The sequence below is a fragment of the Anabrus simplex genome, chromosome 1 (assembly GCF_040414725.1).
Source record: "Anabrus simplex isolate iqAnaSimp1 chromosome 1, ASM4041472v1, whole genome shotgun sequence".
NCBI classification, from domain to species: domain Eukaryota; kingdom Metazoa; phylum Arthropoda; class Insecta; order Orthoptera; family Tettigoniidae; genus Anabrus; species Anabrus simplex.
The window spans coordinates 821483059-821627237 of record NC_090265.1 but is presented as its reverse complement, the minus strand read 5'-3'; positions in this window follow the sequence as shown (position 1 = coordinate 821627237).

Here is a 144179-nt window from a genome sequence, read left to right as displayed (position 1 = left end):
TTAATTTACTGGATTACAACTGATAATTAAAACTTTGCGCTGATCTTTTATTTCGAAATTATCTCTACATTGGTCTGTTTTCAGACCAACTTTACGGGAATGAATGCTGGGTTGAATCAGGATATATAATTAATAAGTTTAAAGTAACAGACATGAAAGTAGCTTGAAAGATTGCTGGCGAAAACAAGTGGGAGGAATGGTGGGAGAATAATTGGAATTAATAGATAAAGGATAAATTAGGAATGAACTCTATGAATGAAACTGAAGGCATAAATAGGCTTCGGTGTTGCTGTCATGTGAGGCGAATGGAGAAGGACAGGTTACCTGGGAGAATAATTTTATTTATTTATTTATTAATGTCTTTCTGTACATGGCGGGGCTCAGGCTATGAAGCCTGCTATTATGCCAAACCATATAATTATCCACCTGCATAAACATAATATACTGAACATTATAACTACTTAAAAAATAAGTTAATTATAATTTAAAGTTAATGTGAAATGTAATTTGTATGAAATGTAAAGCATCATAAAAATCATTTTAACATTTTAAAATTAATTTATAATATTTACTATTATTAAAGCTATATCTCGAAAAATATAAACTATAATGTTTCTAACCTTACATTGACATTTTATACATTTAATAATCTAAAATTTAAGGGTACTTCTAAGAGTAAATCAATCTGAGTGTAGGTAAAATTTCCAGCACATTCTTCTGAATAGCTTTAGGTTGCTTATGTCTCTAATTTCAGCCGGGAGAGAATTCCAGGAACGTATGGTCCCCGGTACAAATGACTTGTTATACGTACTACTGTGATGAGTGGGGATGGACAGCAGGGTTTGTACTGATGACCTTGAGGGTGTTCTGCCTGAGGGAGAGAGGTAGTTGAAATCTATTCTCAGATAATGTGGTTTACCTGTTCGCAGTATTTTGTGAAGAAGAGAAACAGCATGGTATTTACGTCTATCACATAATCTTAACCAGGACAGCTGATGGAGGAATGGGCTGATGTGGGAATGGAGCGGAACATTTAGAATGAATCGAATGCAGGCATTATGCGCCCGTTGAAGTTTAGAACCAAGTGAACAACTTATGTTATTATAGACTACATCACCATAATCAAATATTGGTAGTATTAGTCCTTGAATGAGCAGTTTCCTGGTTTTGACAGGTAGAAAATCTCTCAGTTTGTATAGTGAGTGTAATGAACCGAATACACGTTGACAAATTTTTGTTACGTGCTCTGACCAACTTAAATACTTATCAAAAATTATTCCAAGGTTCTTAACAGAGTCTTTCAGTGCTATAGGTGTTTCATTGATCTTGACAACCGGTATGTTGATGCTTTCTAACTTGGCATGCGCTTTTCTAGATCCTATTATGATGGCTTGCGATTTTAATGGGTTTACTTTCAGGCAGTGGCTACTAGTCCATTCGTTAATGTTAAATAAGTCTTCGTTTAATTTCATGGTTGCTTCTTGTATGTCATTCGGCTTGGTATGAATAAACAATTGGATATCGTCAGCTGAAATCTTTCTATTAAATATAAATATAAATAATAATAACTAATGGAATTTGGGAGCCATAAATATACAAATAAATAATTCTTAAACTTTGCCGGCTGTTGAAACTCATCTTCAGGGTCGTTGCCTTGTGACAAGGAGATCTGAATCACTTGATACCTAAAAAATTAATATTGGAAAAGGAGTCCATCTGGTAATTTCCCCCACCCATAGAAATTAAACAGAATATATATTAATCTCATACAATTTACTTAGTCAATTAAGCCTGTATTTACCTAGAAATCCGAGCAGAGCTCGTCGTGATACACCCTTGAACATATATAACAAAAGAAAGAGAATATTGATATAAATAATAAATGTCTTAATTTATGAAATAACTCTCTCTCAATAACTGATACTCAGTTTATTCCGCAACGCAAAATATTCACACGCAGTCATGACTCATTTTTCAAGAATGGACTCCACTTTGCTGATGGCGTTGGTATAGTTTAAAAAGGCCCAACACGTTACCTTACGTAGACTCTCCGTAGAATTATATATGGCTAACATTCATAACCATATAATGTTGTTACACTCCAGCATCTTTCTCCCTGGTTCCTTCAACAGCAGATCTCGAACTCCCAACATGGCATGGGACATCTTCCCACAACTCGTACAAAACACCTCTCAGATTACCACCAGTATCACTTCTGCACACTCTAAGCTGCAACTTCCAACTACCCTCGCGTCTTTGCACCACACTAGCCCAAGCCAACACAACAGCATCTTAAAATAGCCCAGTTCCTGGAATTTTCCACCTCAGCTCCGTCAACACGTAAACCCCCCGCTCGGAGACTCGTCACGTACACAACCGGGAGATAAACTGAGTGATAGAAACACACTAGTCCCAAATAAAATATAGAGAGTATCCATAATAACGAGAGTTCCAAAAAGAGTTACTAAGCCGCGACGGCTAAATACACACATAATTGAAATATACACATGAATAAATAATAATAATAATAATAATAATAATGACAATAATAATAATAATAATAATAATAATAATAATAATAATAATAATAATAATAATAATAATAATAATAATAATATCTGACCGGGGTTTGTCAGGTTACAATACTCCCCCTTTGTTTTCCAACAGATGCAAATGTTGGCAAAACAACACAAATCAGGTGGCTGATGGCCCAAGGACAGCTCCTCAAACTACCCATCAAATATACACTATACAACATTAGGGATCCCGATGGTATCTCCTCAAATTGAACACATTGTAAGTTCCAATACATTTCCTATTAGCATCAATTAAGGAATATGCACACCTCCCTATCCTTCTCGCAACAATAAAAGGACCCTTAAACAATTGAAGAAACTTAGACATGGTCTTATCCTCAGCGTTAGATGGGTGAGGCACTCGCAACAATACTTCATCTCCTACCTCACTGACCAAATCCTGACTTTCCGATACCATACTGTCATTAATTCTGATACTTGCATTATTAACTTTAACATCGACTTCATCCTCAACAATTTCCTCAATAACCTGAATATGACTACAATGAAGCACAAAACTACTCCTATCCACCTGATAATTAAGCTTAATCGGTTTACGTTCTTCACCAACAAGAAATTTCAAAACAGCAGTATCATAGTCAATCACACACTTGGTTTCAGATAGCCAGTCATTCCCCAGTATAACGGAATATACCAGATTAGGCACAACAAGACAACATTGCAACATGGTCTGACCACCAACCTCAATAGGAACAATAACCTGACTACGAATACGATTACTCTTAGCACCAGCTGCTGTGATAATAAATGTGTTCCTCACAGGAATCTCCTCAATAATCTCACCTCTGCGACGAGCTTCCTCACAAAATTTAAAATTTACACAAGACGTATGACTCCCCGAGTCTACAAGTAATTTCTCCTTCACACCCCATATGGTAGCCTCCATAGCTGGGTTGATCAATAATTCAGACGAACCACCTTCCTTAGCACTATCCTGGTAACACAACAAATCCTTACCAACATCAATCTCAAAAGCCTCCCTGATAACATGGATTTGCACATCAAGTGGGGATCTCCTAACGGACCTATTTAGGACATCCCGTTGGAGTTTCAATTCTGATTCTGCTGATTACCACTATTATTACCTCTCTCCTCCCTTCTCCTCCTATCATTCAAATCCCTAGACTGATTACTAGAATTAAAATTCCTACTATCTTGATTCCTGAAATTAATCCTGGTTTCTTCCTGCCTATTCCCATTACCCTGATCCCTTCTGCTATAGTCATTCCCATTCCTACGATTACTTTCAAATGCTACTCCTCTCCTGTGATTATTTTCCCCCACACTCCTATGTCCTACCTGCCTACCCAAAGACTCGAAACGTTGCAACAGCCCTTCCATTCCCTTAATGGTCTTAACCTGCTGGATGCACATGGCCAACTGAATATCTTCATTAACATGTCTAGCCATCCTCCTAACAATATCCTGCTCTGGCAAACTCTCTTCTAAGTTCTGACTAATAGCCACGTGCACAAGAAAATACTCCGTACGAGAAATACCCTCATTACCCTTATACTTCCCAGCCATAATCCTATCTCTTTCCCTACCCTGAATCTCCTCATCCCAAAACTTATCCATAAACAACTCCCTGAATCCCCTTAAACCCTTAATATGACCTCTATAAACATCATACTAACTCCTAGCTTCACCCGTAAACGCACTTGCTAACATATCATCTACCAAGTCCCACTCTAATTCACCTTCTTCCAAGCTCCTAGTAAAACGTTTCTCCACTACCTTGAGAAATTCCAGAGGGTTAAACTGCTTACCATTAAACTTAGGCAGCTCAATTTCCTTAATAATATGCCTTTGTATGCTAGAACTCTGAACATCACCTGAGGACCTGACTGATTGAATCTTTTCGTCAACCCTCTGTAATACATCTGCCTTCCATACATCAATATGACTAGCGTTCTCTCTGACCTGATGTTCAATTACACCTTGTTTACTTATCACATTGTGAATACTGTTAAAGTTATCTAAAATTTTATCCTGACATTTAGAATTATTTTCAACAAGTTTAGCTTCAAGATTATTAGCAACGTTACAAATTACTCGGTTAAATTCACTTTTATTTGATTCAGATATACCCCTAATTTCTTCAATTTGCCTATCATGCTCAGACAATTTACCATTAATTTCTACACATTGATAGTTTAATTCCTTCCTCATCTCCATAATACCTGAATCGACTTTCTCACTTAACCTCTTTACTTGATTATCCATCCTATCACTAATTTCCTGAACTTGTTTTTCAATTTTAGCAACATTAATTTCCATTTTCTGATTATTATCCTCAAGTTTACTTTCAAGTTTCTGTGTTAACTCATCATTCTGCTCTCTAAGTTTACTTTCAAGTTTATTAGTAAATTCACTCAAAATATGAACTAATTGGTCTAGCTGCTGGTCACTATTATCGCTACTCTGCTTTGATAGAGATGATGAAGCATTGTCCCCGGTTACCATCGAATCTAACACAACATTTAAATTATTATCGCCCATTGTGGCTTCACTCTCTGAATTAATCATGTCAACGGTATAGTTTGCTCCCCCTGTACTACAATTAATATGCACTTTCCTTTCCACACTCCTATTTCTTAATTTTAACAGATTAATATTTTGTCTCGTCCAACTCATCACCTTGCGTTTCCCACATACGCAAAATTTCCACAAGACATATTATACACTCCACAGCGAACAAGAAATCTCCACAACAACTGTACATATCATGAAATCTGAGAGCAACTATACCATTTCTGTGTGCATACCCTATCGTGACTCAGATCAGTCTTGCCCCACGTTGCTAGCGACATTGAAATCTTTCTATTAAATATAAATATAAATAATAATAACTAATGGAATTTGGGAGCCATAAATATACAAATAAATAATTCTTAAACTTTGCCGGCTGTTGAAACTCATCTTCAGGGTCGTTGCCTTGTGACAAGGAGATCTGAATCACTTGATACCTAAAAAATTAATATTGGAAAAGGAGTCCATCTGGTAATTTCCCCCACCCATAGAAATTAAACAGAATATATATTAATCTCATACAATCTACTTAGTCAATTAAACCTGTATTTACCTAGAAATCCGAGCAGAGCTCGTCGTGATACACCCTTGAACATATATAACAAAAGAAAGAGAATATTGATATAAATAATAAATGTCTTAATTTATGAAATAACTCTCTCTCAATAACTGATACTCAGTTTATTCCGCAACGCAAAATATTCACACGCAGTCATGACTCATTTTTCAAGAATGGACTCCACTTTGCTGATGGCGTTGGTATAGTTTAAAAAGGCCCAACACGTTACCTTACGTAGACTCTCCGTAGAATTATATATGGCTAACATTCATAACCATATAATGTTGTTACACTCCAGCATCTTTCTCCCTGGTTCCTTCAACAGCAGATCTCGAACTCCCAACATGGCATGGGACATCTTCCCACAACTCGTACAAAACACCTCTCAGATTACCACCAGTATCACTTCTGCACACTCTAAGCTGCAACTTCCAACTACCCTCGCGTCTTTGCACCACACTAGCCCAAGCCAACACAACAGCATCTTAAAATAGCCCAGTTCCTGGAATTTTCCACCTCAGCTCCGTCAACACGTAAACCCCCCGCTCGGAGACTCGTCACGTACACAACCGGGAGATAAACTGAGTGATAGAAACACACTAGTCCCAAATAAAATATAGAGAGTATCCATAATAACGAGAGTTCCAAAAAGAGTTACTAAGCCGCGACGGCTAAATACACACATAATTGAAATATACACATGAATAAATAATAATAATAATAATAATAATAATAATAATAATAATAATAATAATAATAATAATAATAATAATAATAATGACAATAATAATAATAATAATAATAATATCTGACCGGGGTTTGTCAGGTTACACAGCGTATAAGTGATATTTACAGTTCGTCAGTTGTTCTGATAGGTCATTCATGTATAGGGAGAACAGAAGTGGTGATAACACCCCACCCTGTGCCACCCCCATCTCAGTATTTCGCCACCTAGACACATTGTCTCCCACTGACACACATTGTTTACGTCCACTGAGATAGGAACGTACCCAGCATAATACATTATTAGAAAATTTCATCATTTCTAATTTAGCTAGTAAAATGTCTTTATCTACGCAATAAAATGCCTTTGTAAGGTCGAGAAGAATAAGAATTGTCATTTGTCCGTTATCCATTGCTAGCTGAATGTCGTTAGTTACTTTTACTAATGCTGTGCTGGTACTGTAGTTCGATCTAAACCCTGATTGATATCTGTCGAGTAAGTTATGATGTAAGAGATAGGCTGTCATTTGTTTGTGTACTAGTTTCTCCAGTACTTTTCCTAGTACAGGGAGAATACTAATAGGGCGGTAATCGTCAAGGGTTGTGGGGGTACTGTTTTTCTGCAAGGGTCGGATGATGGCATTTTTCCAGTTCCCAGGAAAGATTCCCGACATAAGAGAGGTGTTAATAATATGCGTTATTGTAGCAAGAATGATGTCTAGAATTCTTCTTAAAAGGGACAGGTTTATTCCATCGTGTCCAGTAGACTTTGATTTTATGTCATCAAGGGCGCTCTTTACATCATCTGGAGTCACGTGAGAGAAGTAGAATGTTTCACCACCATGCTTTCCCTTTGAAAATATTCTGTCAATAGTGGCTCTCTTGGTATTTCCGTTCGTCTGGACGTTTCTTGAGCTAAAATACTCATTCAGATCATCCAAAGGTACATTACAGTTACTGTCCTTTGTCTTCGTTTTACTTAGACCCATATCGCGGAGAGTCTTTGATGCAACAGCAGAGTCATGTGTATTTAAAATTTCGTACGAGTAGCGTATTTTAGCGTTTCTTATCATCTGCGTGGTTTTATTTCGAAGTTTTTTATAATTCTCAAAATTTTCCTGCGCTGGATGTTTCACATAGTAGCTATAGGCTGAGTCCCTATCTTTCATTTTATCACGAATTTCTTGATTGAGCCACGGGTTAGAGGGTCGCTTTACTCGAGCAGTACGTAATGGGGCATGTCTGTCGTATAAAGTTAAGAGAAGTTCGTTAAAATGAGATACTTTGTCGTCGATGTCCTTTATATACTGAATTGTGTGCCATGGTGTGCTCAGAGCGTCCTCAATGAGAGCTTCGTCATTCAAATTTTTCAAATCCCTGTATTTGATTATCTTAGGCCTGTATTTTGGACATTTTAAAGAGTATGCAGCGTAAATCATGTCATGGCGGGAAAGGCCTGGCACAGGCATCTGTCCATGTGTCAATATACGGTCATTATTGTTTGCAATGATTAGGTCGAGGAGTGTGTGCGAGGTTGCAACACGGTGTGTGGGTTGCAAGGGCAGAATTGTCATATTAATTGATTCAAACATGCATGTTAGTCGCCTAGTCTCAGTGGTTTCATTTTTCAGGTCAGTGTTGAAGTCTCCCATTAAAATCATATGTTCATACCTGAATATTAAATCCTGTAGCGCTTCTTCTAAATCTGTGATGTTTCCAGTCTTCGGTGGGCGGTACACTACACCGAGTAAACACTTCGTACCACGAATTTCAATTTCTACAAACAAGAACTCCGCTCTGTGAGAGTATTCACTTGGCGATTTAAATATTACCTTGTATTTCAAATCATCGCGTATAAATATTCCGACTCCGCCATAGGCTTTCCCTCTCTGTCGTTCCTAATTAAAGTGTATCCACTCATTTTAACCAGCGCTGAAGGTATAGATTGACGCAGCCATGACTCTGAAATCATTATAGCATGCAGATTACAGGTTGAAAATATTTCGGAGAATTCTGAGAAATGTGGGACAATGCTCTGTGTATTGACATGTGCTATTTGTAGAGAAGTAGCGTAGGGCGCAAGAATGTCTTTGAGACGGTTAGCGGTATTCTGCGAGGGGGCTGGCACGACGGGGTAATGACCTGCCTGGGGCAGTGGTGAAAGGAGGCTGAAATTAGAGACATTTGTTTCCTGGTTGCTAAATGTTGCCAACTTGAAAGTTAAATGATGACAACTGATAGTAAGAAGTACCTACTACACCTACTATCACCTAATCAAAACTACAACTATGTGGAAAATTAACTTAAGTGAACTAAAATAACTATGGCGGTCCTTATATTACACAGAGTCTGCTCGTGACTAGCGAATACTGTTCAAATCTGAACGATTAGTTATGGCTATTTTACGGTTCCCTTGTTTTACGTATATAATACCATATCTAGACCATACGTTCTGGACGGTAAATTTTGCGACAGCGTCCTGAAGAAGTCGGAGTCTTGCTGGGGTTAGGTCCTCGCGGATGGTTTTATTCGTGCCCTTAAGTTTCTTTTTGTTCGTGAACATAGCGTTCCTCTTACGGTATGAGACAAACTTGACGATTATAGGTCGCGGACGCCCATTCTGGTTTTTCCTAACCCTGTGAGACCTATCAATGTCATCCACAGAAAGACTGACCCCGATTTCTTTCGCAATGTCAAGAACTAAATTGTCAGTGTTCTCGTCCGCAGTTTCCGGTATACCGAACACACGTAGGCACTGCCTTCTCTGATACTGTTCTAAACAGTCAGTTTTATCCTGCAGTTCAGTTTTTAAATCACTGATTGTTTTGTCCCGCTCCTCTAGAGCCCTCCTAAGTTCTTCAATTACACTCGTATTAAAATTGATAGTTTCTTTTAATTGGTCAACAACTGACTTTGTTACCTGGTCCTGGATAAGGTTGGCAAGCGTGCCAAGTGTCTTCTTGCTGCTCAGCGCTTCCTGTACGGCCTGCTTAACTACGGCTTCCATTGGCACTTGCTTCACCTTGCGTGGCATTATTAATTTATTGGATTTCTTGCCTTTTACTTTCACCAATCACTTCACTAACACTCACTCAGAACCACTGCACTGGTAGAGATATTGTTATACACTCTGAGCTGCCACACTACGAATATTCACCTGCTAAATCCATGGGCTGTTATGGAGGGTAAGAGAAGTACAGGGAGACCAAGACGACGATGGTTAGACTCTGTTTCTAACGGTTTAAAGATAAGAGGTATAGAACTCAACGAGGCCACAGTACTTATAAATAGAAGAATATGGCGGTGATTAGTAAGTTCAAAGAGACTTGCAAACTGAACGCTGAATGGAATAACGGTCTATAATGAAGGTGTATGTTGAACCATTATCTTCATGAGCCAATTGAATCAATATTTAATGCATTGAGAATAATTTTATGAGACCACAGGGAAAGGGCGCGAACTGGAGCAATAGCGCGCTTTTGGGAGAATCATTGCGTCAGTTTCAAGTGTGTTTAAATGTGTGACATAGACAGAGACAACCACTTGATGCTACGGGATTTTCTTATGCCAGTATACAGACAAGAAACGCGGGAGATTCCAGGGCTGACGGGAAAATAAACTTGTGACATATGTCTGCTTACAGACGGAATCTGGAGAAGATAGAATGATAGAAAGATCAGAAATAAGTTTCCGAGTGATCTGATATGCATGGTTATGCTATTAGTAGGTGTTCACAGTAAGTACGGTGAGAACCACGCCAACTCCACACAAGGGAGTCAAGTGGATCTTAAGCTGTTAGACGGGAAAAAACTTGGCTTGGCTTGGGCTATCGAGTTAATAAATACTGCGAAGGAACTCACTCTATACTCAATTCTGTTCGTGAAGGTACGTGACGTGTGTCGATCGCGCCGAAGCATAATTTTGTGTAACAAAGCATCATCTTAGAACAGTGCTAGATATTTGGAGAACTTTCTTTGTCTGCACGGTTAAAATACCGGTCAGTTACTTCTAGACTGTATTGTAAAATCGAACAGCGATCAGTTCATTATGGTTCGAATTAAAGACATTCTCATTCTAGCTAGGATCGCCCGCTGTGTAGGCTAGTAATGCATGATTGCTAACTTGCTCGCAGAACTGTGTGAATTCAGAATAAACTGTGTAAATTAGCATTCTCATAATTGGGCTTTTCATGTGGACGGAAATTAATCTGCGGATATACAGAACACTAAGCTCGATGAAACTAGAACAGTGGTTGTGAATGGCATTATCAGTAGTAAGCCTAGCAGGACGAAGGATGAACTAGCATAGAACTTTGCTGTACAATTTGCTAGGACAGAGGTGCGTGTGCGGTTAAGCCCGTTGAGTTGCCTAACATTTTCCGTCAGAAAAAAGACAAGAGTAACGATGCTATGCGATAGTAAGGGAATATGCGCATAAACAAATACGGACATTAATGCAGTATTTCATTTCAGTTAATGTTAAACCGCACGTACGCTCATCAGTACGCTGATACGCAACTGCGTATCCCAGACGGACGACAGGCTGTAAGAAAACAACAGTTCCTGCCGGGAGAGGAAGATCTAGGATCAGGCAGAAGCCAGGATCAACACGGTCGTGAAGGAGCCAGCAGCCCAGGATAAACGGTCAAGAAGACTCAACACCATGGGGAAGCCACTGGAGAGGAACCGAGAACCGTAGGACTGTGTCAATGGCTGTACCATGGAGTGCAATGAGCCTATGGTCCGCTATGGAAGACCGCTAAGTTCTTGAGATATTATGGTGGGACAGACTCTATTTTAAGCATGAGTTAGGGATAGGATAGCTTCGCAGATGTTTGTAAATAATTATTATAAGCCCTTCTGGCAAGAATGGTGTATTTTTCGCCCTCAGGACTTGTACGCGTAGATAATGTAGTTTCCATTTCGGAATGTTAGATTATATTTTGTTATCAACTGTAGATTGTATTTTTATTGTTTTTGTAAATAGATTTATGGTTTTTTTCGGATACAGGGCTTGCAGTGTAAGATCTTAAAAGGAAAGATCTGTACGCTCTAGTAACATCAGTAGGCAGACCTTGTGAGTTAGGTGAGCTATATTCAGTATTGAACAGGTGGAGAATCCTACCCTTTATCTTTGAATGTAAATCTTTTTTCAATACGGACCAATTAAGAAGTTTTTGACGTTAAATTAGGTGAGCTAGTTAGAGAGACATTTGCATGAGCATGAATTACAAATGTAGTTTCCACAATTTTGATGTTGCCAGTGTTGTTAGTCAGAAAGGTCATCTCAATAATTCCCTCAAATATTCTCTTAGACTTGAGCGTGGCTTGAACGGTGGATCGCAGAGTTCAGAGAGATTGAATGGCCTGTATAGATAGCTCAACAGAAGAGTTTTATTGTGTGCGAATATACGCATGAAATTTATACTTCGCGATGCATAATGTTATGGAAACGGCCAGGCAGACAAGCCTTTTAGTTTGCTTGTACGCAATGAATGAACGTAATTAATTTTGTAACGGGCCAGATTGCGAACGACAAGAGAGTTGGGCTTGTGATTTATGAGGATCTGAATGGCAATAATAATGGCCGCCGCTGTGACGTATAGCCATGTTTGGAGAGCATAAAAGAACGAATAGAACTGCTGCTGACGTCATTTTTTTTGTTTCGAGTCTCTATCCTCACCCAGGAAGGAGGTCAATAGCCCAAGGCAGGGTGTCTTGAAACAAGGCGATCTCTGTTATTTGTAAGCTGCAAGATTCTCCGTCTTTATTATTGTACTTCTATTACAGGTAGACGAAGATGCATGTATTGTTCTATGTGTTGTCACTGTATTGTTTCTTTCGTCTGCATTTATGATACACTTACAGGTATCGCACGGATACGAGAAGGATCCCGAATTCTTATCTCAGCTGGTGAGCTGAGACGTATTCATGTGCAGTTTTAAATATTGTTTTAATGGTTAATTTCAGTCCTGTAGTGCAGTGTAAATATTTCCCTACACTGGGGAACTGATAATTTAAGTAATGCGAAGTTATTCCTCCCTAATATCATGTGCATTTTGTTTAAGATTAATTTCGTTATGAGTCATATCAAGTCTGTCCATACCAAGACACTACTCCAGCTCAAATGAGAACTCTCTCCGGTGAACGCCGAATGGAGATTAATTACGCCACTTTATGGCAGAATTATTTGCCCATGTTTTAATGCAATTAACTATTAACGATTTATGTTTGCGTTTGGATTTCGCATCCATACTTATGTTGCAATAAAGTGTTATTTTGTTTTAAAGTCATTTTTGGATACTCACACAAATATAGACGAAATCCCTAGGCATATCTCCTGTACCTCTTAATTACATTTCTAAGTCACGCGAACAACTTCCACGGATCCCACCGACTGAGCATCTTGGTGCCGAAGAGGATAGGATATTATGGTAAGCTATGTGCCAATATATGCGATCCAAAAATGTAGGTATTTCTACGATACTACAGTACTTCCGATACGTTCTCAGCATTCGATTGACGTGTATTGGAGTCTGTAGAGTACAATGTATATTTTTTTATCAACTGGCTTTTACGTCGCACCGACGCACAGATACGTCTTATAGCAACGATGGGACAGAAAAGGCTAGGAGTGATAAGGAAGTGTCCGTGGCCTTAATTAAGGTACAGCTCCAGCATTTACCTGGTGTAAAGTGGAAAACCACAGAAAACCATCTTCAGGGCAGCCGACAGTGAGACTCGAGCCCACTATGTTCCGAACGCAAGCTCACAGCTGAGCGCTCCAGACCGAACGGTCAACTCGCTCCGTTATTATCACTATCGCTAAGATTTTTCAGCATTATAACTAAATATATATTCAAACTAGAGGAAAGTTTCGATTATCTGAGTCTCGTTTCTCTGAGTCTCGATTTACCGAGCTTCCTTTCTATTCGAGCCCGATATTAGTAAATAAATAAATAAATAAATAAATAAATAAATAAATAAATAAACAAATAAATAAATAAATTAATTAATTAAATAAATAAATAAATAAATAAATAAAGATCGCGTTTTTATCAGCGCCAAAATTCAATTGTTTCATGGCTCGAATCTAAGTGCCAGGCAACGACTCCATTGGAGAGCATAAAAGAACGAATAGAACTGCTGCTGACGTCATTTTTTTGGTTTCGAGTCTCTATCCTTACCCAGGAAGGAGGTCAATAGCCCAAGGCAGGGTTTGTTTCGCGGCTCGATTTCTTAGTACTCCAAGCGCGAAATGTTCCCAGGTCGGGGTGTTCATAATACAAAAATTACTTCATATGACAAACTATTGAAAGTAAATAAATGTTATACATTTTACAAATCGAGTCTTACATTTCCGTTATCTGCGTTAAACCTTCTCAGTTAACTACACAGGCCTTTAAGCATAACATTCTAAAATTTCAGTTTTAATCCAGTACGGAAATACTTCGTATCTTTTGTAGTTAATATTGGTGACATCAAGGAATCAGAGGGTAATACTTAAAGGAATTCAAACAGAACGATGCTGACAGCTGTTAGACAAATGAGCGGAAGGAAGGAAATATGAGAGATCATATTAACCTGATTTTTACGTTCTACTTAGTCCATTGAGTTACGTCACTTTTTACTAATATACCAGTAGAAGAAACGCTAGCTTACATCAGACAATACCTGTCTGAAGACTTGACAAATCTGGCAGCAGTTTGTTTAAAATCTACTTACTTCTACTACAAAGGGGATTGTTACGAACAGACAGAAGGAGCAGCAATGGTTCACCTCTGTCACCAGTGGCTGCTAATATTTTTATGGAACACTTTGAATCTGCTGCATTAACTACAGCGCCATTGAAACCTAAGTGCTTCTATCGTTACGTGGATGACTCATTTTCGGGCTGGCCACATGGAAGGGAAATATTAAATTAATTTTTGGAACACGTAAATTCCATTAACAGTAAGATAAATTCACGATGGAAGTAGAAAATGAAGGTAAATTACCTTTTCTTGATGTGATAGTATACAAGAAGTATGATGGTACACTAGGCCATGCAATGTAGAGGAAACTACTCATTCTGAAAGATACTTTCGTAAGTCCTCACATCACCACCCGTGCCAAAAAGCAGCTCTCCTTCGAACGTTATTTACTAGGGTGAATAACGTTACAGACGCTGATAATCGCTCAAGTGCATTAAGAGAACTGATAACATCCACGAAGAAACACGACTATACGTCAGGAGACATAGCACGAGCTGTGAAGTTGAAGGGACCTAAAACGGATAGTACCAAGCAGGACTAAAGTAAAAAGAAGAAAGTATAACTTCCTTACGTGGCAGGTATAACTGACAGAATAGGGCGCATTCTTAGGAAGCACAATATAATTCCAATTTTCACCACAGACCGGAAGCTCAAATCCCTGTTTCGACCATTCAAAGAAAAACCACATCTTGAAACACCGGGCGTGTATGAAGTTCCATGTGGTTGTGGTTGCTCATATATTGGCATGACTAAAAGGCTTGTGAGTACCAGGGTGAAAGAATACATTAGTTCGGCAAAGAATGTCGCTCTTTCATCCTCCATGGAGAATGCCATAAGCTAGTCTGCCATAGAAGAACATTTCTGCAGTATAGACCATGAAATCCTCTTTGACCAGGCGGAGGTCATCGTGCCTGTAAAAGGCTTCTATACTCGACAGGTAAGAGAAGCCATAGAGATATAGCTGTGCCCAAATAACATCAACAGGGAAGAGGCTTCAAGTTTTCAAATACATGGAGACTTGTACTGCAGATATACATGCATAACACCACCATGGAACAACGGGACTCGCTCACGAAACCGTCGACAGAGGGCGGTGAATTACAGCACGAAGATCCTTGAGACCTATTAGTGGGGTAGGCCGTGGATAGTACGACCATGAATTCCACATTTCTTTGAATTTCTTTGCTCACTGTCGGAACCAGAATTTAAATTGCCCTGATGAAGGCCAATGCAATATGGCTGAAAACTCGGCTTCATTAAATAAACATAGTGGTTCTAATCCAGTAATCATTCATTTATTTACATTAATACGATGAGCCACGAAAACCTACGTTCATTACTTCAAAAAGGTTATTTAAAGTGGATACTATTTTTCTCACAGAGCAAACTTTATGAATCTTTCACCTAATAGCTGCTTTTACGAAATCATCAACCAGAACTCTCTTCTTTCTTTCGCCTTGTTTTCCTAAACTTAAGTTCACCCTTAGGCAGACTCGGTAATCCCTCTTTCATTACCTTCTTCACCAGTGTTGTTCCCATCCTTGTCGCTTCGGAAATTGTCTGCACATCATTCAATTTTAAGTCGCGTTGTCGCTTCATAACGTTCGAATGTTCACTCACTTTATAAACAATTTCACGTGCCTGACCTCGCAGTGGTCTCCCAGATTTAGACGACCTAGAAGTCATGCTCGTCACTTTAGTAATTTCAACTTAGCCCGCACGTAACAACAACACGCGGCGCTTGAGAGACGTTTTCACTTTAGCGCTAGATTGGCTATTGGATCTGTTCCAGGAGTGGGGAGATGATAGCTCCCACCACTGCATGCGCAACCATTTCGCGCGCAGGACGCTTTCAACTAAAATGGATTATAGTTACGCTCAATTTGCATACGTCAAAAACGAGCAAGCTGGCCGTGCGGTGATGGTCGTGCAATTATGAGCTTACGTTCTGGAGACAGTGCGTTCGAATCACACCGTCAGTAGCCCCGAAGGTGATTTTCCGTTTTTTCCCATTTTCACTCCAGGCAAATGCTGAGGCTGTACCTTAATTAATGCCGCAGCCACTGCCCATCCAATCTTTCCCATTCTTCCGTCGCCGAAATCCTTCGATGTGATAGTGCGACGTTAAACAACTACCAACTAACTAACCGGCATAGTTTCAAAATAAAAATGTATGTCCATCACAACACTTCTTTTATGAGTCTATACCTCGGATTTTTAGGTGTTAGTAGGTTAGAATGCAAAGTAATTTGGTTTGTAGGAAGTGTCATGCAACCCGTTGTACCATAATGTAGGAAGAGTAGAATAAATTCAAGGAGTTCTATAGGCTGTACCCCTAATATCTATGCAAACCTCATAGCATAACCGTTGTACAGTGTAGGGTATACTTGTTACTGGCTTAAGTAAGTTTGCATTCTAACCTATCAGCGCCTAATAATCCGGACTCTATGACCGACGCATCTTCTCGATATTTATTTAATCCCTTTACCTTCCAGGGTTGGTTTTTGGTTTTTCCCTCGGACTCAGCGATGTATCACACCTCGACCGCCTCAAGTGCAGTGTCCTGGAGTGTGAGACATTTAGCCAGGGATACAACTGGGAAGAAGAACCAGGACCTCACCCAGGCGGCTTCACCTGCTATGCTGAACAAGGGCCTTGTGGGGATAAGAATATTGCAAGATATGGGAAAGGAAGTTGCCTTGGCCTTATGTTAGGTACCATCGGGGCATTTATCTGGAGAAGAGGTACGAAATCATGGAAAACCCATTCGAGGATGACTGTTTCAGGAATCGAACCCCCTCATCTCAGTTGGCTTCCCGAGGCTGAGCGGATTCCTTTCCAGGCCTCCTCCCACTTTTTAAGTTTCGTTGTAGAGCCGGAAATCGAGCACGGTCCTTCAGGGATGGTAGCTTATCACACTAACCACTACACCACATAGGCGGACTCTTATCCAGATACGAAGTATGCAAGATACATTGAAAACATGAAATACGTAAAGCAAGGAAAGCTACCCCAATTAATACACAAATAATTAACATAACAACCCCTAATATTCTAATTAAAATCTCTATGAACAATACTACCTGTAATACTCTTATATTTTTGAATTCTAAATTCATTACACTTCTCTGCCAAAGTAGTATTAATTATTGCATTCTTGCAAACACATAACGATCCACTTATGGGATTTATGCGGATATATTGACTTTTTTAAAGCCCTTATTCATTAGGTTCTTTCGCGTTTTTTGATTTCGGTGGTTTTACAACGCGTCTATTACTTATATCTCAAACCATGATCATTTGAAGTTTGCAGTGTAAGATATAATTTGATATTCTCATCAACAGTAACTCACCGATAGTCCATGTGCTTGTGAACTGTGTCGCTGCTCATAGCAGTCGCTCGTAAATCCGTTTCTCGATGACAGGGCCGCATGTTCCCCGCTACTTAGCATACCAATTGGCTATTATTTACCTCTCGCTGTCTGGTTGACTACTAGACAGGCGTTAAAGGCAAAGGCGTACTTAATTAATTCCAAATCAATTATAAGGTGGGATTCAGATACGAGCATTGAATGTTAAAACTAGTAACGGATGTTTTATTGATAGCTTATAGTCCCTTTAAATTCGTGTTCTGTCACTCTCTTACTTTTAAAATCAAACTGGACATCCATCCTGCATTATAATAACTATTGCGAGGAATTACAATGGATTTAATTGTATGAGAATTCAAATTCTGATTTATGAGAGGAATCAAGTGACTCTTCATTTGACGAAGAAGATTGAACGGCTGCCTTTCCTCGTTACCTTAGATGTTTTTTGAAGGTGGACTTACGTTCAATTTCACATTTGAAAAACAATTGTGTGAAAGCCCTCACCTAAAAATTGTGTTACTGTTCATCAGTGGTAGTGTTCAAACCCCGTTGAAGGAGTTAGACTTTTAGGTAGAGGGTTCCGCACTCCATGTCATATGGTGTCCACGTGTAAAAGTTCTCTGTTGACACGTTAGTTGTTTACCCAATAAATGTACTTGAAATTCAACATTAGGGCACCCAAAAGACTTTTAGCTACTCTGAAACAACAAATTTTTCACAGGCAACCTAAACTGGATCAAATGAAAACGCCTGATGACGATAGTTGAGACCATAAGAATATGATAAATATTAAAATCTAGACTTCACATGTGAAACAGTGGAGGGCAAAAAACAGATCCTTGAGGGAGATCACTGTTTAGTATTTTGGTTAGCAATGTTTGTTAGAAAATGACTCAACGCTAAACACGAGCGTGTTCTGTTGAACAGGGGAAAAGGGAACAGACGCATGGGGAGCGGGGGAGAATACCGTTTCGGCGTTCATTTCCGCAGTACTGCTACCCAAACAGAGTGCAAAACCGTAGCGAAAATTATTAAATCGGGCTCAATCTGAACAACATTGCGAAATGTTGCCAATTTTGCACGCGGATTGATATTAATAGACGAATAAGTTTGAGTCTTGTTTTTAAAAGTAGGAGTGTTCGCGATATGAAGATAGTGTTGGAATTCAAGAGGATGAATTGGAGGATATATTCGTTTATAAGAATTAGTATTTGAAATAATTACCAAAGAAGGTGTTAGATACATTTCCAAATTCTTTGAAATTATTTAATAAAAGAGTTAGTAAACAATAGACAGGGAATCTGCCACGTGATTTATTTATTTATTTATTTATTTATTTATTTATTTATTTATTTATTTTATTAATTTATTGATGGATGGATGGATGGATGGATGGATGGATTGATTGATTGATTGATTGATTGATTGATTGATTGATTGATTGACTGATTGATTGATTGATTGATTGATTGATTGATTGATTGATTGATTGATTGATTGATTGATTGATTGATTGATTGATTGATTGATTGATTGATTGATTGATTGATTGATTGATTGATTGATTGATTGATTGACATTTACTTCATACGTTCATGTTTACTTAATACGTACAAATGAAGAGAAAAAGAAAATTTGAGTAAATTTTAAGAAGCGTTCTTCTGTAACTGCTTGAGGCTGTCCTGCATACACTTTGCAATCCCAAGACACGTTTGTAGTGAAACGAAACCTACAACCTGTTTTCCAGTCATTGACCGGGTCAGGGATGTAATGAATGAAGCAGATATAGGCTGTTAGTACGATGGGGTCGCCACTCCCAAAGTGATTTATTAATGAATGATAGATGCTATGAAATGAGAATGGAGAGTGGTGCTGGAATGAAAGATGACAGGGAAAACCGGAGTACCCGGTGAAAAACCTGTCCCGCCTCCGCTTTGTCCAGCACAAATCTCACATGGAGTGACCGGGATTTGAACCACGGTATCCAGCGGTGAGAGGCCGACGCGCTGCCGTCTGAGCCACGGAGGCTCCACGTTTGTAGTAACGTGAGAAAATTCTATGTTTTTCCGTTCAGCGGAGAAAATGTACGAATGCTGAATGGTCAGCGTTGAGACCTTCGGTTCAGAGGGTAGCGGATACGATTCTCGGCCGGGTCGGGGAATTTAATCACGCCTGATTAATTCTTCAGGCTTGGGGGCTGGGTGTTTGTGTTTATCCCAACGCTGTTCTCTTCAAATTCAGATAACACACTACCAAACACCACAAAAACACGCAATAGTAATTACTTCCCGCCACACAGGTTTGGCGTCAGGGAAGGCATCCGGCCGTAAAACAGGGCCAAATCCACATGTGGTACACAGTTTGCAACCGCAACCCCACAGGTGTGGGAAAAGAGGTGGAAGAAGAAGAATCATTTTGATATTCTCTATACCATAACTTATTTTATTGCGAACATAACACAGTGAATATTATGAACGAGAGAAGTGCATTATGTTTAATTTTGTCTAACGTGACGCTCGTACAAGATGATATCACACAAGGCGTGTGTGCCAGAAAATTAACGGCGATTCTGGGACTCCATGTATATTCAAATTTACTTCTGTTTTTTTTTGCTAGGGGCTTTACGTCGCACCGACACAGATAGGTCTTATGGCGACGATGGGATAGGAAAGGCCTAGGAGTTGGAAGGAAGCAGCCGTAGCCTTAATTAAGGTACAGCCCCAGCATTTGCCTTGTGTGAAAATGGGAAACCATGTATATTCAAATTTACTTCTTATGGCGACGATGGGATAGGAAAGGCCTAGGAGTTGGAAGGAAGCAGCCGCAGCCTTAATTAAGGTACAGCCCCAGAATTTGCCTGGTGTGAAAATGGGAAACCACGGAAAACCATCTTCAGGGCTGCCGATAGTGGGATTCGAACCTACTATCTCCCGGATGCAAGCCCACAGCCGCGCGCCTCTACGCGCACGGCCAACTCGCCCGGCAAATTTACTTCTAGTGAGAGTGTGAATCAGATTATTCAAATCCCGTATATTATACTCATTATCTCGGGAAATTGTAACAATAAATTGTCGACCTTATATCCTTTATTTGTTATTTTGCGTCCGCCTCCGTAGCGTTACGCCAGTATTATTAGCTGCCATCGAAGAGACTCGTGTTCGATTCCCTGTACTGCCAGAAATTTAAAAATGGCAGAAGAGCTGGTATGTGGTTGAAATGGAAAATGCAACTCATCTTCATTGGGGATGTGCCTTGAAAATGAGCTGCACCACCTGGGGATGAGGACAAAGAGTTTGCTATTTGTTATTTTGAGTATGTAACTGTTATATTGATGAATCAAATATAATACCCAAATTCTTCACTCTATGGTGCCCTTACAAACGATCATTGCTTATTATAGTTTATTGTAGTTGTTACAGTTATTATTTTTCTTGCAATTTTGACAATAAGAAAATGGAGTCACTGTGCAATTCTTAATTGTATTGAACCGTACTGTTCATAAACTAATAGTATAGATTTTAGTATTGGATATTCGGATTACATAAGACCACCCACGAAGTCATTGTCTTCTAGTATACTTCATAAAAGAGTCCAGAAGAAGCGTTCTTGTGTGAAGTGAGCTAGAGCTTCATTATGAGAAATCTCCAGAACCTCATTAAAGGGAGTTATGTCCCAAGCCAAGCCTCTTAATGAAGATTGGGGACGCTTCCCGGATCCCGGCAAAACTTACATTAGGAGGGAAGAAAGAATTAAATTAATATCTTTGGTTACGGAAGAGTTGCATTGGATTTGATGCAAGAATTGCAACCTGCAAAATTTCTGCTTTATTTTGATATGCATTAGGGCTGCAATCATAAATGCATTCGTTAAATAGAGTACTTGATGGGCGTTGTGCGGGAAAACTTCGAGTCGCGGGCGCGCGTATCCTGCATGCGATCAAGTGGCGTGGTTACGCTAACTGGATTATAAAAGTGAGGCCGCCGGGCATATCAGTCTCATTTTTTGACCAGAAGGCTGCTTGAACGAGTCGTCATACTGCGTGTTGGTACTGAGAACAACGCTTTGCCTTCGAGCTGCACATACAACTAGTACTACTGTATCTGCGAGGAATTACCCCTGCATCAAGTCAGAACGAGCTTTCACATCATCATTTCGAGGAAGCCACAACCGGAGCTGAAGCCAACACGACAACGGGCATCGATCCAGGAACGTTGGGAGTACGTGATCAGCGCGACGTCGAAGGAGACATCTTCCAACCATCTAAGGAGCTGTACGAAGGAGTCACGCAAGAAAGAATGTCTCCAAGTGGTCAACAGTATCTGATGCAAGCGTCGCAGTCTGTCATGATGTGGTAAATTCAGTGGTCCACAGGGAGGGCCGCTTCGTCATGTCATCAATCACTTAAGGTCAGAGCTTTCCAATTCTGTTTCAAGCATGTCATTTAAATTTAGATAGGAATAGGGGGGCCGTCAGTCAACAGATTAGTTATGGTAGGAATTTCTTGGTAATATAGAGCTAGGCCTCAAGCTCGTACCCCGTACATTAGGGTAGATGATTGTTTGTAGATTCGTTGTTGGTGCGTTTATATTTCCTTTGATTGTATTATTTTAGCGTACGTGTTACCTTCATGGGTCAGGTCGAACTCCTTTGGTCATAGTAGGTTAGTCTAGCAGGCAGGCACTTTTTATTAGGTCGCGTTCAGGCATTTGTCTCTGCAGACGTAGATGTGTATAGTTGTGACCAGGATATAACCCGTAATTCACCTAGCTTCACTGACAGGGCGAGCGAGTCCGAATATTTGAGAGATATGAGCATTATGCATGTAGCTGACTGTATGTATTGATATGAGAAAGCCCAGCACAGTTGAGAGTATATTGAATGTATTGGAGATGCCTTATTATGGCCATGTGACTATCGCTTAGTGATTTGTGTTTTTGTAGTACCAAGGTTGAGCCCATGGGAGGCGGAAGTAAGATTTGTGATATTGCTGGTGATATTGAGATGAGGGCAGATAGCCCAGGTGTATTTAAAAGAGGGCTTTTAGCAGCAGATTACGTGAGGTGTTTTTGAAAGGCGAGATTTCTTAGCCTGCAGCCCAGCTGAGCTCGTAAATTATGTGGACTGTCGCTGGTGAAGTGGTCGGAGGGTGAGGGTTGTAGTGCCTGACGTCACAGTCTTGAAACTTGGTTATCTTGCCGTCTGCAGCTTGTCGAGTGTGTTAAGGGGAAGAGACGACCTTGATGTTTTGAAAACAGGGAGATATTTTTTTAATGTCCTATTTGCTCTACGTTAATTTTAACACTGGCCCGTTTGATATTGACACCCTTGGACATGTTGGTTGTGTTCTTTTTATATGAATATTATACGCCTTACTTTTCATGGGACGAGGGTTCGTGACCGAGTCAGGACACTGTACATTATGTGGTGATATTTGTTTGCACTGGGGTTCGATGGCACGAGGCATAGTAAATTTTATGGGAATTACTGTTAGATGTGTATTTCAGCAGATATCCGTTTTTCTAGATTTCGTTACTTACACAATTGTAACATGCTTGTTACAGCACAGCTGTTTTCGTGAAGGCAGTGAACTGGTTGTCATCGGCTCAACATTATCTTGACCCAAGCATTTTGAAAGCTCTTATATTTGTAAATAGATTCAATTTTATGTAATAAATCCCTATTTGTTAAACTTTGAATGCAGCGATGTTTTCTGTTAGAATTTTTTTTACCTTAATTTAGCTGATTCTTACCTGATTAGTCACTTATCCTAGTGTTTATCTTCATGTTGCCCATTGTCCACCCATGTTATCCCTGAGAAGAGCGCAATTATCCGGCTGAGTAAAGGTAAGTGTTCAGGTAAGACTATGTGCACAAGCTCACGTTTGTGAGAGTTCTTTCACTACTGTACTCTGGGTTCGAGACCGGCTTTCGCCTGGCCGGAACTTTAGAGTCCTGTAGGGCACAGTATATTAATACTGAATTGACTATATCTTCATTCCACTTCTCTCATTATACCATTTTCTTGGGAAAATGCACTTCCTTAGATTATGATGATGATGATGATGACGATTATTATTATTATTATTATTATTATTATTATCATTATGAAAATATTTAAGCTCTTTAGAACTTTCCAATCGTGAAATTACCAGCGTTTCGTCCCAGTGTAGCAGTGAGCTCATCAGTTGGATTGCTAAACCTTACCAAGACGCTGGCGGCTTGTGCGCCGATGAAGCATCACTGCAAGCCTTGTACGTAAGACAATACTAGGGGAAGCATGTGCCTCCACTTGCATAAATGCCTGCCTTTGGCCTTTATATAAAAAAATTAACTTACCAGAAGGAAGCTTTTCTTAATTTAAATTATTTTACATAATGCAATTAATATTTGCAATCGATGAAATTAAATTATGGTTTCCTATTGGGAAATTAATTTATTATTGTTGTTGTTATTCTTAACATGGATATTTCCCTGGGCTGGGGTTATATTTATGTGGAATTCGCATCATCAATTTCCCGGAACCATAGTAACCATGGCAACTAGCGTTCGCCAACTATGTATACTAGGTCAGTAGCGTCATCTAGCATACACGTTGTTATAAGAACGCAAGCTCTTAGTTCGATTCCAGATGATAACGGATTTCTACATGATTTGCTTCTCGCTAAGCAATACACTCTAATGCGGACGAAGGAAAAGTATTTAGATCCCTCACCAAACATGGCATAGTACGACGAACACGGCGAAGAGCTTTCGTTCTAAAGTATCTACCTAGGTGAACCGCGTACATTCAAGAGCACGATGGCTACGATGGAAATTGGTAGATGCGAGAGCAAGCTTTACTCGCGCCGTCGCGTCGTAGTTCATGAAGGGCTGTCCGGCTCCATGTCTGAATGGTTAGCGTGCTTGCCTTTGGTCATAGGGGTTCCGGGTTCGATTCCCAGTAGGGTGGGGAATTTTATCTATCATTGGTTTATTTCGCTGGCACGGGGGATGGGTTTTTGTGTTGTCTTCATCATCATTTCATCCTCATCAGGACGCAAAGTTCGTCCACGGGCGTAAAAACGAAAGACCTTCACCTGGCGAGCCGAACATGTCCTCGGACACTCCCGGCACTAAAAGCCATACGCCATATCATATTTATGAAGGGCTGAATTAAGAGAAATCTCGCGTTTCTGATATCGATTCCCAACTCAATATAGTACTGGATGGAGCGGAAGAAGGACTTATTTGAGATGATCCGTGAGCTGTAAACCACTGTATCCTTAACTTCGAGCATATAATTGTGGATGTAAACTCGCTCTTTCGTCTTCCAATCCAAAACGCATATCCATTACACTATGTAGTGGAGAAAGTGTGTTCTTCTCCTTGTTCTTATTATTATTATTATTATTATTTTACAATTTGCTTTACGTCGCATGGACACATGTAAGTCTTACGGTGACGATGGGAAAATAAAAGGCTAGAAGTGGGAAGGAAGCGGCCGTCGCCTTAATTAAGGTACAACCACAGCATTTGCCTGGTGTGAAAATGGGGAACCACGGGAAAACCAACCTCAGGGCTGCCGACAGTGGAGTTCGAACCTACTATCTCCCGGATGCAAGCTTACACCTGCGCAACCGTAACTGTACGGCCAACTTGACCGGTATTATTATTATTATTATTATCATTATTATTATTATTATTATTATTATTATTATTATTATTATTATTATTATTAATAATCCTTTTTTCCTCCATATGGGTGATGCAGCGGTTCAGGTGAAGTGGAGCTGGTGATTGAGGCGAAGGCTCACTGTACGGTGCTGAAAGCAACAGATCACTTTGCTCCACGGAGCCTAGACGAGACGCGGGTTGGGAAAGGGGCGAATGCAACCTAGGGGGAAACTCATGGCTGTGAACTCAGTCATGGGAATGCCAAGTGGAAACCACGTGAGTAGGCCTACTGACCGAGGAACAAACCTGGCTAGGAGCGGGCTAGGGGCGGACAGCAGGATGGACGACTTAGGGGCGTGGTTTCAGCTCCGGAGAGCCTGAGTTGCGGAGGACATTGTCTGGCTGCATACCTCATCACGGATGATGAGAACGATGCTTAGGACCCTAGAAGAACCAAATCCCTCAGATGATTGAAAATGGAAACTCAAGAAAAAACATTTTCAAAAACACAGACATCAAGGGATGGAAGCTCCAACAGAGCCGATCCGGGAACAAGCGCAAGGTGAAAAAATGGAGACAGAAGTCATAGTAGGACAGAGTGTTGCCAACACAAAACAAGAAATGACAACAGAAGCTTCAGTAGAGGAGACTGCTACCATAAGAAAATCATGAACGTCCGTACAGACAGAACTGAAGATTTCTGCATAAAATATTAACATATTAGATATTGACAGACCACATCGCAACAGCACATACTATAAGAAAAGGAAGAAAGCGAGGAAGGGAGCCAAAATAGCAGCTGGAATTTGGACGGAGAAGAAGCCAAGGAACAGGGTTCGGCGAGAGGCTACCTCTCCGACAACGCCCATAAAGCTAAGGTCAGACGATAGTACACCATCAAGTTCGGCTACAAAACCGTCCGCCAAGAAACAGGAAAAGAAACGGTCATGTCCTTTCCGGAAAGACTCTCTTCAATCAAGGTAGCCATAATACCGAAATCCTTTCCAGATGGGCAACTGAAGGAGGAGGATGCGAAAGAACTCTCATCTGTTCTGATAGCGCAGATAAAACCGCTGTCGGACGGATGTCTTCCAGGCTTCCTCGAGTCTCCAAGGCTGGAAAGAGGAGCAATAGTACTGATCTGCGCGAATCCAGAAACCAAAAGTTGGCTGGAACAGACAGTATTCAATTGCAAGCCTTGGAAAGGGGAGAAATTGGAGGTAGCAGAAGCTAAGAAGGTGCTGAAAACTACAAAGGTCTTCACAAAGTATCCATCTCCATTTGACAAGATGAAGGTATATGTTCTTGTCAGAATTCATCAGCATGACACTAAACTTCCGACGAAAGGGTGGAGAGTGCCGAATGCGACAACCACTGTTAACAGAGGAAAGACAATTGCTTTGGCCCTTAATGAAAGAGATTTTGAAGAGCCCAAGAAGAGAAGCTTTAACGCCAATCTCGGACTTGGACAGATCAAATTTCAAGTAATTAAGGAAAAAACTAGCGTCTGCAAGGATGGTGCTGAAAGTTCTTCAGGCCAACCTTCAAGATAAAAAAGCAGCTGTTGCCAATTTCCTCAGAAAATTCAAGTCGAAGGCTATTGATGTGGCTCTTATACAAGATCCAGTTGTAGTTAAGGGCAGAGTAGCAGGACTGGCGGAATCTGGAGGTAAGCTAATGTATGATATTACATCGGATATGCCCAGAATATATTTATTTGTAAGCAGGGAATTAAAATGCTTTATGTTACAGAAACATTGTCCAAGGGATCTAGTGGCGGCCAAAATAAAAATTGGAAATTGGAAAGGTCCCAGAGTAATAACAATAGGCTCTGTGTACCTTTCATACGAGTCAACGGATCCGCCTCCATCGGAAGACGCAAAGAAGAAAGGTGAACACCTAGTACTCGGAGCAAATGCACATCACACTGCATGGGGCAGTACTAACTGCAATGCAAGACATTAGTCCTTACTAGAAATTATTATGTGGGACGTATGTCATAGGGAACTCACTGAGTATAACCTACAGATACGGAGACCAAAAAGAAACTCTTGGAGACTGCTCTGCGAGAAAGTGGAATCAAACACTGAAGCAGCAAGGCTCCAGAAAGTTCTTAAAACGATACATATAAATCAAATGGGCACACTGTAAAACCCCGATGGAACATACACACAGACTGGAAAGGAGACGCTGGAGGTGTTGATAGCTTGTTATTTTCCTGAGGCTGAGGAAGTAGAAGGGGATGAAATGTTTGAAACAGAGGCCAAATCACGAAGAGAGGATCGGAACTGTGCCAACCGCTAATCATGTGAGGTGGGCAATCAACTCGTTTCAGATACTCCCGATAATAATGCAGAAAGGACGGGAGATAATCATCAAAGCCCTGACAAACCTTTTTAGAGCAAGCCTAGCTCTGGGGTACGTGCCGAAATCATGGTCTAAAGCTAAAGCGGTATTCATACTGAACCCTGGAAGGGCGTACTATGCACAAGCTAAAACTTATATATCACGCCTTCATGCTAAAAGCAATGAATAAAATACTGGATAAATATGTCCGGAGAACGGTGCAACTGAATTAAACTTTACATGAAAATCAGTTTGCATACAGACCTGGCAGATCAAATGAGACAGCAATCCATCAATTGGTTTGCAAACTAGGGGAAAGCCTAGAATACAAAGTGCTCTGGCGGCATTTCTAGACATATGAGGTGCCTTCAGTAATATAACCTACAACTCAATGATTAAAGCTGTTGAAGAAAGCGCGGTTAGCAAGACTTATAAAATGGATTAGATCCATGTTAATCGGGAGAAAAATAAGGGCAACTCTGTTCGAAGATATGCTAAGGGTTAGAGCCACTCGAGGTTGTGCGCAGGGAGGAGTTCTCTCTCCTCTTCTGAAGAACCTTGTGGTGAACAAAATCATAGCCATGCTCAACGAATAGGGATTTTACACACAAGGATACACAGATAATCTAGTTATTGTGGTAAGAGGTAAGGTGATGAGTATCATCCAGGAGCTCATGCAAATATCAGTTAACCTTGTGGAGAAGTGGTGTCGGGAAGAACAACTCTCAGTCAACCCTAGCAAGATAACACTGGTCCCTTTCACAAGAAGGTAGAAATTAGAGGGGACTAGAACACTGAAGCTCTTTAGGCAAGAAATCTATGTGCAAGAACAGTTGTTACACTTAGGTGTAATATTGGACAAAACGTTAACCTGGGATCCACACATGGAAAGACACATAACCCGGATAAGAGCCTATTGTGTGCATGCAAAGAAGGCAGTCCGGACAACATGGGTTCTAAAGCCGGCAATGATGATGTAGACATACACAATGATCATTATACCACTGATGACCTATGATGCAATCATTTGGTGGATGAAAGCAAGTCAAGGAAAAGTTAGCAGCAAACTAAATAGCCTTCAGGCTGTGGCATGCGTAGCCATAACTGAGGCAATGAAAACTACGCCGACAGAAGCCTTGAACACTCCACTAGATCTCCCTTTTTTAAGTAACATTATAGAGGGAGAGGCCAGAATGAGCTCATATAGATTGGAGCAAAATGGATGCTGGAAGGCTCAAAGGGCCAATCTTGGTCACTGTAAAATTAACAGAGTAGTGACAGGGGAAGTTTTACACATGTCAGCTGATTATATGATTCCAATGTATATCTTTGATAAACCATTTGAGACCCTGATAACTAAAAAGAAACACTGGGACATTGACAGATGTAAAACTGATAGGGAAGATATTGTTTGCTGGACAGATGGCTTAAGGACTGAGAAGGGAACAGGAGGAGGGATCAACGGGAAAATATCTCGCAGATCAATCCAAATGAGCCTAGGCCAGGGATGGCGAGGCCATGACACGCGAACACGACTTCTGTGGCACGTCAGACAACATACTAATGTATCTGAATGTTTTGAACATATAATAAATAGGTAGAAATTTTGCCAACATAGCCTATTTTAATATTACGCTTTAATAAAGAAGTATGTCTCAATTAATTCTACGGCCATATTTTGTACAAGTGTTATTAGGTTAAAACAAAAGTATACCTTATTCTTAAAACTGACTTGTTTTTAAAATGTAATTTTCAAGGATTTTTGCAAAACAAAATCATAAAATATTCAATCGAATGGATTCATATGTTATGCAATATAATACCTAAATGAAGTCGAATGAGGGATTTCACTATGATTTTAAATGAAAATAACAGATGGCACACTGGACAGTAAAAATAATACACATGACCTTAACTGACCCACTAGTTGGTAAAGGTTTGCCATCCCTGGCCTAGGCAGACGCAATACAGTTTTCCAAGCTGAAGTGATAGCCATCATTACATACCTTGAGGAAAAAGTGAAAATGAACTACAGAGGTAAGAATATGTTCATATTTACAGATAGCCAAGCAGCCATTAAGGCACTTGAAGCTGTCCGGGTTACATCCATAATTGTTTGGTATTGTCATACACTTCTCCTGAAGCTCTCAGAGTACAAAGTTGTTAAAATAATTTGAGTACCTGCGCATGCAGGCATAGAAAGTAATGAAAAAGCACATAAACTGGCAAGAAAAGGATCATAAAGACCTTTTGTGGGCCCTGGACCAGTGTGTGGGATCTCTTATAGACAAGCCTGCCTCTACATAGGTAAATGGGTACAGAAGAAACAAATTAAAAACTGGAAAAATGCTCCAGGATGCAGGCTTGCGAAAGAACTAACAATGAGCCCAAACAAGAAGCATACTAAGGAACTGCTGGAACTCGGCAGAGAAAATATAAGATGGGTAGTAGGATTGCTGACTGGACACTGCCATCTTAAATAGCACCTGCATATATTTGGAGTAATAAGAGACAATGTATGTAGGAAATGCAATGACGCGGAAGAATCAGCTGAACACATACTCTTTGAATGTGAGGAACTGGTAAGAATTAGAATCTCCACAGTAGTATTACCTGGTGAAGAGAGAAGAAACATCCGGGAAGACCCAATGAGGACGACCTGCAACTTTTTGAAGGGAGCAGGCATAACTAGATGGGGATGAAGGAAAACAAGTTAGCAAAAGATCTTCGAGGTCAACGCTGAATGGAACTTTTAAAGAGACCCCATGAATAAAGGGAGAAGAAGAAGATTATTATTTAATTATTTGGAATATATTAGTAATAGGGCTAATTGCATGGTCTGGGAGTAGCGAACGTACCTCCTATCCAGATTACCAAGTTTGATTCCCGGGCAGGGCACAGATTGTATCTGGAAGAAAGGGTCTAGTTTGAGGTTCACATATGAGGACACGTGAAGACGCACGTGACGGTGAGACTGCGGTCCTGACCTACAAAGCCAATAATAATGGCTGAGAGGGTTCATGCATAACACCATAATTTGCAGGCCTTCACAGTAGCTTCGTAAGCCAAGGACCGTATTTATGTCTATTTCAACATCGAGTTTGTTTGGTTTGTTTTTCTATATTGGTAATTGTTTTTACGCCTCACTAACTACTTTTACGGTTTTCTGGGACGCCGAGGTGCCGGAATGTCGTCCCGAAGGAGTTCTTTTACTTACCAGTAAATGTACCGTCAGGAAGCTGACGATTTTCAACACCTCCAAATACCACCGGACTGGGATAGGATCGAACCTGCCAAGTTGGACTCAGAAAGCCAACGCCTGAACCGTTTCAGCCACTCAGCCCTTAGTCCTGTTTCTTGACGTGGGGTCGAGGATCAGATGAGATGAAATGTTTACTGTCTTCCTGATGCCAGCCTCAGTTGAGGAGCTAATGGGGTTGAAATGAAAGAGGGTGAATGAAATTCGCTAAGGAGATGGAAGGACTCGGTTGTGACCTATGAATAGGAACTCTCTCGGCATTTGCCCGGAAGTGAAAATGGAAAGAAACAGAAAACCATTCTCTGGACAGCCGACGTTGAGGTTCGAAACCGTGCGTCTGCCAAATACAGAGCTTGACTCAATCGCCGTATCACGTCTCTGTGTGTATGTATTTTATGCAACATAAGAAAGAGTTAGGTCAGCCTGAGTGATGTAGAGGTTAGTGTCACTAGCTGCCACACCCGGACGCCCAGGTTCGATTCCAGGCTCTGGTACGAAATTTGAAAAGTGGCACGAGGACTGGAACGGGATCCACTCAGGCTCGGGAAGTCAACTGGGTAGAGGAAGGTTCGATTCCCACCTCAGCCATCCTCGAACTGGTTCCCCACTTCTCCAGGCAAATACCGGGATGGTACTTTATTTAAGGCCAAGAACGCTTCGTTCCCTTTTCCTTGCCTATGTCTTAAAATCTTCCCATCTCCCCACACAACCCCTGTCCAGAATAGGTGAGGCTGCCTGGGCGAGATATTGGTCCTCCTCCCCAGTTGTATCAAAGACCAAATGTCTCACCCTCCAGGACACCCTGCTGAGTCCAAGGGAAGAACCAACCCTGGACGGTAAACAGATTAATAATAATAATAATAATAATAATAATAATAATAATAATAATAATAATAATAATAATAATAATAGTAATAAAACCAGATTGCCTCTATGGATCAGAGACACTAATTTTTAACAGGAAAACTGATCTAGAAAGTATTCAGAAAAAGGAACGCAAGATCATTAGAAAAATTTTAGGCGCAAAACTCGTAGATGAACAGTACCGCCTTAGAGGGAAACAGGAAATCAAACAATTTTCTAACAATCACAGCGACATCAGAAAACGCAGATTAAGATTCTTTGGACATATAAAAAGGATGAACCCAGATAGACTTACCAAGCAAATAGTTGAATTTTATGAAAACCGAAGTAAAGCCAAAACGGACACAATAAAATGGATTGGCGAAATTAAAACAGATCTCAAACTGGCAGGAATTACACCTGAAGACATCCAAAGCTGGGTTATCTTCAGAGCAAAAGTTCATAAGTGGCAAGTTGACCAAGAGGAGGAACCAAGGAAGAAGACCGGAACAACATGGTCTCAAGAGAGAAAAGAAGCACACAGCAAACGAATGAAGGAAGTGTGGGCACAAAGAAAGGCAAATGCCTGTCTCTAAGTACTTTACGTAGTCCTAATGGGCTCATTCACAAATAATAATAATAATAATAATAATAATAATAATAATAATAATAATAATAATAATAATAATAATAATAATAATAATAATAATAATAATAATAATAAAATAATAATAACACCATATTACTATTAGGTGACTTCAATGCACAAATAGGTAGAGAAAAGAAATTTAGAAATGTAGTAGGACATTACCCAGCCCACAGAAGAACAAATACAAATGGTATTAGGCTAATCAGTTTGTGTCAAAGCTATCACCTGAAACTAATGTCAACCTTCTTTAGAAAACTCCCCAGAAAAGCTAAAACGTGGATATCTCCAAACCCAATGTTAGGAGAGTTTCAGTTAGATCATGTGGCTGTTTCAAAAAAAAGTACAAAAGAAATTATGAATGTGAAAGTTGTAAGGAATGGTGAATTTGATTCCGACCATTATCTCTCTAAAATTAAAGCCAAACTCCTACCTAATAAAGAACAAAGAAAGCCACAGAGGTTAATAAAATATAATGTAGACAGACTTACTATAACAAAAGAATCAATTAAAAACTACCAAGACGAAATTAAAGTGGCTAAACAAGGCAACTGGCAAGAAATATCCAAAGCAATTAATTATGCAGCACAGAAAACATTTGGGCCAATAAAAAATAAAAGGAAAATATGGTGGAATGAAATATGTGAAGAAGCTTTAGCAGAGAGGGCTAAAACATGGAAAAAATGGAAATGCTCAAAGAAAATTGAAGATTTTGATCAGTTTAAACAACAAAGGAAGGAAACAGCAAGGATAATCAGAAGTACTAAACGAGCCTTTCAAAAGGAGAAACTTATAGAAATGGACAAAAACTTTATAAAAAATAACACCCGTGACTTTTATCAGACTTTTAAGAATGAATTAAAGGGGTACCAAACTACAAATGTTAGTTTCAAGGATGAAAACGGCAGAATTGGACTAAGCAATACTGAAAATTGTGAGATATTAGCAAGATATTTTGATCAACTTTTGAACTGTCCTGAACCAAGTCATAAATTAGAATTTCAAGATATTGATGAAAATTTGGAAGAAGACATACCACCAACTATAAAAGAAATTGAAGAAGTAATTAAAACCCTCAAAAACAACAAAGCTAGCGGAGAAGATTCTATTACAGCGGAACTTTTGAAGTGGTCCTTACCAAATATAGCAAATGAGCTACAATTACTCTTTGAAGAAATCTGGAAAACTGAAAAAATTCCTGAGGAATGGAAAGTAGCCTTGATACATCCACTCCACAAAAAAGGTAATAAACAGGACGTTAATAACTACAGACGAATATCTTTATTAGCAGTGGCATATAAAGTATTTTCCAAGATTTTATTAAACAGAGTAGAAACAACACTAGACAATCATTTAGGTGAATATCAAGGTGGTTTCAGGAAAGGAAGATCATGCTCAGAACAAATATTTAATCTTAAGTCAATAATTCGCCACAGGTTACTTAATTCAAAGGACATTGTAGTCATGTTTGTAGATTTCAAAAAGGCTTTTAATTCTGTTGACAGAGAAACTATATATAAAATAATTCGAGAATTTGGCATAAAGTCTAAACTGGCAAATCTAATCCGTGAAACACTTACAGACACAGTCTCTAAAGTGAAATTTCTGGGAGAGATATCACAGCCTTTCAAAATAAAAACTGGTGTACGACAAGGCGACGGACTATCCCCAATTCTTTTTAATTGTGTCCTAGAGAAAATAGTGAGAATTTGGAACGAAAAACTTATTGAACTCAACATTTCACCGATAAGGTTAGGCAGAGGAAATAAAAGGATTGAAATAAATTGTCTTGCATTTGCAGATGACTTTGCAATACTTTCTGAAAATGTGACATCTGCTGTAACCCAAGTAAATGTCTTGGAAAGAATCGCCAGCAGAACTGGCTTAAGAATTTCTGCAGAAAAAACAAAATTTTTAACAAATATTTGGGATGCACCAAAATTTCTGAAAACAGATATTGGCCAAATAGAGAGGGTAAAAAAATTCAAATATCTAGGGGAAATAATCCAAGAAAATGGTTTAGAAAAATCTGCAGTAGAGGAGAGGGTACATAAAATGGAGAGAGCTTATGGTGTCACCAAAGATATCTACAATAAAAGATGCCTATCCAAAAATGCAAAAATAAGGCATTACAACACAGTAGTGAAGCCAGAATGCCTATATGCAAGCGAGTGTCTGGCATTAAACTATAATTTAGATAAGCTAGAAATACTAGAAAGGCGAATCATGAGGAAAATATTAGGCCCACAAAACACAGCAGAAGGTTGGAAATTAAAAAAAGTAATGCTGAAATATATCAAAAAATAGAAAATATATCAGATGTAATGAGGAAAAGGAGACTTATGTTTTTTGGACATTTATATCGAATGCAAGATAGTAGATTAACCAGTAAGATTTTCAGATATTTGTGGAGTAAGAAATCAACGACAAGCTGGGTCAATGAAGTAAGAAAGGATTTAGAAAAAAACAATATAACAACAGAAGAAATAAATAATAGAGAAGGCTTTCGGGAAAAAGTATTAAAAATAGAAGGATTCCAAGGTAGGAAAGTAAAAAAGACTGGTTCAAAGTGGTCTGAAGACAGAAAGAAGAAACATAGTGAACAGATGAAAGCGTACTGGAAGAAAAGGAAAGAACAAAGAAGAAGGAATTGAAATTGGCACGTGGTCCTCTGGTGGCCCATTCGAAAGAATAATAATAAAATAAAATAATAATAATAATAATAATAATAATAATAATAATAATAATAATAATAATAATAATAATAATAACTTAGAATGGGCACAATAACTTTTAATTTTCTAAAAGGTGTCTCTACAAAATTAAAATACGAAATGCCGCTATAAATAAATGTCAATATCAATATGGAGGCCAGAATTGGCGGAGGAGGCTGAAAATCGAAGTTTCGCTCTGATGTATTAAATATACGCACGAACATATTAACTGGTAGCATATTTCAAAGCACATTTTCCCTGAGAGTCATAAGATACTCATAAGATACATTACAGACTTATATGAACACCAAGAACATTCTGAAGACGGGAAACGAACCGAGACCTTTCAAGTGTATGTAATTAAGAGAAGAGTGCTGGATACTTGTCTAAAGAGGGAGAATGTACACAGGGCGACCATTAGGCTCCATTAGAAGTCTTAACGAGATCGTCCGCCTCTTATCGCCGGGAGGAAATGGTCGTTAGGGCTTGACACGATCTCACCATCCAACCTGTCAGCTGTGGTCGACCCAGGAGACTCGTATAACACTCCTCGGTAGCTTCAAATGACCTTCCTCAGTTTCAGGAATTGTTAAATTGGATATTCTTAAAAAGAGAACAGTTCATTTGTGGGGTCGGCCCTACACGTGTGCATGATTCTTTACCAGAAATTACAATTTATAAATATTTATAAACATTGAATACTAATAAAATCATTATTAATTAATACTTGTTCATACACTCATGTTCATAAAAACCAGAACACCTTGAAAGACTAGAGATTGGAAGTTCATATTTACAGAACATGTGCATTAGTAAGTTCTGAAGAAATGATTAGCATTTGAACCTTGTCGGCCCTCAGGTTCAAGGTCCTCATCGATATCACGGCGCACAACCACCGACTGATAAAATGTGCCTGCTACTCTCGTTGTCGCAATAAACCGAAGGTAATGGATCAGTGTGACTTGAGCATACGTGCAGGATGCCTCGCAGACTTTTGCGGGAATCGTACCGTCAAATGAGTGAATTTGAAAGAGGGCGCGGTATTGGCATGGGAGAACGTGATGCATCCATCCGGGAAATTGCTGTTTGTGTGGGACGAATTGTGTCGGCAGTGTAACTGGTGTGTACTGAATGGTTCACAGAAGGCCGTAGAACACGACGAGATAGGTCTGGTAGCACCACCCAGACTACCTCCCGAAAAGATTGACACCTCATCCGAATGGTATGGCGGGCGCAACAGTGGAACAGTATAACACATCGTGCACTATGAGGAGTGACAGTCCGTCGCCGTTTATTATGGTCTGGGTTACCGGCGCGTCGTCCACTTCTCCGCCTACCTTTGACTAACATGCATAAACATGCTAGACTGCAGTGGTGTATGGAACGACGTCACTGGGGACAGGAATGGCAGCATATATTGTTCTCGGACGAATCCAGGTTCTGTTTGTTTGAAAATAATGGTCACATTTTGGTTCGCTGCAGACAGGGGGAGAGGCATCACACTGAATGCATTCGCACACGAAATACAGCGCCAACTCAAGGCTATATGGTGTGAGGTGCTATTGGGTACAAACACAAATAACAGTAGCTGCGTGTCCAGGGCACTGCGACCAGTTTGACCTACATGAATGACATCCTGCGGCCCGTAGCCATACCCTTTTTGCACGACACCTCAGACGCCATATTTGAACAGTACAATGCGCGATCACATGCTGCTGCACGAACACGTGCCTTCTTGTTGTCACAGGATGTCAGATTGTTGCCTTGGCCCGTGCGATCACCGGACTTGTCCCCAATCGAAAATGTGTAGGATATGGTGAAAGGACGGGTGCGGCGCTGTGACCCAGTACCAACCACCAAAGACGAACTGTGGAACCATGTGAATCCAGCATGGATGGCTATACCCCAGGACGCCATTTACGCCTTATAGGCGTCGATGCCATTACGCACGGAACAAGTTATCAGTACCCATAGATAGAGCCCTGGGCGGATGTACAAAATAATGTCCGCATCCTCTCCACATCCGCGAATGGTTATCCATGAGTATACCTGAGTAAAAATCAATTAACGTCATTATTTAGAAATTATCAGCAAAATTATCCGCACCGCCGTACAGTTTGTATCCGCTAACACACTTACTTCGCGGATATCCGCATTCGTGCGGGTCTCTAAATGGAAGACTCAGTGCCTACTAAGCAGCACAGTCGTGTCATCACTGGGAGGGTGGCATTTTTCTCACCAGGGTTGATGACACTGCCGGACAGTAGTAGTAGGTCGTCAGCTTATCCTTCTTCTTCTTCCTCTTATTATTATTTCTTGTTTTTTCTTTTTTCTTTTTTATCTTGTTTATTAACATACAGAGGGGACGATGGACGTGGCATATAGAGACTGAGGATGACTGCTGTGGTGACCCTCCCTTGGGAGTGTCACGTTTCCCGAGTATCTGATAGACCTCATGGCATGCCCAAGGAGTCTCGTGCTTTTCTTTTTTTTCATTTTATTGTGAGTTGTCTGTGCATGGAAATGGGCATTGTGAACATATATCTGAGCTGAACGCTTGTTATGTTCAATAAATACTAATACTAATACTAAGCAAAAGGACACATGCTGAATGTAGGTGACTGAAATGCCAATCGTTTCTGCAGAACATACTAATGAAGATGTCCTGTAAACTCAACTTCTTATCTCTAGTCTTTCAAGGTGTTCTGCTTTTTAATGAACATGAGTGAATTATCACCAACTCACGATCACTGACACGTTTATGCAACTTAAACAATATTCTACATACGACACGGATGATTTAAAATGATTTCTTCGAATCTGAGGATGTTCTTGTAGAACGAAGCGCGTCATTCTTTAATAGTATATAATTTTTACTGGTATGTTACAGTGTCAAATATTATATTTCAATTTGTTTGTTTGACACACTGAAAAGCTTTTAAGTTACAATATGGGTAAGTTACTCTGTTTGCGACACATTCAATTTGGGGGATTCTTTTGTGCCTATATGTTTTGCAGCGTTACCAACCGTGTGGTTTGAACAGTACATTTACTGTTTTCAACCCCCTGTGTACGGTGTACGTTTCAAACTCAAACCGTACGCGTTATATACAGTTCTGCGAGATATTTAAGTGATCATTCTTTAATTTTGGAATTATTCAGATTTTGTATGCAATATTAATTTTCTCTTGTTTCAACATACCTTCGACAAGAATGTGCGGCCTCCATTTCTCCAGAGGACTCCTAAGCTTTGAATATTGTGATTCACCTTTGAGCTGGTTTCAGATCAACGAATGAAGCGCCTGAATACCCTGACACGTGGGACTTTTCTGTCTCACCCTGCGGCCGGGATTACCCTACTTCAAACATTATCAGGTGTGCATTTCGCAGTCGTATATTTGTTCACAGTTACACTCTTGAATCAGCCCACACCGAACTCCGCAAATCGTTTCCTAACCAGGGTGATGTGTGGTGTAACATCAAACATGTAACATGTAAAATTGCTATTACAACCAACACTAATATTCTTTTTCGTATAATTCACCCTTCATCATTCTCCGAGTTGTAAATCTTATAGATACCGTGATTTCGTCAATGAGATATACTTACAAATTCTTTTGCGTGACAATATGTGCTTCAATGTCTTGTTAATTAACTTACTACATATTAAGTATATATTATTTTATTTGGCGCTTATTTTGAAAGTTAAATAAGTAAAGATGCGGTTAACTTCTGATTCCAAACATAAAGCAGGCCTTTCGACACCCAACAATTAAAACTTTCCGTTAATGCACCCAGAATGAAACAAAAGTATAGGCAGTCGTGGGAATGTATAGACAGCATAGGAACTGGCTCCGTCCTGATCCAACATGTGAAGAAAGGTAAAAGTGTATGAGTTGCATTCTTACTTCTAGTAATACGTTTCGGTTAAGTATTCCTTTTTGATATTATTGTTACTTCCTATTATTGCTACTTCCTCTAATTGCACGCATTCTATTGAATTTTAATCTATTAGGGTGAATATTAGTATTGTACGATTTTACGACAGAGAATACGTTTTTTTAATTTCCGAACGGTTTTTCAATTTTCGGGATTTGGCAGCGCTCTGTTTGTGAGATTACACGTATTGTACCTGTCCAAGGCTTCAGTACATAAGCAAGTTACCGTAGTTCATAAACATGATATTAGAAGGGAGCACCTCCGATGAGCTTCTAACTCAGCCCGGTTATCGAAGTCTCATCTTCCCCTACTAGAATGATTCGCTGGCTGAGTCGGTATAGCATTTTCGGGTCTGACTGGACCGTACTATGGGGCGATAATCTTCTAATAATCTAGATAGTGGGGGAATATTAATTATGAAAGGAACACTAGTTCATTATTAATGAGAACAGAAACTATATCTTATATAACATCTTTTAATATACTGGTAAAACACATCTTATTCATATGGATATGCCATACAACACTTCACCAATAATCTTTAGGGTGGTCTTGACTTGATGAATGTCTGTAGTCTCTCTCTACCCTTCATCTTACGTTCAATTATTTCAAACTTAAGAGGCGTTCCCTCTTGAACTATTTATACTATTTCAGACTTAGAGAGACGCTTCCTCTCGAGTTATTTGCACTTTGCACTTACACTTATCACTTTGCGCACATATTTCATTAGTATGGGCATACCCTGCTATAATTCTGTTTAGCTGTCGAGAATTAAAATATTCAAATTATATCAGGTTACGATATCCTATGAACTGAAGTGAACGTACGTCTCTATGAATACATTTTCGAACCTTTGAAAGTCGTATTACAACATTTCCCTAAATTAATAATTGCTGAATATGCAATATAATACACACGCTTGTTTCATTAGGATTCCAGCAAATATATTCACATGGCATATGTACAACGTTGCAACCTTGTATACAAAAAAACATGGAACGACTTCAACATCCAATATCTCATGAATATATAATTGGCACTTCCTGTAATAAAATATACAAGACATATGCACTTTAAATACACTAGATGAAGTGACAGGAAGTTCAATCCGTCTTTCGGCAGTAACAGTGAACACAAACCTTCACTGTATACAAGGAGCGAACCTGGTTCTCTTGAGCTATGAATATGCTAATCTGTAACCCTATGCGCTTTAATTAGTTAAAGGAGAAATTGGTGGGATCGTTCATCTAAGAATAATGGATCACAATCGACTGTGTCAATAATAAATAATAGCTTGAGTCATTGTCTCGAGGGAATTACGACAGATAATGTTCCTTCTGAACTTCACAAACAGGGCGAGCTATCGGCCTATCTTCGTCCTTTCGACGTAAATCACTCTAACAATGGCCTGGCTCACTTTCACATACAAAAGGGTCGCCGCTCTGAGCCCTTTTGTCTCCGCACAGCGAAATGCATTATTCCTTTCCTGGCGAGTTATCTCAACTTATTAGAACGTGTGGTTGCTTCCGGCATTAATTCTTTTATCTGCAGCGCGGCATATTTCTCGCGCTGATCAACTTAACTCGAAAGAAGCTTCCTCGACATCTACGTTCCGCAACACCATGTCCAAACTACAATAATCTGTCTCTCACCCCTCGACACGCTGACAGCAACCCATTTAGCAGATGATCCTATTACATGGGTCAAGTTATTCAAGCAAATCCTGAGCTAAATAAGTACACAATGCATATTCCAATTTCATGTCTCAGTCGCTGTCTCCGATGTCTTAAATTATAAATGGGACTTTCCTATATATTATGCGAAGTGTCCAATCAACATATTGAGACACATATGATGACTCCTGTTATCTAGTGAATCGGTGATGATCTGAGTCATTTATACAGAATATTTACGCCCTATGATTTTACGACACTTCGCACTTAGTTAATCTAGGGTTCTAGGGAAGAAAGGGCCTCGAGCCCTAACTTCGCCACTGAAAAAAAGGCATAAATAAATAAATAAATAAATAAATAAATAAATAAATAAATAAATAAATAAATAAATAAATAAATAAATAAATAAATAAATAAATAAATAAATAAATAAATAAATAAATAAATCTACGTCATGCACTATAATCCCTTGTAAATAAACAGAATTGAAATATGGTTGCCCCAATCATTGAAGAAATATTTCCTATAAAACCCCATCAAATAAAATGCTGTTATCCCGCTGAAATAGCATATTGGCGATCTACGTTACATCTACATGCAAATTTATTCTATATTTACACTAGGATACGACGTTCAAAGCTACAAATAGCTGGAAATTTACTCATCCTTCAGGAAACCATGAACACAGCTTTACAGGAGGGCACACCCATGTGTTTACTCGGTCTGCACGATGCCTTCAGCGATGTGAAGTCCTTCGGTGACCAACTGGTAAGTCACGAACATGACGGCTTGATCTCATGCGATGTTCCAGGCAATCTCTGCTACACCAGGCGAAATTCCGGCAGACAGCTAGATGTCTCGTTCTCTCTGCTACACAGGGCGAAATTCCGGCAGGCAGCTAGATATCTCGTTCACTCCGACGTTCTTATAGACTCCTTATGTAAACGAGGGGAAGTTATTTCATGTGAATGCGTTAGTTTATATTACACATCACAGAATAAATATATGGTTGGGTCTGCTCAATGACACAAGTACCCCAGCTTAATGACGGTTATGTCCCTGAAGCCCGACATTATTCCTTCCTCATTTACCTATCCTTCTTACTGACAGCTACTCTAGGTTCTGAAGCTCCACTGGTTCACTTAGAAACGTCACTGGATATGCTACTAATGTGTTAGCACTCTCGCATTACACAACAATAATTCAGGCATACTCTACTGCAGTTAGTAATACACGTAAGCCGATCTCTCTACTTCGTAAGGGATTGATCTAACGTTGCACTGCACTTAATCATGCCGACATTGAGCCGTTCATTCACTTTCCTAATATTACGCGTTCAGATCGAATACACCCGCTCTACGCACTTAGTTAAATACGTGCCTATTTATGTTAATTGAGCCGCATTAGTTTAGGCATACATGAGACTCGATTCACGACATCTTCGTCACACGGACAGCCATCATCACGCTTTCGTACCGTTCCTACTATATTTGTTAGCGGAACAGTATATGCGCAAATAGCTTAATCAGCTTGTGGTTATTTCCATATACACTCACAGACTTTAGTCAATCACTGTATTACACGGTTCACACTTACAGAATGATTTCATCATAAAGGACTCAAACACAAATCACAGCGAACTGGTAACGAACTGACGTCGAACTGAAAATGAACTGGTGGTGTCTGTTCCTCAGCTCCTTACTATATAGGCGAGATGCCCTGAAACTGGCAGTGGGGGAAAACACACCCCCTTCTCAAAATGTGCTCCGGTAATACGCAACGTAGAGTGACGAACGGGATATCAAATTGTAGCTCCTGTATTCCCATTTTCACTGAGTGAATATTATTAAAATAGCTTCTTGGATTCTCAAGCAATCTTAAAAGCGTCATTTTGTCTCTGTCGGTGAAGGATGACGAGCGCTAGGGGAATCCTTGAGCTCGTTGCCACGGTTGGGACCCAACATCTGGTAACCATTCTCGGCCTCATAATTATGTGAAAAATTCTCTGATTTAAATTATTGTTTGCTTGTGATTCCCCGTTGAGTATTTTGCGATTTATATTAATTATCTGGGGAAAAACAATTGAAGTCGATGAGTTGGCAGTGGTGAATGAATGAGGGAAATACGGTATAATGTTAGTTCTCACGTTGGATGTACTCCAGGAGCTCTACTAGTGACCTAGATTCTCTGTCACGTGATAAAGCGTATCATTCTTTCTCGCTCATGGTTGGAGTGAGAAAACTTCAAGTACCAGCGCTCCTGCAATACCTCGTTGCTAATTACCAGCAACTAGAGTTGGGTCGCGCGAGGCAGCATACTGTCAATCGTATCCCGGAGCGGGTGGGAAAGTCGTAACTTGGACAGTTTTTACCGTAGAATGACGCGGAAAACGGCATATTTCATCTCTTGGGTATCATGACATACTATAGGTGACGTTGTGAACGGTCACAGTATGTATTTTTTCGCCAAACCTCACTCACTGGTAGTTTATAGATTTAGGAACCTGTGTATTTAAATTTTCCTCTTTTAATATATAATTCCTCTTATAATGGAGATCATATTCGTTTGTGCTTATGATATGTGAAAGAGACAGACAACAGGGATATATTCACGATGGGTTTGCACGTATAACGACTCAGTTCAATTCAAAGTTTCATGTTGTGTTCCACAAAGCCAAAATATGAAAACATAGCCATGGCGCAATACCCGGAAGGGCCTTGGCCTATCAAGCAACGGCTGATCAGCCCGAAGGCCTGCAGATTACGGGGTGTCGTGTGGTCAGAGCGGTGAATCCTCTCGGCCGTTATTCTTGGCTTTCTAGACCGGGGCCGCCATCTCACTGTCAGACAGTTCCTCAATTGTAATCACTTAGGTTGAGTGGACCGCGAACTGCCCCTCGGATGCAGGTAAAAATCCCTGACCTGGCCGAGAATCGAACTTGAGGCCTGCGGGTAAGAGAGAGGCACGCTACCCGTACACCGCGAGGCCGGTCGTAAGCCAAAAAATACCAATTATTTTAATCTGGGTAGTGAAACTACCAATCCAAACAATTCAATTTAATTAACAGTGTACAGGGTCTCTCATATGAACTAACACCGAACTCACGGTGTTCGTATTCTGTGCTATGGCAGCTGCCTCAGCCGAACTTGTGTCCTGCGCCACCGCCCTCTTTTAGGCTTGTATACCATCTTATATAAAATATTACCTTATAGATGATGCTGGAAGTGTCGTTCTTACGGGTTACAAGGGCATTTTACCTGGTAACCACATTCTGGATGACGCGAGAGAGTTCTGCCACTGTAATGTTTCCGATTTAATTCGTAATATTTTCTTTCAGTTCCTCCAATGTGTGAGGATTTGTTCGATACACTTTTTCTTTCATTTTGTCCCACAAGTAAAAATCTGGAGGACGAGGGGGAAATAGACCAGCACTCATCACTCTGTCTGCAAACACGTCCGAGATTGTAAGAAGAGAATCTTATGCTGTATGAGCAGCGGCTGTGTCTGTTGAAACTACCCACGAAATCTTTCTTATTCCGTTAACTGATGGAAGAACGGCGTAAAAATTTCATCTTGGTACATCTATGCATTTACTGACGTCTCGAAAAATATAGGCCCAATTACTCGTCTTGCACTAACAGCACACAAAACACCAATATTCCTATGATATTGAGGATTTTCTGCACAACAATAGCGAGAGTTATGACTGTTCACACGACTATTAAGATGAAACCAGAACTTTTACATAAGAAAATACGTTGTTGCAATGGGCACTGTCTCACCATGTTAACAGCTGAGATTCAGACTGGGGACTCATGCTTGCGTAGTCGAACATATGTAGGTTGCTTGTAATGTCAAGAACTACGCGCGTGCCTCTCATACTGCAGCTTGCGTCTCGGAGACTAAAAACGCCTCTTCGACGGTCTTAGTTTACGTGAAAGACCCTGCAAACCGCCGTTTTGGAGAAATAGTGACCCGTAGGATATATATTATGAAGAGCAAAAATCCTTTGACAATATTTCCACAATAATGAACAGTAGAGGACAGTCCTTTACAGGTTAAAGTTCTAAGCTAAAATATTTCACAAAGAGGTTTTTGCAGGTGCAATGACAACATAAAGAAAGGAACACGTCGTGGATATACAAAATGATAGATCAGGGTGGGTAGGAAGAGGAGAAGAACACAAACGTGAAAATGCAAAAGGACAAAGGCAATCCCCACATCTGCATACACTGTCGTGTTCTTATACGTAGGCAAGTCAATACGTATCTGAATTGTTGCTCTATTTTTCTTTAGGCTGATTCTAGGGCGTTCTGCGCTCAGCAGCCACTGGATGGCAAAGTTTTCTACGTCTGTGGTAGGTTTCAGCGTTGTCAGATCAGTACAGCTTGCGCTGTTGTGACGTAAAGGTGTCCACACCACTCTCTGTTTGCACCAAGCGTTCCGTAATCGGTCTTTTGGTGGGCTGAGGGTGTACCAAGAGCGGAAATTCATAGAACACTTTCAGAGCAGTATGGCTTCTTTCCTAACAAAATATTAAATGTTGTGAAAGAACGATTTGTTCAGTACTGTTCAACACTGTTCGTCATAGCGTCATAATTTAACTGTCATAAAATAGAAGCTGAAAACCATCTACTCCAACTCATATATTTCACTTTGTGCGGTTATTAATGATGCTTCAGTAACTTATTGCTTTAAAAATGAAATGCTTACTTATTTGACACGACACCACATGTCTACATCCACAGCGTTGTTGTCTTCTCTTCTCTAAGACCCATCGTCCTGTCATGCTAAGTGATAAATCACAACATGGTATCTAAAAGAACGTCGGATAATTTCCCAGCTATTAACAAAGTCCGTCGGCCTTTTCATAACCCACTATTACGGACGTCAGAGCGATATTGTGTAATCAATTATTCTCATGTCCACATACGACCTAGATGATTTTTCTTTGCTCGTAAATATCAAGTCTTACACGGTATTGGAAATTATGGAACGTCACTTGAATTGAACTAGCGATAGATTTTACTCCAGAGAATCTAGTCTCTGGGAAGATGCCAGAGTTAAATGGAATTTAATCTTGTCAAATTTATGCTTAGCCATTAAGTACATTTAAAACACACATAAATTTATATGTGCATGTATATACTTACTTTATTACCTTTTTTACCCTCTGAAGTCACGAATTTTAAACTGCGTATAAAGATAATATTATCCAACAACGTAATTATTGATTTATTACTTCCTGTTTGAGTAATTCAGTATAATGGCTGGTTTGGCCCAGTGATGAGTCTTCTCTAACTGGGTCGATCCTGTGCAGTACATTTTGCGTTTGCATAGCTCCTGCATCATGAGTTCACAAGAAATGTCATCATGAATGTCTTTCCTGATCTTCCACGAGGGCTTTTCCCTTGCAGTTTCCCTTCCAAAATGTCCATCAACACATTCCAATGTCGAAGCCTATGTTCCATCCAATAAAGTTGTCTCTTCCTAATCTGACTCAACAGCTGTCTCTTTCCTTGGACAATGTTCAATACCTCTGTGTTGGTCTTCTTCTCCGCCCACCCAATCCGTTGCAACCGACGCCAACACCACATCTCAAAGGCTTCTAGCCTCTTAATATCTCTCTTGGTTATCGTCTTGATCTCAGCACAATACAGCGCAACAGACTAAACATAAGAATTCATTATTCTATTACTTAAGATGAGGGACATTGTTGAACATAGAAGGCTTGCTTTGCTATAGCTTGATCCTCGGCAAATTTGATGGTATGCATTAGTCTCCCCCCCCCACCCTTATTTTCACACCAAGCTTGCTTTTTATTTATAGAATCATTAATGATTTTCTCAGCAAAGTCATAACAGGAATGACGAGAACAGGCAGCCTTGTCTCTCTCCTTCCAGTATCTTCATAGCTTCTGCACTTACTTCGCGACCACCTTGTGTATGTCTCGTTATGTAGACACTCAGACAGTAAATCTATCAATCATTCAGTCTCAGAAAAGTATATTATCAGATATTTGTTCCACTAAGTACTTTTGAGGTTTTAGTAACGCCTTTCTGTCTTAATTTATTCCTTATTCCTGGTCTGAACTACAATATTTCGATCATTTCTCCTCGCAAAATAGTATGTATGTGTCCAACCCTTGACCCGTTTCTCTACGCGCTCATGTATGAAGTGAGATGAATCTTCGCAGCGAGTTTTGACGGTCGGACGTCAGCCTCATCAGAGGGCTAAGGACATGAAATGAATGACGTGATATTATATGATAGTAGGTGCAGGGTGAAACAGGTGCCAGAACTTCTTATACTCCTGTCGAACAGCACCAACGGATCTGATCAAGGCTGAACGTCTCCATTGGACGAACGTATCACCATCAACAGCGTCAGATGCCTTCACACTATATGAAAAATACGGAGAGGTTTGGAATCGAATGCAGTCTTTTGGTGTTTAGAAATTGTATAGCACCATATCTCCTACCCTGCCGGCAAACATTCTGAGGCTGGCGAACGTTTATCTCGAAGTGACAAAAGTGACTTACTAAAATCACTTTTAATAAGTGATAGACCAAAAGTACACGGGAACATTATATATTATACTGAGGATGCCATGACTGTATAAGATATAAAAATGAACCAATCATTTGAATTCGAAAATAAATTTGGCTCATCTATTTTCTCATTTACTAACTCATAATTTGTTGCCGCAATGAACTCACGACGGAAGTGATGAGAATAAAAGAGGGCTATTATATTAGAGAAATGAAAGGGTATACAAAAGGGGTGAATTTTAATGGTTTCAGGTCCACAGTATACGCATTGCAGATGATATTGTTATCTTAGCTGATTCTGAAAAGGATATGAGTAAGATGCTAAGAACATTCAACAAATGCTTAGAAAAATTTAAATTTAAAACAAATATAAAGAAAGGAAAATTCATGGTAGTAGACGAAAGGAAGAAGAAAAACTTGAAGCTGAAGAAATGCAAAAAACAAGTTGGATGAAAAAAATGACTTTGTTTTAAAGAATTTAAATAAGGACAGATGTTATTTAAATACGACAAATAAGAGGAAAACAATGTTTCTTGGACGCGTAATGAGACATGTCCCTCTTCTCGAAACAAGAAACCCAGGGGATGATCAAGGATGGGATACATCAGGAATTCCGTCAGTGAACTGGCTTGTCGTTCATATAGCAACATGAAGAGGCTAGAAGAAGATCGTCAGTTGTGGCCACAGCGGCAAGGTATTGCTTTTAGTTGATGATGATGATGATGATGATGATGGTGATCATGATTAAATTGTGAATCTCTGTCTTCGACTGCACAACAATAGGAATTAATAATTACTTTAATTCTCGTGAGTGTAACGCCTATACAGGATAAGTGAAATTACTTCATTTTATAGTTTTCACTGGAAGAGTTATGTTATTGCCAAATTTTCCAGTGGGTGGCAGATGAGTACACTTGCTGTGTGTTTTGTCTTATAGAGGTGGCGACTTAAAGGGGTGACTTCTCTGGGCTCACAACTTGCGACACCCTGGATGAGAATGGTATTGCTTCCACTGATGTGTGCCATTTATCATCACACTGAAGTTTTCTTGCTCAGCTCTTCCAAACACGGTAAGCATTTGGGTGTCTTTCATGGCCTTCTCCATTCTTTCAACGATACCCTCGTACTTCGAAGGGCTGGACCTCTTCCATATAACATGGTTACTGTTAAGAGAAGAAGGTTGCTTAATTTTACTACAGTGAGTTTCTCTCATCGGTTGGCCGGCAGAGGTGGCCAGCTTGATTCATCACTTCCCGCTCCGCGACATAGCAACAAGGACACCACGTCGCTCACTTTATCCGTGCATGACGTGAGATAACAATTATTAACATTAAGAAAGTAAGAATTAAGTAAATTAGTATTTATTTATTGTTATTTATCGTATGGCATATAAATGAACAGTGCAATAAATTACAGGTATATATCTATATTATTTACATAGGTAATCGCCTGTGGCGTCGCCAGGAAAACTTCACTCGTTTCTCCATTGAAACGGCTCAGTGGGCATTCTTGTGTGATGTGCTTCACAGTTTGCCTCTCAGCACCACAGTCGCAGCAGGATGATGACTTTTTCCTCCATTTATACAGCAGATCTGCACACACACCATGGTTAGTGCGGATCCGGTTTAACTTGGACCATACTTTCCAAGGTTGTTCAAAGCCAGGTACCTTCTGTGTAATGCACGGCATATCTAAGGATTCTGCTGAAGCAAATTGTCTCCATTCATTAGACCATCTCTCAATCAGGTTGAAATGACTGGCTATAAGGTTCTCCGCCGTACAGGTGGGTGGACGTCTTGACTTAAGTCTGTCTGTATGTAGGTGGGGGATATCCTCATGAATGGGCAATCTTTGATTATTCTGGATCTTATTGTATTCATTCATCAGAGCAGTGCATCTATGGAGGTGGGATGGAGGAATATGGCTTAGTACGGGCAGCCATTGAATTGGAGTTGATCTAATCGTACCCGTGATCATTCTCATTATGTCATTTAATTTCACATCTATTCTCTTCACATGAGTACTGCTCATCCAGACGGGGGCACAATACTCCGCAGTAGAGTAAACTAGACTTAGAGCTGAGCAGCGTAGAGTAGTTACTCTTGCACCCCAAGAAGAACTACACAGTTTTCGAATTACGTGTCTGAATCTTGGCAGAGCTCTTCCTCAGATGTTCTTGGAATGATAGTGTTCTATCAAGTGTAACATCTAGATATCTGGGGTGTCTATTGTGGCGGAGGAGAGTGTTATCGAAGTATACTTTGAGGTCCCTTGAAGCCATTCGGTTGTTCAGATGAAAACAAGAAACTTATGTTTTATTCATACTTGGTTGGAGTCTCCATTTTCGAAAGTATTTTCCTAGAACAGAGAGATCTTTTGTCAACGTTTCTTCTGTCTGCTCGAAGCATAGGTCTTTAGTGGCAAGAGCCCAGTCATCTGCATACCCAAATTTCCTGGATCTTGTGCATGGTAAATCTCATATATATAATCTGAACAAGAGTGGGGCAAGCACTGAACCTTGCGGAAGTCCATTATTTAGTTTGCTAGGTTTACTGATTTCATCCCCCATTACTACACGAAATTGTCTGTCACTCAGCATGTTATTTATAAGATGAGCCAGAAAATAAGGTGGTACCTCATGGTTGCAATCTTAACTTTTTCTTAGCCCGCCATGCTGAGCTCATCGAAACTCCGGTTTCTAGTCCAAGTTGTCTTAGGGATTTTGAAGGCGTATGCTGTAATCTTTCTTCGATTTCATTTACTTTTTCCTCGTTAAGTATGCATTTTTAACACTTCCTATCTTATCGAGTAAAGAACCAGTTCCTTTCAATTTCTTTACGAGTTTCCGCACAGTCTCTCTATATGGAGGGTGCACACATGGAAATTGTGTTACAAATCGCCTAACGACTTCTCTGCAAGACTCTGTTTTTTCATAAACGTTGTACATAAATACCCCTTTCCTCTACCGTGTAAACATATGGAGGCATTATGAGAATTACACACCGAAGTAACATTTCACAACTCGAGAACATTTGGTGCGTCAGATCAACACTTAATACACGTTCTAAGCACGGACCTGAACTGCGAAGTGCGGGCATTCCCGTGCTGTCGCTGCACTGTGTAACGGGGAGTGATGAGTCAACGGGAGGCAGATAAGATGGGGTGCGCCTGCCGGCCAACCGATGAGAGAAACTCACTGTCCTATACTTTAAAACAATAATCACCACCACTACCATTCAATTTGGTGTGTTTCCTAGTGAAGTACGCTGACATAGCTTTAGTGAAATATACTTAAAAAGTATCGACTTAAGAGTTATGACCGATGTCGTATTATTAATTAAAAAAAGGAAGTAGTGAAGAAGTTAGCGAGTCAGTAAAATATTTGTTGTGAGGACGAACAGCTGCGCCCTTTTGTGAAGTAGATTTTGGTATTTGTTATCAATCGTAAGTGATTTAGGACATATCATATGCTGAAATAAAAAGGGCAGAGGTTCATTTTAATGTGGAAAACATTTCTTAGCAGACAAACTAGGGAGTCCCCCTACTACGAAAAACAAACGGATTTCAAATTATGAGTCTTGGATAGCTCTATCAAACTAAAAAGGAAATTCGAAAGTCACTTCTAGCCTAAATACAGTTCTGGAAAAACAGACTAAAATCGCTTGTTTCCTTTACTCGTTTTCTTTTCTTATATAAATCCTAGCCAAATTAACTTATTTATATAATTCCTTCAGTAATATGTTCCTTGACATCGTACATAATATAAAAAGCAAAGCAAAGTCACCTCCGTACAGGCCATGAAGGCCCTTGGAGGAGTGGAAGGTAAAGGCTTCCACCATTGTTAACCTCGGCACGTGATGGGGTAGAGTGGTTAGCTCTACGCCCGGCCGCCCTTGCCCCAGGAATTAACCTGGTACTCATTTTTGGCGTAGGCTGAGTGAACCTCAGGGCCATTCGTGCATAATACAGCTGACCTCAAATTCGAGCTCTCTACTTTATTTTTTCTGCACTTTAATTCATTTCCATTTTGTATTCTGACATTGTGTAAGAGTGCACATCATAAGTACAAGAAATCATAAAATTATGTGGTACTGAGTTCTTCTGGAATTAATTTAGTCTTGAAACTGCAACTTTTATTTTCATATAATTATTGAATTTATTACATTGAATGGAATATATATCTTGCTGGTACTCAACAGTTATTTTACATTGTTACACTGTCACGATATTGGTTTTGTACGTAGCCACTATGATCGAACTGAACTTCGTTACTCGATTATAATTGTATAGTAAATGAGCACATCAGTGGCTCTAATATCATTACAATTATGGTCATGTTTCAATTGCATTAGAATAACCTTTCAGTTAAGCTAATGTTTCCCCACATACAGCATGTTATACCGAAAATTACCGGTCGTTCCAAACTTAAAATGCGAACTGTTGTTATTAGTGCTATAATTACACTCAGGGTGCGTTAAATTTCCATAAGTGGTTGTTAATCAACATATCAGGGGATTTTCAGCGTTCATAAAATAATCCAATAACATAGATTTTTAAAAATTAGAACCTTAAGAATATCAGAAATGTTCTACCAAGTTTTTAACTAGAGGATGTAATACAGCTATATGTGAAATTCTATATTATATAAATGTCTCTTTGCACAAGTTGAAATTTAGGATATAATTTCGTAACTTATGTATCTCAAATATGGTGTGTATTGGTCAATATATACAACACATATAATCAGTAAAGAATACAATTTTAGCTTATTTGGCGAGTAGCAAGTACCACCTAGTCTTCTGGAAAGATGTGCATAATATTAATGTTTCTTATAAGCAGATTTCTTAAATATTATGCAAATATCAATATTTGAACAGTTCTGTACACTTGACAATAATCTACTCTTTTCAAAGTATTATATGCTACCTATAACCGCATAAAAATTCAGGATGTAATGATAAACTACACCTCCGGTTTCATTTTGTGGACGTGTTACTGCAGGTCTACTGCAGTGATCGAAATGAAAGTAGGTTGAGAAGGACAATAGGCTTAACACAATTTCAAACTCTTTTATAGGTAAGATTTCTATCCTATTATTGTTGGGTTTTTACACATTTATCCACAGGGGTTAGTTTTTAGAAACATATTCTGATTAACTGGGAGGTGATAAATTAGGGAATCTTTGATACACGGGAGTGAATTCTGAATGGGTATCTTATTTATAAGAGACACGAAAAGTAACGAGAACGATTAGTGGTGCAAACAGGAAGGAACCATCTTCAGTTCTAAAGTCAAGGTCTAGATTTTTCCGTTTACTCGATCGGCAACGCGCAAAAACTAAGCATAACATTATAAAAACGTATTTGAAAATGAGAAATAACTTGTTTCAGCTCTTCTGATTTGTGGACAATTTTTGCTTCCATTAGTTTGCTGCAGGGGGACGATGTAGTCTTTTGTTTTGCTATTGGTTTTACGTCGCACCGACGCATATAGGTCTTATGGCGACAATGGGATAGGAAAGGCCTAGGAGTTTAAAGGAAGCGGCCGTGGCCTTAATTAAAGTACAGCACCAGCATTTTCTTGGTGTGAAAATGGGAAACCACGGAAAACCTTCTTCAGGGCTGCCGACAGTGGGATTCGAACCCACTATCTCCCGGATGCAAGCTCACAGCCGGGCGCCTCTAATCGCACGGCCAACTTGCCCGGTATAGTCAATGCTATAGGAAACATTCTTCAATATTTTCTGTTCGATTCATTAAATATCTGTGTGAAATATTGCTAACACATTTGAAAATGAAAATTTAAAGCAAATTATTTATTATTGTGTGGCTATAATGACTGAGTACTTCTCCCAAGGAATTCTATACTCTCCGGAAAAATGGTGGAATAGTATCTTCATTTGTGATGTCTTTGCACTTCTCCAACACATTCGTCTTCGAGGGACTACATTATAGCCACTATGAATCAATATGCCAATGAATGTGGAATAGTACAGGTTACAGTTAGAGTACACATACCACTGCAGCCATCGAAATAATTCCCGTTTCCGGACACAGTAGTAAAGGACACGGGATAGATGGGTTACGGTGACATAAACCTCTAAAATCAACCAACAATATAACAGTTGGTCCGCTAGCGCCGTACTTTCTTTTTTAAGTCTCCCGCATGCACAAATGATAAATGCCTAATACCTCATTTTCATAGGGGTATTACTGCCTGCAGCCAGGTTACGTCAGAATACGACCAGATAACAATCGGATGGTCGCTCACTGCAGCGTTCCTCATCGCCCCATCCGTTTAATGCTCCTCCTTGCGTTTAGTAAGCCTAGTTTTCGAACGCATAGCAGCAGGCTGGTATTTGGTACAGCAGCGCTACAGTTGCTGTCAACATATCGACAATAGTTGGTGTGTTCAGTGACAACGAATGTGCTGACACAACTTTAGTCTACGGAGAATCTATTCGGAATGCAGCCGAAGCTCGCAGACGGTATGAATAGGAGTTTACAAATATCCGCCTGCCTTCTATATGCGTATTTTGACGAACAGAGTTGCAATTAAGAGCTAATGGATCGTTCAAAGCACATAGAAGTCACTCTTTGGAAGAGTGTAATGTCTGTATGTGTATAAATCAATGAGATATTAAACTTAATTTTCTGCATTTTGACATGTTTACAAATGCACCCTCTTACAGAACGTGTGTAGTAAAATGACTGCTATTTGCTTCACATCCGAAATACAGCCCGTTGTAGCGCTCCTTTGTGACCCAGCGATTACGCATCCCGTTCATCATTGTTGCATACGGGACACTTATAAGTTGGAGGGCCACCTGGTATACGTTGTCATGCTGATAGATAGGGGTTCACAATGAATCAGCCTCAAAGTGAATTAATCAGAAAATATATTGATTATCAATATGGGACTTTTAATTTTTTGCTTCATTGCAGATAGTACAAGTGATTATTAAATATTAGAGGAGGAGGTCGAAACTGAAAACAACAGCGAGTATTAATTGACATGGGCTCTGACCCTTCTGCTGCCGCACACCCCTCTCATATAGCATTACTTCTGCGATTGGACAAGAAAAATATCTCCTGATGATAAGAAAACATTCATTGGCATATTGATTCATAGTGGCTATACTGTAGTCCCCCGAAGACGAATGTGTTGGAGGAGTACAAAGACATCACAAATGAAGTTGTTGTTGAAGCAACGAGTTGAAAGAAGTTTGAGAATGTAATCGGTGCCCTTGTCGCTTGCCTACTATATACCTGGTAAGCATAAACACAGCCGTCTGTTTTTCCCGTAGCCCTTTTTTCCGCTCCGTTTCTTTCCTACATAAACGATTCCTTAACTAAACCATTTCTTGTTTGGAGCCATGTTTTCGAAACGTTTGAATGCTTCATCATTCCAGAATCTGCAGTTCGTACTTCTCCGGAGCACCCCTTGATTTCGGCCACCCAACATACTTAGCTGTATGTATCCGACGCACTCCACAATGCGGTAAACCTAGTATGAGACTTGAGTATTTGAGAACTTCAGTAATAACCATTGAACTGAACCGTGATCGAACCCGACAAGTTGGGCTCAGAATGTCAGCGCCCTACCGTCTGAGCCACACATCTCGTTTCCGAAGTTGAGAGCCCACGGGGCCCTTTCAGTTAAATCTTATGGTAGTCAGAGGAAGTATTCTGCGAAGGAGGAGGGGGATAAGTATGGAGGCAAAATTACAAGGCCCTCATCAGCGCGCTTCAGACACGTGTGTATAATTAGGGAGGTCACATGTCGGTAAAGCCTACAGAGCGAGTTAGTTTCGTGACTTGTCAGATCCGCTCGGATATTTTTATTTTTAATTGTACATTATAGAGAATTATTTTTTTGTTGAAACAATATTTTACCTTCATGTGCAAGCGGATACAGTATGTTTTTATTTCCTTTATAAAGAAATTTAGTATTGAGTGGTATCCAACGTAAAGATTTTCAAGTCGTGTTCGTAATACATAAAGTTGAAACATTAATAGCAATGTGAGCAAAGTTGATGTGGAGTATACATTTAATACAGACGTCTGAGATTATTTGAATGGATCATTCCTTGATATTACAAGATTTTTAAAACCCAGAGAAAAATGTATGCAATTACAACAGCTATTACATCACCAGGAGAATGTAATAAACATTTGTAGGAGGAATGCTTGCTCCTCTTTCTTCTCAAGGTTCTTAGAGAAGACGCTGAGTCGGAATTTTTCCTGACAATTCGTATGTTGAAATTAATTGGAACACTTTTACTACACAGTTTGAGAACGAGATGCCTTTATTATAACTTACTTCCAGAATTTCCCTTAATCGGGATATCTTAGAATCAAATTTAATCGCTATTAACTGAAATAAACGATGGGGTGGATTTAATGAGACGAGATATTTTTCTGTCAAATAAAATTCTGTGTAAGATTTCTCGTGTACCTTCTAGTTGCTTTCTTCTTCATTTTCGCTCTATTGTTTTCTTTCTTTTATTAATTTTATTTCATTCATTCGCCGTTGAAATTTCGCTTTCTACGTTTGTTTTAACGACGTCTTTGTTTATTTGACCGAGCGAGATGGCCACGAGGTGTCACTGTTTTAACTTCGGCTAGCATTCGCGAAATGGTAAGTTCGAATTCCACTGTCGGCACTTCGAAAGACTGCTCTCCGTAGTTTCCTATTTTCACACCAGGTTGTTTCTTAAGGGACACTGGGACTGACATTTCTAATTCCTGTAAATATGAAGTTAGCATCTTAATATTTTATGTGCTCAAAGTACGTGATAGTATAAATATCTGTACCAAATATAGCTTTACTAGTTTCATAGATATTAATTATTTTCTAATACTTATATGCAAATTATTGAAATGTTCTAAATGTCAAGCATAACAAACCGAGCCAGATTCTGCAATTTTTTATAATTATCCACTGCCTTATTATTATACAAATGAAACTGTGCATCGTTTTTGATATTGTATTATTCACTATCAAGATATAATTTTTTTCCCACATCGACCTTTATTTTTTGTAAAATTCTGGAAATTTTAAGGTTTGAATTTTTTTACAGGCAAACCTGAGCTGCAATCCTAAAAGTAATGCACAGGTTTGTGGACAAAGTACTAAGGAACAAGTATGAAAAGTTACAAGAGAATAGCATCAGATCTGTAATGTGTAGTAGATTTTACACATCTGAAAATGTGAAACTGAGAAAATTGCATTTTTCTAAAAACATGCACATTTTTTAATATTTCCACTTCAACTTACTCATTAAAACTGTCCTGCAGCATAAGTCACACCCTCCTTCTTCCGTTTTGCAGCCTCCTTGTTCATCTTTGTGACCTTCATCTTCCGTCAAGTTACTTTTTTCTTCTCAGAGGACGATGGCTGACTTTCATACTTCCTGCGAGCATCTAGCCTAAGGACTGCCTGTTCTGTCACATGAGCAACTGAAGTTCTTTTGATGTCCAGCTTCAGGTCTATTGTTGCACTGCATCCATATTGAACTCTGCCACAGCATTACATACACAAATTTCAAGTCTCTTTCTTGATACAAAAGTTTCTTTTGGACACTTTCTCCAGATTCTTGAATGCAGACATGCAGATAGTACTTCATCAGAGGCCAGGCTCTGATATGCAGGCATAATTTTGCACACTAATGGCTCAGAAAGCTTGACAGCCATTTTGTCATGACTCTGAGCCACCTTACCTTCCGCTATGCTTTTGTTGTAGAAGCACCAAGAATCTAAGCCTTGGGGGCATTTCTTATGTTGGGGCTCACTGTTAGTTGACATGTAGTGGCAGAGAGTGGCATAGATAGCATTTTTCATATTGGCAATATTAGGTGTGTTTTGTACAATAGCATCCCTATAATAGCTGGTCGGCTTGGTAATAGTAGCATTAGTAAGCCCACCTGAACGACCACCTAACTACAAACCCTTTATTTTCCAGGTCTGTACCATCTGTCGCAAACCTGATCCCATTCTTTTAGAAATGTGGTTCACGCATTCCTCCTTCTTCAGTACTTTGTTGGTGCCATACACATTTTTGCTGACCAAATGGCTGAAAGTTTTAGAGTCACCATCAGAGAGGATATTTGTGTAGCGCATCTGACAGTCTGTAATGGAACGATCCCATAAAATTCCAGCAGCAAACATTTCCATTGCTACAGAACTACCCTCATAATTTTGCTGACATTTCCCACTCTTCTTATGATTCATATACCACACATTAAATTCTGGAGACCCTGAACCAAGCTCAGCAGAGGTCATGACACACATTCGGCAGTATTTATTTATTTTCAAACATTTGAAGTATTTGTATAGTTTACGTAGTAATAGTGTCGATATTCAACGCTAGATAGAAGCACAATGCAGAGCCATTAGTACAGCGGGCATTTCAAGTGCAAGATTCAAAATTATCCGATGAAAAATGCATAAATTCCTGTACAGTATAATGCTCTGTGAGGAACCAAGAGAAAGGGGCGTTTAAATGGCTGTGCGGCAGGCATTTAAATCTCTCGCTGTGCCTTTAAAAATGGTAGAATATGGAAAATCATACCACTACTTGATCCGCAATGGTCAGGGGTTCAATAATATGCGTAAATCGAAAAATCAAATTATTTGACAAAATATGCCTAAAACTCAGTACCAGTGTCCCTTAACTTAGCCTACAGTCGCTTCTTTCCCCGTCTTTGGCCTTTCCCATTCCACTGCGACCATAAGACCTGCCTGTAGAGGGAGAGCGAGTTAGGTTTTAGATCGACTTGGATGGATTACACAAAGCACTGTTTGCCTTTCTGTACTTTTGTTCATAAGTTGAGAACAGCGTATTACTTTTCATACTTCCAACATTTTATGATTGCACATGTGATGACATTTCAACAGAAATTATTATTGGTGCCCGTGGAAAGGGATTAAAATAATCAAAAAATTTGTAAATTTAGAGATTTTCAATTTTGCAAAACTCTTTCGTGGGGCTGTAAACTAACATTTCATGTGACGCGTTACATTATAAAGTAAATGTAACTTAAAGTCTTTTCAGTCTGTCGAACACACAAGTTCAGTATAATATTACATTATAATACACCTGCAAGAAACACACACTATTAAACTACTTCTTCTCTTTTCTTTATCTGTTTACTCTCCAGAGTCGGTTTTTCCCTCGAACTCAGCGAGGGATCCCACCTCTACTGCCTCAAGGGCAGTGTCCTGGAGCTCCAGACCCTTAGTCTGAATACAACTGGGGAGGATGACCAGTACCTCACCCAGGCGGCTTCATCTGCTATGCTGAACAGGGGCCTTGCGGGTGGATGGGAAGATTGGAAGGGATAGACAAGGAAGAGGGAAGGAAACGCCCGTAGCCTGAAGTTAGGTACCATCCCGGCATTTGCCTAGAGGAGAAGTGAGAAACCACGGAAAACCACTTCCAGGATGGCTGAGGTGGGAATCGAACACAGCTCTACTCAGCTGACCTCCCGAGGCTGAGTGGACGCCGTTCCAGACCTCATACCACTTTTCAAATTTCGTGGCAGAGCCGGGAATCGAACCCGGTCCTCCGGGGGTGGCAACTAATCACACTAACCACACTACACCACAGGGGCAGACACACTATTAAACAAGAAATATACGCACTATTAAATACAGAATTACATGTCTCGTACTTAAAAGAACATCATAAGATTCTACCAAGTCCACTCAGTATTTGCAAATTACACTTAAGAATTTGGAATTTGGAACTTACCTTGATGAAGTAGGGCCTACTGTTTTTGTCTCCACTCTGGCATATACTGTGTGGTGTTTGAAAAACCGTTGCTCTAAAGATTCATAGTGCCCTGCATTCCAGAGTGACAACTAAACAAAGCTCACAGAAAGAAGAAATGAAGGTAACTGCGTACCTGCCTTACAGTCACACGACCACAGACCGAATAGCCAAGGTCCTCCGCGAGCTCAATATAAAAACCGTGTTTGGCACCGTCACCAAAATTACTTACAGGTTTGGTAAAACCAAGGGCAAATTGTCTCCACTATTACACCCTGAGGTGTAAAAAATTCTCTGTATTTGCGAGAAGGTATACGTTGGCCAAACATGCCGGTCCATTGAGGCACGCATCAAGGAACACCAAAAAATATCCTTCTCAACCAGCCAGACAAGTCAGCAATAGTCGAGCACGCAGAATCATTGGGTCATGCTGTCGTGTTTCAAAATGTTCGAGCTCTTACCCACACTAAACACTATAGGTGTAGAATTATACGTGAAGCTGTGGAAATACGTAAAACTCCTAATGTTTTGCTATTTGCTATTTGCTTTACGTCGCTCCGACACAGATGGATCTTACGGAGACGATGGTATAGGAAAGGCCTAGGAGTGGGAAGGAAGCGGCCGTGGCCTTAATTAAAGTACAGAACAAGCATTTGCCTGGTGTGAAAATGGAAAACCACGGAAAACCATCTTCAGGGCTGCCGACAATGGGATTCGAAACCACTATTTCCCGGATGCGAGCTCACAGCTTCGCGCTCCTAACCGCACGGCCAACTCGCCCGGTCCTAACAATTTAAACAGGGACACTGGATATCAATTAATACGTGGTGCCGGCCATTAAGGATTTACGTAGGTAGTTCTCTTCCCTGTCTTTTCTATATTATTATTTCGTTTCGGTCTTTTCCAAAGTCTTAAGTTCAATATCACCGGGTGGTTAATTACAAGCTATGTGCTATGTGTTAAGTGTCATACTTTCATACGTGTTTACACCGGTTAGGCTCTCCCCGCTCCACTTCCAACAACGTCCCACATCATTTTTCACCGTCTGGTTTTCTCCACATACTTTCTCTCCATTCTTCAGCTTAGTTCTATCCTGGTGTATTTCGTTGCATTTTTTATTTTTTATTAGTTTCTCTGTATTTCCTCTAACACATTCGTCCCTGATTCGTCTGATGACCTCTCTGTTATTTCTCACGCACACACGGTGTGATATAACATCTTAATTGGAGCTTAATACTGCCGTCAGCTCCTGCTTGGAGCGCTGTGCCAGCATACAGCGAGCCACTTGGTGACGAACGAGCGTACCACTACAGCTCGAGCGGTAAAGCATTCTTAAATTCAAACAACTCATTATTGTAGAAGTCCACCTCGTGAACAGCCGATATTTTTTTCTGAAAACGCGGAGCAATTTCTCTGCGGAACGGCAAAAGGTCAAAAGCCCACATCATGTCTATATGTCATTCATTGTTTACTAGTGTGTATTTTCAGTCCGTGTTTAATGGTGTGTTTGTTTACAGGTATGTTATAGTGTAATATTTACCGGTATATTGAACTGATGTGTTCAACACACTGTAAAGCCTTTAAGTTACATTTAATAAAGTCGACACTGGAAAATATGACTTCCTTCTTAACAAAATATTCTCTAAGTCCTAGCAACATATGTTTAAGATAATTTGTAAGGTCGAGATTAGGTTTTTTCAAGATAATGCTGTAAGGCATATATGCAATTTTAGTATATTATTTTAGGCCTACATACACGAGTAATTTTAGAAAGAAGTAAACACAATAAGATTTTTGTGCCATTAACATGGGGAATTTTATTACTCAAGATGTGAGCAGATTATGTTTCATTTATATCATATATTTGAAAAGTGTGTGCAGTTTAATACCTCCGGTATTTGCTTGTTTTCCTCTTAATACGCGCTCCCGTTTCAAAGCGGGCTGCACGTAATCCCGGAGTTTTACCTCCTTATTTGTGACACTTTGTAGTCATTAGATCTTGAACATAATGCGATATATTAATATTCCAAACGCCTGCACACGGTTTATTGGCCTTTAGTTTCCATCCTTTGATACCGTAAATCCGTACCAGTAACACGATACGCCAATGAGTTTATAATAGGTCACAGTTGCACACAAAATATTTAATATTAGAAACACACTTCTTGAAAAGCCAATTCTGCTTTTGTTTTTCACAACCTTGCAGATACTGTAGTTAATTATCTGGTGTGGATCTAAGTCTGTTTGCATTATAGTCCATTCAGCAGGAATATTCAGCCTACGAAGGCCACAACCTGCTCTACAGCAGCGTAACACAGGTGTTTCTTCACTGGAATTGCTAGGAGTTAAGCCGGCAACTTGTCCGTCCACGCTGTTGACTGGCTATGCATACTCTCCAGGCGTTCTAACTGGCGATACGAACGTTTTTTTTTCCGCCAGATATTTTATGTGGGAAGAAATATTCTCTCAATGTCAGAATGACTCTTTAATGTGCCACCATCAGTTTTTTATGATACCGCGTAGTTTTTTGCCTTCGCGGTACCGTGTGTATCTAGTGTTTACTTTCTTGCGGCGGTGAAATATTTTCAGCTCCACAATGAGTAACACGCTTGCCGCCAGAGTTCCTACAGCAAGACTTAGGAAATAAGAAGCTACCATCTCCAAGTCAAATCTTTTGTGGGAATGTTCAAGGGCTGACGTTTTATATATTGGCTTCTCTCGCCGGCTGAGTAACTGTAGAATACCGGATTGTTTTAGCTGAGTTAAACTGTGAACAAGAAACAAAATACATTTGTTATATTACCATTCAAGATTAGTGAAACTTACATAGTTCTAAAAGCCTTACCTATTCGGAGGAGCCAACGTGATGGCTCACAATTAAGCAGAAAGGGTAAGGACAAACTAGGTAAGCTAACACATAATAATGATGAAATTATTATTGTTTCAAAAAGGCATCCTCTGATTCCAAATTCATGTGTCAATATGGAAACAAATAGGATTAATCATCATGTAAGCATTTCAGGAATATATGCTCATATGCATAAAATTTGCACCATTCCCGCTAATCACAATAATGTATTTTATCTTCCGTAAGGTTTCTGCATTTAAATAACTAACTCTTGCCTCCACCCAACCCTGGATTTACGTTCATTCGGAGAAAAAAGTATAAACCAATGAACGATTTTATGTCCTGGTCTCAAAATATTAAAGGGTCAGAATTTGTCTCCTTTCATTAAATAATCTATGATTGGATGTAATGTGATTAGTAGGCCAAGGGTAATTGGGCTTTAATAGATTAGAATGCAAAAATGCATATTAATTTGCTTACGTGTCGTCTAGCCCACCATTACGTAATGTAGCGAAAGAAACATAAATTCTAGGCTTTCTGATGGGAAGTACCCATGATATTTATGCAAAACTCATAGCTTAACCGCTGTGCAGGCACCTATTACTGCCTAAAATCCGGGCTCTCGTGATTGTGAAGGACTGGTGTGAAGTATTCATCCACTGGGGGAGGGATGGCGGTGGGTGTAGGTAAATTTCTCAGTCATATTGCTAGAAGAATTTGAAAGGGGGAATGATTTTGTTGGTGTTAGACATTTTGTAACCAACCTAAGTAGTAGTTACTCTATGGGCCAGACTTGGTGCTCACAAGCGAACATATTATTGTATATGCAGATAATTTGAGAAGAAGTTGTCACGCCATTCAGGGGCTACCCAATAGATTAGGAGAGCAGAAGACAAGTAATGCAGTTCCAGATATAGCCTATTAAAATGTAGATTCTAAGATAGGTGCTACTGTCATTCATTTGCCATTCATTGCACTCTAAGTGGAAAGGGAAATTTGTAGAGCGAATAAGTTCTTCAGGAATCTGGCTCACGTACAATTTAAAATTCCAAAATACTCTCCGTTGCAAGAAATGAAACTATGTCAGGTCCTAGACTTAGATTTAAATATGATATGAAACAGCCAGTGTCTGAGAAGTTTGATTGAATTTATTACTTTTACAATTCAATGTTCTGTTAACATTATATGTATTAATGAACATTGGCTCCAAAATAGTCAGCTAGACTTTGCATAATATTGTGACTATAAATTTCAAACAATATATTGCTGACAGGTTCACAAAAATGGAGGGTTAGCAGTATTCACACTAAATGATTTAGATGATAAAGATATTGATATCTACATGATGTGAGATACAAGACAAGAAAAGTAAATAATCTGTTGAATTATTCAAGTACACCACGACTTTTTGAAAAACAAAAATTCTACTCGTGGAAAGGCACTCCTTTACAACACAACAACTAATTTTAAATATTAATCCGTTGATATAGGCACAATAGCTATGCCATTACATGGTGTGGTTTCTGTTCAAAAAGCTGTTTGGTTGAAATTCCACTGTCTCGTGCAGAAAGAACTCTCAAATAAAATGGTTTTCAAAAGATTCTTCTCAGAACAGAAAATTATAAAGTATGCTTCTATGCTATAACTAGTCAAGTGGGATACTTAGTTGGGATGTGAAAAGACTGGGTGGTGGGTTGGTATGAAATTTAATAGTTGATTTTATACGAGGAGTGTCGAGGCAAAACCAAACATGCCCATCACATCCAAACTTGAAGGAAGAACGGAAAATGTAATCAGCATCAAACACAAACGCGATGTGAATTTCAGTTGGTGCTATGACGCGATCCTGTCAGCTTTGATGTCCTTGCTGCAATCCTCTTCCTGGCCAAGTTATTTCTTCGATTGGTATTCTCAAGCTACGTGAAGATCTAGCAACACTACCTCGCAAAGCCCATCTGAATTCCCCCGCGAAGCGATCTGATTGGCTAACGTCAAAAGCTGATAAAATGACAGTGACGTGAGAGATTGAATTATTTTTTCAAATTATTTATCAGTATGACCAACTCTCTAAAGCTCATATATCCGGTTCACATTGTTTCGAAATACCCTGTAAAACAGTAATGCTCCCAGTCGTAGTCTATGGATCGGAGTGTTGGATAGCAACAGCAAAACACGAGAAGGTTCTGTACGCTATGGATATGAAATTGCTCCGATGATGACGTGATTTGAATGATGATGTGCGACGATGACCGGGAGACGTACCAATTGTAAACGAATACCCATATAGGGTACAGAAAGAAAATATGTAGCATAGTGTGCTCTGTAGCCAGGACAGCCATGCCTCTGGAGTTTGATGGCTAGCGACCGATAAAACAATAGTTGGGTCACATCAAGGAGGACATGGAATGCGTGATCATCACCCCAGAAGACGATCTGAATGGGGATGATATACCGACAAACGGAAACTCCCACTGTTCGCGAATAATGCTTGTAATAAGGAAACATTCGCGAAATAGGAGTCTCAAAATAGTATATACCTGAGATTTAAACAAATAGGAGTGATGTTTTACTTTTCTACAGGGTTTATTGGAAATAAAAAGTATAACATTCAAAAAACTGTAGCATAACACAAGTATAATGGCAAACGATCTTCTTAGTTCTCAATCCGAAGACTGGTTGGCAGCAATTCTTCTTATCCACTCCTCTCTGTAATCTGTTAATCTCTTCACTTCCTCATATGAGCCTGTTCCTACATCTTCTCTGATATGTCTAAAGTTTGTATACTAGGCCTTCCTTTATCTCTCTTGCCCTGAATAGATTTAGCACTTAATACATCTCTTTTTAGTTTAGATTCCTTCATGTAAGCAGCACTCTTTTCTTACCATATATACTTTTTACAAGTTGCTTTACGTCGCTCTGACACAGACGGGTCTTATGGCGACGATGGAAGAGGAAAGGGCTAGAAGAGGGAAGGAAGCGGCTGTGGCCTTAATTAAGGTGCATCCTCAGCATTTGCCTGGTGTGATAATTGGAAACCACGGGAAACCATCTTCAAGGCTGCCGACAGTGGGGTTCGAACCCTCTATCTTCCGAATGCCAGCTTACAGGTGCGCGGCCCTAACCTCACGGGCAACTCGCTCGGTTTTCTAGCAGTAGGCGACCTATGCCTGTGGAATTCTGCTCTTAATGTCGGCTGAAAATTTTCCATCTGAAATGATGTTACCTCCTAAGAAGGTAAAAGCATTTACTTTTATGAGGTGAAAATCATTAATTCTGAGGTCGATAGAAATATGTTGGCGTTTGCATACCATAATTTTAGACATGTATGTGTTAATTTTTATTTTATACTGGAAGATAGAGTTACTCATGTCCGTAGGTTTATCTCTAATTGTCCTACACGTGCCTCCTGGGTGGTACTAACTGAGCAACAGCGAAAACAGGCAGCCAGACTATCCACAGGATCTCCTGGGAATGACATATCGACGAAATAATAGAAAGAATTCTTCTCAGAACTCATTAACGAGAAACATTTGTCCATCTATAAGACTCCTACAAATTCCTGCTGGACAATAACATCGATATTGTCACCATTCAGGAAACTCATGTTTCCAGCGAGGAATCGTTCCGAAGCAGGGGTAAAATTCCTGGATATACTGTAATACACTTGTTGCAACTCATCACGAGGTATATGGAATTGCTACGTACGTTTGGACCAACTAAACGAGGCTTCACTAATTTAAGTTAATGTGAAGGAAGCTATACAGTACATACGGTTGTCATACAAGTGCATGATATCACTATCACAAATATTTATAAGCCACCCAAGACACCCTGGCCCGTTTTTGTCTTACAAACTGCAGAACATCCTTCAATTTATGTAGGGGACTTAAATAATCACCATGAATTTTGGAAATACTCTGACAATGATGAAAAAGGAAGCATGCTTGCAGAATAGGCTGAAGTGAACAATCTTCATATAATGTTCGATGCCAAGAATCATGGTACTTCCAGGTCAACTGCTTGGGGCAAGGGCTCAAATCTTGACTTATGTTTTGTTACCTGCAATGAAAGAGGCTTCCTGATCAATGCCACAAGAAAAGTGATCTGAAAACTGAAAGTGATCAGAAAAGTGGATCACTATGCAGAAAACCTTCAGGAGTAACACCTGACCAAATTGCTTCCCACATCATTACCATACCAAGAGTGCCTCCCGACAGGAAACATACCAAACAAATTAGAAGAAAGCTTCGTGATCTGAAAAAGGCGACAGGTCCCTCATCCGAATATGCACGTCCCTTCATATTTTTAAATATTGAAATGGGACTGACGGACCCCAATCCTTTTATGTTACTTGGTTTCTATGGCATCCATCCAGAATTCCTGATTCATTTGGGAGTATCTGCTACGAAATGGTTGGCAGAATTTTTCACTGACATTTTGCTGACTGGTGAGCTTCCATTGGAGTTCAAGAAGGCGAAGATGATTTTCATTCTGAAACCTGGCAAACCCAGTAACAAGGTATAAATCTATCGACCCATCGCCCTTCTTAGCTGCTGCTACTAACTTATTGAAAGGTTGATATATAAGAGAATAAGTAGCGCAATCCTAGAGCATATTCCAGTTGAACAGACGGGTTTCAGACCAGGGCGTCGCTTCTGTGACCAAGTATTGTGTCTTACACCCTTCATAGAGGCAGGATATCAAATGAAGCTGAAAACATCTGTAGCATTTGTTGATATTACTGCTGCCTTTGACACTGTCTGGAGGACAGGTCGATGCAGAACAATGGCTCAACTGATTAACAACATGTTAAGTGATCGTAAGTTCCAAGTAATCACTAGAAGCAAGATAAGCAAGGAGAGGAAACTAAACAATGGATTTTCCCAAGGATCTGTTTTCTCACCATTATTGTTCAACTCATGTCTCTCTGACCTTCTTGACACTTCATCCAGAAAATTCTGCTAAACCGACGACTTGGCACTAGTCGTGAAAGTTCTGGTAATGGAGACGACTAAAGAGATTCCGAGCAAAGACCTGTCTTTACTGGAAAACTACTTCAAAATCTGGAGACTTCAACACAATATGAGTAAAACAGAAGTGTCTTGCTCCCATTTAAATGATCGCTTGGTGAAGGTTAAACTAAATGTTAGTTTCAGAGGCAGAATTCTTCGTCATAATTGGAATCCAAAATACCTTGGCGTCATCTTGGACCGTACACTATCCTTCAGACAACACCTCCTGAACTTAGCACAAAAGTTGAAATCTGGAAGCAACATCCTCCATAAGCTGTGCAGAACTACCCGGAGATCTTCAGAAAACACCTATAGATATTCAAGCTTGGGTTTCGTGTGTTCAAGAGATCAGGATTGTGCACCTGTTTGGTTGAACAGTCATCATATAAGGTTTGTTGACAACCAGCTTAATACCCCAATGCGCATCATATCTGGCGCAATCACTTCTACTCCAATTCATTGGCTTCCACCGCTAAGTGGTATAATGCTACCTGCTCTACGCCGATCTAATGCCCTTATGAAGGAATTCCACAAGATCTCCAGAAAACCGTAGTCTACCCGCGCGTAGTGACCTGCCACTTTAAAATCTGAATAGCCTAAAATCACCCCACATCCTACTCGGCGTGATGTGCTGACATGGATGTCAAGGGTTGTAAATCTCTTGATGAGTGGAATGGTCGATGGAAGGTAGCAACAGGTGTGCGCCTGCATACCTTCTTCTCAGGTTCCGGACTTCCAAGCGGATCCCATCTACCGTGCAAGACCTCGACTGCCCTGAATAGAATCAGAACAGGACATGGTCGGTGCAGGGCTTCTCTCCATAAATAGAAAAAGCTACCTAATCCATACTGAGACTGTGGAGCTCCACACCAGACTATTCATCATATCATCAGAGAATGCAAGATTCTAGCCTATCACGTTGATGAAGCTGACTTCCTGCTGGTAACTTCAGATGCTGTACGCTGGATTTTAGAACTAAATATTAAATTGTGAAGCACAAATTACTTCCTTTCTCATCTGTGAATATATATTACTGATATTGTCTGTATAAGCCATACGCTAAATTAATATTTTGTACTTCTCCCTCAATATCTTGTTCATTAAAGTGCAGTTAGTAAATGTAAAGGAGCCTAGGAAGTAATTAACAGGCAGAAGAATAGGAGTGTTAATAGTAGCAGGCCCTAAGATGAGATTGCAAAAGATGGATTTAAGTCAACCTGTAAATAATATTTGAGCAGTGTTTGTTCTAAAGGTGGCATTTCATCTTTCAAAATTTAAATCAGTATTTCATCCCAATGCATTACCGTAGTTGAATATTATGGATTACCACGAGCAATCCAGACCAGAAAGAGGTAATTCTTTAAAAATCTTACCAAACCGGATTACGGATATGTTCCATATGTCTTTTATTCTACGTTTCTTGCGCAGGTTTGGAACAAGCACTTCTCATTTGAAAGTATCTGTGTCTCTGAATGGGATGCATTGAGCTACCTCATCAATAGCAGAATAGATTCCCATAAGCATGGCACATATTTTACATTTAACTATGATAATAATAATAATAATAATAATAATAATAATAATAATAATAATAATAATAATAATAATAATAATAATAATAATAATAATAACAATACCATTTAGCTATAATGGAGCGGTACGGACTTCGTTTTGGGTGCATCAGGCCCAGAGTGACATCTACTCTGGTACTTGGTAACTTAGTCACCGGACAAGAGAGGTTCACGAGGCTTGTCTGGATGATCTCTTCTGTTCCGAAGTAGACGTATCGTGGCCTAGAACATATACGATCCACACCTTCTTTCTCGGTTAGTGGCAGCTCTCTCACACGTGGCTCAACCAGTGTTTTATACACCGCTGCTAATGCTGGATCCTCGGCACCCTGAAATCATTAGAGAAGTCCTTCATAGGAATCAAATATGAATGAACGAAAGCAAAATATGCCAGTTAATTATCACTAATCCACTGACTACTTAAATGTTATAATAAATTGCTCACGAACACAGTTTTATACACCGTCCCTAAAACTGAATCCTCAACACCCTGAAATCATTAGAGAAGTACTTCATGGCAATCAGGTTCACAAACTATTAAATTAATTATATGCACGAATGAAATATGAATTTAAGAATTAATGAAAAACAATTTACCTTACCATTTAACATAAGACTTTCATTTAGCGAAAGAGTGTGGACACTGAATTGTGTGGATGAATAATTACATGAATACATAAATGAATAATTCTATTACTCAGATGAAATAAGCAAAGGGATATACTGGCTGAATAATTGAGTGAGTGAGAATTTGAATGCATAAGAAAATAGGAAAGTGGTTGTCTTTCAAACTAAGACAGTATCTAGAAGACTGACCGAGGAAGGGAATGTATGAATGTCTAGGTAAGTGAGTTAAGTGATCAACGGACTAGTATGAGAATAAATAATTTGGTCACTGATTTGATAATGGAATGGTTGACAATACAGGCCACACGGAGCGCTGCGTACGCGACGTTAGCTATGCGAACAGAAAAATAGCTTCCTCTGTTCACAATGTGACTGGCCAAGCAGAGTTTCGTGCGTTACGCTCGTTCTGCTCGCTACGTTAGCAGTATCGTGGAGTGTATGATACTCGGCTATATTTGGAAAATGTCGCGCTGGATGGGCATGTGCACTGGACTATATAGATGCGAGGTGTCATTTCGCGCCTATTCCTCGTCAGTCATTTTCCACTCTACTTACAACTCGTGTTATTACATTTCATTCAACGCAGTATTCGCTTATTTAAACAGGACTTTTTAAATGATTCCTTAAATTTAACTTCATCATTACGTAACTGCTGTATCAAATGATGAAATTCGCCAAACGTTGTTATATGAAGTTCACGCTATATACCCGCTTCCTTTTACACTTTCATACGGAATGTAACAACAACAGCTCATCATCGGATCATTGCTCACTCATAGCACACTGTCAGCCAGCAACTCGGTGAAGACTTGTACGAACTATAACTTTCTGTGTGACCACGTGGGGTGGTGAACGAAGCATAGACCCTACATATCGTACGTAGCGACCGTAGCGAACTAGCGTAGTGTACTGTGCGGCCTCAGCTTCATTGGGTATGTAAGGGAGTGAATGGTGAACATGGGCGCCCACAGGATCCTTTCCAGGGGAGGGGGGCACATTAAAAATTTTCTTGAATATAAAAACCGACATAACGTCAGCAACATTAAATTGTTTACAGAAATTTTCGGTTATAACAGATGCTAGATGACTGTCAGTAAGTTCAGTTTATGAAATAATCTTGTATGATATTAAACCAATTGAACACGAACATTTTTAGAATTCCAGGGGGGAGCAAGTGCCCCCCCCTTGCCCCCCCCCTTGCGGGCGCCCATGTTGGTGAATATTTGGATATCTTTTCACACTGAAGGAGAAGTATGTGTGTAATGAAGAAACTGGATTTGGATTTTATAGGTACAACCTGCAATGCTTGGTCATGGTTATAAATTTTGAACTCCGTGCACACAAATTCATCTATCATATGCAACCCATGACTTACCTTTAGAATACGCATTTGAGAGCTTTGCGCCAGCACTCCCACCTCGTAGGAGCCATCATCGAGCAACCCTTGGAATGTGGTGAAAGGTAGAGTGAGTTTGCGCACAGAGAGAAACGCTACCAATGAGGAGGAGTAAGCTGTAGACACGACGATAGTTGTCAGGTAGAGAGACCACTGGAGGATCTTGAACGACTTGAGCCGAGAACTTGTCACCATACCTTACAAAAAATTACCGAAATATTCATCAGTAGAGTTAAAATTATTTCATAAGATGACTTTTACTTCCTTCCATTGATCACCAGAATATATATATTAAAAAAAGTTGTAGGGGGTCCGCTCCTTGTAATTTGGTTTGTTTTGGCAATTTTCAGATATTTATCAGTTTTAGGTCAACTCAAGGCCGTATAAGTGGTTTATACATTTCGTGTCTGTTTGTCTGTTTGTCTATTCCACCATCACGGCTAAACGGCTGGGTAGATCTCGACCGAGCTTCATATTAGGAGTATACTCATGCGGGATCACGTTTAGATATATCATGATTTTAAAATCACTGAATAGACTGAGGGGTTATTTACATACTTGTCCTATACGGTTATTATCCTAATGTAAATTAATGTCGACTTTATTTTTTTCTTTGCTGGTTGTTTTATGTCGCACCGACACAGATAGCTCTTACGGTGACGATGGGACAGGAAAGGGCTAGGAGTGGGAAGGAAGCGGCCGTGGTCTTAATTAAGGTACAGCCCTAGCATTTGCCTGGTGTGAAAATGGGAAACCACGGAAAACCATTTTCAGGGCTGCGACAGTGGGGTTCGAATCTACTATCCCCCGAATACTGGATACTGGCCGCACTTAAGCGACTGCAGCTATCGAGCTCTGTATCGACTTTCTTAAGTGTATTATTTTCTTCCTGAATTTCTCCGTATGTATGAGAGTGCTAATCCCGAAACCTGGACAGTCTTTCCTTTGAGGTAAAATTCCAAGTTGTTCAAATGTATAGCATATTGGCTTCGGAAAATTATCGAAACATAAGGCAATTTTAATGACGGTGCAGATCTTCATTTGGGGTAATTGCTAGCTAACCGGTAAGTCACATCACAAAACAGATAACACAATTACGGCTCAATTTGGAGAGATCTAAAACTTTGGTCCTACGACTTTTGTCGTGCCTCGATGCCTAATACGTTAGATACATCTGCATTTCTCGACTCTAATCAAATCTCTCTAATTCGATTGTGATTGGCATTAGGAAAAGCGGCCTATCTGAAATCTCCCCATCTCAGTTGCGAATAGCAGTAGTCAAGTGAGCCTGCCGTTATAGTAGAAACCGGATTGTGTACGGCAGCAGGAAATGTGGCCTGTTAATATCATCAAAACTCCCCAACGCGCACCTTACACCGGAAACAGCGGTGTTTCATGGATAACGAAATCTAATATAATCTTACTCACTACATGTACAGTAACTTACGAAGCATTTGCTAGTATTATATAAAATAACATGTCCTGACTGATTCATCATCGCCGAGCCAAGACTACTGGACATGAAGAAATGATATTTTGGGGATACATTTATAAAACAATGTAGGTGTTAAGAAATAATTTTTGGATATTCGGGATCTAAAGGGTTAAAATTGGGTTGAATTGTTTAAATGAGTATGTGTATATCTCAAAATCTTAACAGGACTGCCGACAGTGGAGTTCGAACCCACTGCCTCCCGAATACTGGATACCGTCCGCACTTAAGCGACTGCAGCTACCGAGCTCGGTTCTGGTACACCATATCGAGTATCGATAACATAGGAGTGTCTGTATTCATGGGCGAGGATAACCGTCTAGTTCACAAAGTCCTAGTTTCGACCGTAGATAGGAAATATATCAATTCCAGATAAATGTTTAATTCGCTATGCTGTAGGCGTCAACATGGTGAACTTCGTGGTTTGTTTTAGTGTTCACTTTAGGGACAGGAAACCAGAGCATTATATCTCGTTATTTAAGCCTATGTCAGTTATTTATTCGAAGGAAGGCCTCTTGTATTATATTGTGGTTACACAGTCCCAAACTCTCCAGTTTTGGTTGAAGGATTTTGTTACCTCCAAACATGATCACGGCAAATTGTTGAACTGTTTTAAGGTACAGTTGCAATATCGAACGTATCGTATCGTAATCTGTTTACCCTCCAGGGTCGGTTTTTCCCTCGGACTCAGCGAGGGATCCCACCTCTACCGCCTCAAGGGCAGTGTCCTGGAGCTTCAGACTCTGGGTATGGGGATACAACTGGGGAGGATGACCATTACCTTGCCCAGGCAGCCTCACCTGCTATGCTGAACAGAATGACACCTGCTTTGTAAATATAAATCAGTGTTCGCTTGACTACGGTTGAGCTCTTTGTATTTTCTTCTCGATGAAGCTACATTACACGCGGCTTCGTGACATTGAGCGTCGTATTTGTTCTTGAACTCTCTTCTACAATGTTTGCATTGAAAAATTGTCTTACATGATATCTCATGACGTCTCTTGTGGTAGCTTCGGGAAAATGCTTTTCCGCACTCTTTGAAAATATGCCTAGAAATAGGTTTTTCTATGACGGATTTTATCTTCTGCTAACAGATTCTTTAAATCTACTAGACACTTCGATAATGCGAACAGCTTAACGATTAACAGTAAACTAACACAAAAGCGTATAACCAAGGTAGCAACAGTAAGGTTTAACCCCGTCAAGATGGCAGCAGTGAGGTTAGCGATGTTTAAAAATCTCGCGAACATAGCAGCAGTAATTTTTTCTTCCGCTAGAGCGTGTACATATCACCTATCGATTATGCATGCTCAACTATCGTACTAAGCTTCTTCCACTGGAGTGTACAACGATCGCAATTGTGCGCTGCTATCTTAGCATGGCCTATGTGCACTAACTTAACGACGTAGGCGCAAAATTTAAATTCAAAGTGCTTTTGACGAGTTCTAACCACGTGGGTTTGGATTTTTAACTTCGCGTGCTGACGTAGCATACCACGTGACCGTGACGTCACGACCACGTGTTCTTGTTTATAAACAAAGCCACGTGCTTTTTTGACAGCTGCTCTCTTGACGAACCCTAACCTCACCAGTTTTCCGCGTACTTGTAGTAAGAATAATACAAATGTTAAGCAGTTTAGGTTGTAACTACTCAAAGTAGAAGGACTGTAACAAAACCATAAGTCTGGTAAATGCAGTTGTTTATTGAAGAATAACCACAGATATACACAACACGAATAGATTACATTACTGTAAGTATATTTTAAACAGTTATAGATCATGGACAATAGAAGTTACACATCGTCGCGAGTATAAAGCTAGAAGAGATGAACCATTTAACAATAGAGATTAATTTGCTACATCTAACAAAGTAGAAGCGTTCTTGCAGATAACAATCGAAGAGGGTGCTGCTGCTGTCAAAATGTACCAACTTCAGCTAACTCCTTCTGGAGGAGGTGGTCGCAGTAAGGTAGAGGAGGAGGAACAGCCCTTTTGCCCTTTAGCTTTTTAGCCCTCTTGCTCTTTAGCCTTATAGCCTATTAGCCCATTAGCACTTTAGCCCTTTATCCCTAGAAGGAGGAAGGCGTGGTCACGTGAAGGAAGGGTCCTTTCGAACAGTTCATTTTATCTACATAATGGTAGTGATTATTCATTTAAGTAGAGAAACCTTGTCAGCAGCAAAACGAAAACTGTTGTAGTACACTGTAAATAAATATTTTATTGCGTTCAAAATGTTGTACCTATTACATTCCTTTGCCTCCTTATATCTACTCATTCTCTCTATTAAGGCTTGAGAAAGCGAACAAGGCTAAACATGTATAACTATGATGACGTCATAGCTGCAGGTTAATAGCACGTGCTCACTCTGCCTTCGCGATGCATGTTTAAACTTGTTCTATAGAGATATAACTTAACAGAGGAGAAGGCCATAACAGCCTATGTATAGCCGCCATCTTGTGCAGTAGCCTCTAAGCTAGGTATCTTCACAAGAGCCTGTGTATAGCCGCCATCTTGTGCTGTAGCCTCTAAGCTAGGTTTCTTCACAAGAGCCTGTGTATAGCCGCCATCTTGCACAGTAGAATGCATGTTTAAACTTCGTCGATAGAGATATGCCCTAACAGAGGAGGAAGAGAAAGTCATAACAGCCCATGTATAGCCACCATCTTGTGCAGTAGCCTCTAAGCTACCTTTCTTCACAAGAGCCTGTGTACAGCCACAATTTTGTGCAGTAGGCCTCCTCAGCCAGCTTTCTCCATAAGAGCAGTCGCCATCTGGTCTATACGAATAGAGTATAGCAGTTATCTTGCATAATAACCCTTGCCTCATTTCTCGAATTTCAGGCTGATCAAACTAATAAGTTATAAGTTACAAGTTGTGAGCCCCTGAGACGACCTTCTAGTTAAGGTCTATACGAATAGAATTTAGCAGTTATCTTGAATAGTAACCCTTACTTCACCCTCGAAAGTTAGACTAGTAAAACTAATAGGTCATAAGTTACAAGTTGTCAGCCACTGAGGCGGCCCCCTATTTAAGGCCTATACTAAATAGAATAGCAGTCATCTTGCATAGTAGCCCTTATCTTATTTCTCGAATGTTAAGCTGATCAAACTAATAGGTCATGAGTTACAAGTTGTGAGCCCCTGAGGCAGCTCTGTAGAGTTAGGCCTATAAAAACAATGTATCGCCATTAGCTCCTAGTCCAATGTTACTCTCATAATAACGAATGTTTAGTGATGATCTTGCTTCGGGGTACCTAGCGCTAGGAAGTTGTACGCGGTCGCCATCTTGCGCAATCAGCCTTAGACCGTCACCTTAATTCCTATATCACCCTTGTGCCAGGCTTTTCCAGAAGAGCCTATGTAAAGCCGCGATCTTGCTCTGACCCACGTTCTAGGAGTTATCCTCATATGAGTCTGTGCATAGCCGCCATCTTGCGCAAGCGCCCTTAAGCAGTCTCATAGGAGACTGTACATAGCCGCCATCTTGCGCAATCAGCCTTAGACCGTCACCTTAATTCCTATATCACCCCTGTGCCAGGCTTTTCCAGAAGAGCCTATGTAAAGCCGCGATCTTGCTCTGACCCACGTTCTAGGAGTTATCCTCATATGAGCCTGTGCATAGCCGCCATCTTGCGCAAGCGCCCTTAAGCAGTCTCATAGGAGACTGTACATAGCCGCCATCTTGCGCAATCAGCCTTAGACCGTCACCTTAATTCCTATATCACCCCTGTGCCAGGCTTTTCCAGAAGAGCCTATGTAAAGCCGCGATCTTGCTCTGACCTCATATGAGTCTGTGCATAGCCGCCATCTTGCGCAAGCGCCCTTAAGCAGTCTCATAGGAGACTGTACATAGCCGCCATCTTGCGCAATCAGCCTTAGACCGTCACCTTAATTCCTATATCACCCCTGTGCCAGGCTTTTCCAGAAGAGCCTATGTAAAGCCGCGATCTTGCTCTGACCCACGTTCTAGGAGTTATCCTCATATGAGTCTGTGTATAGCCGCTATCTTGCGCAGTAGCCTCTAAGACAGCTTTCTCCATATAAGCCTGTATATAGCCGTCATCTTGCGCAAGCGCCCTTAAGTCGTCTCATAAGTGCAACCAACATCTTGTGTAGTAGCTTCTAAGCCGTCTCATAAGAGCAGCCGCCATCTTGTACCCCTTTACGTCTTACACCATCTCGCTAGTACCATGTCAAGTCCTGGGAGGTTAATGCGTGGTCAGCGCAACGTTAGGCCTGCAGGGGTATCGAACGTGAAGTGTAGGTATTGATTTTATTCTGTATTCGGTGAATTCTGAAAATACGTGAAATCATGCAGAGCAAGTCCTGGGTGGATAAAGCGTGGTCAGCGCAACGTTAGGCCTGCGGGGGTATTGAACGTGAAGTGCAGGTAGACAATACGCGACAATCCTGCAGGGCTAAATTCCGGTACCACATTAGGTATTCAGTATGAAGCTAAAATGCTGTGTGTCGCGAACTTGTACGCACAATGAACTTTGTATTCCCTGTGTCAGCAAATACTTCAAACTGACCTGTGAAGTCTTGCTGATAAATGCAAAAAAAAAAAAAAAAAAAAAAAAAAAAAAGAACATGAACTCGCTATTTTATATCTCCACACTTTTCCTGTTACAAATTGCTAAAAAGTGCCCCTAACGAGACCCGATGTAATCTCTGTGCACGTCTTAAATTTAACCCCGCAGTAGTTCAGACTCAGTCTCCCAGTCCCAAAGTCCCTGGATCATGTCTAGTTTGGTTGAACCTCAAACTTGAGACTGTAACGCGCTTTGGCGACAAATGCGTGGGTTAAGCTAGCACTCTTAACTATAATCACGTTAGTAGTCAGCTTTCGAATGTTAGCAGCCATCTTGCACAAGCGCCTATAGCCGACATCATTCTCTGTAAGAAACCGCATATAGCCGCCATCTTGCGCAAGCGGCCCTAGGGAGTCTCATGAGAGCCTATGTATTGTACCGGTAACGGCGGTACAAACTAAGTCCCCGTCATAGAAATTTTAAAACTTACGTGTTACGCTCCGGGCCGCTTACGAAGGACTGACTGGACGGCGAGCAACAGCTGTGCGCGTGTGACGTAGTGAGCGTGTGACGTCATAGCATGCCTCGCCGCACTACAGAGCCTAGACTGATGTAGAATGTTCTTCGAGTTTCGACGGGTAATAACTTTTCCCACGATAATAATTGAACAAATTGAACAACATCACCATATAACTTGATCCCTTAGCTATGTTCCTGCCGAATTTCACGTGAATCTGACTTGGGACGATAAAGTTATGGAACAAGGGGTGGAGGCCCGGATCAGATATAAATACGTACTGCTTCTCTCAGCAGACCAGTGTGTGTTCCAGCATGTTAGAGTGTGCTGCAGTGCGCTGCAGGGTTACAGCATGTTGCCAGAGCGTGATGCCAGTGTGTGGCCGGAGTATCTATGTGCACGCTAGACTGTAGTGTTCGCACAGTCGGTTCGCGGGCACCGTGATCGAGCGTGAAGCCGCTATTAAGTTTCAAGTCCGTGGACTTTAACCTAATCGTGTTGAATATGGACTTATGCAGATTTCTTTATACTGTGACAACTTTTTACTCCGATAGGACGTGAGATGAATTGTGTATCGCCTGGACATTATCTATTGACTGTTACTCTATACGAGTGTCTAAGACTCGCAAACGTTTTCGAGTGCTCGAAATTGAAGTTTTATGTTATGGACAGGACTTAGAACTGATTGCTCCTTACCGAGTACTAAATACTTCGAGTTATAAGACTGTGTTTGAATCCAAATTTAATTTACCATTCCATGAACTGTGTCAATATTTTAGGTCATGAACTGTGAACTGTGCATGTGTGAACAGTGCATTTCAATTCTAATAAACAGCACATTTCAATTCTGCGAACATTCAGTTTACGAACAGTCGAACCAAGGACTGTCAATACTCGATTAATTTCGTCTTTTGATTTCATGTTATTTTCAATACGTGAATGAGTTCTAATTCAAGAGTGGAACGTCTTTATTTTCAATGAATTATGTTGAACAGTGCTTCAAAGAACTAAGTCATGCGGCATTACCTTACGTTGTACCAAGTGCCACAAACTTTAAGTGACTCTGTTAAACTCGACGATAAGTTTCGAGTGGACTTTTATTTTTATGAGTATTAACTTACATGCTTATTCGAGTCTAGTGGCATTCTTTCACTTAACACGGGACAAAACTGAGTGACATTTCACCGTGTGATAAAGATACATTTTGTGTTTGAACTTTGTTAAAACCATTTATAAACGTTCCTCTCATCTGTGCAGAAGCAGCCTTTACATTAACTCGTCCCAGGGTTTAACGATGTTCATTCATGTTCACCATTCACAAGGACTACCTCGACGCCATTCATTAACGTCGCATAGATCTTCAAAACATCGAATGGATTATCTAGAACTTCCATCGGGGGACGAATGGTGGTTCGCTGATATGGAAAATGGAGCTGCCGGAATCCAAGGACATCGCCAGCCATACGACGAGGAACATTTTCTACTGTATCCGCTGTACAGAGGTGAAATTACTTTCAATTTCTAAATAAACTCTGGAAAAAAAAATTAAGATTTATTTAAACAAACCCTCTCCCTCTGTATGCACTTCAACGAATGGTACACGCTCTGCGTCTCATGTCTACCGAAGTACCACATTTACTGTTACAGTATAGCAGCGATCTTGTGCAAGCACCCCCTAGGCTGTCTCATAATGAGCTGTGTATGGCCCCCATCTTGTAGAATTAGATAGCCGCCATCTTACGCAAGCGTCCCTAGGGCGTCTCATAAGAGTCTATGTATAGCAGCCATCTTGTGCAATTAGATTACTGCCATCTTGCGCAAGCGCCCTTAAGCCGTCTCTTAAGGAGCTGTGTATAGCCCCATCTTGTTGAATTAGATAGCCGCCATCTTGCGCAAGCATCCCTAGGGAGTCTCATAAGAGTCTGTGTGTAGCAGCCATCTTGTGCAATTAGATGGCCACCCTCTTGTGCAAGCGCCCTTAAGCGTCTCATAAGGAGCTGTGTATAGCCGCCATCTTGTGCAATTGGCGTCGGGAAGGGCATTCGGCCTTAAAACTGAGTTTAGGCTCCTCCATACGGTTAGGTGTGCTCTCTTATGCTTATCTCCATTGCTATACTACTCAAATAACGTCTCTAGAATACCCATTGCCCTACTACTCATTATAGCGTCTGGAAGGGCATACGCCGTAAAACTGAGGTTAGGCCCTTCCAAGATAGCGGCTCTGAGGTTAGGCTTGCTGTTTTCCGCGTAAAAAGTTAGGTTAAGCCTCTCCAAGATAGCGTCTGTAAGGTTAAGCTCGCTCTCTCTTATGAGTCAGGAAGGGCATCCGGCCGTAAAACTGAGGTTAGGCCCCTCCACGAGGTTACGCTTGCTCTCCTACGCGTAAAAAGTAACGTTAAGCCCATCCAAGATGGCGGATATGAGGTTAAGCATGCAGTCTTAGGCAGCGCTGTCAATGCGGCGGAGGCCTCTGCCGGGGACCTGCGGCGGTGGCGGCTGCAGAACTGTCCACTTATACTACTCTCGACTTATTGATGAATCTCATTATCGCCTCCGCTAGGGACGTTATTGGTCTTCCATCTAGTGAGTGCGGACCGCACAGGGAACAAATCTCCACCTAGCGGCATCATTCATGTAATATTTGTATTTCTCGTACATTTAATCCAGTGACATAAGGGTGCCGGTAGATCAAGAGTGAAGATAAACCTCAAGTTGGCAAGATACTAGTTTCGTTCGTAGACGAGCAATTTCATTTGTAGATAAATGCTTACCTCATTATGCCAGAGTGCCGTGTCTCATTATTTAAACCTGTGTCAATTATTTATCTAAAGGAAGGCCTCTTGTATAATATATCTTTGTATGTATCAGTCCATGACTGTCCAGTTGTGATTGAAGGATATTATTACCTCTAACAATGATCTTGGATGTTGTTGAATTGTTCCTAAGATACAGTTGCAATCTTGATCACATATTTGGAACATACATTCCATTTCGACTATTTTCCATTACTAACCCTCAAACACACGCGTATGGGATGGAATCCACCCCAGATCATTTTATTTCCTAATGAAATGTAAAAATAACTTTTCTGTGCTCTCTCCGCTCTTGTACCTTTCTGGCTGGTACCCCGCAGAAAGAGTCATTCTTACATAATCCATCTTAAAATTTCCAATTTATACAGTAATTCATATTTTACAATACAATGATATGTGGGGTGGAAAGCACCCCTACGCGTGTGTCTGCGTCGTAAGATCTGGCGCGTGTGCTTGAGGGTTAACTAGTTTAAGATTTTGCTTTGGGTTCATACTGGTGTGCCCCAGGGGCTCTGAACTTTGGAGCGTGGGTTGGCGACCACGGGGCCCTCAGCTGAGTCCTGGCATTACTTCCACTTACTTGTGCCAGGCTCCTCACTTTTATCTATCCTATCCGACCTCCCTTGGTCAACACTTGTTATTTTCCGACCCCGACGCTATTAGGTTTGCGAGGGCTAGGGAGTCTTTCATTTTCACGCCCTTCGTGGCCCTTGTCTTTCTTTGGCCGATAACTTCATTTTTCGAAGTGTCGGACCCCTTCCATTTTTCTCTCTGATTAGTGTTATATAGAGGATGGTTGCCCAGTTGTACTTCCTCTTAAAACAATAATCACCACCACCACCTCATACTGGTGTTAACATCAAGCCAAAAATCCTGGGCGTGAAATAAAATTTTAATTTGATGGTTAAAGTGATAGAGGGCTGTGGAATGTGAAATATCTGTGTCTGCTGAGTTATGAGGATGATTGTTCACTTCTTAAAATATAATTAGCACTAATAATTTTATTTACTTAAGGGTTAAAAGTCGAGTTCATCGTCATATCTTAATTCTTTCCTCTGCGAAGCAGCCTTAGACGTCCTTCCATTTCACGCCCTTTGTGGTCCTCGCCTTCATTTTTCTGATACCTAAATTCTGGAAAGTGTCGCACCTTTTCCATTTTCCTTCCGATTAGTGCTAATAGAGAATAGTTTTCAAGTTATACTTCCTTTTAAAACACTAATCACCGCTTTGTAGTGGTAATAGTAGCAGTGGTAGTGGTAGTAATAGTATTAGCATTAGTGTATGTTTGGTATTCACACCGAAGGATGGTTTGATCCTCCACAGCCCCGCCAATACCTGTCATAGGTAGCCTAGGTGTCACTGAAGAGGCATACTAGGAAAATGAGGAGTGAGGAAGTTTCCCGTTGCTTTCCTCACTGAGCCACAAATTGCTATTACATGTCAGTCTGCCAAGCCCACTGAAATGCTTGCACCATCCGACCCTATGAGCGATATTTTCAGATTATTTGTAACAGGATCTGGCTGCATAAGGAACGGTATCACTAGAATACCTCAGTAACTTTCATATCGTCAAAGCCAAGGATGTGACTGAGACAGATCAATGAAAGTAAAATATTAATTCTAGCCCATACCAGAAGACACAGTGCACTGTCAATCTTGCCAGCAAAGGCATAGTAGTAGTAGTATAGTATCAGTTACAAGATGCGGGAGTGCCAGTATTTTTACCTGAAAGAAAGTTCCTCCGCATGCTTATAAATCTACAAAAACGATTCGTAGGTAATATTAAACACCAGCCAGTTTCAGCAAGATGTGATTCCGCTTCTTTTGAGCACAGAAGGCAAGAATCTAACCAAGTACGGTAGGTTACGAATCCATGAAGAGTGTGAAACGTAAATACTTCTTTGGTCTTTCAAACCTGCCCAATAACACAGGGCTCCGTGACGAATTAGTTAATAGAACTCGGAAGGAAAGAGAGAGGAGGCGCTAGTGTACAATTAAATAGGTAAGTGAACGGTCCCGATCTTGAAAACCGCATCTCACAGTCGCAGTACTAGATACGTGGGCTGAAATATTTTAAGGTGGAAATGTAACTTGATGGAAATTAGACAGTACAATTTAGGAAGCACATCGGGAGAAATAGTGCATGGTAGTTATACAAACGTCCTAGATCTTGAGTTCGTCCCGAAAATGTAGTAAAAGCAATAAATGCCCTGATCATATATACAGAAAGGAGTCCTTTGCTAAATACACTTATTGTGGTAGTATGTCTGTGTGATCCTGACCGTATCCAACCACAGCGACTATTGCATAATATCATTTGCATTTCTCTCATGAGTTCGGACACGACTGCTGAATCAAGCTTTTGCTTTTATTTTTCTGTGAGAGGTGATGCACTGAAACAGGTGGTGGTAGTGGTGGTGATGATAGTTTTTTAAAGGAATTACAATTAGAAAACCATCCTCAATAGAACTAATCAGAGAGAAAAATGGAAGTGATCCGACACTTCGAAAAATAAAGGTATTGGCCTAAGGAAAGTTAGGGCGACGAAAGGCGTGAAAAACGACTCCCTAAGACTCGAATCCTTTAATTCCGACGGTGTCAGAAAAGAACGGAAGTTGACCAAGGGAGGTCGGATAGGATAGATGAAAGTAAGGAGCCTGGCATAAGTAAGTGGGAGCAATGTTTGGGATCTTCTATGCGCCCCTTGGTCGCCAGTCTACGCTCCCAAGTCTGGAGCTTTTGTTGCCCATTTAATTTGCCTCTTACGACAGGCAGGGGATACCGTGGTTGTTATTCTACCACCCCCATCCACGAGGGTTCCATGCCAAGAGTCAGTAAAAGAAATGACTTTTTGTTTTTACTATAAATGGATTGAACACTGATATAGTGTACGAGGGGGCCTTTGGAAACTAATTCACAGAGTTGTTCGACTTCTTAATGTTCCATTTTCTATCGAAGTTTGGCGATCTTGAATTCGGATGCCGCGACGTGGAACTAGTAAGGAAATGAACTGAAGTAGTGGAATAAAACTGCAAAATGAATTGTATCTTTAATATAAAAGAGCTAATGGCAAAAGACATTCGTTAGAAGTTTGGTCACATTTTTTAGATTTTGAGTCATATTTAAGAGCCTAGTTGCCTGAATAAAATTTACTGACATTTATGTCATAAACTGTACCATATAAATAATAATAATAATAATAATAATAATAATAATAATAATAATAATAATAATAATAATAATAATAATAATAATAATAATAATAATAATAATAATATTATTATTATTATTATTATTATTATTAATATTAATATTATTATTTTGTTCCGACCAAATTCTGGTGAACAGTTTCCTAAGTACCGTCAGGAATCAACACTTCGCCAGTAGACATACGTAGTGACAGTCCATTTAACATCAATTATTTCTGTTCTCCTTTTCGTTCTAATGTGTTGATGATTCTAATGGAATACTCTGATCAGCAAACAAAGGACTCGTGTTCGAGTCCCACGGACAGTCTCGTTTCTGGCTCTTGTGTGTTCAAATAATAATAATAATAATAATAATAATAATAATAATAATAATAATAATAATAATAATAATAATAATAATAATGGTTAGGATTCTGATGATTTTGCATTTTCTGTAAGACTACACGTTGCTGAAATGTATATATGTTTCATGAAAATATGTTTCATAAAAGAATGAGTTCAATGAAGTCTATTAGTAATTTTTTTAAGCATTTCTGCCATTTTTGAGGGATAGGGTATTTTTGGGGAAATTTTAGGTCAATCTGGTCATTTTTATACTTTTTTCAAGAAAGAAGGATCTTTTTTATGTTTAGCTATTTTAAATCTGTGTTTTAGTAAATTTCTTTGTTGAATACTTTGATTTCATACAAGCATAGCAAATATTTTCCAGGAAACTGATACCCTCTTCCACTATTCCGAAACTATGCGTATACTCGCCCATACAAGGAAGTACATTTGCCTCTCGCGTAACTAGAAGGCTGCAGCTAGCAATGAGTCTTTGAGTTCGTGGTATTCCTTCGAGTAGGAAATGTTGTTCTATTAGACACGAAGTTACGATAAACCTAAAGCGAAGCAAAGTGTGTCTGTTAAACTAAAACAATTTGTTCCGCAATATGGAGAAAGGGTCTTCACCACTGACGGGACAATACTTTACCGCAAATTTTGTGACGTGAGAGTGGCTGCTGTAGAAAGGTTTACGGTGGAACAACATGTATCGCGTGAGAAACACAAACGTGGTCTGCAACGACTTCAGGATGAAGGAACATTACTACAACAGAAGCTTCTTGGAGAAACCCACTCATCATTTCACCATTCTTTGTAGAACTGTGTGGAGCGTTCCTTTTTACCGATATCCCATTGGATAAGTTAAACCACTCAAAACTACACAATTTCTTAGAGAAGCACACGGGAAAATCCATAGGGTACCGAGTTCTTTTACGTTAAGGAAAGCCTATGTTAGACGATGCTGTGAAAAAACTTTGGAAGAAATCAAGGAAATAGTTGGAAATTAAAAAATATAGGTATCTATGGATGAGAGGACGAGAATGTTCCTCGGGAACACTTTGTACTCTATTGTGAGCATTTACAAAAAGTGAAATACTCAACAATCAGTCCGACTCGTTGGCTGAACGGTCAGCGTACTGGCCTTCGGCTCAGAAGGTCCCGGCTTCGATTCCCGGCCGGGTCGGGGATTTTAACCTTAATTGTTTAATTCCAATGGCACGGGGGACTGGCTGTATGTGTAGTCTTCATCATCATTCCATCCTCATCACGATGCGCAGGTCGCCTACGGGTGTCAACTAGAAAGGCCTGCATCTGGCGAGCCGAACCCGTCCTGGGATATCCCAGCATTAAAAGCCATACGACATTTCATTTCACTCAACAATCAGTGAAGTTTTTGATGGATTGTTGACATTGTTGTAGCCTGATGGCATTCGACATGAAAATATGTTGCTCTTAGTAGCGGATGCAGCCCCCTACATAGGCAAAGCTGCTATTTCTCTTCGTGCTCTCTACTCTAAAATGGTCCATTTAACTTGTTCGGCCCACGCATTACACCGAGTCACGGAGAAGGTTTGCGGTCATTTTCCAGAAGTTGACCAATTGATAGGATGTGTGAAAAAGGTATTCTTGAAGGCACCCTCTTAAGTTTTAACTATCAAGTCAGAAGCTTCAGACATTCCACTTCCTCCTTCTCCCGTTTTGATAAGATGGGGACACTGGATTGAAGCTTGCATGTATTACAGCGCGCTTACAAGTGGTGAAAAATATCGTGGTTTCATTCGACTGCACTGAAGCCGCATCAATCAAAGCAGCGCAAAAACTTAAGGCAGATAACTAAATTGAAGGAAAGCTTGCTTACATAAAAACACACTTTAGATTTCTTCATACTGCCATAGTCGCTCTGGAAAAGTCGAAACTGCCGCTAGTACAGCAGTTACAACTTGTGCTGAAAGTGGTGAATGATTTGGATCGCGCGTGTGGCAGAGTGGGACAAGCTATGTCTGAGAAGATGAAGAAGGTTTTGGATAAAATTAAAAGGTATCAGACAATGTCTTCAATTGTTAAAATTTTGTCAGGTAAAACATTTTCTCTTTGCGACGTAGACAACAGTGAATTAAATTCAAGTGACGTTGTTTGCTTTAAGTATGCTTCTGTTGTGTAGGTGGAGGTAGAAAGGAGCTTTTCTATGTGTAAAGTTTTGTTGACCGATAATAGACAAACATTATCATTTGAAAATATGCACCATGTGTTCATAGTTCATTGCAACTCAGAGATTTTGGAATGAACATTTGTGACCTTTATGACTGTGAAATGTCTCTTTGTAAAAACTTAAGTATTATTTTCATAATTCATACCTCAAAAATGTATCATAAAATGTCTGTTTTGCCAATATTAATAGCTTCAATTCATTTTGTTACCACACAAAAATAAAGCAATACAGAAATAATAAAAAATTAAAGGTCATTTTTTAATATTAGGTAATTTTCTGCATATTTTTAGGTCATGAATGCATTTTAATTTTTAATTTTTGGCAGTTTTTATGTCATCATAACCTTAGCCCTAATAATAATAATATTCATTGTGAACTCACTCTGCATGCAGAATATCCCAGTCACGAAGTGAATACTTTCAGAGAGTATTATTGTAGGTCTGGTGTCCAGTCGGTTCGCTCGTCCCAGATAAACCATGACTGACAGCCATATGACCGCAATGGGAACTACAGCCAGTACGGTCAACCAGAGATGTCAGCTGAACGGTCGTAGGAAACCACTGAAAGGAGCGGGCAGCAAGCTCTCAGACCACAGGAACAGATAGGTCCTGGGGAACATCAGCTTAGTAAAGCAATGTTAGCGTGATAGTTTACCCGTAGTATGTATGGATGCATATAAACATGTAGGAATGTCATAAGTTTATATCTTGGTATCCGGGTACAATTATAGAATATTTTCCACTTCCTTAGACATAATCAGTTCTTAATCTATTACTGTACCTATTACTTCTGGTATTATTATTAGTAGTAGTAGCAGTAAATTAATAAAATCAAGGACACATGAGTCTAAAAATAATCAATGAGGAAATTAATTCAGGGTATAAATGATTATTATATTACTGGCTGTTGTACCAGTGGTTCGCTACGGAATTCTACATTGTATACAGAATTCCAGATGAAGTCGCGTACACGTTAAGAATGAGACCTTTAAACTACATAATTCGGATTCATGCCGAGAAATGAGCATCAAACACTAACACACTGTAAGTTTCAGCCAATGTCACCCTAGCGTGCATGCTATGGGACCAGCTTGCCAGCTGGGAGTTCCTCGTTGAAGTCCCTCCCCTGGAGAAGTACATTTCTTCTCTTGGCGCTCTCAAGCCGGTTATAAGCCAGGTGCAAATTTTACAACACCATCTCGCAAAGCGCAACTGAAGTCCCCGCTATGCGACCCGATTGGTTATTTTCAGCAGCTAATAAAATGACAACGGCACGAAATATCTAATAATTTTTCCTAGTTATTTATCAGTATGACCAACCCTCTAACGATCATATACCAGGCTCACATTGTTTCCGACCACTCTGTATATTCTTTGTACTTGTACTCGTGAACTGTTACAGGATAGTCAGATAAAACAATACAATTTTCAATGATCTAAACATTTTATTAATATTAAATATATTAGTATTTTATATCTCTGGACGTCCAGTACTGTATATTAGTAAAAGTCCAATTTATACTATTTTTCTAATGTTAACACCCCTTTTCCTCACCTATTTTAAGCCTACAGCGATAAATAAGGTATCAAGGGACAGGAATTCTTACCGACTTCTGATATAGCTTACTTACTTTACGTTAAAACACCTTCTTTGTTTAAAATCCATGTTGCTTAATAGGTAAAATAATACCGAAGAAAAGAGCTTCTGAAAGAGTGAGTGAGAAATGTAGCCACAATGTTTCAGAAGATAATGCGATTATTAATTAACAGCTTGATGATCACAAAAAGCAAGCAGAAATAGCTTACAAATAAAATAAAAATCCACTGATAAGGAAATAATAAGGATGATCCTTCAAGAAAAGACGTGACATTTAACAATTGAAACAGTGACTTCAAATACATCCCAAGTCCAGATTTTTACCAAATCATGTGACGAGAAAAACTTTGCATTTCACTGATGTTTATAACGAAAAATGAGTGTTACAATGAATTCAAGACAATCCCAGGACTTTGGAGGTTCTTGAACTCACATTCCGTATTGTATAACGCTTTTGTCATCAAACAGACAATGGGTAGAAGTAACAAAGAATAAATTTACTTTGCATTGCTTAGCCTCTTCAGTCCCGAGTCTGTTGATGCATTCGATGTGTTGTATTTTGCCCAAATAATTTTTAAAAATTCACCATAGAAATATAGTGTGTTTCACTAAGTTGTTTTATTCGTGTAGCATATATGCTACATCAGGACTCAGAGTTGACTTTCCTACCATTATTACTTTTTTCCTTAAATTACTTTGTTTTATTGTAAGTAGACAAAATCACATGTAGAGCATGTGCTACATACGTACTGAGGAGGTTAGTAACAAAGAAATTAATTAATTTCAGAGAAGGTTTCAAGGCATAGTTTAAATCCAGCACAACAAAACACAAAGAGTTTTTGCCTTACAAAGTATAAACTTTTGAAGTTTGATGTGAATGAAGTGAGTGTAGATAAAACAATGAGTGGGGTTATGCCAAAGTACTTCCGCGTCTTAAAATATCATATGAAGCCGACAAAATCACAACAAACTAATCACAATTCGGTGAAGGAAACTTGATAACGTTAAATCTTTGATGGAGCTTTTACGACCATAAGTCAGTTGTTAGATCTGATGATCCAAGTAACGAGGATGAGAACGAAGATCATGGTTCTGTTACAGAAAAGCATGAAAGAGTACTTGAATGAATATCTTTAGAAATGCACAGTGGGTATGTTTATTTGGTGTATATTTACACAGAACAGCAGTACGAGTATTTCGTTTTCATTCCTGTATCTTGTAGTAATAATATACAATCTTGCAAAAATACGATAAAACTCATGTTTCTTCAATGAATGGAGCATTAATTTCAAAAACATCCCAAGTACACTTGTTTTACAAGCCACAGACGGGACAGACAAAACATACAATATTACCCTTTTCTGTATAAACCGAATGGATGACAATTGTACGGGGTTACAAAATTTTGGCTGCAATAACTATTTTTAATAACATTCAGTTTTTGTTTCTCTAAAAACGTTTGAGTCTTTGGACTTGGGATTTTTTGAAATCGCCGTTTCATTTTATGTCTGTGATGATGACCAAGTACACTGCTTTGTAAGACATGAAGGCACTGAGGGCATAGGTGGGAATGATGTCCATTTCTGACTGTATGATTTCTTAATGAAAGTGGATGTCAAGCATGTAAGAATATTTTCCCATACAAGTGGTGGACAAAATAAAAACAGTAATGTCACAGATATGCATATGGCTGGTCTACAAAATTCAGCCACGTTTGAGGCTACTGACCACGAATTCCTCGTGCCCGGTCATACACATATGGATAGTCTTTAACAATATCCTTGAACTGTTTAAAGCAGAACTGGTGTAAGTTATTTTAGGTAGTTATAGTCTCCAGTAAAGATGTGCAAAAGGAAGCAATAATATTAAATAGTTAATAACAATTTTCATCATATTCAGGGAAAAAATCGTTTGGTATTTCTAAAAGCCTTTATAGCTCAGATCAACGATAATGCGATTTACACCACTTGGATTTTAACCGGGACATATCTGTTATGACAAAATTAAATTAACAGTTTGCTGGGGTTACCGAGCGAGGTGTAAAGTGGTGTTCGGTTCACTCGGAAAGGCGTGCATTCGATTCCCCGGTAGGAAGGTAACATTTTAGAAACGCGTTTTCCTCTTCTGGGGTGGCACCTGGTGTAGAGTTTGACTCACCCTACACCAGAAATGAGAGTCAAGGCAGCTAGGAACACAGCTAACCACTCTGTCCCACCTAGTGCCGAGGTTATGGGTAGTGGAAGTCTTTACCTCGCGCTCCTCCAAGCGTATTCTAGGCTTCTATGGATATGGTTTTATCAATAGTTTACAACTGGAGCCCGGATGTTCAGCGAATAACAAGTATACTCTAGCCCGGACAACAATTCGGATATGAGATTTGCATGAATATTAGTGGCTCGGCCTATTAGAACCCCTAGAAGTTACGTTACACTTTCTAAATTATGGAAGAGCGGGATACACGACACTTCCTACAAGCCATATTAGTTTGCATTCTAACCTATTGCTACCTTAACATCCAGGGTCTATTTACAAGTTATAATTATAAAGAATGTAATGGAGTGAAGGACTAATAGACTTGCATTAGGTCTTACACCACCTCCCTAGTCCCATAAAGACAATGTGTAGTCGCCATCTTATTCAAAATTGTGGCTGAGCTCCGAGGCCCTGAGGTCACCTCCAAAGTAATTACTACATAAGCAATGCAAGCGTATTAAGCCTTGCAACACTTCCCTAGTCTCATAAGAACAATGTATAGCCACCATCTTTTTAGACAGTAGTGGCTCATATCGGAGGCCCTAAGATGCCCTACAGTGTTATTCCTATATAGGCAGTGCATAGGTATTATGCCTTACACCTCCTCCCTAGTTCTACAGCCACCATCTTGTTAAAAATAGTAGCTCGGCTCCGAGGTCCTGAGGTATCTCTCTAGACTTCGGCCCATAAGAACAGTGTATACCAGCTAACTTGTCTAATAGCTTTTGCGTCAGTTAAGAAAATAGTATGTTTACCCTGATCGAAGAAGTGGTTGTGAGAAGTCGACCGCGTCAGCCTTTTCCGCCATCAGAACGTATCCACTGAGGGCCACATCAGCCTCTCCTCTCTGGATCACGCCCAGAATACCGGACCAAGACACGTTGTCTATCTGCGATCCCCACTCGTCGTCTGGAGGACCGACGTATTGCGTGCTGTAAATGGAGACCGAAATCAGTGGCTCAGAAAATCTAACATCTTTCTGAGTGGAATTAAGGATTAGTATGCGGATATTTAGACATTAGATTGATTCCATAGTTCAGCCGTTTCTGTGCGAAGATTTGCATAACTAGTAGGGTTTCACGTCAAGTGTTATGGTACTTTTATGAGAATTCCACTTTTACAATACAAAATAAATTTATTCCTGTCAGAATAAAATTAAATCATGGTACATGTTGCATCCTCATTGAAGGACATCTTCAGCCATCAAAGTTAAAGAAACAAAAAAGGGAGCAAGTATAGATATTTAGACTGTGAAAGACACTGGATATTCTTGGTATCAGATCCTATATATATGCTCTGATCATGTTTATCATGTAAATATGTAGCAAAGTTTTGAAGTTTCGCTGTGCCTCAAAGGAGGGAAGGAAATGGAGGTAAGTGGGAGACAGAGGCAATGCGCGACACACCACAATCCTAAACAGAGTCCAAAAGTCACTACCACAACGTTATGAACTGTGCATGGAAGCAGGAGGGGGGCATGTTGAACATCTACTGTAATCAAACCATTGGGGTATTGTTTCCTTCTTTCAGTATTTCATTCCACTTACAATGTTGTAAATGAAGGGATACATAATCGTGAGGTGAAAGCGTTGCATCTTCGAGAATGTTAAATAATAAAGAACGTCACTGCGACCAACAGATGAGAGGAGAAACGATCTGGTGCATTCCGCGACTGACATGTGTTTCTAATTACACTGTGTTATTGTAATCTGTCTGCAGATACGGCTGTGGATATTACCTGTAAGAGACAAGGAAAATCCCGTGCATACGCGCAAAGCATTATCTCTGCCTCCATCATACACCCCACTTCCTCTCCCTCCCATTTTCTCTCTGAAGCATGGTAGCGACCTGTGCTCACGCATAGCAAATACGGCGAGTTCATTAATTTCAATCGCGCGACCGGAAGTAACAAAGTAACTTCATTTTCTCGAAAATAAATATTTTCTCTTTCAATCCGTTCACACTATTGTTCTTGACGTAACACGAAGAACATCCCTGATTTTGTTGTCTCTACAGTTATGATACTTCCTGTGTGAGCATAACGCTGCTCTTTAAACCCAGTAATATTCATGTAGTTAGCACCTAACCCAAAACAGTAAAGGAGTATATTATGCCCCAAAACATTCGCAGGAGTCAAGAAATCCTGTGACATAGAAAAGTCTAAACATGTGAGATTAAGAAAAGTTCACTTTCCGTTATCGTAAAGAATGATTATCTTTTAGCAAACCTTCCTGGGTATACAGATTTCGTTAGGAATGGGTGGTATGGTAAAAAGAGTTAACAACCATGCTTCAAGGACTAGGACGCCTAGAAAGTTGTAGAAATACAGGAAGACAACTCCTAACCTGTAAGGTTGAATGACTACTTGGTGATCGAAAATGAAACTTCCCTCGAGGGTTCAACACAGAAATAGGGGGAGGGACTTGTAAACTAACCTGAAACTGACAAAAGTTATTTCTATTGCCGCACAGACTTACCTATTACACTCAAAATGTGACCGTTTCTCATCAACCTGGTATATTTTATTACTTTTATTAGCCTTGCAATAATTATCCTCGCAGAGTCAGTATTTTCTCGCGAACAGCTAAAGGATTCTGCTCATTAGAATAAAGTTCACTGAAAATTTTAAAATACTCATTCAAGACGGAAACGAAAACGAACACGATCATACGGTATGCTGGGAGACGATAATTATTTACTGTTCATGTAGAATTATAGAAGTATTTCACTGAAGTGATGGTTCTGCTTTCAAGTGAGATAATATTTGCTGCAAATATTTTTCAAGTAAAAACGCCCATGATTTCAAGACCCATGAAAATGATCCCTTTTCCTATTACAGGCCAGCCAATTCCAACGGGACACATTGAATACCCGTACATTGAGCCGTTGGAGTAAAACGAATATTATTAATAATAATGATAAAATAATAATAATTGTATGTTTTTTCAGATGATATGGCCTTGTTTGCTGAAACAATGGAGAAAGCAAGGGAGCAAATACTTGAACTATAGAAAAAAGCAGCTAGATTATGTCTTCACATCTCCTTCGAAAACGCAAACATAAACCCACATAAATACCTCAAAATCCAAGAACAAAAGATTGAAATAGTAAACGAATTCAAATATCTCAGAGAATGGATTAGTTGGAATGCTGTGGAATGTAAAGCAATGAAATACAGGAAAAATAAACTTGAAATGACCCTCCAACTAACAATACTGTTGATACATACAACAACAAATCACTTTCATGGGGGCCCAAAATTAAACATTATAATACAGTGATTAAAACAGAATCACTATACGCAGCAGAAACACTAAACATGAATTTGAAAGGTCAGATGAAGGAACTCGAGCTAATAGAAAGGAAAAGTTTAAGAAAAGTCATAGCACAAAAATGTCCGAATTATAAGAAAATAGACATCAAGAGTAAAACACTCTACGAGAAAACTGAAAAGGTCTACTATACTACGCAAAAAAGAAGGATACATTTTTATATTCATCTTTTGAGAATTAACTCTAATAGGTTAACCAAACAAATCCTTGACTTATTCCGTAACCGCGAAACAAAACCCAACTGGTTTAAAGAAACTGAAAAAGAAATAGTAGAATTAAAAATTACAGAAAGTTCACTTTTCGATCGAACAGCTAAAATAATAACTAAAGACAAAAATATAAGGTTCCAAGACAAATATGCATTAACAACCCAACCTAATATGTCGGAAAACGAGAGGAAACGAAGGTCAGAATGAACGAAGAAATATAGGGCACTAAGAAAAGAACAACACACAGAGAAATTTGTGATTAAACGTACCCCAAAGAGGGTGAAAGGAAAGAAGAAGAAGTATAAATTCAATACCACAGGGAGTCACGCAGATATTAAAATCTGTATTTGTAAAGCAAAATTTAGCCTTGAATCTAGAAAATTACCACGAAAATATAACAAAATTAATTAACAGAGATACTTACGTATAATTTAAAGTAGTCTCCAAGATGTCCCAAACATCTCCAAAGTAGCCGCCAACAGGAAAAAGACGCCCATTTTTAGACTCCACGTACAAGAGAGGGAAATACTGTGAATATGAGAACCATTCAGATTGATTAAAGGAGAAAACTGGCAAAAATTCATTAGATCATTCTGTTATATTGCTCATCGTCGACTGAAGATCTGCAGGGTACTCTCATTACTATTGAGTTGCTTGCCTGAAGGGTCGTATCTGTGAATTTTCGCCTATTGAATGAATAATAAAAAGGTGAAAAAGTACTCCAATACTTGATACCTGATTGTAATACTTGGGATTTTTCTTAAACATACGAGTATTGTTGACAAAACTGCCAAGGTACAGCCTAAAAATTAAAACTGTACCTCAAGGAGCATTTTACATGAAACATATAAAAATTAACATCATTTGTCAATAATTCTGAAAAGAATTAACTAATCAACTACAAATTATGGATGAAGATATATTTTATTAACATGGGCTTGTGTTTTAAATTTGGTTTTGATAAACGGTATATTGTTGAAGTTCAAAATTTCAGCCATGACTCCCGTTAAATCGTCAAGACATTGAATTTTGGAACTTATCATAATGAAGTATTCACTGCTCTGCACTCTAGAGTGGAGAGTCGAAACTGAGAAGTGACGGTTTCAAGTATCACAAAAATAATAGAGTTCATAGAGCTCGTATCCGTTTAAAATTCCTTATACACCGAGAAAGTACCCTCGTGATCAACTATAAAGTTTATCAAACAATACCATCCTCAGAAACAAACGCCATATCAACTAGTTCCTTGGAGGGTTGAGTACCTCATTGCGAACTCCCAGAAGAGAAAACAGGCTCTGAAGTGGGGAAGTGGCATCATGAATATCACCCTAATATTGCCGATGATATAAATTTATTGCGTCGTTCGTGTTCCAAACGACGTTAAGCTAAAGAGATGCAAACCACGATGTTTCACTTCGACAAATTAAAGACAAACAAACCTTTAATGATTTCGGCCTTAACAGAAAAATCCAACAAACCTTCAATCCCCAGAGAATATAATGACAGAACTCTAGGATTTCGTGGAAGATTTACCAATACATGGCTGCCATGTTTGTATATCTGAAAATTCAAACAGTACCCAAATAAATAGTATATTTAGTAATAAAAAATTCGAAATGGAAATGTGAACAATACGCCAATTCTCAACAAATGTTACGGTAAAAATCTTAAAAAAATGGCAAGCAATCCCACCAGCACCAAAATGTAATTATCACAGTTGGGTTAATAATCCCTCGTTTCCAACAAATTTAGCGATCAAACTTTTAAAGGGAAAAGGCAAAGAATACCTACGTTAAGAAAAATTTAAATATCAGAATCTTAAAAGAAAGTCGTAAACAAACCTTCAGTTTACAACGAAGTTAGTGATATAAATTTTGAAAGAAAACTATCAAACGAATCCCCCCGTCCCCAAATGTTTGAATATCAGAATATTAGAAGGAAGAGCCCAACAATCCCTCAATCTCAAACAAATTTAATTTGCCAAGAATTTATTTTCCCTTCCCCCACTTACTCCTTTTCTCCGTCTTCACTTTCATGCTTGTAAATTGCCTGAGATTTTTCTTATTTTTAATCAGTGGTTATTAAGTTTTACTTGATGTCTTATGTATTATGCCATTTAGGCATTTAATTATAAAATTGTATCTCCCTCCTTCCAACGTATAGCTATAGAGGGGATATGTATTCCCGCTCAAGAGTAGTTCTTTCCCCAAGGTTGGCCGCCATGCCGCTTGCCTCCATGTCCCTTGGCTACTTGCCCCGCATCTCCCTGGCAGCCAATGAGAGTCAGCGGGTCCTGTATATATACCCAGGCTCTTGCCCCGGCAGGGGTTTCGTATCACCATGACACGCGGGTTGAACTATATCAGCTGATTGTGCGGGCTCGCCCGCTCGAGGCTGGATTCCGGAGAGGCATGGAGATAAGCTTTCAATGTCTGTCAGGGTGAGCAGGGGATGAAGGGAGGAATAAGGTAACTTAGAATGTGAACTGGTACCGTTAGAGTGCCCCTCGTAAAATTTAACATTTAATTTTTTTGTGACTAGAGTTTTCTTATTTTTAAATTGGTTGTCACTTTCTGGAACTCTACGTATCTAGTCACTGTCAGTATGTACTAGCCGTTGTTACGGAGCCGTATTGCCACTTAGGTTTATCGACCCCAATTTGATTACAATTGCCAATCCTGTATCGGTACCGGGGCTTTCAAAAGCTTAGATGGTTAAGTTAACTTTGTATTTAATTATTGAAGCCGCTTGGAATCGGCTAGTTACTGTGTAATTTACTACTTGTAAAGGTATGTGTAAGGTACCAATGCTTTCTGGAAACTTCTGGGTTTCTTGAAGCTTTCTCTCCCCGGATTGGAAGTCTTATCATGCCAGGGCTATTCCTATGTAAGATTAATAATTTGTACGTTACTAATGCAGATTGTAGTAGGCTTTCGTGATTCGATTGATATGTTGGTATTTCTCCAGAACTATCTGATACTAGCCCCGTGATCTAAATGTGGGAGATCTCTCTCCGAGAAATAGTTAGAAATATGAGAGGCTTAATTTTATAAGGGCTGGTTCCTCCATTGGATGTTATACGTTCAGGGCTTAAAACCTCCTTCTTATATTGCTCTGTAACATATTAGAATTAACTTAGTGTGTATTCTAGTCATAAAATGGAAAATAATCGAAAAAATGCAAATTAGCCCAATTATTTGAAATAAACTGATGTGCAAACTTTTAACCTGGTTCAATTATGTCCTGATCCTGGCCCGCACCTTCTTCCGACTGCTATCCGAAAAATGAAAAATGTCGGTACACACACACACACACACACATATATATATATATATATATATATATATATTGCACTCATAATCGAATGAGCCTAATGAAAATGATAGTTAAATTATTGAAATTCGCATATGTGAACACTGCACAGGCAGGGAAAAGCTAGCAGTCTCACAAAGCGACACCCAGGAGCCGTGTTGGCTGGAAGTACATCCGTCAAATATGGTTTAAGTCACGAACAGGAAGTAGCTAACTAAAAGCCTCCCTCTAATAAAGTTTTATTGCACCGAAGACCGCAGATCTTATATCTGGTTTCTCACGGGAAATCGGCAATATGGAATGTGCCCATCCCTAGTGTGCGACAAAGAAAAAGAAAATACCTGTCACCCCTCGGCAGAATGTGGTTCAACCCAAGCCACGAGGAGCGGCAAAATGTCAACCAAGCACAATTTACGAAATTTAAGTGTCATGTCCTAGCGGGAATCTGTATCCAGTTTTCCGTGATGTGGTGTCGAATGTAATAGTGGAATACAGTGTCCTGACCTGAAAATAATATCTAACGAATATTTCACGCAAATACGTGGTTAATTATTCCTCAAAACATAAGTTTTCAAGATTGTTTGGAAGAGTCGTTGCATCCAGAGAGCGGAGTGTCATGGCGGCAAGGCGCCATGTTCCCAGCGTAAATAGGCTCTATGACGCTTTTCAATTTAAAAATTAAGCTGCAATCATTCCTGATAACGCAATGCAATACTCAAAGCAAACCAAATTTTGGAGTATTTAGAGTGCATTTCCGAACATTTTAACCTAAGGACATGTGGAAAAACGATGCAAGGTACCGTATTACTACGCCGCATCCCCTCCAATCGGACTATTTTGAAGTGGGGGTGTGAGAATTTACAAAAGCAGTAGCTGCAGTGTGGTGATATCTCAGTCCTACTTGAAATTTTAGTGCAGACAGGTGATTCTACAGTGAGTGCAGCGCCAAGAGACGACTTAACACTTGTGTGAGTAAAGACTTAGGAAAGCAAAGAACACTTAGGGAGAACTCTAAAATAATATCAGATTTTAGGAATCAGTCAGACAATTATCTTAGCAAAAATGACAATGGTAGCTGTTTTACAAACTTTTCATAAATGAACGTTTAATGTAATGAGGCTGGTGGACAACAGAGATGGACAATAGGAGTTTACTTAATCTGTAATTATACAACTTTTCTTAGCTCACGATTAGCTTGCACGTTACGATTCTAGTGGAGAAGTATTGTTTTGGAGGACGGTATTTTCATAAACATATCTCCATATCTTACATGGGAACATTACAATTAAACGTGAACAGCCTATAAAATGATTTCATCTGAGACATTTGGGAGCAAACATTAGGTGAGTTAATTGCAGGGTTAGACTCTGTTTACTACTGGAGCTTAACGGTACAAGGACTGGTATCCACTTTCATTTGTCAGAGAGAGGTCGATGGCTGCTAAAATCCCTTGTGTAAACAAGCGGTTGAAGGAGGGTGCTGAACAGAGACGACCGGAAGGAGATGGCCAGGTAGATGTTTTTCTTCCAGTGCACGTCAACTCATTGAGAGCTATTGCAGTGTAATTTATGTTTTTCTTCATATGATTGTTAAAAGGCGTATGAAATAATCTTACGTGTGCAACGCAAGCATGAGAATGGGTCCAATTCGTGTGCATAAAGTGTTAAATAGCCTCCGCGAGATGAAGAAGATGGAATAAAATCATGTAGCGGGGACTGTGAGGATTCAACCCGCCTTCCAGCACAAAGGTAAAGTGAGCATATTATAATCATGTAACAATTTACTTGAGGGATTTGAACAATCAGTGGTCAAATTTAGGGTAGCGATTTATGTAGGCTTAATAATTATAAATTTTACGTACCGGATGGTGTAATTATATTCTTCGATGTTATTTGTAGTTAGAGTTAGATGTGAGACCAGGACGTGGATCTAAAAATTTCTGTAGATATTTTATGTCCAGTACAAGTTCTGATTTTTAACATGATAATATGGTGTTTTGGTGATATTTTGATTTTGTGGACGCTGCCGAGTTGTTTTGGGACTTTAACAAACTGTAATTATAGCGCATCCAATTTTATTATTCATTTTGCATTATCACATTTTTAGATGATCGTTTTCGTTGGACATCTTACCTGTTATTTGCGGTATTGTGTTTATTTCGTATGTAAATACTTAATTTTTTGTGTACGTGGATTCACATTTTCGACAACTGGGTATTTGACAGGCAAATCTTGTTGTTACAGTCAATAAATAAGGATAGGGAAACCATTGCAGGTCAAATCTGATAATCCGTGGCATGTGAATGTGGAAATAAGATGAAATAAATGAACACAGAGATGGCAATACCCCTGATAATAACAATTGAAAAATGGAGAATATGAATCTTGAGGACCATGTTGTATCATGGTGTCGTAATAAATGAATGCGTACGACACAATGTGTTATTAAGATTGGCCCGTATTCAAATGAGCGAGGCTACATTGGCAAAATAAATGCCACTTTGAGAATAATGAGATGAATATGAATTGAGAGGTAAACAATTATACTAGGATAGTTAAATCTTCGACGATATATGTGACATTCGTAGGTAGAAGGCTTACATATCTATAACTTTTCCAGGAATGAATAGAACACTCGGACATATGCAAATCAAAGACCGAGTTGAAACATGGAACGGACTGACCAAGCAATGTGTGAATTTTTGAAAGTCAATCATAATTGACATGTAATATTCCTAGTTAGAATCCTTGAAAGTTGTGAGAGGTCATGCCCAGACATTTACGTCTGATATCACGAGATTGCCATCACATTCACCCGATTGTAACTTTAAATCTGTTTGATTACGATTTTTCAGCATCTGGATCTGTACGTATTTTTATTTAAATTTTGATAGGCAGTGATCACGTCCATTTTATTGTGATTTTCTTTTAACGGTTTCTTTTTGCTTTGCGCGGATATTTTATTTTTGGTCACCGTGTTTTAATATTTTTTATGTAGTGCCAGAAGGTACGTAAATGATTGTTCATGATTTAATTGATGTAAATAAGATAGGAGTAGTTAGGTTATTTTTGAATGTATTTGTTTTCTTTTAAAGCACTGTGATTACTCCATTGTCATGTACATTTTGTAAATAATAATTTCAATGGTGTTAGGTTAGCAAGACCACAGATCGTTCATAGCCAATATCAAAGTAAACATTTATGCTCTAGGACATCGTGAATCACAAAACTTTGAACCCCACTACAACAGTTAGAGTAGGTAAATGGTTCGACCTTTGATAAAAAGTTGTGTCATAAGTGCCGTAAAATGAGTAGTCACGATGGAATCTGCCTCCATCGATGGTGATGCCATATAATTTTAATAATTCTCTGTGAAAATACAGACAGCGGCAAGGTAAAATAAATTAATTTGTAAAAGGGTCGAATTCATTTAATAAGGTAAAACTAAGGCACATGGCCTAATTTGTATATTTCATTTGTAAAGTGTCCAGGCTATCACAGCTGCTAATGTGTAATTTAAATAAGTAACTATTCGTCATCAACGTTTGATTTGATAACTTTTCTTGGTTTAGCCAATGTTGTTCAATTTTGTGGTTAAGAAATAGAATGGTGGTGGGACACCGTGTTCATCGATTTTCCTTTATTAACCATGGTGATTGTACACAATTATATTTTACAGTTGGGCAGTTATCAACTTAATTGAACTTAGTGTCATCAAGTCTTGGATATCCACATTATGGAATCATTTAATTAATTAATTATTTAATGTTACGCAAATCTAGTTATTTGAAATATGATTTAAATGCATTCCATGTGCCTTATTTAAATGCTGAATAGTAATGGACCTGTAGTCTGTTGTGATTGTGTCTCGTACATAAGGGGCACCAGTTCGATGGTGATGAGTACTATAAAAATTTATTGACCTTCAGTCGAATTCATTTAGTCAGATGTTTTAATATTTTGTTGAGGAGATTTTGTGTGGTAATATTTTCCAGTAACCTTATTAATTTTAATTTGATTTAACTTCATTTTATTCTACACATTTTCCGACTTTGTTCAATAAACTATTTTATTATTCAATTTAATTCAGTCTCTGGGTACCGTCATCTTAGTAGTTTAGTGACCCCTCGTCTTTCACTTCCTCGCCCCCGATCGTGTGTGGCCTGTCAACCCCGAGGAAAGCTGAAGGACGTATCCATCCCTGAGAAGATAAGAGTCTACATGAGCGGTAGATATTATGTAAATGTCATTTGTTTACAGGAGCAGCCAGCGCATCAATCTAGAAAGAAGAATACCGCATCGTTGGCCTTGAAAAAGGGCACAATATATATATATACACTGACTGACAGAGCAAATGCAACACCAATGAGGAGTGGTTCGAAAGGGATGAAAGTTGGGGAAAAAACAGAGACGGCACGGACGAATAATTGATGTTTATTTCAAACCGATATGCAGGTTACACAATGCGCATGGCATCGACTCAGTAGGATGTAGGACCACCGCGAGCGGCGATGCACGCAGAAACACGTCGAGGTACAGAGTCAATGAGAGTGCGGATGGTGTCCTGAGGGATGGTTCTCCATTCTCTGTCAACCATTTGCCACAGTTGGTCGTCCGTACGAGGCTGGGGCAGAGTTTGCAAACGGCGTCCAATGAGATCCCACACGTGTTCGATTGGTGAGAGATCCGGAGAGTACGCTGGCCACGGAAGCATCTGTACACCTCGTAGAGCCTGTTGGGAGATGCGAGCAGTGTGTGGGCGGGCATTATCCTGCTGAAACAGAGCATTGGGCAGCCCCTGAAGGTATTGGAGTGCCACCGGCCGCAGCACATGCTGCACGTAGCGGTGGGCATTTAACGTGCCTTGAATACGCACTAGAGGTGACGTGGAATCATACGCAATAGCGCCCCAAACCATGATGCCGCGTTGTCTAGCGGTAGGGCGCTCCACAGTTACGGCCGGATTTGACCTTTCTCCACGCTGACGCCACACGCGTCTGCGGTGACTATCACTGACAGAACAGAAGCGTGACTCATCGGAGAACACGACGTTCCGCCATTCCCTCATCCAAGTCGCTTTAGCCCGGCACCATGCCAGGCGTGCACGTCTATGCTGTGGAGTCAATGGTAGTCTTCTGAGCGGACGCCGGGAGTGCAGGCCTCCTTCAACCAATCGACGGGAAATTGTTCTGGTCGATATTGGAACAGCCAGGGTGTCTTGCACATGCTGAAGAATGGCGGTTGACGTGGCGTGCGGGGCTGCCACCGCTTGGCGGCGGATGCGCCGATCCTCGCGTGCTGACGTCACTCGGGCTGCGACTGGACCCCTCGCACGTGCCACATGTCCCTGCGCCAACCATCTTCGCCACAGGCGCTGCACCGTCGACACATCCCTATGGGTATCGGCTGCGATTTGACGAAGCGACCAACCTGCCCTTCTCAGCCCGATCACCATACCCCTCGTAAAGTCGTCTGTCTGCTGGAAATGCCTCCGTTGAAGGCGGCCTGGCATTCTTAGCTATACACGTGTCCTGTGGCACACGACAACACGTTCTACAATGACTGTCGGCTGAGAAATCACGGTACAAAGTGGGCCATTCGCCAACGCCGTGTCCCGTTTATCGTTCGCTACGTGCGCAGCACCGCGGCGCATTTCACATCATGAGCATACCTCAGTGACGTCAGTCTACCCTGCAATTGGCATAAAGTTCTGACCACTCCTTCTTGGTGTTGCATTTGCTCTGTCAGTCAGTGTATATATAAAATAACATGTCCTGACTGACTTACTGACTGACTGACTGACGATTCATCATCGCCGAGCCAAAACTACTGAACATAATCAAATGAAATTTTGAGGATACATTTATAGTACAATGTAGGTGCTCGCTAAGGGATGATTTTTGGATATTCCGTTGCTAATGGGGTGAAAAGGGGGTGAAATTTCAAAATGAGTGTATGAGGACACATATCTTAAAAACTGAAGATGTTAAAAATAAGGAAACACGTATTTCTTTGTTTTCGGAAAATTCCAATAGGAGGGGTAAAAAGGGTGAAAAAGGTGTTGAATGCCTTAAATGAGAATACTTATATTTCAGAAACTGAAGATATTACAGACCTGAAAATTGGTATTTGTGATCTTCTTTAAAAATAAAGAAATACGTATTTTTTTGTTTTTGGAAAATACAATTAATGGGACGGTGAAAAGGGGGGAGGGTGAATTTTTAGAATGAGTATGAGAATACTATTATCTCAAAAACAAAAGATTTTGCAGACGTGAAATTTTGTATTTGGAATCTACTTTAAAATTAAAGAAACCCGTATTCTCGGAAAATCCAATGAAGGGTGCGGGAGGTGAAAGAATTGAAAAATTAATTGAATTAATTGTATGAGGATACTTACATCTAATTAAAACTAAAGTTGTTACAGATGTTAAAATTGGTATTTGTATCTCCTTCAAAAACAAAGAAAAAAGCGTTTCTGGGGGGAAATCATCTTTGGGGGCGAGGGTGAAAAGGAGTTGAATTCCTTTTATGAGGACACATATCTCAAAAACTGAAGATGTAGAGACGTGGTAATTGGTATTTAGAAGATCCATTAATATTAAAGAAACAAGTACTTTTTGCTGGAAATTTCACTTAAGGGTGGGGGGAGTGTGAAAGGAAGTGAAGAAAGTGAATTATTTGCATGGGGATACTTATATCTCGGAACTGAATAAACAGACGTGAACATTGATATTTGGAACCTCCTTTAAACATAAAGAAACACACCTTCATATTTTTTGGACGGGGCGGGGTGGTAAATCAACTTAATGGCGGTGGGGTGAAAAAGGAGTTGAGACCAATTGATTTTGCTGTTCGTAATGTACTTATTCTGATCATAAACCGATTATTTTTAATCTTTCCTGGGTTCGTTCTCTAGAGCCATCTTTTCCTTTGGAGAACATAAAGTTAGATTTCACTAGATTCCCCTGGCATATAAATAAAAATTTAAACATTTGAAATAAACGATAGGAATGATATTGACCCTGCAATTGTTCACCTCTATAATAAGGTCAATAATGCACGGAAGTATATCATTCGTGTCACCAGAAATCTCGCGCACTTGTCTACGCCCGACGATGGTGCTGATCACATTGTCAGGAATGACAATTGCAGCAGATGTAATTTACCGCCAAGTAGCGGTCTTGCATCTTTCTGTGAGGTCCAGAATAATAATAATAATAATAATAATAATAATAATAATAATAATAATAATGATAAAGTAATAATTTCTGGACCGTCGTCAATATGTGCGGACCGCGCTGGAAACGGGTCCTGGCCGGGTAATGACTACGATAGCAGTGCGGCCGCGGGTTCAGTACCGTCAAGGCACCCAAGACATCACCACGCCGGATCTCCTCAAGGATTTGATCCATATTAAAAATGCTTATAGGAAAAGATGGCAAAGATTTAGGGACCCAACTGACCGGGTGAAATACCTGAACCTAGCCCGGGAAGCACGAAATCGATTCCTGGAAAGAAAGATTGAAAAATGGGAGGAACTTTACCGTAATCTCTCAGAAAACGAGTCAGACCACGAATTTTGGCGGATTCTGTCAGAAAACGAGTCAGATCGGGAATTTCGGCGTATTATATAAAAAACGTTAAGCATTCAATTATAAATTGCATTATAATACCGTAGCGAAGCACGGGTATCTTGCTAGTATATATCTATATCTCCACTAATAATATTATAAAGAGGAAAAATTGGTTTTTTGTAACTGATGGACTCAAAAACAACTGAACCGATTTTAAATATTTCTTCACCTGTAGAAATCTACATTGCCAGTGTGTAACATGGGCTGTATTTTATTTTCAAAACAATTTGAGGTGGGGGCACGGAGGGGGAGATATAAAAAATAATAGGCTGATATAGGCAAAATATCGAATTTGTCGTCTAAGGACGAGACAAAGCTCAATTTAATCCTCTTGACGCAAAGATCAAAACTCGGTAAACCATAGGGGCCCGATAACCATGTTTTAAGGCCCTAAAATCAACCGTTACGGAGATATTGGCACCACATTACCCCTGCTCTGGGAATCTGATAAAAGAAATGAACTACCGTAACCATGGCAACGTCAGCTCCAGGATTCTAGAGCAGCAAGATTATTGCATGTACGTTTGGGCATAGCTGCCGACCAAAATTGGTACACATAAGATTTACTGTCTGGAAAAAATATACTGTTGTGTAAGGCACTCACAGGACTCCTTTGGGCGGGGATGGAAAGGGGGTGAAGTATAAAAATCTTACTACATATATAAAAATGGATGTGTGTGTGTGTAAATGACACACCTTCTCCTAAACCACTGGAGCAATTTGAACCAAACTTGGTACACGTATTACTTACTATCAGGAGACGAGAACTGTGGGCCTAAGCCATCTCTAACGCCCTTAAGGGAGGGGGTCAGGGGGTTAGTTTTAAAAATAATCGAGAATAGTGTCGAATTCATAGTTTTCGGGGTCACTGAGTTGAAAAAAATACTCCAGATTTTTTAAAGTCCAAGTTCAGCCACCTTTTAGGTGGAGAGAGAAGGGGGGTGAGATATAAAAATAATCCAAAAACTATATAAAAATCTTATCTTATTCTTATATATAAAAATGGACGCATGTGTGTGCGTGGGTGTGTGTGTGTGGGGGTGTGTAAATGACACATCTCCTCCTAACCCACTGGAGAAATTTCACCAAATTTGGTACACTTATCAATTAGTATCAGGAGACAAACCGCGTAGGGTAAGACACCCCTAGCACCCTCATAGGCAGGGGCGATGAGGGCAGTATAAAATAATCTAGAATAGTATCGAATCCATAGTTTTCGTGGTCGCTGAAATGAATAGTGACACTCCGAATTTTGTAAAGTTCATGTTCAGCCCCTTTGGGGTGAGGGGTGATGGGGGAGTGAGATATAAAAATAATCGAAAACAGTGTCGAATCTACAGTTTTCGGGGTCACTGAGATGAATGGTGACAATCCAGGTTTTTTTCTCTCTTAGGGATGGGGGGCGAGAGGGGACAGTCTCATTGACAGTTGAAATCCTGTACATCGTATCTATAGTTTGACGGCTAAATACATATAGTTATCACTTATTAATTTATGACAGGATCAAATACTTCCCAGTCGATTCGAGCTTCCATAAGGATGAAGTTTTACTCGAAAATTAAATAATCTAAAACTTGAAATCAAACACATCTAAATAATTTTAAAATGCATAATAGATCGTAACATATCAATCTGCAAGTCAAAAAGGAATTCTACAAAAATTCACTTCACACATAACTAACTGGTAATGCAAATCTTCAAGGTAAATATTAAAAAACTGTCCGGGCGACGCCGGGTATTACAGCTAGTATATATATAAGTTCCTCGCTGCACTTAAATATTTACATACACTATCCGCACACAAGCCACACAATAATAGGTATATAACTAACGCGTGCTATCAGAGAATTTATTCGGTTCTGCTACATGGCGTCTCTAGAGCAGTGTTCTCACTATCAAAGTTTCAACCTTCATATTTCATATACCAGCACTGTATTTTACTCACATGTTTGATGACTGCTTTCAGCTGAACGCCCAGGAGGTCCCTTCGCCGTCGAACAAAACCGAACTTTGGACCCTTAAGTCCCCATGTAGTGCTCCAGACACCCCACGCGACTACCTGAAGGGGGTTATTCCATCTGGTGCGGTAAACTTCGATCAACCCAACCATCTCCATTCTGAATGGAAATGCCAGGAGGAACTCACAGTCGAAGGGTATATGGGTACCTCTGGGTATAATTTCTGCCATCACGTTGTCAGAGAAGACCAGCCATCGAGGTCCGGAGAGCGATGTACGGTACGACAGCTGGGGACAAATAAGCCCAGCTATTAACTTAGAATTATAATGCTATGAAGCAACCTCAACAATCACATTAGTACATGGATGTAAAAATTGGGTTCCATCTCTGAAAGATAAATTCTGGATTCTTGAAAGAAAATTCTTGAGCAAAATTAAAGTTTGCACTGGTGTAGACAAATTTTACGGTATGAAAACATAAGAACATGTCTGAACATTTAGGCAACGAGTGATAAAATTCAATGTTGCAAAAAATAATTGGGAAATCACTTGGAAAGAATTGAAAATAAATGGGTAACAACTATATCATATAATATAATATAGCACAAAAGACTAAAGAACTATAGGACGATGAAGAAGAAGGTGGAATGAAGTGTGAAACAGAAACAGATACTTGCCTAACCTATGAAATACGGAAAGAAAAGTTGTAGAAGAAGAGATAGGCTCCCATTTCTCTAACAGATGGATGACCAGACAACTACATCATTTGTGTTAAAAATGTTGCTACTAAATAAAGTATGGTATCTGTTTGGGCAAATAAAGAGATTTACTGGATGTGTCTATGAATTTTTGCTAAAAGCAATTAACGCCCTGAAATTATGTTGAAGATCTCCATTGAAATACCCCTTTCAGTTTGATTGTGTGGATAAAGATATGTACATGGAAATCAGTTACAGATTAGTCTTCAATCCCTGAACATCAATAATTTCGAGAAGTGGGCGGTTCATCCAACATGACAATGAATTTTAAAACTAACCATTTTAATTGAGATCCGCCAGTCAGTATTGATTACCATAGTACGATAACTGTAAGCGCTAGATATCTTTTTCCTGTTACGGTAAATCTTTCTGTCTTAATCGGAGACTAAAGACGAATGAATGCACCCAGAAGGGATACCCTGCAGTAGGCACACAGTCTGGGCTCAGTAAACGAACTATCTTAACAATTCATTAAAATTGACTAAGGTAAACGTAGTAAATCCCGTGATGTCCCTGTGAGAATTATATACAAACTTTGTGTAATACATTGCAAACAAGCACTTTTGTCAAGAGAATTTTAAGAACTACTGCACAGTAAGTAAATAAAACCGCCTATAACCACCAGGTTTACAAAGTATAACACACAGCACGTTAAATGATGTTTAAATAATTTATTGTACTGGTGGATATGAACCTGCCCTGTTAAATTTACAATGGCGTCGGTATGATTTATTACCTTTTAAAGAGACCTTGTTGAAAGGGTTACTAAATGCTGAAATTAGTTATCAAATTTTTAAACAATCCATACTGATATTGAGGATGAGATAACTTTTATAAAGCCATTATAAAATAACTTCACGGATGATTGTCGATTAATATTTACAAACCTGTCTCAGAACATAACCTTAGAATCGAGGTTGCTTCGTGGCCTTGATCGTTAAGGCATAATGTATGCACGGTTTGACACTATGTATACATGGTTCGAGTCCCGTTAGTGGAAATAAAGGTAACCATTGGAATGTTGGCCGGCAGTATACAATTTCTAATTCTGTACACTGTCTTCAAATGAAGTGAGAGCCTGTTATGCTGTTGGTGGTGGTGGTTCGTCCATCGGAGGGGAACTTTAACTTCGAGTAGACTCCTTGGTGTTATTCGACAGGAATAGTTTATGTGCCGACACCAGGTTTCACATTCTTCCTACCTCACCATCACCATCAACATCTCACACCTTGGAGTCTGAGTATCAGTTGCTATGGATTATGGGAGAATATATCAGAAACATTATTTGAATCACAATATTTTTCTAGTCAGAAACGTGGTATATCTAGCCATAACCTTTCTTAGTCAGCAAGTTTCAGACCAATTGATGAGATAAATTTCTAATTTCATTCACTTGGCAAAGGAATCCTCTCAATGAAGAAATTTGTAATGGAACAAGATCAATACAAATCGCTTTTAGGAACGTGACAATGTAGAATTTGCACAGTCATAAATGGACAATGAATGTCTTATATGTTAACAGTATTACAAAGGAAGGATGGAAGAAAAGTAAAGAGGAGCATAAGGGTTTCATAATAATATTAAAACGAGTTAGAAAAATTATGGAGCATAATATTTCATTAGTTAAATCTTAGCGCACAGCACTACACCAGAGGCCTTGTTGAAATCGTTACTAAATGCTCAAATTAGTCATCAGATTTTTAAACAATCAATACTGATATTGAGGATGAGATAAAATTTTTAAAGTCATTATAAAATTACTTCACGGGCGTTTGTCGATTAATTATAAACCTGTCTCAGAGCATTTGTATTTCTTAATACTTACCAGATAGTTCATTATTATGTTGGACAGGGAAATGATGGTTTTATTTAGTTCTATTTACTTGTATTTTCCATGATACGCTGATAAGAGGTGGGGTGAGAATAAAAAGACTAGGGTGTTAGTTGCTTTAGATAGTGTTTTCTGGGGTGGTCATAAAATCAACTCAAGGGATTTCGATGAAACGTTCTCCAATGTCGTTCATATGATCGAAGGAATAAAATAGACTATGTATCTTTCACTGTGACTGACGACAGGAACTCGCCAACATCCCGACTTGCCAGAAACTCCACTGAGTGAGAGAGATGTGCAAATAAGTGAACGTTTATTTTGGCTTATCTGTAGGTACTGGATCGCTTACAAGAAAATGACGGTCGATGTTTCTAACGTTCTTTAGTTGGCTACTAGCGCGTAGCAAGTCAAACCGATGCGCTGGCGCAGTGGCGTTCGACACGGCCTCGCAATTTTGAGCGTTGTGTTCAAATCCGGATGAACTGGTAATTTATTTCATTTATTTCCTTTGATCCAATGACAATTACTACGTCCTCCTCTGTGGTGTAGTGGTTGGCGTGATTAGCTGCCACCCCAAGAGGTTCGATTCCCGGTTCTGCCACGAAATTTGAAAAGTGGTACGAGGACTGGAACGAGGCTCCCTCAGCCTCGTGAAGTTAAGTGAGTAGAGGTGGATTCGATTCCCACCTCAGCCGTACTCGAAGTGCTTTTCCGTGGATTTCTACTTCTCCTCCAGGAAAATGCCGGGATGGCACCTAACTTAACGCTACGGCGCTTCCTTGTATATCCCTTCCAATCTTCCCATCCCCCTACAAGGCCCCTGTTCAGCATAGCAGGTGAGGCCGCCTGAGCGAGGTACTGGTCCTACTTCCCAGTTTTATCCACAGACCCAAAGTCTCGCGTTCCAGAACACTGCCCTTGAGGCGGTAGAGGTGGGATCCCTCACTGAGTCCGAGGGAAGAAACCATTCCTGGATGGTTAACAGGTTAAGAAATAAAGAAAGAATGAAGGAAAGCAAGAAGAAAGAAAAGACGATTAATACACGAATAGTTTTGTTCAATGTAATTTGAAATATCATTGTCCTTTTCCTTAATGTTCTGTCTAAAAAACGGATTTTAAAACATCAATTGTTCTACATTCATTCCACAGCAAATGTTTTTCCGTCGATTTCCATTCCCTTGTACTGAGGCGAATGCATAGTTTAGGCGACGGTCGCCATCCACTTTGCCTTCATTGTACGTAAGCTTCACCAATCCAAATCTCCTGGTCTGAGGGACGGCTTCACCATTTAAGAGACCCGCCACACCACTGCAAAGTACCGAATGGAAATGTGTTCGATACGAGTAGTAGTAATATAATAGTAGTAGCAGCAGCAGCAGCAAGAAGTTATAACATCTCTGCTGTTATTCAACGCCCCTGCTGTACAATTCCTTCTAGGAATAGATAACTAGTGAACATAAATGATATGATAATGTTATTTTCTTAACGTCCCACTAACTACTATTTTCACGGCTTTCGGAGACGCCGATGGGTATGAATGAATTCAGTCCCTCAGGAGTTCTTTTACGTGCCAGTAAATCTACCAACCTGAGGCTGACATAATTCAGCACCTTCAAATACCACCGGATTGAGCCGGATCTAACCTGACAAGTTGTGGTCAGAAGACCGGGGTCTCAACCGTCTGAGCCATTCAGCCCGACTTCAATGAGTTCAACATCTACAATTCTAATATCAAAAGAAGCGTTTTGACAGAAAGTACAGGAGGGAGAGCCTACTGTGCAGCCGTCGTACGGTGTTGCCACAACTCTACATTCCTTTCTTCTTCTCATTAGAAGTCACGCTGAACCATTAGCGACAAAATATAACTGAGATGTGAAACGTTTGACAACTCTAGAAAACTCCAGACGGACAGCAGGTTCATCTCCATGGCGACTGCAATGGATCCGCCCACGTTTCCATGGCAACCATAACCCTACTCCTTTCCGTTCAGCCAGGCAGGAATTAAACGGACTCCCCTGCACTGGCTGTCAAAACGCTTTTCATACTTTCGGGATCCACTGAGGGAGAGTATATCACAATGCATGTCATTTTCAGTAGTCCTGAAGTTCACTCACCAGCTGAAGAGCCCTCATGCTGCCCTCGTCCTCACTCATTAATACGGCTAGTGGTCTGCTGTTTGGACATCGCTCGCAGATTTCATCAGGGTCCATGAGATCGAGACTCAACACCTTCGACTGAATACTTAGTGTCGATAGACTTCTCCACAAACTGATATCTACAGGAGAAGGACATGGTATTGTTTAGAACAGTGACGTCGATATTGCTCTTCAGGGATATAACATGGAACAAAACGCCTGTCTACAACTACTGTATCTTTAAGTTAATGGGCAACGTGTAAGGTACAAGTTCAGCAAAGCGGATTCCCATTCGGATAGCGAGTTATGATGAGTAACATGTATTACGTATTCTATTATTGTTCTTGTATTGGATAGAGATAAGCATGGACACTTCTCGTACCTAACTCTGTGAACTGAGATATTTTAATCAACTTTATATTTTGTCTTGATTTTGCATTTGCTTTGGTGGTTATTTATTAGGTGGTTTGTTCCTTAGATTGATTTTTTTACGTTTATTTGTTATTTGGTTGATTGTTTTGTTCACTGATTTCTTGATTCATTGATTTTAGTTAGGTAGATAATTTGTTTAATTATTTCCTTCTGTAGTTGCCTTGATGTCTATGTGTTACAGGTTGTTTGATTTCTTGACCAATTGAATTGTTTGCTGCACTGTTCGTGTTTTGTTGTTGATTCGTTAGTTTAATTGCTTTCCTTGATTTGTTTTATTATTGTTCGATTATTCGATAATTTGTTTGTGTGGCAGTTGTATGTGTTGACTTGTTTATTTCGTTATTGCTACCAGGCTGATTCGTTTTTCATTTAATTGGTGTAAATGTGACTTTTTGACTGATAATTTGGTTGAATTTTAAATTCCTGATTTATGCCCGTGTGGTTATCTCACCTTCTACCTCATAACTGAATTTCAAAGGCTTCTATTCTCTTTATTTCTGCATCTCACGTTTTCCCTAGAAAAAAATTTGCTACGCTCTGCACAATCATCTTCAAAATCACCTATATATATATGTATGTATGTGTGTTTGTGTAAAGTGAACAAATCTCTCATCAGGGAATATTCAATTGCTTTAGCTTGTCTATATTTTATATCAACATTCGGATTTAAAATTTGAATTATACTTACGTGGTGAAGTCTTGTAGAGAAGATAGATGCAATTAGTGTGGTAATATTTTTGGAGTGCCAGTAAGACCTCGAACTTAACATCTGTATGAATGCGGCTGCAGCTACATACACCAAAGCAGATTTCGACGGTAACTATGCCGAATATCAGAAACCAAACCACAGGCAATGGACTTTTTCTCGAGTCGTGCTTCATTACGTCCTCAACATCAAATTACCTTTTTTTTTTTTTTTTTGCAATGAATGTACCTGAAACAAAGTATTACTATTCACTGGCTAGTTGATTGTTGTTGTGGAATATTTCAAATTCTTATGGGGGAAGCACCCTTTACACTAGATTAAGTTCAGTAAAATTAGTTTTTATATAGTTCAGGTACTAAAATTGATATATTAATAAAGTTTGACAAGCTTAACATTCATTCGTCACAATTTATGAAATAACTAGTATATACATCTGTTTTCGTCAGTTGATATTTTAATGTGAAAAGTAATTGGAAATTTGAAAATAACATATTGAACCCTTTGGTCCATACTGAAGGATACCTACCTTTCTTACCTATCAGCAAAAGTTGATGAGATCTCTCTCTTGGGTCGTATCGGGTTCTTCGTCACTTGCTGAGGTAAAGGTAGGGTTCAGTAATTCTAATCTATCTACTCAAATGAAAAGTTTGTTTAAGTAATGTTCCTATTTATTCAAGTAATTCCTTAAGCATTTATGATTTATCAACGGTATCATTGAACTAAATCGTGTCCACTGGACACCGCAATCGTTTTTACATAGAAGGTCAGAACACTGGTGTGAACCTTTGACGTAACTTCCTGATGGGCAACCTTACAAGAAACCATTGTCTCATTCATTAATTAAAGAAAGGAAAGTCTGAAAATCCTTAAATTCGGCTTCCATGTGAGACTACATGTACCATCATAGTGATTCTTTATGGTCCAGCCCTGGTAACACGAACTCTGGACTCTTGGTATTATTAAGGCAGTATAATCGGTGTGTGCCACACAGTGGTTATACGGCATGGACCCTTAATTGAATCGATGTGACCTGCGACTATGTCATGGACCGACATCTAAACTTCTAAGTTACTTTAAAGTCATTGTGGATGATGACCGCAGGGAAAATTATGCTACAGTGGCATATGGCCCTAATCTAAGTCACTGAGGTTGATGACACCCCGACCATTCCAATCTAACCTCGCCGACTGAGAGGCAATTTGTCGTGAAGGAACCAAACATGCAAAATTACAATTCCCTCAAATCTTACCTCTTAATTGTAAATATGGTAAGAATTACATATCATGCTTATAGCACTACTATGCCGCCTTCACCTGAGTCCTTGTTATTCCTGAGATTCTTGATGATATCCTCCATTTATCCCCTGGTTGGTAGGATGGAGTCTAGATTCCTATCAGGGTCTAATGGAATAGGTTCTTCTGCGTTAAAGAGATTTTGGAAGTGCTCTGCAAGGGTACCGTGTGGTCCGTCTTGATTTCCTTGTAGAAGTCCCTTGTGATGTTTCTCTTTATGTTTTCCTCTGCCTGTTGTACCAGGGTCCTGTTGTTGTTCCTCTTGGTATTACGAATAGGGGTGACAGTTATTTTTCTTTGCGTTAGAAAGGTTTGGTAATTGTATTCATTTATTCACTGGTTACACCTGACCCAGGCTTTGCACCTTTCTTCTTCAGAATGGTCACATTCTGAGATCCCCCAAGGATGCTTGCCTTTGTTGTATGAGGCAGAGATGGTTCGTTGTGAGGCATCCGGTAGTGCCTTTTATAAGATAGACCACCCTTGTTTCTGCGTCTTTTTCTTTAGGGAAGTCATAGTCCTCATCATGTAGTAGTAGGATATCGATTTTGGGTATCTGAGCACTTCGTGGTATTAGCTAATCTCCTAAATGGTTGCAAGTTGGATTTTTATTAGGGAAATGTAGTCGTCAGAGTCTAAATTAGCTCCTCTTAGTACTTTGATATTCTTATCTCCAAGTGTTGCCTCTTGTCGATATTCACCGTCATGAGATTTGGACTCCTACAGGTCATGCATGCACTTCCTAAGAATGTGTTTAATGTTCGTTGACTTAGAGCTCAATTCATATCGGGCGCGAAGGTCTATAAGGTGTTTTCAGTTCTTCTTATGGTTTGGGTAATGGCGCACTATCCTATGATCGATTATTTTCCTCCTTTCCAACTTGAAATCACTCATTATCATGGAAATATGGTGTTGTGGGATCTTGTCCATGATTTCCCCTAGAGTTTTCCAGTAGTGTTGATCCATTTCTAGGTCTTCCCTGTTTGGTTAATTTGTGGTTCACTACTTTTCCTTTGTCACTAGTAGCTTTATGTCACACAGACAAAGATAGGTCTTATGGCTACGATGGGATAGGAAAGGCCTAGGAGTTGGAAGGAAGCGGCCGTGGCCTTAATTAAGGTACAGATCGAGCATTTGCCTGGTGTGAAAATGGGAAACCACGGAAAACCATCCTCAGGGCTGCCCACAGTGGAATTCAAACCCACTGTCTCCCGGATGTAAACTCACAGCCGCGCGCACCTAACCGCACGGCCAACTTGCTCGGTGGTTCACTGTTTTAGAAGTTCTGCTGCGGAACCTGAAGGATACTGACGAGATCCTATCATTAGGTGAAGTGAATCCTGTAACGTGATCGACCATCCTTTAATGTACAGAAAATCCAGTGCCGAGGTGTAGCATCATCTTCATGACCCAAATTCATGGTTTCCTTTTGTAGATCCTGTACCTTTCGGATTCCATCGCATCCTCCACCGTTAACCGAGTCTTCTGTAGTGCTGTAATCTTCATGTTATACTTGTCTAGGAAGTCTATGGTTTAAGTTTACCTACCTTTAGCAAGGAACTGATTTGAATGTAGATAGTTAGGTGATATTCCTCTCGTTCTGTTGTTTTTATATGGAGGAATGCTTTAAAGTGCAGGATCCCTAGAATTCGACCACCCGCTTGTCTTATCATAATCTGGGGTAGAGTGGTTACCACCTGGGGTATTCTCTTTTTTTAATGTTCCCTTCTTATTGAGTACGAGTATATATGTATTATTATTATTATTATTATTATTATTATTATTATTATTATTATTATTATTATTATTATTATTATTATTATTATTATTATTATTATTATTATTATTTGCCGCCCCTGTGGTGTACAAGTAGCTTGCATGTTCCTTATTGCAAGTTTCTGGGCTCGTTTTTCGCCCAATTCAAGGATTTAGTTCTGGACTGAGGAGAAGAAGGGTGTTCAATGGATACGAGATTTTCTCAAGTTCGTAATTGCAGGAGGGAAACGTACAGTAAGAATATGACTCTTCTGACCTAGTATACATAGACGAACATTTGTTGCCGTGGTTACAATGGGGTCGGGAACTTGTTGAAGCTAATGATAGTAGGACCTCAACCCAAAAGTATATCCAAATAAAACATTATTAAATAGTACATGTTATACAGGATATTCAGTGTCCTAATTAATATTTGGCCATCGATAGTGCGATGATCATTCGTTTCTAAGAAGCTTTACATATATTTGAGCACCAAAATATGAATTATCATAAAGGCTAGAAAGATATCTGTTCCTGAGTGTTAAACAACGAAATTCACACTTTATGAAATTTAGAGCCATTTAAACGTAAGTCTACTGTCATTTTATTTTTATAGAAATTAACCATTTGAAGTGTAAATTATATTAATGAATGTATTCAATGATCAAAAATTACACAAATTATCTTCAATGATGAACGTTTATTTCCTAAGTCACAATGCAGCAAGAATGTTCTATAACTGACGTTTCTCCTCTCTTCTGTAAAATTACTAAAATGTGGCTGACGTTGGTTTAGCTCGCAGGTACAGAATGTACATATCTGCCGACAGTGGGGCTCGAACCCACCATCTCCCGAATGCAATGTGACAGCTACGTGACCCAAACATTATTATTATTATTTTTATTACTGTTATTATTATTATTATTATTGATATTAAAGAAGGTATAAACTAAATAAGCTACGTGACCCAAACATTATTATTATTATTTTTATTACTGTTATTATTATTATTATTATTATTATTATTATTATTATTATTATTATTATTATTATTATTATTATTATTATTATTGATATTAAAGAAGGTATAAACTAAATACATGTACAGATCTGTACCCGAGAGCTAAACCAAGGTAACCCGCATTTTAGTCATTTTACAGGAGAGAGGAGAAACATCATTTGAAGAGCAATTTTGCTGTCTAATGACTTAGGCAATAAATGCTCATTATTGTTCTTGATATATTTTATGTAATTTTGATCACTGAACACATTTACTAATATAATTCACACTTACAAATGGTCAATATTATTGATTCATTGCCGTAAAAATAAAATGAAAGTGGAGTTACATTTATATGGCACTCACTTTCCTAAAATGAACTTACGTTGGTTTGATTCTCAGGTACAGGTATGCAGTAAACCTTTAGATCTTACATTCAGAATGTAACTCAGTAAAGTGCCAATGTGTGTCACAGACAATCATAAACGCACGATCTAAGTGCGAAGTTGACAATAGTGTCGATAATATCGATCCTTGTCACTTGTTTTGTTTTATAATGTCGATCATTTAAAGATAACTACTAGGAACTGATATGAAAGACATGAATAAATGTGAGTAACGGAATAAATTATCCAATAACAAACATCTGAAACACAAGGACATATGTTCGAGATCCTAAGATAAGGGGTAAAGGATATTTACATGCTTCGACTGTCAAACTGTCACCTGTCATTACCAGGGATATTAATGCTCAACTAACAGATATGACGTGCACTGTGCAACCACATCAGGGAAAACTGGTTTTCTAACTACGATGTTGGTAAATGAGTCGAAATGCCTTGTGTTCCTTTCCCGAGTCAAATTCTGAAGATTTCCTCACAAAATGTGGATAAAAGCATTCCAGCGAGGCAATTCACTTAATGTTATCAGAATGTAAACGATTTAATTACATATTAATTTATTTTTCATTACTATATCAAGTGTAGGAGAGAACCAGTGTCCAGAAAGATGGAGTGAGCCTATAAATTACTACAGAATAAATGAAATAAAGAATGATATTTTACAGAGCAAAGATCAGACACTGTACCACCGTTACAAAGCCAGAGGGACTTTACAGTTCAGAATATCTGATACTGAATAAGAAAGTTGAAATGGATGAGCTAGAGATGAAAGAAAAAGACATCTTGAGAAAGATCTTAGGACCCGAAAAGGAAAGGACGGTACATGGAGGAATAGGAGAAATGAAGATCTATACAGACAGACAGGGAATATCATATACGCCATACGTAAGAGGAGACTGAACTTATATGGGCACCTCACAAGAATTAACTAACAAATAAAATCTTTAACTACATCATAAAATTAAAAACAACTACTTAATGGGTGGAAGAAAAAAGAAAAGACATGGAGGAATCAATCCAAATGAAATCTTTAATAGAGATATGTTTCGAGCTAAATTTGATAAATTCAAGGGGTCCAGGAAAAACAAAATGAAAAGTCCAAGAATACATGGTCAGAGGAGAGGTAGAGGAACCACGCGAAATGGTGAAGAAGTTTTGGAAGAAGAGGAAAGTACTAACCAGCAAGTGAATTGTTTACCGTGGTCTAAAGTAGGCCAAAATCGAAGCAATAAGGAGAATAAAGAATGAAAGAAAGAAAGAAGGAAAGAAATAAAGAAATAAATAAAAATAGGATTTCTGCGTGTCGATAATGTTGATGAGCAGCATCTGGTAAACAGAATCGTAGCCGAAGGCGATAAACTTGGACTCAAAATTAACAAGGACAAGACAAAAGTGATGGTCATTTTCGGAACTCGTAACACGCACATTCTTATGAACATTTATGGGGAACAAGTTGAAAAAGTGCAGCTGTTCAAGTACCTTGGCAGCTGGAATACTGAGGACATATACCCGGATTTAGAGATCGTGCTGGCTTTCTGGAAAAGACGAATCTACTGTTTGACACAAGCCTCAGCTTGTAGACACGTCACAACTTCGTCAGATACTATATATATTCAGTGCTTCTGCGCGGTGCCGAAACATGGATACTAAAATGTAACACTATAAGGGAACAGATGCCTTCGAGATGTGGGTGTTCCGAAGGATGTTGCGGATCTCGCGAACTGACGACATTTCCAGTGCTGTCGTACTCAGGCTCATGAGGAAGGAACAAATGTTGGTGTGTACATGGGCATATTATGGGGAGTGGAAAGTACAACAGATAGAAATAGCTAAAGTCAGAAAACTAAGAAATAAATGTGGTAATATAACTTGATTTACAGCTCGTCAAATGCTATATAAATTATTGCTGAATATGGATATTGAATATCGCATTGAAGTGATAGCCTTGTCGTGAAGTCGTGTCCGATTGAGACCAAGAGAATCCCACAGCTGTACAAGAAATTTAGAGATTGTACCTCAAACACCGATCATGGGTTCATGTAGCAGTTTAAGTTATTATAAATCTGTCCTCAGAGAAAACAGAATATCTCTCCAATACCTAAAAGAACCTTTTGTAATCTATTGTACTTGTAATATGGAATAAAGATTGTGCCTTCTTTGAAGTTCATATCAAATCGGGAAATGCAATATTATGTTTCATATAGGCCTTACTTCGTCTAGCTTCATTTAATTTGAACATTGAATAGGAATGGAAGTTTCTGTAATTTCAACTCCTTGTATAATTCCATATTTCAATAAAAATAACTAAATATATATGTATATACTTCATAATTATTTGTACCTATAAATCCGTTCCCTGAATATAACCATCATGAAGTCGCTAATTGGTAGAAGAAATTAAGGTTGAAAGTAGAATATATAGTTTACTCGCTTCTTACATTTCGGTAAACTCCTCTTGTTACATCTGACGGAACTCTGCAGCTTTATTTCCAAGTACTGAAAATGGAAATGCGGGGGAACGCAATGGCGAAGGCGATCAATAAAATACATAACACTTAAATAATTATTTCATGAAGATCACTTTAAAGATATCTACCATCCATTATATACACGCTAGCGGATAGCTCAAATGAAGCACGTTTGGTTATCATTACCACAAAGAAAGTCGTCAGTGCAGGCAGTTCTAAAAGAGATGATTGCACAAATGAGCCAAGTTGATTTTAGGTTGGCAGATTTGATGGACAAATTGTCTTGCTTGTGGTCGTACTGTGGTACTGTAATGTATGTTTTTGCTATTGTTCGGATATATTCACCTTCGGTCGTACTTACCTTGCATTACCTGGTATTACCATAAACTTGATGTTTTGAAAGCCTTTCTCATTACTATGAGTAAAGACTTCAATATACGTATGTTTGCTAACGACATCCCTTGTATTACGTGAAATGCACATGAGTTCAATATGCTGAATTTCTATTAACCGTCCGGCTCTATGGCTAAATGGTTAGCGTGCAGGTCGGGAATTTTAACCTTAATTGGTTAATTTCACTGGCACGGGGGCTGGGTGTATGTGTCGACTACATCATCATTTCATCCTCATCACGACTCGTAGGTCGCCTACGGGCGTCAATTAAAAAGACCTGCATCTGGCGAGCCGAACATGTCCTCGGACACTCCCGGCACTAAAAGCCATACGCCATTCATTCTATTGACCGACATGAAAGGCAATATTAATATCCTGTACTTAGTCTTATCTGGAAAGTGGGTCAGCAGCATACTGTTTTGGTCCCAAAGTTATGGGTTCAGTCCTCACTTTGACCACTACACCTTTGCAGACAGGTAATCCATCTATATTGAACCCATGACCTTTGAGCCCTAAGAATATTATGTATTAAATTGTCAACTGGAATAAGAAGTTCGATTCTTGAGAGCACGGAGTTGACACGTGGCCAGGGGAATGTTACCTTCTGTCCCAAGCTCTGGGATACGTGACGTCATTCGCACGTGCCGACGGCGGAAGAATCTTAAGTCATTTTAGGGGCTGTTTCAGAAGAGCGCGTGTGTATGGCGTACCCAAGCCAAGTCGACAATATATAGTGCCTATCAAATGAGGTCATTTATCCAGCTAATTAAATATGTATGAATTTTGAATGTCCATGAACACCAGAATTGTAGCAAGTATATAGTCACCTTCAGAACTCTTGTAATTACAGTTTAGTTAAGTCAGAAAAGTTACAGAAATTTTCTTGGCGGCAAAGGGAGACGCTCGGAGAGAGGCGTAAGTTTCTATAAATAAGAAGTGACGCCATGATGAAGCCCCTGCATTTTGTGTCACGAGGCTGAAGACAGAGGGTTGAGCTGCTCTGTAAAATCGAACGATAATAGTAGACTAAGTCCAACCAACAGATTTTAGCCGTTGCGGCTGGGGTCTTGACTCCATGTTTTTCTTGAGAGGAAATAACTGTACCAAAAAGGACGGTCAAGGTACCGAATAAATTTGTATGTGATAAAGAAAGTAATTCGTGTGCGGAAATAACTACACTCCATCGTGTGCGCTCAACAAGAACAAGTGAAGGGCATTTTCTTTTTTTAATGCTTTATTTCCAGGAAACCGCGTCACAGGTGAGCCCTACGATGAACGCTGGCGTGACTTAAGGTATGTGACTTACCATCTTACCACCTATTATATCTTGTTTAATGATGTCTAAATTACATGTATTTGAAGGGGGTATATACGACGCAGTTGGTCGTCCCTATGTGGTTTTTGTAAATGTCAGAATACGACGAAAAAGGGTCATTTGTTTTATTTTCCACTTGGATAAATTTTCGAAGTCCTGCGAGTACTGTATGATGTTGTAAAAGGTTATTAAAGAGGGTTCCGAAGTGATATCGCGTCCAATGTAGATCATCATGTCCGCGTGTTTAGTGCCTATATTTTGTGATGTCAAATTAAGATGTTCATTCGACGTAAAATATTTCTGTCTGAATTTTTGACGTAAATAATATAAGAAATCCATAGTTACCCATTTTCAATCGAGTGGAAGCGCGCTGTCGGATGAGAGTATAGAGTGATGAATTTGGTCACGGAGTGAAACGTTTTTCTAGGCCCTTTTAAACTGTGCCTGATTGACAATAAAAAAGATTTAGTAGAATTTTACAGTCATTTTCGTGAAAGTCCAGTTATTAAAATACGATATCATTTTATGCGAAGTTATTCATTATTAAAGCGCTGTGCGTTATTAGACGTCGTGTATTGTAGTAAGGATTTTATTCCACTTCTTTTGTCAGTGATAGTCGTGAGTTTGGGAAACAGAGGTTAGTTTTGTCGTGTGAGTCGAGATGAGATTTATGAATCAGGTGTTGGAGACCTGTTAATGAAGCCGGGACTTCTGGAAGCCCGAGGAAGATTTTATAATGTTGGGAATGGAAAGCAGAATACAAGAATCCGCGCCGGTATTAATTTGCGACGTGTACAATTATTGTGGGTATTTGAAGTATAATCTATGTGCATTTTGTTGCTTAGAATATCGTATTTGTGTAATTATTTCGGCAGAGTTTAAAGGTTGCATTCTGAGAGACCAGTCAGGTAGAACGACCAGATGTCTCATATCACTGCCAAGCGAGGGTTGGGGCGAAATGCCGTCAGCTGATAGGGGTTCGCCGCCCGGATAACGGAACATGCAGAGTGTGTTACGCATTGAATTGAGATTGCATTTCTCGGCAGAGGATAACGTTAAATGTTGGATTTAGTTGAAATTCTCATCCGGGAATAACGTATGTGTCATTAGACAGGGTAAATTTATTTAATTGAGAACGTAATGTGCATTTGAGACCACGAACTTAGAGTATAATGAGCAAGGATTTTATTCCACTACTTTTGTCAGTGATAGTGATTCAGGGTTGTCCAAAATATAGAGCGATGGTAGTGATGACTGTTTTGTCTGTGAGGGGTGCGCAAACTTTATGGAATGTTATGACGAGATATGACATCGTAATTGGCTTACATTATACGGTGAATTACTTTGGTTTGTACGTAATTATTAGGGTTATCCAAGTGTTAATAATGGCTAGGGTGAGATTAGATTTAAAGTGTGAGGTCATGAAACAAGATATAAACTGGGCATGAATGATGTAATAGTTCTTTTCCAGCTATCGGAATCAACAGATAAACATCAACATGACTAAACGAATACATCAAAATTTGTGTAGGAATTTGTGAAGAAACCATCCGTCCGTGGAAATAAAATTTGTTGTTCTTTAAGATTTCATTAAATCATTTAAATTTATTTAATTATTAAATTCAGTGAAAACTGTATTTTGGAAATAACTTTAAATCAAGCGAATAACTTTGAGATGCATTCTGGAAATCTTAGTTTGTTTTCTGGGGAATGTGTAAATGTTAACGTAACGATTAAGGGGACATATCCGAAGGTAATGGATTTTACTGCCACAAAGTATTGTGAGCATTGCTATTGTTGTATTATTTGACTTTGTTTGATTGAGCAGAAATGTGCTGGGGATAGTAAAGTGGAAACTTTGGTCATGAACCGATGTAACTTAATTGTGTTTAGCCTTCAGCTTAGAAACTTGGATGGTCAGGGGGTCATCAACCTCAGTGACTTAGATTAGGGCCATAAGCCACCGTAGCGTCATTTTCCTTGTGGTCATCATCCACAATGACTTTAAAGTAACTTAGAAGTTTAGATGTCGGTCTATGACATAGTCGCAGGTCACATCGATTCAATTAAGTGTCCATGCCGTATAACCACTCTGTGGCACACACCGATTGGACTGCCTTAATTATACCCAGAGTCCAGAGTTCGTGTTACGAGGGCTGGACCATAAAGAATCACTATGATGGTACATGTAGTCTCACATGGAAGCCGAATTTAAGGTTTTTCAGACTTTCCTTTCTTTAATTAATGAATGAGACAATGGTTTCTTGTAAGGTTGCCCATCAGGCAGTTACGTCAAAGGCTCACACCAGTGTTCTGACCCTCTATGTAAAATAATTGTGGTGTCCAGTGGACCCAATTGAGTTAAATAATACCGTTGATAAATCAGAAATGCTTCGTGAAATACATGAATAAATAGGAACATTTTTTAAACAAACCTTTCATTTGAGTAGATAGATTAGAATTACTGAACCCTACCTTTACCTCAGCATGTGATGAAGAACCCGATACGACCCAAGAGACAGATTTCATGAACTTTGCTGATAGGTAAGAAAGGTAGGTATCCTTTGGTATGGACCAAAGTGTTCAGTAAGCTGGGTGGTCACGAAGTCGTCATACCTCTTAAGTAGTCATATATTCCAAAAATACGTACACTTGCAGCAGTATCCAGACTCCTATAGGTAGGGAAGAATGGTTTTGGAATAAAACTGGACTAACCGCGGAACTTTCATGTCACCATTGTTGTTTATAATAATAAAAATTGTGAAGGATACAAAGGAGTTGAAAGTGGTGTTGTTTGTAGGTGACATTGTTGTGTGAGGGAGCGAATGGACGCGAAATACAAGGTCAACTGGACATATTAAAAGAATGTATTTGTATTTGTATTTAGGGAGTGAAAATAAACGTGAATAGACAATGGTTTTCACAGGAGGAGGAGGAGGAGGAGGAGGAGGAGGAGTGAAAAGTGCAGTAGAAACTGGGAGACAAATTCTTGAAATTATGAAAAGCTTCAAGTACTTGGGAAGCAATATGATACAGCATTGAACTGTAGCTTGACGGCAGTAAAGACACAACTGGTAGCGTTTGCTCTAAGACTAATAATTATTAGCTGATGATTATTACGCACTACACAGACATAGTGGAACACCAGTTTACACTCCCTCCATTCTCTCTAACTCAGTCACACTGGTTGTTCACTCTATCACTTACAAACCAGCAGTATTACACATTACACACTGTTCCAGTGCTGTAACTTATGCTCCAATAGAATTCCACAATTATACTAGCTGTGCACTAACACTGCCACACACTTCACAGTTTTCACATTACAAAGATGACTATGTTTACTACACCACCTGTTCATGAGTGACTAAACACATCGACGATAGAGATCACAGAATGACAGATTTCCAAGTATGGAACAATAACTTCACGGAGCTGACTGACTGAACGGTTGAGCCCGTCCGTCCCGCCTTAAAAAAGGAAGCCAGCACCTCGAGATACTTCCAGAAGGAAAAATTCTCTAGTTTTCGGTCGATCGGGAATGATCTTGGTTCACCTCCAAGCCATTTCTCGTGCCTCCGGGAAGCCGCCTGTGAAAACACGGAGCGATACACAGAAGAGTATGACTTGGGCTCCCGATTCGTTCCATAACTGGTTGCTTGCGGACGGGACGAATACTTATATAGTGACGTCAAATGTTCTAGCCAGGCCAAGCTAGCTCGCCCTTCACTAAATCCTGACAAGGTCTAGTGAATAAAATGACGGATATAACATAAAAGAACTTAGTGATCAATAGAAGGATACAACAGGGAAATGCATTTATTCAAAGCTCGAGGAACTTGATGTTGAAGAAGAAAGTGTGAAGGTAGTATAAACAGATGATGTACAATATCTACAATTGCTCCATACTTGTATATGCAGAAGAGGTCTGAACACTGTCGAAAAGACGTGAGACTAAAATTCAGGCCAGTGAGAAGAGCATTTTAGGAGGTATAATATGTAGAAAAAGATGAAAAACTGAGATAGTTCGGACATGTTAAGATGATGGACGTGGGAATGGTACCGAAACGGGTTACCAGGACAACGAATGGAGAAAGAATAACAAAGGGTAGACCCAAATTAAGGTAGTTTAGCTCTATCAAGAGCAGCATAGTAAAAAGGAACCTAGATTGGAAGCCAGTTGAAAAGCAGCAATTTTGGCTGGATACAAGAATACCATATGTTGTAATTAACATCCCGACACGGCTGGTGCTGGCAAACGGAAATTAATGATGATGATGAAGAAATTGTCTTACGTATTAAATCACCTCTTATCCTCTGAGAAATGTGGAAAATTACTCTGACTCTCACTAACTCACTACAGAGTTTTACATATTGTTTTCTGCGACACAACATAAAATTAAATTAACTGACACCATAACCAGTGCAGAACATTGGAAAGCTACTCACCAGGTCCCCAGTTGCAGTCGAAATTAGGAGAAGAGCCGGGCTGAGTGGCTCAGACGGTTAAGGCGCTGGCCTTCTGACCCCAACTTGGCAGGTTCGAACCTGGCTCAGTCCGGTGGTATTTGAAGGTGCTCAAATACGTGAGCCTCGTGTCGGTAGATTTACTGGCACGTAAAAGAACTCCTGCGGGAAAATATTCCGGCACCTCGGCGTCTCCGAAAACCGAAAAAGAGTAGTTAGTGGGACGTAAAACAAATAACACTAACATTAAAAAATTAGGAGAAGAAATTTGAAAATCAACTGGAACAATGAAGAAAACTGCCTAGGATTCTAACCCTTAAGGAATTAAAAGGAGAATTCATTCATGAAGAACATGAAAAATAGTTTTTGAGGAAAGAGAAGTTTTTTAAATGAGTGAAACTTAGAAGGAGTTTTGACAAATTGAATACTACAATGGATCCGTTTCACGGATGTCCTATTTTCCAGTGGGAACAAGGGAAATTCAGTTGAGAAATTCAAGTAACCTCTTTGAGTGCCTTATCATTGCGGATATCAAGATTCGAATCAGTGCCATACGAAATTAATGGCTGGAATACTGTGCAATAAGAAACTTCTATTGAATTTAATGTTCACCACAGAGAAATCAACGTTACTCGTGCGAACTAGGAAGGAAAATGCAGCATCAAAAAATATGTATGTATGTATGTATATATATACACCTACAATGTGCACATCCAGCCCTGTACTTTCTACCTACAAGTGTGGCGCACGCACTAACGGTGAATGGGATGCCTAATCGCTGGTTTAAAAAGGAGCGCTACAACGTGCTTGATTTTGGATGTGAAACTAATTGCTGTCATTTTCCAGCACATGTTCTGTAACAGGGTTCATTTGTAAATACGCCAAAGATGCAACAAGTGGATTTTAACAAATTTACACACATACGGACCAAAGAGTTTCTTGTATGTGGCATGTCCCTGGAACGATCCATTAGCTCCTAATTACAATTCTGTTCCGCAGGAGGCGATTTGAAAAATTCTTTGCCTATCGTCTGCGAGCTTCTGCTGCATTGCGACCACATTAAAATGATGTCTGTGTATTCGACGTTTCTGAACATACCAGCCATTGTCGATATGTTGACAGAAACTGTAGTTCTGATGTGCCAAATACCAACCTACTGCAATACTATGCGTTAGACGGGCAACGGAGAGGAATATGCAGAGAGTTGCCGTCGGAATTTATCTCTTCCCATTCTGACGTAATCTTCCTGCAGGCAGTAATACCCCTGTGAAAATCCGTGATTAGACATCCCATTCATCACTAGTGCATGCGGGATACTTATAAGTAGAAAGTATGGCACTGGCGGGAGACCCGATAAGAAATTACAAGTTGCTTTACATCGCACACGGTAGGAGAAGAAAAGGTTAGGAGTTGGAAGGAAGCGGCCATCTCCTTAATTAAGGTACAAATCCAGCATTTTCCTGTTGTGTAAATGAAATGTGAAACCACGAAAAACCATCTTCAGTGCCGTTGACAGTGGGGATCGAACCCACTATCTCCCGAATGCAAGCTCACAGTTGCGCGCCTTTAACCGATCGGCCAACTCGCTCGGTTTTTGCAATGCTCATACCAGGCAAATTCTGAGTCTCAACCTTAAATATGGTCATGGGTGCTATCTCCCTAGTCCTAGCCCTGCCCCATCCCATTGTCGCCATAATAATTATTTGTGGCGGTGTATCGTAAAACAGGTCGAAAAAGGCAAAAGAAAAATCCACAGTTCTAGCCCTTCAGGAAAGCAATTCAACGTTGAAAACATCCTAGGGAAATGAGCTACGAATTTTAGTATGAGAATATATTCTTCATTTATTCCTAAAAATTACAGTACTTTTCATAATCATCATTATTCGGTCGATTATATTAGCAGTTTGTTTTCTCTACTGCTACGACCGCTAATGGAAATCAATGCAGAGTTTCACTTAAGCCCTCATAACTATATTCGGTGTGTATATTTTCAAGGAACACGTATCAGGAAGAATTATGTAAATACGTTAATTTAGCTACGACTTGAATCAAACAAGAAATTGGCAGAGAGAAACAAGCGATTTTAGGCTTTTTTTCCGAACTGAGTTAGAGCCGGACGTGATTTTCAAAAGCTCTTCTTTTAGTTTGATAGAGCTATCTCTGATGCAATATTTGAAACCTTTCCGGGTTCTTTAGCCCTTTTCTGCTCGTCACAATTGAAAAAATTACTTAATTTTGGGATTTTTAAAGTATGGAGAATGCTAATTTGTCTGCTATGAAATGTTTTGGAAGTTAAACTGCTATTTTAGGCTCTTTTCTCCGAAACTGCATTTAGACCGCAAGTGTTGTTCGAAATTTGTTTTCTAGTTTGATAGAGCTATCCAAGGCTCACAATTTGAAATATTTCCGGGCCATTTACCTCTTTAACCCCTACTTCGTCTGCTAAGAAAATTTTTCAAAATTAAACGAGGAGAAGAAAAGAAAAAGTAAAGATGAGGTGTGCATCGAACCTGAGACATCATCGTACATGCACAGCTGCGGCTGCCACTTGTTAGTATAGGAGTTAAGGAAAGTGGAAGCTTTTACATTTAGCCTGTACGGAAAGGGTTTTACTTTATTCTAAAAGCAACTCCACTGGTCAGATTCTGCTCCGAAGTTTAGTAACAGCCTCAAGGTTATATACATGGTTCATTTTTACAACGTGTATCCAAAAACCAAGCTTGTAATTTTACGCCCCGTGTGGAAGGGGCGGAATAATTACACCGCGAGGCGACTAAAAGGGGGCACAGGGGCTCCTAACTCTGCAGCATGGGTGGTGACCACGGGACTCTTAGATGAGTCCTGGCATTGCTTCCACTTACTTGTGTCAGGCTCGTCACCTTTATCTATTCTATCCGACCACCTTTGGTCAAGTCTTGCTCTTTCCCGACCCCGACGGCAGTAGGTTTTCGAGGCCTAGGGAGTCCTTCATTTTCACGCCCTTCGTAGCCCTTGCCTTTCTTTGGCCGATACCTTCATTTTTCGAAGTGTCGGATTCCTTCATTTTTCTCTCCCGGATTAGTGTTATATAGAGGACGGTTGCCTAGTTGTACTTCCTCTTAAAACAATATCACCACCACCACCACCACCTGTAGTTTTACGTGAATATTGCCATCGTGGTAACTCTGAATATAATACACAGAAACACGATTATGCATTTCAAACACAGAACAGACATTGGCTGGGATTCGATCCACGACCGCCTTGGTGGCAGTCCATTGAATGTGCCACTCGGCTATCACACCCCCACTATGTAGCTGAGTTCGATGGAGGATGATATATATGTATAAAGAGAGAGATGGAGAGAGTGAGATGAAGCTTCTCGTGTTCTCCTCCCCTACAACATTCCACAGCCCCGTTTACACGCCGATATATGACGTCAGCAGCGCTGTGATATGACGTCAATGGTCATCGTGAAACGAGATAAAGCATTGACATTGCAACCCACGTGACACCATAGGAGGAGAGATTAAAAACAGTAATGAAATGGATCAAAGAGGTCATAAAAGTCGTCAAAGGAAATAATAAAAGATAAAATGTTGACGAATTTAAGAACGAAAACAGCTTAGTGGAATATACTGACTGTAATTTTAAACCTGACATATTAAATGTTACTTCTGTTTTTATTGAAACTGGCATGTTTACTTAAACTGAAGTACGAGCGAGCTGGCTGTACGGTTTCGACCATGCAGCTGTTTGCTTGCTTCGGAAGATGGAGCGTTAGAACCCCACTGTAAACGAACCTGAAGGTTTTTGCACAGTTTATTATCGCTACTAATATTAAATCCCAATTTCTTTCTTTCTTTCTTTCATGTTCACGAACAAAAACAATCTTAAGGGCTAAAGTAAAACCATCCGCGAGGACCTAACTCCAGCAAGACGTCCATATCCATGGCTCAATGGTTAGCGTGCTGGCCTTTGGTCACAGGAGTCCCGGGTTCGATTCCTGGAACGGTCGTGAATTTTAACCACAACTGGTTAATTCCCCCGGCACGGAGACTGGGTGTATGTGTAGTCTTCATCACCCTCATCACGACGCGCAGGTCGCCTACGGGAGTCAAATCCAAAGACCTGCATCTGGCGAGCCGACGTGCTCGGACATATCCCGGCAGTAAAATCAATACGCCATTTCATTTCCAGCAAGATTCCGAATTCTCCAGGGCGCAGTCGCAAAATTCGCCTACAAGAACGAATTCTCTAATGATGGGATCATATTCGTAAAACAAGGGAACCGTAAATTAGCCATAACTAATAGTTCAGATTTTAATAGTATTTACTAGTCCTGAGCAGACACTCTGCAATATAAAGACAGCCATAGTTATTTAAGTTCACTGAAGCTAATTTTCCACATAGTTGTAGTTTTGATTTAGGTACTAATCTTACAGTTGCTAGGCACTACTTACTATCAGTTGTCATAATTTAACTTTCAAGTTGGCAACATTCAGCAACCAGGAAACAAATGTCTCTAATTTCAGCCTCCTTTCACCACTGTCTCAGGCAGGTCATTTACCCACCGCGCCAGCCCCCTTGCAGAAAACCGCTAACCGTCTCAAAGATATTCTTGCACCCTCAAGGTGTCCATCCCCACTCACCAGAGTAGAAAGTATAACAACTCATTTGTACCGGGGGCCATACGTTACTAGAATTCCCTCCCAGCTGAAATTAGAGGCATAAACATCCTAAAGCTATTCAGAAGAATGTGCTGGAAATTTTACCTACATTGAGAGTAATTTACTCTAAGAAGCACCCTGAAATGTTAGATTATTAAATAAATATAATGTAAATATAAGGTTAGTAGCATTATAGTTAAAAAATTTCGAGAAATAGTAAATACAATAAATTCATTTTAAAACGTTCACATTATTTTTATGATACTTTCAATTTCACTTAAATTACATTTCACGTTAAGGTAACTTTAAATTATGTTAAAATTATTTTTAATTTTAAGTAGTTATAGTGCTTAATATACAGTATTATATTTATGCTTTCCGGCTGTAGTGACCTTGTGCACGCAGCTAGGACACTGTGTGTATGATAAGTGAGTGAGTGGCTGTGTCCCGAGTGTAAACAAACTGATAGTGAGGCAGAACAACAAGAAAGAGAGACTTATGAAACTATAATTAAGATTTTAGGAGTGCTACAAGAGGACTTATGCGCTCTGAAACATGAAAATGAATGCTTAAAGGACAGAATAAAGAAACTGGAATATAAAGAAGACATTGGAGAAGAAAGATCGCCGTGGACGGAAGTGACGCGTGGCCATTTTAGGCCTAATGTTAAACATATGGGAGAAACTACGTACAACTTAAAACCGGGAAAAAACTCTTTGCAGTGCCAAAATAGATTTCAGTTATTGCAGCAAGTTCAAGAAGAAGACACATCAAGTTTTCCAAATAATTTTAAATCCAGTGGAGGTAAGAAAACCAACCGAAAGTCAAGATCGCCAAAGATTCATCTCTACGCAGACAGTCAAGGGCGGGGTATGGCAGAAGGCATCAAGGATGAGCTGCAGAATCCAGAGACTGAGGTTTTAGGACTAATAAAACCAGGTGCCAAAACCGAAGACGTCCTTTCAAGTTGTGATCCTGTGTCAGAGAAGGACAATTATGTGGTGATTGTGAGTGGTACAAATGACATTGCTGCAAATGAAGGTGAGGAACTAATTACGACTCTCAGAGGTAAGATTTCGAAACTACCTGACTCAAAAGTAATTGTAGTAAATGTGCCACCCAGGTATGACCTTTTAGAGGACTCATGTGTGAACAAAGCTGTACATGATGTAAATATAAAAATCAAGAGATTATGTAAGAGTTTTAGAAATGTCTATGTAGTAGATACTTTAGGTCTTGGCAGGCAAATGTTCACTAGACATGGGTTACATCAAAGTGGTAATGGAAAAGCAACTCTCTGTAGACAAATTGCTACAATTATCAACAGAGATTTGCAAACTAATCGGTACTTAAGAAAACCCATACCACTAAACTGGCACATACAGAGAAACTTGCCAGAAAACCTAGACCCTTAAATCAAGATCTATGTACAAGGATCTGAGTTCCAGGGAAGTTCTCAACTCATGAGTCAAACGTTACCCAATTGCAACAGTCAAGTTTTAGGGAGGAAGGAGGTCTGAGATTGCTCTTGGTAAACTGTCAGAGTGTAGTAAATAAACAATTAAAATTCGGTACATTGATGGAATCTTATGAGACGGATGTGGTGATAGTGGAATCGTGGTTGAGAGAAGGGGTGGGTAATACAGAAGTATTTCCAGAAGGGTATACAGTCTATCGTAGAGACCGAGGAGATAAAAAAGGAGGAGGGGTATTTATTCTGGTGAAGGAAACTTATTGTTCGCATGAATGGTTTACTGATGAAAGGGATGAAATATTAGGGATAAAATTAGTTTGTGATAATATGAAGGAGGTGGGAATTATAGGAACATATAGGCCTGGAAGAGAGGAAAGAGATATGGAAATATTTGAGAAAATAATAGATTATACTCATAAAAACAATAATGATACGGTAATAATTGGAGGAGATCTAAATTTGCCTGAAGTTGAATGGAATGGATATGCAAGTGAAGCCCATGAACAGAAACTGGCAAATAAGTTAATTTGGGAGGGAGGATTTACACAAGTAGTACAAGAACCAACTCGTCTCAATAACTTGCTAGATGTATTCTTGGTTAAACCATGGGAAATTGTTTATAAAACTGAGGTAATTGAAGGCATAGGTGACCATAAGGCTGTAATAATGGATGTAGGACTCGTACCAAAAATGCTTAATAAGAGGGTCACAAAAGACAAGAAATTATACAGAAAAACTAAAGTTGATGAATTTGGGACTTACCTTAAATCACAATTCAGTTGTTGGATAAGCGAAGGGAATAATGTGGATACACTTTGGGCTAAATTTAAAGGAATAATTTGGGAAGGAGAGAAGAGATTTGTACCTGCTAAGAAGGGTAAAATGACCTCAGACCCTGTTTATTACACAAGGAAAATAAGAAAATTAAAAAGAAAATGTAGAATAGTAAACAGGAAAATCAAAGAAGGTAGGGGGAATAGAGAAACTAGAAAACAACTGATGAGGGAACTGAACAGAGTGATAAAGGAAGAAAAAGAGAATTATATGAACGGCATTCTTCAAGAGAGTAATGACCACAAAGGGAAATGGAAAAAGCTGTATTCATATATTAGGAATCAAAAAGGAAAAGGAATCCAAATTCCTACAATGGTGGGAGAAGGGGGTGAACACTATTTAACAGATACTGAGAAAGCAAACCTCTTTAGTAGGGAATTCCGAGATTCAGTAGAAGATTGTCAGGACTTGGAAACCGTAACAGAAGATAGAGAGGGAGAGACACAGAGGGAAACAATAAGCTTCTCATTAACAAATGAAGATATTTTCAGAGAAATCCAACTGCTTCAGCAAGGAAAAGCAGCAGGAAGTGATCAAAGTACTGGGGAGGTATTAAAGACAATGGGGTGGTATATAGTGCCTTATTTAAAATTTCTCTTTGACTATGTCATAAATAATAGTGTGATACCAAAGGAATGGAAGGAATCTATAATAATACCAATTTATAAAGGAAAGGATGATAAAAGGAAACCAGAGAACTACAGACCAATCAGCCTGACCAGTATAGTTTGTAAAATACTGGAGAGTTTAATAGCAAAGTACATCAGAGGGATATGTGATGATAAAAATTGGTTCATGAGGAGCCAGTATGGATTTAGAAAGAATTTTTTTGCGAGGCACAACTGGTGGGATTTCAGCAGGACATATCAGATCAGTTAGATTCAGGAGGCCAGTTAGATTGCATAGCCATAGATCTTTCCAAAGCCTTTGATAGAGTGGAACATGGAATATTATTAAAGAAATTGGAGGGAATAGGATTGGACGTAAGGGTTATACGTTGGATAAGAACATTTCTAAATTCAAGGGTTCAGAAAGTCAAAGTAGGAAATAATATATCACAGGAAGAGAAAGTCTGGAAGGGAATTGCACAGGGTAGTATAATCGGTCCGTTACTTTTCTTAATATACGCAAATGATTTAGGGAACAATATAACATCGAAAATAAGATTGTATGCAGACGACATAATTGTTTATAGGGAAATAAATAACATTGAGGATTGTTCAGAATTACAAAGGGACCTTGACAGTATCCAGGAATGGGTTGAAGAAAATAATATGAAGATTAATGGAGCCAAATCAACTGTTACAACTTTTACAAACAGGAGCTTTAAAACTGAATTTGACTATACTTTGGATGAGGTAGTTATCCCAAAAGATGGCAAGTGCAAATACTTAGGTGTGAGATTTGAAAGTAATTTGCACTGGAAGGGTCATGTTGATGACGTTGTTGGGAAAGCATACAGATCGTTACATGTCATAATGAGGCTACTTAAAGGATGCAACAAAGAATTAAAAGAAAAATGTTACTTAAGTATGGTTCGTCCATTATTGGAATATGCAAACAGTGTTTGGGATCCTCACCAAGAATACCTAATAAAAGAACTAGATGGTGTGCAGAGGAAAGCAGCAAGGTTTGTAACAGGGGATTTCAGGAGAAAGAGTAGTGTATCAGAAATGTTAAAGGAACTTGGGTGGGAAACTTTAAGTAAGAGAAGGGAGAAAAGTAGACTTATAGGATTATATAGAGCCTATACAGGAGAAGAAGCATGGGGAGATATCCGTGAGAGGCTTCGGTTGGAAAATAATTATATTGGTAGAACTGACCACAAGTACAAAATTAGAAGGAATTTTAGCAGAAGCGATTGGGGTATATTTTCTTTCATCGGGAAGGGCGTGAAGGAGTGGAACAGTTTACCAGGGGTAGTGTTTGATCCTTTTCCAAAATCTGTACAGATATTCAAGAAGAGAATAAACAACGACAGAGATAATACATTAAATGTTAGAGGGCATTCGACCAGTGCAGGATATTGTAAATAATAAATGTGTGTGATTAAATTAATTCCATCCCCTGGTCTAAGGAGTTTGGACAGCCCAAGTAGGGGACTGCCTGTACGGGTGAAGTACAGTGGGGACTTCGAGGGCCCTGGGACCGCTACGGTAGCTGTGAAGGCCCTTCAGGAACTCTGAAAAGTGGTGGCAAAAGGGGCTCTGGTTAAGACGCAGCAGGTCGTTATGCTACTTAGGTTCCAAAATGGGTAAAATATAAATATGTAAATAAATTCAATGTTAATTTTAATCTTATACCAGTTGTATAGTATTATTAGAAGTAATTTCACATACCGTACTGTATATGAGTTGACTATGTTTGTAAGATATTATAAGTAGAATTTTGTAAACAATATAAATTTATTAAGGATGATGTGTGTGTTTAATAGAAAAAATTATTAGCGTAAATTGTATAATATTGTATTCTAGGAAAATTTTCTTCGTCTCCTGTTAATTTAAAATTTAGTGCTTGACAATAATGTATTTTAGTGTACCATTTGCCACCGAGGTAGACACCTCATTTGCAAATAAAGAGATTTTGATTTGATTTGATTTGATAAGGCATACAGTTTAAACACCTGTAAGTCAAAGATTAATTCTAGCTCTAAGTAGCTAAATTAACAGTGCAATGGCATTTTCTTGACCGTGTAGGTAAATTCCCTTAGTATTGCTTTCTAGCATTTAGCATTTAGCTGGTGTAAGTTCCTAAGATAAAATATTATGATTGTACGGAGAGGGTAAACCCGGTACTGGCACATAGCCTACTCCTGTCGAATAGCACCAAGGGGTCTGCTCAAGGCTTAAGTCCCCATCCGACATGTAAATCACCATCAACAGCATTACATGCCCTCAATCTTTTAGAATTTAATGCAGGCTTTTACCACACCCTCCATTTATTCAAAATTGTATGCTACCCCCTCCCCCGAGGATGTAATATATAACAGTACGGAGAAGGTAAAACCCAGTGCCGGCACATAGCCTACTCCCAAAGCTTAACGCCTCCATCCGACATGTGAATCACCATCAACAGCATTATATGCCCTTAATCTTATAGAATTTAATGCAGGCTTTTAGTATATACTTCAGTTATTAGAAATTGTATACTACCACCTCCCCGATGATATAATATACGACAGTGGGAAGAGGGTAAAACCCGGTGCCGGCACATAGGCTACTCCTGTCGAAGAAGCCTGCACAAGGCTTAAACGCCCCCATCCGACATGAGAGTCACCATCAACATCTTGTACCCGCAATCATTCTCACTACTTATATCATGTCTGTGAATAAGATATAGAGATAGCGGGTTCGAACCCCCATTGTCGGCAGCCCTAAAAATAGCAAATGCTAGGGGGTGGCTAGCCGCTGCTAGCCCTTTCCTGCGCGATCGTCGGTCTTCCTGACAACGTGTAATTACAAGAAATATAAGGATCTGGCCGGATGCCCTTCCTGACGGCAAAAGGTAATAAGTTGCCAGGATTTGAAGCGTAGTATCCATCATTTTATTTCTGTGAGTGTCTGACTTGCGTGTATGCAGAAACAAGGTCATGCGTACTTTTTGCTGAGATGTCATGTCACTTCCGTTCACGTTTAAGCAAGCCGTAACAGAAACTTAGAGTACTACGTCTATTTGGTCTTACAACTTGGAGGAAACAACATGCATACAAAAAATTTATGATTTATTATTTTTTTCATCCTCCCTGTTTTAACATGTAAGTATCTCAGGTGTAATATCTCGCAACATTCTTGTCCGTGTGTTTCGAAAAGGAGTGACGTGTATGCGTATATCAGTGTTCTAGTCGATAACCCGTATTTGGAATTTACTAAGCGAGGACCGAGCGAGTTGGCTACGCAGTATGCTTTTTGATTTTTGCATGGCATATATCAGTGTTCTAGTCGATAACACGTGTATTTGCAGTCACTAAGCGTCTTAGCAGTGCGGTACGTGTAACCGAGCGAGTTAGCTACGCAGTATGGTTTTTGATTTTTGCACAAGGCTAATCATTTGAAGTTGTATGTTTGATATATCTTTTACTGAGCAAGTTAGCTACGCACTATGGTTTCTTCTGTAGTTTTTTATTTTCCCACTAGGCAAATCATTGATGTTGTACTTTCGCTATATCGTTTACTGAGCGAGTTAGCTACGGGATATTTGCACAGTGTGTTTTTGATTTTCTACTAGGCAAATCATTGAAGTTGTACTTTGCTGTATCGTTTACTGAGCGAGATAGCTATGCGATATGTGCACTGTGTGTTTTTGATTTTTACACTAGGCAAATCATTGAAGTTGTACTTTTGCAATATCGTTTACTGAGCGAGTTAGCTACGCGATATGTGCACAGTGTGTTTCCATAGTTTTCTAATTTTACACTAGGCAAATCAAAGTTGTACTTTTGCTCTAAACACATCAAATAATGTTCTGATCACATGTTGAAGTTAACAACATCGAGTACAGTGTTCGATTCTAATCTTGTTATGTTTCAATCTGACCTTCTTAGAACAAAGGTATCCCCTAACATGTTCTAAACGCATGTTGTATCGAGTACAGTGTTCGATTCTAGACTTAACCACTTATGTAGTGTTCAGAACACATCAATCAATGTTCTGATCACATGTTGAGGTTAACGACATCGAGTGCAATGTTCGATTCTAGTCTTGTTATGTTTCAATCTAATCTTCTTAAAACAAAAGTATCCTCGGATATGTTCTAAACACATGTTGTATCGAGTACAGTGTTCGATTCTAGTCTTGATCACTTATTTAGTGTTTTGAACACACCAATCAATGTTCTAATCACATGTTGAAGTTAACGACATTGAGTACAGTGTTCGATTCTAGTCTTGTTATGTTTTAATCGGATCTTTCCAGTACAAAGGAATCCTCTGACATGTTCTAAACACATGTTGTATCGAGTACAGTGTTCGATTCTAGTCTTGATCACTTATTTCTGATCTGAACACATCAAGCAATGTTCTAATCACATGTTGAAGTTAACGACATCGAGTACAGTGTTCGATTCTAGTCATGTTATGTTTTAATCTAATCTTCTTAGAACAAAGGTATTCCTTGACATGTTCTAAACACATGTTGTATCGAGTACAGTGTTCGATTCTAGTCTTCATCACTTATGTAGTGTTCTAAACACATCAAACAATGTTCTAATCACATGTTGAAGTTAACAACAACCAGTACAGTGTTCGATTCTAGTCTTGATATGTTTCAATCTGATCTTCTTAGAACAAAGGTATTCCTTGACATGTTCTAAACACATGTTGTATCAAGTACAGTGTTCGATTCTAGTCTTGATTACTTATTTAGTGTTCTCAACACATCAATCAATGTTCTAATCACAAGTTGAAGTTAACAACATCGAGTACAGGGTTCGATTTTAGTCTTGTTATGTTTCCTTTGTAATCCACAAGTCTAAACGTGCACAATAATGTTATCACTGCACACTCTTGCCTTCGCGATGTATGTTCGATAGAGCTATGCCTTGAGAGAGGATGAGGAAGAGGTAGAGGAGGCGGAGGAGGTAGGGGAGGAGGAGGTGGAGGAGGTAGCCATAACAGCCACCGCCATCTTGTGTAGTAGCCTCTAAGCGCTAATTAGCGTCGGAAAGGGCATCCTGTCGTAAACTAAGGATAGTCTCCTTGAAGATAGTAGATGAGAGGTTACGTTCGTGTATGCACTGAAGTTGATGATAGCTAACGGAATTTTTCAAATTACCCGCCACCACATTTCAAAGGTATGTAGCTAAAGATAGCAGCACGGTGCCCTGTTGATTAAAGATGGCAGCTTGTCAAAAAAGCACATTGCCCTCCACCATATGTTAAAGGTATGTAGCTAAAGATAGCAGCAGATTCTTTGTTGATTAAAGATGGTCACAGCTGCATGTAGAATTGCCCACTACTACGATAAAGATAGCAGCACCGTGCTCCGCTGATTAAAGATGGCAGCTTGTCAGAAAAGCACATAGAATTTCAAATTGCCGCCACCACATTTCAAAGGTATGTAGCTAAAGATAGCAGCACGGTGCTCTCTTGATTAAAGATGGCGGATGATAGCTGTCAAAAAAGCACATGGAATTTAAATTACCCACCACCACATTTCAAAGGTATGTAGCTAAAGAGGGCAGCAGGATGCTCTGTTGATTAAAGATGGCTGCTGTCAGCTGTCAAAAAGTCACGTGGGTTTGTTTCCAAACAAGAGCACGTGGAAATTGCCGCCACCAAATTTCAAAGGTAGTGCTGTAAAGAGGGCAGCACTATGGTTAGCGATGCAAGATTGTGGATGACAGCTGTTAAAAAAGCACGTGGATTTTAAATTACCCGTAGTACCATAAAGAGGGCAGCACTAAGGTTAGCGATGCAAGATGGCGCATGACAGATGTCAAGAAAGCACGTGGGTGTTAAACAAGCACGTGGCTTTGTTTACAAACAAGAGCACATGGATTTTTTTCAAATTGTCCACTACCACATGCATAAGGTGGCAACAGTGAGGTTTAGCCCCGTCACGATGGCAGCACTGAGATAAGCGATGCGTTGTTGTTTAAAGCTGTCAAAAAGCACGTAGCTTTGTTTACAAATTCAAATCTCGCGCCAAAATTCAATTTTTCCGCGGGAGAAGGAGGCCTCGGCGGACGGCCGGTGGCGGTGGTGGCGGTGGTGGCGGTAGAGGCCTCTGCGGTGGGCCTGCGGCGGTGGCGGCCGCCGAACTCTCGACTCATACTACTTAAGGGGTAAAGGATATTTATATGTTTCGACTGTCAAACAGTCACCTGTCATTACCGCGGATATTAATTCTTAATTAACAGATATGTCGTACACTGTGCAACCACATCAGAGAAAACGAGTTTTCTAGCTACGATATTGGTAAATGAGTCGAAATGTCTTGTGTTACTTTCCCGAGTCAGAATCTGAAGTTGTCCTTGCAAAATGTGGGTAAAAGTATTTCACCCAGGCGATTCACTTAATGTTATCCGAAAGTAAACGCTTCAATTCCATATGCAATTCCGAATGCAATGCATTAATTTTTTCATTACTATATAGTGTAGAGGACCAAAGTACTGATTTCTTCATTTAAGAGGAGTCATGCTGAATATGCAAATAAATGAGTGATAAATAAGTAAGTGGGAAAATAAAGAGATCAGATAAATATAAGTATATTGGTGAATGTATTCAGCCGAATGGGTTTGATAAAGGAGCAGATAAGCGAAGGGCCAGAAAGATGGAGTTAACCTATAAATGAGTACAGAGGTACAATAAATTAACTATATTTTACAAAACAAAGATGAGAACCTATAATACCCTCATAAAGCTAGAGGGACTGATACTGAATAAGAAATGGGAAATGGATGAGCTACAGAAGAAAGAAAGACAAATCTTGAGGAATGTCTTAAGATCCGATAAAAAAATAGGGAATAGAGTAAATGAAGATCTATACAGACAGACAGAGAACATCTCAGACACTATACATAAGAAGAGACCGAAGTTTTATGGGCACCTTACAAGAATGAACGAGAGTCGACTATCAAAGAAAATCTTTAACTGCATCATCAAATTAATAGCAACTACTAAATGAGTAGAAGAAACAAGTAAACATGGAGGAAGTTGGCATCAACCCACAAGATATCTTTAATAGAGATATGTTTTGAGCTAAAATTGATAAATTCAAAGGGTTCCAGGAAGAAACAAAATATAAAGTCGAAGAACATGCGGTTAGAGGGGAGGAAAAGGAACCACAGCAAAATGCTGAAAAATGTCTGGGCGGAGTAAAAAGGACTAACCAGAAGGTCAATTGTTTTCCGTGGTCCAAAGTACGCCAAAACCGAAGAAAGGATAATAAATAAATAAATAAATAAATAAATAAATAAATAAATAAATAAATAAATAAATAAATAAATAAATACGGTACTCCATGTTGTGATAATATTGTTGAACAATATCTGGTAGAGAGAATCATTGCAGAAGGGAATAAACTTGGACTCAAAACCATCACCGACAAGACAAAGGTGATGGCTATTACCAACATTCCTAACACGCACATTTTTGCCAATATTTATGGAAAACAATTTTAAGAAGTGCGGAATTTAAGTAGCTTGGCGGCAGGATTACTGAGGATTCGGATGCAGATTTAGAGATCCTTGTACGAATAGAAATGGCTCGTTGTAGCTTTCAGAAGGTGAGGAATATACTGTGTGACAGAAGCCCCAGCTGGGAGAAACATCTCAACTTCGTCAGATGCCACGTATATGAGGTGCTTCCGTACAGTGTTGAAATCTGGAATCTGGAATGTACCACCATTAAGAGAATAAATGCCATGGAGATGATGGTGTTCCGAAGGATGTTACGGATCTCGTCAACTGGTAACGTTTCCAATGCTGTAGTACTCAGGTGCATGATGGGGGGTGGGAATGTTAGTGTGTACAAGCAAGAAAAAAAGGCTAAAAATTACAGCAGATAGAAATAGCAAAAATCAGAATGCTGAGAAATGAATGTGGTAATATAACATGATGTACAGCTCGTCAAATGCTATTTAAATGATTGCGGAGTATGGTTATTGAACATCGTATGGCGGCGATAGCGATGTCGTGAATTCCTGTCCGGTTGACACCAAGAGAATCCCACAGCCGTACAAGACATTTAGGGATTATACCTCGAACACCGATCATGAGTTCATGCCGCCGTTTCAGTCAATATAAATCTGTCCTCAGAGAGAACAGAAGATCCTAACAGAACCCTTTTTATTCTATTGTTCTGGAAACAGGGAATAAAAGATGGTGTGCTCTTCGAAGTTCATGTTAAATTGGGAAGTGCAATATTATGTTTCATGTAGGCCTTACTTTGTTTAGCTTCATTGAACTTGAATATTGAATATAAATTATCGCTTTTGTAATTTCAAGTCCGTACCAGGTGTATGCATAAGTTTTTGCCGGCTTTTGTCGTAAAGAAAACACGTAATTTTCAAGAATGAATACCATGCCAGAAAAGCTGCTTGTCATTTGCGACAAACCATTCGTCGAGCCATTCCTCGAACTTGCTGAAGTGCTGCTCTGCGAGCGCGTGCTCCATTGGTGCGAAGGTGTGATAGTCAGATGGCGCCAGGTCGGGGCAGTACGGCAGGTGCGGGAGGATGTTTCATCCAAGCGATTTCAAGGTGTCTTTCACTGGTTTTGCTGTATGATACCGCGCATTGTCGTGTAACAAAATCACTTTGTCATGCCTTCTGGCCCATTCCGGTCGTCTTTCGATCAATGCGTGATTTGAATTAATCATTTGTTGGTGATAGTGTTGTTCATTAACGGTTTCACCGGGCTTCAAGAGTTCATAACACACAATACTGTTGTGGTCCCTCCAGACACAATTCACCACGTTTAAATTGTCGATACCATGTCTTATATGTCCTAATCAATTATGGGTGTTAACCATATGTTTCTACCAGAAAACGATGACATTCCACAGCTTTTTAGAAAATAAGAAAAGCAATGCGTGTAGCATACGTTCTTTTTCAGGCACAAACGTCGACTTAATCATTGAAAGATACAATACAGACGCTAGTATTTGTCGAACTCAACTTGTGTGCGGGTAGGTTAATGCCAGGCGAATAAACTGACGTATGTGTCAAATTCATACGCTCCATACTGTTCGCTGGCACTATTTCTAAGTGAAACCGGAAAGGACTTCTTCATACACCTGGTATATAACTACATATTTCAATAAAAATAAACAAATGAATATGTACATACCGTACAGACTTCTCTAATTATTTGTACATGCAAATCCGTTCCCTGATTATAACCATCATGAAGTCGCCAATATGTAGAAGAAATTAAGGCTGAAACTAGAAGATATAATCTGCTCACTTCTTACATTTCTGGTAAACTTCTCTTGGTACATCTGGCGGCACACTGCAGCTCTGTTCCTGACCACTGGAAATGGAAATGTGAGGGAAGGCAAGGGCGAATGGGATCAATGAAATACATAGCACTTAAATAATTATTTCTAGAAGATCACTTTAAAGATATCTGCCATCCATTATATACACGCTAATGGATAGCTCAAAAGAAGCACGTTTGGTTGTCATTAACACAAAGAAAGTCGTCACTGCAGGCAGTTCTAGGAGAGACGATTGCACCAATGAGCCAAGTTGATTCCCAGATGGCAAATTTAATGGACAATTTGTCGTACTGTGGTGCTGTAATGTATGTTTTTGCTATTGTTCGGATATATTCACCTTCGATCGTACACATCTGACGCTACCTGGTATTCTATATAACATAATGATTTCAAAACCATTATTATTACTTCGAGCATTGACTTCAGTATACGTATGCTTGTTAATGACATTACTTGTATTAAAGGAACTGCACACGAGTTTAATATGTTAAATTTATAATGACAGAAATGAAAGTCATTGTTTTAATATTCCTTACTTAGTCTTATCTGGAAAGTGGCTCAGTGCCGAAGTTACGGGTTCAATCCACACTTTTCCCATTACACCTCTAAAGACAATTAAGGCGTGGTTAGCCACTAAGTCATCGTACCTCATATATTCTAAAAATACGTGCACTTGCAGCAGTATCCAGACTCTTATGTGTAGGTAAGTATGGTTTTGGAATATACCTGGACTAACAGGAGACGTTTGCTGTCACAATTATTGTTGTTTATTTTAACAGAAATTGTGAAGGGGACAAAGGAAACAGGGAGTTCAAGGTGTTGTTGTTCGTAATTGACATTGTTGTGAGGAGGAGCGAATAGAGAGGGAATACAAGGACAACTGGACAAGTTAAGAGAATGCACAGGGTTATTACAAATGATTTCAGCGATTCCAAAGCTCTAAATTTTGTCACAGACATCAAGCCTATAATCAAGTTCGTCCCACACTCGGCGCAGCATGTCCCTATCTATGGATTCGAAAGCACGGTTGATGCGAGCTCGCAGTTATGGCAGGTTTGTTGGGAGAGGAGGTGTAAGCACTGAGTCTTTCACGTAACATGCACAAAGAAATCGCATGTGGTTAGGTCAGGAGAGCGTGGAGGCCATGACACGAATTGCTGAACATTAGCTCCACCATGACCGATCCATTGTTTTGGCAATCTGCTGTTTAGGAATTGACGTACATCACCATGGAAGTGGGGTGGAGCACCATGCTGTTGGAAGATGAAGTCCGCGCCAATTTTCCAGCATGTCCATATACACGTGTCATGTAACGGATTTTCCGCAGAAGAAGAACGGTCCGTACACTTTAAACTGAGATACTGCAAAAAACACATTAACATTCGGCGAATTTCGAATGTGCTGCACGGTAGCGTGAGGATTCTCTACTCTCCACATTCGCACATTGTGTCTGTTCACTGCACGGTCAACAAAAATGGTCCTTCATCACTGAAAACAAGTTTCGTACTAAACTCATCCTTTTCCATACACTGTTGTAACCACGCCAAAAATTCAAGGCATTTGACTTTGTCATCGGGAGTAAGGGCATGTAGCAATTGTAAGCTGTAAGGCTTCCGCTTTCCCAAAGATTTTCCAAACGGTCGGCTGTGGTATGTTCAGCTTTCTGCTTGATGTCTCCGTCGACTTCCGTGCGCAATCAACTGTTTCTTTAGTCGCTGCAGGCCGACCCGTCGATTTCCCCTTACAGAGGCATCCTGAAGCTTTAAACTGCAAATACCATCGCCGAATGGAGTTAACAGTTGGTGGATCTTTGTGGTACTTCGTCCTGAAGTATTGTTGCACTGTTATGACAGACTGATGTGAGTGCATTTTAAGCACAACAAACGCTTTCTCGGCTCCTGTCGCCATATTCTCTCACTGCGCACTGCTCACTGCTGATGCGCTCCCGTGGCAGAAATCTTCAGCAGACCAAAGATTTTTGAGTTTTCTACACGACTCTTAAGTTTCGGGACCATATTTCAATTCATAGAGCTACAGTGAATTTATGAAATCGCTTCAATAATTTGTAATAACCCTGTATTTGTATTTAGGGAATGAAAATAAACGTGAAAAACAATGGTGTTGACTATACGAGTAAGAGAAGGGATAATTACTGAAGAAATTCGCAGAGAAGACGTTGATATTTTGGAGAGCTTCAAGAACTTCGGAAACAATCTGATGCAGCATTGTACTGTAGCGTAATGGCGGGTTGTAAATAAAGACACAACTGGCAGCGTTTGCTCTAAGACACACAGGCACACAAGTACGAGTATACTCAGTCACACTGGTTGTTCACTGTATCACTTAAAATCCAACACAATCACATTAGCTACACAGTACAAACTGTTCCAATACTGTCACGTATACTCTAATACAGTTCCGCGATTATACTTCCTGCAGGCAGCCATACAGTTCCACAGTTCTGTGTGTTGTACACTGTCCGCACACTCACGACGGTATTCGTTCACTGTCCATTTCCACTCCCTAGTAGGATTCTCCCACGTTGCACCAGAGAGAGAAT